At 32.2% G+C, this 144,179-nt stretch overlaps 16 protein-coding genes across 16 annotated transcripts; 6 read left to right on the top strand and 10 right to left on the bottom strand.

The window, feature by feature from the left end:
- Window positions 1-2,384: 2,384 nt before the first annotated feature.
- Window positions 2,385-5,651, top strand: LOC132926212 (zinc finger MYM-type protein 1-like). The gene is made up of 4 exons (XM_060990553.1): window positions 2,385-2,541; window positions 2,848-2,940; window positions 3,154-3,276; window positions 3,403-5,651. The coding sequence occupies exons 1-4, from the start codon at window positions 2,385-2,387 to the stop codon at window positions 5,649-5,651; spliced, it is 2,622 nt and encodes an 873-aa protein (XP_060846536.1).
- A 13,120-nt stretch (window positions 5,652-18,771) lies between these two features.
- Window positions 18,772-20,261, bottom strand: LOC132926211 (uncharacterized). Its single transcript, XM_060990552.1, is given in 5 exon segments — window positions 18,772-18,916; window positions 18,918-18,927; window positions 19,550-19,709; window positions 19,828-20,075; window positions 20,240-20,261. Coding segments are annotated over 5 exon segments (585 nt in total).
- Window positions 20,262-24,826: 4,565 nt separating this feature from the next.
- LOC132926210 (piggyBac transposable element-derived protein 4-like) lies at window positions 24,827-25,507 on the bottom strand. The gene has a single exon (XM_060990551.1). The coding sequence runs from the start codon at window positions 25,505-25,507 to the stop codon at window positions 24,827-24,829; it is 681 nt and encodes a 226-aa protein (XP_060846534.1).
- Window positions 25,508-38,368: 12,861 nt separating this feature from the next.
- Window positions 38,369-40,733, top strand: LOC132926209 (piggyBac transposable element-derived protein 2-like). The gene is made up of 3 exons (XM_060990550.1): window positions 38,369-38,708; window positions 38,781-39,059; window positions 40,699-40,733. Exons 1-3 carry the CDS (start codon window positions 38,369-38,371, stop codon window positions 40,731-40,733), a joined length of 654 nt encoding a protein of 217 aa, XP_060846533.1.
- Window positions 40,734-40,859: 126 nt separating this feature from the next.
- LOC132926208 (uncharacterized) lies at window positions 40,860-42,970 on the bottom strand. The gene is given in 3 exon segments (XM_060990549.1): window positions 40,860-40,965; window positions 41,634-42,709; window positions 42,887-42,970. Coding segments are annotated over 3 exon segments (1,266 nt in total).
- Window positions 42,971-51,339: 8,369 nt separating this feature from the next.
- LOC132926207 (uncharacterized) lies at window positions 51,340-53,170 on the bottom strand. The gene is made up of 4 exons (XM_060990548.1): window positions 52,975-53,170; window positions 52,369-52,522; window positions 51,790-51,861; window positions 51,340-51,730 (listed from the first exon to the last, which is right to left on the bottom strand). The coding sequence occupies exons 1-4, from the start codon at window positions 53,129-53,131 to the stop codon at window positions 51,340-51,342; spliced, it is 774 nt and encodes a 257-aa protein (XP_060846531.1). The 5' UTR covers window positions 53,132-53,170.
- Window positions 53,171-60,357: 7,187 nt separating this feature from the next.
- Window positions 60,358-61,403, top strand: LOC132926205 (proteoglycan 4-like). Its single transcript, XM_060990544.1, has 2 exons — window positions 60,358-60,511; window positions 60,562-61,403. Exons 1-2 carry the CDS (start codon window positions 60,358-60,360, stop codon window positions 61,401-61,403), a joined length of 996 nt encoding a protein of 331 aa, XP_060846527.1.
- Window positions 61,404-68,694: 7,291 nt separating this feature from the next.
- Window positions 68,695-69,587, bottom strand: LOC132926439 (uncharacterized). The gene has a single exon (XM_060990795.1). The coding sequence runs from the start codon at window positions 69,574-69,576 to the stop codon at window positions 68,782-68,784; it is 795 nt and encodes a 264-aa protein (XP_060846778.1). The 5' UTR covers window positions 69,577-69,587; the 3' UTR covers window positions 68,695-68,781.
- Window positions 69,588-69,601: 14 nt separating this feature from the next.
- On the bottom strand, window positions 69,602-72,045 carry LOC132926204 (uncharacterized). The gene is made up of 2 exons (XM_060990543.1): window positions 69,719-72,045; window positions 69,602-69,665 (listed from the first exon to the last, which is right to left on the bottom strand). The coding sequence occupies exons 1-2, from the start codon at window positions 72,043-72,045 to the stop codon at window positions 69,602-69,604; spliced, it is 2,391 nt and encodes a 796-aa protein (XP_060846526.1).
- A 26,407-nt stretch (window positions 72,046-98,452) lies between these two features.
- On the bottom strand, window positions 98,453-100,788 carry LOC132926203 (uncharacterized). Its single transcript, XM_060990542.1, is given in 4 exon segments — window positions 98,453-98,521; window positions 99,544-99,705; window positions 100,259-100,425; window positions 100,428-100,788. Coding segments are annotated over 4 exon segments (759 nt in total).
- A 1,124-nt stretch (window positions 100,789-101,912) lies between these two features.
- Window positions 101,913-102,482, top strand: LOC132926202 (uncharacterized). Its single transcript, XM_060990541.1, has one exon. It carries the CDS (start codon window positions 101,913-101,915, stop codon window positions 102,480-102,482), a length of 570 nt encoding a protein of 189 aa, XP_060846524.1.
- Window positions 102,483-102,936: 454 nt separating this feature from the next.
- On the bottom strand, window positions 102,937-104,391 carry LOC132926201 (craniofacial development protein 2-like). The gene is made up of 2 exons (XM_060990540.1): window positions 103,686-104,391; window positions 102,937-103,568 (listed from the first exon to the last, which is right to left on the bottom strand). Exons 1-2 carry the CDS (start codon window positions 104,389-104,391, stop codon window positions 102,937-102,939), a joined length of 1,338 nt encoding a protein of 445 aa, XP_060846523.1.
- Window positions 104,392-107,298: 2,907 nt separating this feature from the next.
- LOC132926200 (uncharacterized) lies at window positions 107,299-108,979 on the bottom strand. The gene is made up of 4 exons (XM_060990539.1): window positions 108,954-108,979; window positions 108,032-108,124; window positions 107,664-107,754; window positions 107,299-107,631 (listed from the first exon to the last, which is right to left on the bottom strand). Exons 1-4 carry the CDS (start codon window positions 108,977-108,979, stop codon window positions 107,314-107,316), a joined length of 528 nt encoding a protein of 175 aa, XP_060846522.1. The 3' UTR covers window positions 107,299-107,313.
- A 7,998-nt stretch (window positions 108,980-116,977) lies between these two features.
- LOC132926199 (uncharacterized) lies at window positions 116,978-117,673 on the bottom strand. Its single transcript, XM_060990538.1, has one exon. It carries the CDS (start codon window positions 117,548-117,550, stop codon window positions 116,978-116,980), a length of 573 nt encoding a protein of 190 aa, XP_060846521.1. The 5' UTR covers window positions 117,551-117,673.
- A 2,623-nt stretch (window positions 117,674-120,296) lies between these two features.
- LOC132926198 (uncharacterized) lies at window positions 120,297-120,956 on the top strand. The gene has a single exon (XM_060990537.1). The coding sequence runs from the start codon at window positions 120,297-120,299 to the stop codon at window positions 120,954-120,956; it is 660 nt and encodes a 219-aa protein (XP_060846520.1).
- A 6,073-nt stretch (window positions 120,957-127,029) lies between these two features.
- On the top strand, window positions 127,030-128,927 carry LOC132927041 (uncharacterized). Its single transcript, XM_060991496.1, has 4 exons — window positions 127,030-127,136; window positions 127,220-127,309; window positions 127,786-128,425; window positions 128,484-128,927. Exons 1-4 carry the CDS (start codon window positions 127,030-127,032, stop codon window positions 128,763-128,765), a joined length of 1,119 nt encoding a protein of 372 aa, XP_060847479.1. The 3' UTR covers window positions 128,766-128,927.
- The last annotated feature ends 15,252 nt before the right edge of the window (window positions 128,928-144,179 follow it).

Here is a 144,179-nt window from a genome sequence, read left to right as displayed (position 1 = left end):
ATATTAATAAATAACCTAATAAACTAACAATAATATATATTTAAGAATAAAAAAAGTGTTGTCTATCTTAAGTTCAAAGTTGACTAATTTTAATCTTAGTCCGTGTATATTATGAACGTAACTATAACGGTTTTGTGGTCATTATCTCGTACTGTGGTCGTGGTGGTAACAATATAAATTATACGCTGCATAGTGCATAAACATGCACTATAGAAGTAGGTATAGAGCTACATAATTCGTATATTTTTGATTTTTCGAAAAACTGTTACTAAGGATTTTTAAAAAATCGTACTTAGGTCAAATTATTTTTATAAACTAAAAAGTTTAAATAACAACTTTGGAAAAATAAAAAGCTGTATTCAGTGTAGAATTCCTCGTAGAGTATTTCAACAACAATAATAAATCTTCGTTAAACCACCAGGTTAGCGAGAAAACGCGAATGAAAATTGAAAATTTCGAAATATTGAAAAGCTTGTTTATAAGTTGTATTAGTATTTGTTAGTAGACATTTGATAGAAACTTAGGAATTTCAGCATGGACCTTTACAAAAATTATTGTGTAACAATGCAAAAAAAAAATATATATTTTACAATATTACTCAGTCAATGTTTTTAATCGTAAGAGAAACTATTAAAGTGACCCACACACTTAAAAACTAAAACCTAAATGCTCAAAAATAATATGTTGTGAATTGTGATCATATACTGGTGAATCTGTATAACACAAAACTCGTAATAATTTTGATTATCTAATATGACAAAAGATGTGTGTATTTGTACTCTTTTATAATAAATCAATGACATTACAACGCAGTTACCTATAGAAATATATGATCGAGTGATGCACATTTCCAATAACAATATGATACAACAAATGTTGAATATAGTTTAATGCTATTAGTTTAATGTTCATCAACAATTATTTGTAATATATTTTTTTTTAATTGCAGTTTCAAAAACATGCATACATATTAATATCAGTTGTAAATTCAACATAAATTATAAACCATAAATAAATCTTAAAAATTGCATTTACTTGATTAAAATCTATATATATTTTATATATAAGATACATAATTAGGTACATAAAATGCACACATAAGTTATGCATAAATTATAAAACTGTTATTTTATATAGCTATTAAATTTTATATTGCTGAAATATAAATATATATATTTTATATTTTGCTTTTGTTTGGCATTAAATACAAGTAAAAAAAGAAAGTAGGTATGGGACATGTTTACTTTAGTGAATTGATTCAAGAATGCAATTAAATGAACTGGTTCAGACTGTTTAGTGAATCATTTGAGCATAAGAATCATAATTTAACTTGTTCATTTGTTTGTGACCACCACTGACAAATTCATTTAATTGAATCATTAATTGATTCTACAGATAGTTGTTTCTTATTGTAATTATACAAAATTAAATTAAATTACTTAATTTTAATTTATATATGAAAAAATATAAGTTGTGAGTTTGTAAAGTTTGTAAGATTTGAATACAAAGCAGTTAATTAAAGGTATGTAAATATCTATAATACAAGAAGTCACTATTTCCATTTTTTTTATTTTTATAGATGAAATATGAATTTAAATAGTGTAAAAATAATAAAAATAAAAATAATTAGTATGATGACACATTATAAAAAGTGAATAAAAAAAAACCATTTACACCTTATAAGTTAAGTGAAGAGAAATAATTTTTAGTCACAATATTCTTCATATCAAGTTATTCTATATTTTATTTTCATTTATTTTAATCCGACAAACTAAGTTTAATAATCAAATATCAGATATTTATCAATAGAGTAATATGGACAACTGGTTGGATAGCGATTAGTTTGTATGCGAACAACACAATTTTTTTGAGTAGTCCACAGTGCCGTAAAAACCGGGTGTGTTGAGTGTGTGCACTTTAATGTAGTTAATGGTATATACCAATACTCGATTACGTCTACGTACCTACTACGTGTCTACATCGCGTTTCGGTCGGCGCGGCGTGACGAAACTAAAAATAGATGTATTGACAATTTCCCAATTGTACGATAACGAATTACATATTATTTTTATAGACACATACACAACACCATAGAGATAGACCATAGTATTATACCGTATAAGATCTATGCACAACAAAAATATCATTATCAAGTTAATCAATATTTAATATTTTACCGGCTTGTCAATAATGTCATGACCATTCTATATTTCTGTGAAACACATATTGACATTGTTTATTAGTTTATTACGAATATTACGTATCAGTACTATAGTACTATCGTCTATCTTAGTATCGTGTATTTCCTGATTAACATATTGATCTTTACTCATTTGTGTAAATATTTAAACTATTACCTTATTAAATATATATTATAAATAAATATGCCACGAAAAATTTTAAGTGGTGCGGCCAAAAGGAAAAGAAAGCAAGAACAGGAAAATAATATTTTAAATACGAATAAAAAAATCAACAGTTTCTTCGGATGTAGTCGGCTTAATAACGATAAGTATAAAATTGAACCTGTGGCATCTACTTCAAGTAAGAACCTTATTTATTAAGATTTTAATTTAATTAATTTCTAAGTTTTAATTGAATGTATCGATGACAACTTTTGTTTATTTACAAATAATTACCAAATAATTGTTTATGGCGTTTATGCATTTGTTTAAAACAAGTTATTAAGAAAATTAAGAAAAATATAAATAAGTACTTAAAAACAAATAGTATCACACCATTCAAACCTTAAGAATTACTTTATATAATAAAACAGTATTTTTAATAGATAATTCAAATAATTTATTAGTTAAAAATTAGTTATTTATTAAAAAGCATTACATTTTTTAGCTGAGATCATAAACAATGATAATTTTGATGGTAAAGATGAAGTTGAAGAAGTACAAATTTTGAACTGTATTGTAACTGTGGCATCTACTTCAAGTAAATACCTCATTTATTAAGTTTATCTTTAAATTTATTTTACAACAGTTTTAATTTCTTAATTATTTTAACTATTATTTGTTGAATTTGTTCAGCTAATTATTACTCTCTTTGAAATGCATACATTTTTAAGGAAATTACTTTGAAATAGCCAATTTTTGTTAACTATTTAGTTAACAATCTATATAAAAAATTTTTTTCTTCTAATTATAGATATTGAGAAAAATGTAAATCCACCTAAAATTATAACTGTGAAAGATAACCAAACTATTAGTGACTCTCATATTGTACTTGGTAAAGTTAATGATGACATTTTAATTGATCAATCTTCTGCAGGTAACTATTAAAAAAAAGACAAAATAATAAATAAAACTTAATTAATTTAATTTAATTTTAATTTAAAAAAAAATAAAACTTTTTTTATGTCTACTTGATCAATATTTTTTTGAAATTGTTACTTAGGTTTGTATGGTGATGTTACGGATTTGGTAAATCTTCAGGAAGATTTTCCAACTGACAAAGCATTATTTCCAGAACTAATTACAAATAAAAACCTTAAGCAAAGTATATTACTTTTTGGACCATGTAAGCCAGGTATAAATTTCCCAACTAACAGTGATGGAAAACGTTTTTCAACTAATTACTATTATTTGACGACCAAGTCTGGTACAATAATACCTCGATTATGGTTATGTTACTCTGTTCGTTTAGATAAATCATATTGTGAAACTTGTTGGCTATTTGCTGACGGAAGTTATAGTAAATTCAAGTCAGATTGGATTGACGGTATTAACGATTGGAACCATTTATCTCAATGTATACAAAGGCATGAATGTTCCATTCAACACTTAGATGCTACTAAACTTCGTTCGATATTTACCAAAACTCATACTATTGATGCTGAATTAGAAAAACAGTATTCTGATGAAGCGATGAAGTGGAGAAATTTATTAAAACGCTTAATTAAAACAATACTTTATTTAACTTCTGGTAATTTAGCTTTAAGAGGCAATGAAGGTAGTAAACAAATTAATAATCCTACTGAAGGCAATTTTTTAAGGACGGTTTATTTACTTGCTGAATTTGATCCCCTTTTAAAAAGTATATTAGAAGATAAAAACCAGAAAATCAAATACTTAAGTGCCTCGATTCAAAATGAACTAATAGACATTTTGTCAACTGATTTACGACGTACGATTTGCAATGAGATAAAGAATAGTATTTTTTTTTCAGTTATATTAGACTCCACCCAAGATATTACCAAAGAAGATCAAGTAAGTTTAGTTATCCGTTATACAAAAGTAAACCATGAACAAAAACAAATAGAAATAAAAGAATCGTTTCTTGGATTTTTTTTACTAAAACATCATAATTCTATTAGTTATGCTGATCAATTAAAAACTACTTTATTGAAGTTTGATTTAAACATTTTAAAATGCCGTGGTCAAGGTTACGACGGAGCAGCAGTTATGAGTGGCTCTCTAACTGGAGTTCAAAAAAGAATCCGTGATATTGTTCCAAATGCAACATTTGTTCACTGCTGCTCCCATAATATTAATTTGATTATATGTGATGCTGCAAAAAGTACAAGAAAAGTGCTTTCATTTTTTGAAACAGTTCAAGATATTTACAACTTTTTTAGTTCAAGTTCACTTAGATGGAAACAATTAGCTTTTGGAGAAGATAAAGGATTAAAGATTAAAAAATTAACTATAAAAAAATTATGTCCTACCCGTTGGGAGGCTCGTCATAATGCAATATTTTCTTTAAAACAGAGATATTCAGATATTTTAAGAGTACTTTCAAATATTCAACTAACAAGTAGTGACAAAAGTGATGAAATACATATGGCTAAAATATTACAAAACAAATTAGAGTCAGCAGAATTTATTCTTATTCTATGCATATGGGAACCAATTTTGGGATCACTTCAAATTGTATCTAAAACTTTACAGTCTGTTCATCTTAGCTTAAACAATGCTTCAATACAGTTGCAAAAGGCTACTGAAAGTATAGAAAAAATGAGACAAGAGTACGACAAAATAATTGACAACGCAAGAAAATTGTGTGAAACATGGAATATACCATTTAAATTTGATAAAAAGCGTCAAAGATTTGCTGTAAGACATTTTGACGAAGTAGATGGTGATTACCGACTTACAGTAATGGAAGATAATTTTAAGATAAATGTATTTTACCCAGTAATCGATACAACATTGATGCAACTTAGAGAAAGGTTTAAAGGAATGCAAATGGTTTGTGAAGATTTTAGTATACTTATGCCTCAAACATTAGTAGAAATGTCTGAAGAACATTTAATAAAATCAGCGTATGACTTTACCATTAAATACAAAGATGATATAAGTTCAGATTTTACAAGACAAATTATCTCTTTAAAAGCATATTTATTATCAACTTATCAAGAAAACTCACTTCAAAAAATAACTGTTCAAAATTTAGGAGAAATCATTATCAAAGATGACTTAACTTCCATATTTCCAGATGTTTTTACTGGTATTACCATTTTTATGACTATACCAGTAACATCTGCTTCAGCAGAAAGATCATTCTCGAAGTTAAAACTTATCAAAAACTATTTGCGCAACTCTATAAGTCAAGACCGGTTATCTAACATCGCTATTCTGAACATCGAAAGACTTCAAGTAGAAAATATTAATGTAGACAAAATCATTGAAGACTTGCAAATTTAAAAGCAAGAAAAAAAAATTTTCTTCGATAGCTTATAATTTAGTTTTGAAAATTATATACTTGTAACATTTTTAATTATTATTATTATTTTATTCAATTACCTACATTTATGATGTTCAAATTTCAAAATATTTTTTATGACTACCTACCTAAGAGTTGTAATTCTATTATTTATTTACCCACATTTATATTTAAAACTATTTAATTTTTATGTTGTTTCTAAACTACAAGTTATACTTATTGTTAAAAAAAATGTCTTATTAGGAAAATAAATATGGAGATTTTCAAATAAGTAAATTTTTTATGATCTAAAAACACAATGTTTTAGATTTACATAGTAGCTTGCAACCTAACCTTGTTAAAAAGGGGCCCAACAGAGTTTTCACACACGGGCCCAATCAAATCTAGTTACGGCACTGGTAGTCCATGTTAGTCACTATTATTCTAATTTATCTGGAATCTCTTCTTTGCCGACTATAACAAAAAGAAAATCATATAAATAAAAGCATAAGCATACATTTTTTGAATATAAATGTAAAATAACCATCACCAATGTAGTATTATTTATATATTAATTATAATAAAGATATTATAGAATAACTGGTTTTTTAAAATGGTTAAACTATTGTGATAATGCAATGTAAAATAGAAACCCATCAATATTATTATAGCAAACATCACTGTGTTATAGTTGTGTTTTGTATACCTATAGATATACTTATATTATTTATTATTATCTATGCCTAATATAGAAAAGTAAAATATAACAATATAAACATATAAGCTTTTTAATATTATAAAACAAAAATTCTATCACCATTTACTACTACTATAAAATTGAACAGCCAACAATTACAAAATCACAGATAAATCAACCAACACCTGACTACAACTTAATAAGATAAATTATTATCTTGTCAGTGTACCTATCTGTTAAGTTGTTTCAGATGTGCTAATAGGTAATAAATAGAGCTCGGATGTTTATGACTTGGCATATTTTTTTCGCGCAGCCAGAATTACACCGGAGTGGGATACAAATTTGATTCATGAAGTCTATATTACAAATATGCAACTTTTTTTTGCATATTTTTGCATACTTGACATTTTTGAGCATATAAATGCATATATTGATCATTTATAGATTTAATGGCATATTTATCTCATACTCACATATTTATTAATTATTTTATATCACTATGTATACACGAATCTCGTAATCGCCTGTCGACGACCATTATCTTATCGCATATCGTTAATAGATTAATATTATAGCCTAGGTATAGGTAAGTTAATTATATAACAGTATAGATTGACTGCTTGGGTGGGTTTTATCTACATTTTCGACAAGTTTATATTTTGTTGACATTAAATATTTTCAGTTTGCTGCAGTCCTCATATGTTGTGTTGTTGTGTTTATTCAACTATACAATTTTTCTGATACACGTTTTTTTTTTAAAATTATTATTTACAAAATGCCGAAATGTTCGTCAAGTTTAAGTAGTTTTGTGAAAGAATTTGGGGAATATGTATTTAGTTCCGATGGTAAAATATTATTTTGCAAATTGTGTGAAGTTAAAGTATCTGCAAGTAAACGATTTTTAGTAACACAACACTTGAAAACTGCAAAGCATGAACATGCAGTAAATCTCCGAAAAAGACGCGAACAAAGTACAGTTCAACCGTTATTTACACAAAATACAAACAAGAAAAGTGATTTTAATTCCGATCTTGCTGAAGCATTACTATCAGCTAATATTCCACTGTACAAGGTAAATAATTTTAAATTCAAAGAGTTTTTAGAGAATTATACTTCTAAAAATATCCCCGACGAATCGACCTTAAGGAAAAATTATGTAGATGATATTTATAAAAAAACTTTAACTAAAATACAGGCCGAGGTCTTTAATCGTAAAATTTGGGTATCAATCGATGAGACCACGGATGTAGATGGCCGCTATGTAGCCAATGTTATTGTGGGCGTACTTGATTCTGAAATGCCTGGTGAAGTCATGCTTGTTAATTGTGAACATTTAGAAAAAACAAATAGTACAACAATAGCTCAACTCTTTGATAGATCTATGAATTTAATTTGGCCTCAAGGAGTAGAACACAATAATGTTTTATTGTTAGTTAGTGACGCCGCACCATACATGGTAAAGGCCGGATCAGCGATTCAAACATTTTTCCCAAAAATGCTTCATGTATCTAGTCTCGCTCACGCTTTACATAGTGTAGCTGAGCAAATCCGCAGTGATTTTCCGTTGGTTGACAAACTTATTTCTTCTGTCAAAAAAGTCTTTCTTAAATGTCCAGCAAGAATAAACATATTTAAAGACGAAGCACCAGAACTAAGTTTGCCCCCAGAACCAGTGATTACACGTTGGGGGACGTGGTTGAATGCGGCTATTTATTACTGCGACTCATATAAAACAATTAAAAAAATTATAGAAAAATTTGATCCCGATGATGCTTTGTCTATAAAAACAGCTCAAGAAGTTATGGGTGAACGTAGAGTTGAAGCCAATTTAGCTTTTATTAAATCAAATTTTTCATTCTTATCTTCGGCTCTAATATCTCTCGAAGAAAAGGGGAAATCTCTATCAAGTTCAGTTGCCATTATAAACGTCGTTTCAGAAAAGTTATCAATTGCAGCTTCATCTCCTCAAGGTAAATTAATATACACAAAATTTCAAAAAGTTTTGGACAAAAATTCTGGGTATAAAGTATTATCCAAAATTTCTAAAATAATAGATGGCAAAACAGATTCGTTTGATGGACTTCCTGAAGGTATAGAAACTATCGACATTGTTAACTTTAAGTATGCACCGGTCAACTCTGTAGACGTGGAGAGGTCATTTTCAGCTTACAAAAACATACTGTCAGATCGTCGAAGATCTTTCAAATTTGAAAATATATCCAAAATCATTGTTATACAGTGTAATCTTAATATTTAAATTATTTAACCTACGTAACATGTATTTTAGTTTATATATTTATATTTATAGTAATTAATTTCTACCATGCATTTTTTTTTTATAATTTATTTTGAATTAATAATAACCTCTTTTTTGCGTATATTTTTTCGCAAATTTTTGTTGAAAAATAGGTATATTTGATATATTTTAAGGCATATATTTGCATATTTTTAAATTTTTAAATGCATATTTGAATGAAATTTTGGTCATTAACATCCGAGCTCTAGTAATAAACCTTAAATGAGCATACATTATACTCATTAAAGGAACACTATATACAGAACTTACATGATTTAAGTTATGAAGATTTAAACATGAATGTTGTAGAAATGTAGATAGCATGAATTTAACTTGTTTTTTGCAATGGTTTCAATTATTTGTCGATACATTGTACCTAGAAATAATAATACTGTTATATAAAATCAAATCTACATAATATGCAAACCGGTTGTATCCTTGTATCCAATAACTATGAACGACTGATGCAGACCACATTTAAGGAGAACTGTTTAGATCTGTAATTTGTATACTTTACAGGGTAAAGAACATATTATTTAATTATACTGAAACTAGGTAAGTATTTAGAAGGTGTGAAACTTTGAAAAGGTATATACTAAAAAGTAAAATTATTAAAAAATAAATACAAAATATCAAATTATTGATTAACGTATAAATTGAACATAACCGCAATTGTTTATCAGACATTCGAAGTGGTAACCTTTTAAAACTAAAACCATGGTTAAACTAATTAATAATTCATTATCTTAATTAATAATATATGATAATATTGATAAAGCGAATTTTGTATTGTTTTTTTGATTTTTATGCTTTTTGAAAGCTATATTATCTATTTAACTACTGGAAAATTCATTACACTGACCATTTAAATGGAATCTACATAAAATGCTATATCCATAAACTTTAGATTTCACCATTTCTCATTCAGCATTATTACATTTTGAGACTTGTCATATAAGTATTATACATTCACAACAAACAATATATATCTAATTATAAGCATTTTGGAGACGTACATATCGTTAATTTTGATGATTGAAATTCAAAGTTCATCAGTTATATGAACAATTGTTGATATTTAACACTGTTATATCCCGTTCCAGTAAGCTCTTGTTCGGTTGTTTAATTGTTTGGTAGTGGGTTCTTCTTGAGGAATAAAATTCAAATATCAACGCAGTTTTGGTTGATGAATTTAATTTATTGATTGAGTCGAATACTGAATAGTTAATAAAGCTTATTTAATGAAGTATCATAAAATATAGTGTTAAAGTAAAACGACTTATTTAAACTTGTATGGCTTACGAGTTAGGATCGAGTGATAAACTCTAAGTAATTGAAGGTACCTCAACTACGGGGGAATTTTTGGAGGGGCATAACCATTGTCTAGGGACGTAACTTTTATAGCTGTAGAGACATTGGCTTTTTTCGTACGCATTTTTCAAAATTATAATTTATCATACCTTTGCCGCATGGTGCCAGAATTTTAGACTTGACACGGTGTCATGGTAATCGTTTTCATATTGTAAACCACCTTCAAATTGGGTTTGAAAACGAAGTATTTAGGTTTTTTGGAAATAAAAATTTGGAATATACGTTTAATTTCGTTAATACCACGATGAAGTGAAGTTAAATTAAATATTTCAACTTCAAATTTTTCTAATTACACAATAAACACCACCAATCTTTATGCAGATTACAGTATTTGCAGTTAAACTTCCATTAGGTACATAATATAATAATACAAATTATAGGAAACTTAATTTACTTAATTATTAAATAAGGGACTTTGCCTTAGTTCTGTAAAAGTATGGGTTTTACTATGAAAGTATTTTGTAAGTCTATTTTATTGCGGATGAGATTAATCACACATAGGTGATACGTACATTTCACCAGCCCCCTCTCCCTCAAGTTTGAAAATCGTTGTTTATTATTCACCAATAATTAGTGTGGAATTTGTGTGAATTTGTGCGATAAAGGATTTTGGACAAGTTCAAAAAACCTTTGGGGGGGGGGGGGGGGGCTAAAGAACGTTCTCTGCCCCCCCCCCCCCCTAAGTGTAAAAAACCGACTTTTCGGGAATTTTTTTTTACCAAAAATTAGTGCGCGATTAGTGTGAATTTGTGTGACCTAAATGAAAAACTGTGCGCCACCCCTTGGCCCCCGAAATTGCGTTCAACCCTTTCAAACCAACCTATAATGCTAAAAAAAACCCAATCGATTGTTTGTGGTGGACTTGGGCTAAAAACCTAACAGCCGTGAATAGCAGCTCTAATCGAGGTAAGTTCTTAATTTTGAATATTTTTAACTCTAAGAAAAAGGATACGACTATTGGAGTAAATATATGGAGTGGGCTTATAAAAAACGAGATATTACACAGTTAAAACCAATTAAACCAAGTTAATACGCAAGTATGAGCAAAAAAATTATATTATGTTAAACATCCCAGATTATGTTTAATATTATAGTAATAGCGTGTGTAATAATCATAATTAGTAATTTATTGGTAACATCTTTTTAAGTTGTAAAAATAATAATTAACTATGATCAATATATTCAATATGTCCAACATATTCATTTTTATTTTTATAATAATATACAATATTATTAGTATAAGTGTGTTTGTATTGATAACCGTGTGGCATTAGAATAATAAATAGTTTATTTAGACAAAATATAATTGAATTAAAATGTATTTAGAGGTGATAAAATAAGTTATTAATATAAGGTATCTAGATAGTATTTATAATCGATTTCGTTTCACTATGTTACAATAATTAACTGGATATTAAATATGAAAATTGTTTTGATGTTTGCTAATATCGTTTATTCCCTACTTCATCGTCATACTTGATACTCCTAAAATGTATTTATTTACTTTAATGTATAAAAAAAGATTACCTTCCCAATGAAGAACATCTATAAACAAATGCATATCTGAGAATTCAGATATTATTTGTTTCACCCCATCACAATAGATTCCAGACACTTCTTGAGTACATTGTGATTGTTCAATGGGTTGGCGATTATCAATAAATCGCTGCAAATTGTTTATATGACCATCTTCCGTTTGATAAGTTAAATACACTAGAGTATTATATTTTGTTTGAAAATTCGATGTACACCGTATAGTTTCTTTTATAGTCGGAAATTCTGTTAACATTGAATGTATAACGTTACCCATAGTAGAATCACAAATAGCCAACGTAGTGTTATATTCCATCATTTTTAATTCCGGATTCAACTTGTTAATTATAATATCAGCTTGTTCTGTGTATGTTGAAGATGTAATACCATTCTTTAGGATTTTTGAAATAAAATTCAGAAATTGACTTTGAACAATAGAGTCAATTTTCTCGGCATATGGTTTGCTATCACAGTATGATACCTGAAAAATATATAATATACACTTTTACAACAATTCAAATATATAACCATAATATAGTGAAGTTTATATTATACCATAATTAATGAAGCCAATGAGTCAAATGCACATGTATTTGTTAGTATGATTTTTCCTTGTGTCACTTTAGATTTACAACTTTTAAGTTCTTCTGAACGGGAGCCGTTTTTTAGAATTGGTAGTGATTTCATTTGTCTAGAGTTATTTAAGTTCAAATGTCTTAAATGTGGATTAGGTTGTAGATACGAATTAGTTTTACGTTGTTTCTTATTTTTCCTACTCCAAGTTTCACGTGCGTTTTTCTCCTCATTAACATTAGTTTCTACAAATGAACATATGTGGCAAACTCGCATGTCATCATTACCAGGTACACAAGTTGAGAATGTGGAAATTGCATGAACGGGTATTCCACAGTAAAAACATTTATGTGCTCCTGTATCCATACCTTCAGAGCACAGTGGACTATTTGATTGTTCAGGAATTATCAAAAAATCATTTTCCTGTTCAGATAGAATGTTAGTGTTTTCAACTTCTTCCAAATTTTGATAAATTTCAGTATGTTCTTTATTGTCTGTTTGAGAATTTATATAAGATTGTCTATTGATATCGTCATTGCTGTTTGATGCTAGTGAATTTTTTGTTGAGTGGATTAGAGATACTCCTTTTAGTGAAGAAATATGACGCGGTAAAAAGTCTTCAATTGAAATTGGTAAATTGTCTTGTTTAAAGGTGACGAGTATGGATTCCTGTGCAATATTGAACATTATTTCTTCGTCTTCATTTATAGTACCTTAAAACATACCAATTCATAGAATTCAATATTTCATTTTTATTTTTTGTTAAATGTTTATTTAAACAACCTGTAAATGTAAAGTTTATCAATTCTTTTTTATTTGATTCACATGGAGTAGCTAACCCAGTGTTTATGTCAGATCCATCGGTTTCATTTGTAAATACAATAAAAAGAGAAATCAAAATTTTTCTTAAATCCAAAATATTTTGACATTTCACCATAAGTCCAATTACTCGAAGAATGACTTCCCTGACACGTTTGGATACTGATTTCAGTGGTTGCCATTTAGTTAATAACTTAATAAAATGTGCAACGTCTACTCTTATAAAACATCTTAAATAAAACAATAAATTACTAAATATATTAATAACAATAATTATAACCAGTGTTAAGCGGAAATAACTAAAAAGTTATGTAGATATTTATTTTGCAATACAATTTCAGGCAAACATTATCTAACTATAATCTTAAAAGATTTTTATTATCTAGATAAAATAATTGACGAGTCATTAAAAAAATATTTAGATGAGATTTAATAAACCTAATGCCATACACTGTTTATATCAAAGTTATAAGTACAACGAAATTAATTTATTGGACAAACTGTAAAAAACTATTAATATTATTAAACAAGTGTAAAGTAATATTTATAAAATTATTTAAAAATTATTAATAATCAAATAAAATAAAAGTTAAAAAGTGGTGTTTTTGGATAGTGTGTCTTTTTAAACTTTGTAAAAATTTTAAGTCATCATATTCCAAAAAAATTCTGAGAAAGAGTATATTATCGGTAAAAAATCAATTCGTTCTCAGGTTCAGTAAGTAAACGTAGTATGCTACTTTATATTTTTCATAATCGAGGAAAATGAATGAATCATAAATATGTTTTGTGGGGATTATTAAACGTCTAGTGAGTAAAGTTGTTATTATGTCGAATACCAATAATACATACATTTCAATTAAAAATATGTCAAGCTTAAAAGCGTTGCTTCACTTTTACTTTACAACAAAAGTCTTAATATTTATAAACAACACCCTCGAAGTAAAATCTGGGTCCAATTAGATCTCAGGAAAGGTATTGAGTTTATCTTTATGTATAGTATAAACATTTTTGGTCAGAAATCTGTACACAAAAAAAACCTAACCAGTCGGGGGATTGCCGGTAGAAGTGAAAACTTTTTTAGGCACGTTGGTCACCCCGTAAGAAAGCATTTCCGGGTGAGGAAAAAAGTATGAAATCGTGACACCACCACCGCCACCGAGAGTACATGTATATATATACTGTTATACTTAAGTGTGAGTGTGTATGAGTATACTAGAATAATTTCACTTCATTTTTAAAAATTTTGTAATGCTTAGGAAATAATGTACCACGAATTGTTTTATTTATCAATATAAAATATTATACATAATTATTTCAGTTATTTTACATAAAAGGAAAAAAAATTACATGTCAAAATTATTACAAATGCTCTACAAAAATGAGTTAAAGTACACTCAGAAAAATCAATTTCTATCCATCATTTCACCAACTCTTGCACCAAAAATTTGAACCAAAGTCTTGTTATTGTATCATTTTTATCAAACTCTATGAGAAGTAATTTTCCTACAGTGCCGTTAGATAAACCATCCGCGACATCTATGTTTAGAGTGATCATGTAAGGTAGGTTAGGAACTAGAACTAATTCATAAGGTAATCCACCAGTCTCGTCCGGTTTCATTTTATATAACTTCTGCCTAACAAAATTTTCTTGCTCGGCATTGTGACAGCCAACAAAAACATCCGATGCTAATGAAACAATTTTATTTTAGAAAGTGTTTAAAATTGCACTGTTGTATTCATTAACCGCATTATTCGTAAACATGAGTCTAGTACTCTAGTTCCTTCCGGACATACTGATTGTGCGTGTTCTTTAGTTACAAATCTAGATTCTATTATATTTAATTGTTCTTCTGTTAGAATAAATCCATCACCGATCTTTGTTAAAATTGAAGAAAAGAGTCTATTTTCTTGGCGCATTACCTTTTTTAGTTCAAATTGTTTAAATTTTCGCCAAGTCGATTTACCAGTAATTTTTTTTTTATCTGCTTAAAGATAGGCGTGGCTTTTACAGGTGGTAATTGGCGCAAATCTCCAATAAGAAAAACTTCCAATCCACCGAAAGCTTTTGTAAATAAACCAGTTATTTGCTTTAAACGAGCATCAAATTGATCCAATAACTCTGCTGAAACCATGCTTACTTCGTCGATAATAAGAACTTTAATGAACTGAAATAATGGTCTGTATTGTTGAGCTTTTTCAAAGTTTAGTGGTAATAGCCTTGATAGTGATATGCTTAAAGCATTATGCACCGTTGTTCCACCTATGGCTGAAGCAGCTTTTCCAGTCGAAGCACAGGCTATGTACGCGTTGAAAATTCCATCCGTGTCAGAAAATCTGTTATAAATCTCCATGAGTGCTTTTATAACAAACGTTTTACCACTCCCAGCTGGCCCAGTGAAATATATCAGCAATGGTTCTTTCATTGGCTCGTCTTTTGTTATTAAATGATGCATAGTGTGAAACAAAATTTCTCGCTGTTCCTCGTTTGCTCTGCGCACAAGCGCATAAAATTCCGGATAAGGTAAGATATTCTCTTTTTTTTTAGCAATTGCTCCGAGTCTGTCAAACAAAGCGAGTCGTAAATCATCATTTAAATCGGCGTTTGGATTGTCATATAATTCAGCAAATGGATTTTCAGCAGAAATTATACCAACAACGTCGTTGACCTCCTCTCCATCAAGGGGAACATTTTCACGGCATAACTCTCTGCAAATTTGTAAAGTTTTTTCGATGTCGATATCTGATTCGAACTCTTTTCTCCGCTCTAGAATAAGCGCGTCATTTTCTTCGTATAACTCAAGATATCTTGATTCCGCAATAATTTCGGATTCTTCATGACGGAAAGGAAGGTGTAATGTAACCATTTCTCTACGATACTCGTTATAATCTGAACCCATATCATAATTGCGGTATCTTATAACTTTAGGTTCTTCTCTAAGTACATAGTCACCATTGTTATTTTTGTAATATTTAGAAACAAACTGAGCAAGAGAAATATCCTCTAAATATTCAGGTCGTTTCTCATATTTATCGAACCAATTTTCCTTCCATATGTCGGTTAAGTCATCCTCTAATTCACTCAATTCTTTCATCGTTTTTTTATTCTTTGTCTTTCGACTTGCCATATGGTTGGTATATACACAACAATTGTTGAACTTTTTGAGATTGGCTCTCTCAGCAAATACCACGCAGCCTCTTGACTTGTCATTTGGTGTGGTTTAAAGGATTAATGCTGATATTTTTAGTAATGTCGAACAAATTAAACTCAGGATGTTCATCCATTACTTCAAGTATTGTTCTCTGTAAATTGCTAACACCTCTATTAGTTTTATTAACATATTCTACCACGTAGGCCGCACAAGAATATTCTTCAGTTATGAATTGGAAATCTGTGTTTGATTTGACTACGTTGAAAATGAATGGATTAAATGGATTATACCATTTTTCGCAAAGTTGACGTTTTGGAAAAACTCGAGGTCTATTAATTCCCGCTCTAATAATACTAATATATTCTTCATCCGAAGCAATATCATTTTCAGCGTAAAATGATTAAAAATCTTTATATTCGTAATTTTCCAAGTTTTTTCGTATTGCATTATATTTAGCCTTGTAATGTTGGAAACCATCTTCTGTATCGGGCATAGGAGTCAAAATCATGGTTGCTTTGGCTGGCATAAAAGTGGCGTCAAATCGACATTTTTGTTGTTGTCTTGATGCTATACCTTTATAACAAGTAAAAGTATGCTTATGAGTTTGTAATCGGATTTCACCAGAAGCATCCGCAGCACATACTGATATGAGAAAATCTATGAGAACCATAGCTTTATTATAATCTCTACCAAGAGTGTCTTCCGGAGCATTAGCTAACCAAGCTAAAATATGTGCGTGTGGACTACCTCTATGTTGGAATTCTATTCTTTTGAAATAATGCAAAATTCTATATTCTTTAAATGGACTGTGCCTTTTCGACTGCAATATTTTCAATAGAACATTGACTAACTTATCAAAGTATATAGCGCATGTCACGGCATCTTCATTAATAAGAGTGTTTTTTTCAATAAAATGCAAATCTGCAGCTTCTTCAGCCGACAGAGACCCTTTATTTTTCAAATTATGCAACAATTTTAATAATATAGGCCATCCAATTTCATTAGTACTTATGGTAAAGAAAACGGTTGGCTTACCATATTGTCGAATCATGGCAAAACGATCTCGTTTTCTTTCTGCCCAATAGTATGCTGAATTCGGGATTGAGCGAAGAAATGCCAAATTAGTTTCAATGCAGCCATGAATATAATCAGCAGATTGTATTTGCTCTTTAGTTATTGTAATCCCTTCACCTACATGCTTGAATGCGATACTAAGAGAATCCTTAATTCTAATTCTCATTATTTTCATAGCCATGTATAATAAGTGTTGAGGGGTTACTCCTCGTCTATCAGATCTCCTAAGTTCACTCGTTGCCATCATGAAGGGTGTGACTGACAAGCCACGGTTGAATTCTCTGAATTGACCCAAATAAATTTGCGGAAATGATAATTCTTCAGCGTACTCGTCAAATAGCAAACTCTTTGGAATCAAGCCTAGAAATAAAAGAAAATTTTTGTTTTGTATTTTCTTTATCAATCAATTTCAATAATGAAGCATGAAAATGAAAATAAAAAATTACCTTCTCCTGGAGCGATTCTTAAATACATATCGTCATTCAACATTAATGTTTGCTGTTGTGCCATTAAACTTTCATCAATAGGTATATGTTCTAAAATGTCATTGTCTCCATCTTTATCAAACATAATTTCAGCTTCAACGTCATAACTTCCATCGTTCAAAAAATTATCATCAACTAAAACGCCGTATGATTGGTAAAGAGGAGTATCTTTTAAATATCGTAACCAAACCTTTATATTTCTTTTCTTGACGATACCATATACGTAGCTGGATTTGTGAATTTTCTTTCTTTTAATATGAACTGTTATGGCATGATCATCATCCACATGTCTTGGTAACAAATTCACCATTGTATTTACTTCTATAGGAACATTTATCACCTGTCCGTAAATTCCATATTGGCCATGAACATGCCGAAGCCTACGAATTTGCATAAATGGAATCCTTGGATATATAAGCCTTTCAGTTACCAAGTCCAAAGGAAAGTCTTTAAGACAGTCTGAAACTGGTGGATACTTGAATCCATTGTAAACAGATAGTGGTGGGACACGTTGCTTATAAAATTTGGTGCGAAATATCTACTGGCGGTGGCGGTGGCGGTGTCGCGAGATCATAATTTTTTCCTCACTCGCAAATGCTTTCTTATACAGGTGCCCAACGTGCCTAAAGAAGTTTTCACTTCAAAAATAAATAATATGATACCTTTATCATACAATAAAAAATAAATATAAAATAAAATAATACTTAATTTTTGTATACCATATAAATATATAATAATATATCAAATTATATTACTTTTGATACTTATAATATATTTGCAACTTTTTAACAACAAATAATAATATTTATACATTAAGAGCTAGAACGCTATGCTTACATGCACTGTTTCACCTTAACATAATATAGCATAACATAGCAAATTGTACATTCTGAATAAGCCATATCAACCATATAAGTTATGCTTAATATTACAGTTATTAAAAAACTTATGAGGTTCATAAAAAATATTTTTACTTTTAAATTTAATATTAGGTATAAATTAGTGTAATATTAATCATAAGGGAGTTAAATATATTATTTAGAATGTACAATTTGCTATGTCATGTGTTTGTAAGACAGAGATAGTGCATGCTAGTATAGTGTCCTATTTATCAATATTTAAAAGTTATTGCTGTAATAATTGATCATCATCTGCAATGTTTGTTAGCATTGTAACTTTTTTTCTTTTCACCACAAATGGCCGTTGTGCCAAATATTTTTGTATGCAATCTTCTATTTCTTTATGTTGAACATTCTTAAATTTTATCTCTGCGGATTGCTTCTATAAAATTATAAAATGAGAAAAATAATCAGATTATTTATTATTTCACAAATGTACTCATCTCAGTCTAGCAGGAATGGTGAATCTATAACAGTTATGGCACACATGTCACTATTTTTGAAATCAGATAATTTGAATATAAATTATAACGCAACATTTTTACTTTACTCATATTATAATAATGAAATTATCTAATATTATATGGTCCACCATTCCATATGTAGCATAATAGTGACTCACAATATGTTGTATTTATATACAATTTCTAGCTTACTATGAAAACTACTTATTATAAGAAACATACCTATATATTTTTATAATGGAAAATAAGAACACTAATATTGGAGCACTATTACATTTCTGTTTCTTTGAAAGACAATGGTTTTATGATACATAACTATTACAGTCATCAAATCAAATTGTGGAAAAACAAAGTTAAACAGAATTAATAGGTATATCATCCATTATAATATTATAAATATGAGTACAATATAGGCATATATGCCTACAGTATAGGTACACCATTATAATATATCGGATTGTATAATTCAATATAATATATCTAAAAACATTAATACTATTCCCTATTATAATGGGTGTTATATTTTATATAATATCCTACCAAAAATAATGGAACAAATATTTAACGTGGAAAAAGATTTTTTGTTCCTTTTGTCATAAAATGAATATACACATAGAATTTCGTCGTTAAATAATTTTTCGAATATGCGTTTAACTGAATGTTTTACGTCTTTACCCATTGACCAAGTAATTTCAGTAATCTGAAAAATAGAATTATAAAATATACATTTTTGAACCACTACATATGAAATTATAATAAAAATGCTTTAGATTTTCAAGTTTTAACAATCACTATTCAAATAAAAATATATCACTTACTAATTGAGACCTAAACTCATTGTTTTGATCAGGGTTTATTAGTTTAGCTTCCAATGCTTGTAATTCATCCGCAGTATTGATAGTTTTAATAAATGGTTGGTCTATTAAAGATTGATTTGTATGATTGATTGAAGCCGTCATTGCAGGTTTATCAATTTTATGTTCGATTCTCTCAAGAATATCGAACAATAATCTGTTGTCATACCGTAACCCAGCAATTTGTTTTTCAACAAATTCTAATTTATGCTCTAAAAAAAAATATTTAAAATTAATTTTACTTAAAAAATTTATTGGTATGATTATACTTATAATTTTAAATAACTATTAAATTTGTTATAATGTATATTATTTGAATACACAGGTTATGAAAAAAAAATAGACACCAATACACCATGCATGATTATGTACTTACCCAATGTTTTTATTGTACCCATTAATCCATCATTATTAGTGTCATTACTATTATTATAATATTGTAGAACCTCTATTCCATCAATTGAAGAAACCATACAATAGTATTTAAAAATAATATATTATAAAAACAGTTATAAGTTTTTATTATTTTTTTTTAAATATTTATTTACTTGATGAATCTCTATGTAGTTTTTCAATATTATTAAACAATAATTTATTGTTTTTTGGAATGACTAATGATGATGCTAACTTTACTACAGGTGATGTATCTGAACCTGAAATACTTTTATCAGATGAAAGAGATTTTGTGAATGGTTCATATGAAACGTCTTTGTCTGAATCATCTAAAATTTCAACATATAAATTCTAATATTGCTTACATAAAAGTTAAATTTAATTTTGGTTAAATATTGTAGTTAACTTTAGTATAATATAGTATCAAGAATAAAAATAATATCATTAAGACACAAGATATTTATGATAAAGTTCAGAACACTGAAAACCATAATAAAAGTCCTTTGTATTATATCTAGGACAAACTTAAATAATTTAAAAAAGTAAAAGGTATAAGGATAATTTAAATAAGTACTAATACATAATAGGTATAAAAACTTACCAAATTCTGATGCACTTGATGATTTTGTAGGACTATTATATTGAGGAACTTCCATTTTAATTGGTTTTTCTTTTAATTTTTTAATACTGTTATTAAAAATAACAGTTTCATTTAAGCGTATCATTTTTTTTTTCTGTTGGTATTTTCATGTTCAGAAATATCTGAAGTAATCGTAGCAACTTTTACTTTAGATTGTGCTTCAGAGAGTGATGCTAGTAATAACAATATTGGTAATCAAAATAAATAGGCACTTCAAATGTATAATTACAAATTATATAATTGTATAGACGTTTAAGTTTAAATTAAAGCAGCTTACCAATATTTCTTTTAAGCTCTCTCGCTTCAAATAAATCAAATTCAACTGCATTGTAAGGAGATCGTTTACTTATTAATTTATTTATCATTGCCAAAGAATACATAGATGATTTGAGCCAAGCACATTTACCCAATAATGCATCATACCAACAAGATGGAACTGCAGATACAGAATTTTCTTTACTGAATATTACAATAGAATACACCATGTTACACCGTTAGGATACTACCTACACAAATCAATAAAACGTCACTTAAGAATATATTATTTATTTCTATGGTTTTTATTTATATGTATAATGTTATTTTTTATCTAAGGTGGTGGGTGTATAAATATAATAAAACTATTAATGTAATTCTAGCCATGACTCAGATCATGATGGCATTGTATCAAGTGGAGAATGTTTGAGCTCGGATGATGAATGTTTTACAGTAGATGACATTATGAATGCCGTAAAAAATAGTACTGGTCATACTACAAAAAACAATAATAATTATAAAATCTCAATAGATCGATGTAAACAGAAAAATAGTGCAATTATTAATATTGAGGATTTAGATTGCGTAGTGTATGATGAAGTTGGTGTTCTTAAGAATGTAAATGATCTGTGTAACTATGTTATTAATAATGAGGGCTACGTTGACAATCCAAATCATTTAGAAGACAATGACGTTAATATGTTAAACTTAACTAATATAATATCTAACAACGATACTTTGTCCCTCGAGAACTGTAATGTTATTAACTCTAGTAGTTTCGACGCCGATGATTCTGTAGTACACGACAAGATCAACTCAAACGACCTATCAATCAGTAATATTTGTACAGATCATACTCAAACACCAGAAGTGTTCAATAATTTAAGTGAAACAGATCCTAAACAACGAAAAAATATAGTCGAACCAAAGGGATGGGACAGGAATATTTCCAAAACTCTTCGTATGAAAGGGTGTGCATATTTGGGATATAGAAGAGAAAATCCAAAGAATACCAACAAAATACTGCATGGCGTTATGCGAGAGTCGAGAAAGATGGGAGCTACGTGTAATTCTCCAACCTGCAAACGTTGGAAAAATAGATGTTGCAATACGATTTCTGAAGATGAGAGGGGAAAAATATTCCATGAATTTTGGAACTCCAAAAAGTTGTTTGTTTGCTCAACTGTAGAAATTGTGGCAACCAAACAAAAAACAGTTGAGGGTGGTAACTCCAGAAGAGGCTCAAGTTTTTTTACTTTTTACGTATAAACGGGAAAAAAATACCAGTATGCCAATCAATGTACCTTAATACATTGGGGTTAAATAAATCTGAGGTCCGATATTGGATTCAAAATTTCAAAAGTACAAACCTCCCCACTATAAAAGGCAATGAATTTATTGAAGAGAATGAAAACGATAATGACAATTACGCCAGAGAAGAAGATAGATCACTAGTGAGAAAACCATTGTAGAAAATAGTTACATTGCAAAATTTCTTTGACTCATTGCCTACTCTTCCGTCGCATTATTGTAGGAAGACGTCCAAAAAGCTTTTTCTTCAAACAGATATTAAGTCTTGGACACAACTGTACAAGTTGTACACAGAAAATTGTAAAAAAAATTCTGAAGCACCTGTGTCCAGGCATACGTTTGATCGAGAAAAAAAGGGGCGTAATATCGACATTTATAATCCTAAAAAAGATCGCTGTGATACTTGTACAAGTTTTGAAAACCACCATATAACAAACGAGTCATATGAAAAACACCTTAAAAGGAAAGAATCAGCACGGAATGAAAAGCAAAAAGATAAATATGCAGCGAAACAAGAAATCTGTCATACTGTCTGTTGTGATCTGATGGCAGTACAATGTGTTCCAAAAATATTAGAGCCTCTTCTGCTTATTACAAATTAAAATTAACAGCTCACAATTTCACTGTTCACAACTTTGCTACACATGACGCCATGGCGTACTGGTTTGATGAATTTGAATGTTCAATGTTTGCTTCAATTTTTGCCTCTTGTCTTGTTGACTATCTAAGCAAATTGCTCTATCAGTCATTGAAAACTATAATTGTGTTCTCTGATGGCTGTGGCTACCAGAATTCGATACTTTCAAACGCATTGCTCCATCTGAGTGTGGTCAGAAAAGTAACTATAATCCAAAAGTATCTGGAAAAGGGGCACACTCAGATGGAATGAGATAGTGCTCATAGTACGATTGAACGCAATTATAAAAATATAGATGTTTATCTTCCAAGCCAGTATTCAATTCACACCATAGCTGCAAGAAAATTTCCGATGCCTTATCGTTCAAGACTCCTGGACCACACTTTTTTCAAAGATTTTTCTAATGAAAAAATGATGGTGTACAAGTCAATAAGACCGTCCATCGCCCAGGTGACCCCACAGTAAATGAACTTCGTTGGATTCAATATGAACCCATTGGTCTGATATACTATAAAATTAATTTTGAAGACGATCTCCAACTACTTCCCACAAGACCTAAAAATGTCACCCAATACAATTCCTTTCCAAATCTATACCAATCAAGACCTAAAATACCAAAAGACAAGTGGACTGATTTACAATCGTTAAAAGCGTTTATGCCTTCCGACACACATGCTTTTTACGACAGTTTGATTTGTGAAGATGAGAGCCAAAGAACATTAACACGTTAAACGCCAACGTCGATTCGGCATGCGCGCGCCCGTCGCTGCAGTCGATTGACGTGCGGGCGCCTGTCGCCACGCGTATAATTGGTATAATTAGCGAGTGTCTACCCATGGTTGACACCGGCCAATGGCGCCCGTTTTCAGTTATTTATAAAAATATAATTTCTATTTCGTTTTTTATTTTTTATTATTATTTAACTACTAATAAATAATAATACATAATATATATTATACAATTTTAATGAAAGGTACCTTTCAAAATATTTAAAAAAAAGAATAAAACATATCTTTTACTTCAAAATTATACCATTTGTATTATAATAACACTGTATAGTTATACATAAATATAAAATAAGAACAAAACTTTTAAAATAAAAAAAAAAAATCTTTTACTTTGTATAATAATAAAACTTAATGCGCAAAATAATAATTAAACTTAAAATGTTTTTAAAAATAAATCATAAAAAACTTGATTATGCATGATAAATTTCGAAACAGTTTTCAATGCATAGACCAGGTTGACCTTCACAACTGCTACAATAAAATATTGTTGTTTTCCGTGTGCCGTTTGAATGGCAAACCTTACATCTTTTTCTAATATATTTTTTTTTCGTTTTTTGGTACTTTTGTAGGATAGTGCGTGCTTTTTTTATTAGGAAGTATTGGAGGAACATTTATGCTGGTTTTATTTTTTACCAATGCTGTAATAACGGAAAGCCTAAAATCATACAGACTACATTTTTTTACGTTTTCTACGTATAAGTAATAGGCATTTAGCAAAAATAATTGAAAAAAATGAATCCCGATTTTTTTGTACCACCTTACAGTTTTTCTTTCGCATGGGTAGTATGATAGCATTTGGTCTTGTCTATCAATTCCCGACATATATTTGTTATACATATAAATTGCCTTAGGTTTCAATTTTTGATCTCCTCTTCTGTTAGTAACTTCAACTAAATCATTAGTGTGCTCAGAGCTTATAGCTAAAACTTCTCGTCTGCCTCACCATTTCATCACACATACGCCTTCCTTGGTATACTTTCCAACACTTTCTCCTACTTTTAATTTTTTCAAATTTCTTTCTTTAGGGTTTCCTTTTCTATTGGCTCGCAAAGTTCCTGTACAATATGTTCCTTTTGTTAGAAGTATGTGAGCTAGCTTTACACTATTGTAATAATTGTCCATATACAATGATCGACCACACCCAGTAAGTCCTTCCATTAATTTTACGACAACATATTCTGTATGAGTAAAATCGTCAGACGTATCATTTCCTTGTCCAGAGTATATCATAATTCTGTGGACTAACCCACCGGATTCTGTGAGCATGTACAGTTTGATACCATACTTATGGCGCTTATTTTTGATGTATTGCCGGAAAACTAATCTACCCCAATATAAAACCATTGACTCATCGAGTGCTAAATTTTCAGAAGGTTCATAAACATCTGTCATTTTATTATTAAAATATGTTACTATCGGTTCAATTTTATTCAGGCGATTGTTCACATCATATTCACTTTCAGTAAAATGCAAATTTCTCAAAAGTAACATAAAACGATTTCTACTCATATATTGCCGAAAAAAATTCAAGTTGAATAACTCGCTTGTCTTCCAATAATCTTCCAAACGATTGACTCTTATAGTTCCAGTGTGAAAAAGTAAACCAATAAAAAGTTTCATTTCGGGTATATTTCCCAGGTAGCAAAAATGTAATGATAATAATATTAAAATATTATTATTTCATTACATCTGAAATAATATAATTAAAATAATATACTATTGTTTTATTTACGATACAACTTTTATATTATTATAGTAGGGGAAAAAAAATATTATTATATTAATATTTCTTTATTATGAAATTAATATTATTAATAAAATAATATAGTATGGTTTTTTTTTCAATAAACATATAATATTATTTTTAAAGAAGCAACAAAATCATACTATATTATTATTACTTCATTATGAAATTAATATTATTAATAAGACAATATAGTATGGTTTTATTTTCAATAAACATATAATATTATTTTTAAAGAAACAACAAAATCATACTATATTATTATTAATTCAGTACTATAAAATATTATTATTTTCTAATTTTGAGGGAGGAGGGGTTTAACTGCACAGCTCCATCCCCGTAGATATGCCACGATTGATTGCATGTGACGCACATTAAGTATATTTTAGAACATATTTTTGTATTTTTAAAGCTGTAGTGGTGGTTTGTAATTACAAGTTTTCTGCCTACATTTTTAACCGGACAAATATTAGTTACCTACAATATTATGTTTTTGTATTTTATTTAATAAATGGATAAAAAATGTATATTTTTTATACAATATACGTATTTACACTATAGGATTAGAATTATTATACGACTACGTGTATAGTGTACTATCCATTTCACATTCACGTATACATCATGAAGATGCGTATTGTACAAAAAATATATTATTATTATGTATAATATTAATTACAATTTAAATATGTGCACTTGTATTATAAACATCGTATATAATATACATGTACGCGTACATTATAATATATTATATATAAATTGTATATACATTATATGGTATATCGTATATATAATATATAGAGATATACTGCAATTATTTTCAATATATATATTATTTAAATTATTATCAGCGCGTATAGTTAGTGAGATAAATATGTAATATTTTTTTACCGATTTGGTTAATGAATTGCCCTAATTTGATGGATTGCCTACTACTCCCCTGTCAACGGTTAGTCGTTGGCTGCCAGAGACATAATATACAAATACAAAACTACAAAGGTCAGTTCCGCACTTGTGCGTGCACTATTGCACTAACTGGTTTACCAATTATATAACATAAACATTCCGATAATCTGATATTCGTAGTCTGTACGTACAGTTCTATAAATAACTGGGTTTTATTGTTATTCGTTATCAGGATAATATTTACACCACCGCGACTGCCCGCTTGCTGTAACGCGTATATTCTAACCGCCGGCCCACGGAGCCATAGAGTATGAACTATGAATACACGAACACGTTTGTCACGATTCGCCATTAATTACATTTGTTTGGTTATTAATTTATTATTAGTTATTAGTTATTACTTTTAAACTCGTCACTCGTGTAGTCGTGTGTCAGTCAATTATTGTGAAATCGTCGTACGTCGCCATCAGTCTGAATTACACTATTTTCGTTTTTCAACAACAGCCGACAATAGGTAAGTAAATCACCATACTAATATAATAATATAATAATAATACTTAATATAATATTTTATAAAACTTCTACCCAAGTGATTTTTTTGGTCGATGTATGCCACCATGTTACAAGTAATTATAATAGTATATTATAATATTCTTAATTCTTAATAAATAAAGTATATGTTAAATTATATAGGTATTAAAATATCTTAAGTTAATTTGTATACCTATATATTATTATATACAAAATATACAAAATATAACTAAGAAGAGTATTGTAATTTTGAAAAAAGTTATAAAAAAAATATATTAAAATTATTCTATTTTTCAGTAGATTAAAATGTGGACTGTGGTGCATTTCACCAACGAAAATTCAGTTGAAGCTGTTCCTAGCCATTGGGTAAAAAAAGATGTTTGTGGTTGGCCCAAAAAAAATGTAAAAAAACATTTACATCATAGAACATTAGTAAATAAGTATGATTTTGATTATTTTCCTTCAAGAATATTAAAAAAAGGCATTGGTAATTATAAGTTACTCACCTATTTACTGGATAATTTATTTATTTTTTTTATGAGCGGTTATCAATTGGTTTTTCTATTTTACTGTAGCCAGTTATCTTGAAGCTAAATCAAAAATGAAAAAAACTGAGGAAACATCTGATCTTTCAACTTGTGATGAAATTCAAACAAAAATTAGAGGTAAAAAAGTAGTGATTCAAGATCCTCCTATTTTTAATGAATTGTTTAACAAAGGTAAATTTTAAAATCATAAAATAACTATATAATTTACTATTAATTATAAACTTTTATCTAGATGATTTATTAAAATCTGTTGATAATTACGAGGCATTAAACAATTGTCAAAGGAATTCACAAGTTCCGATTAAAAGAAGTTTATTTGATGTAACTCCTTCTAGATCTAGACAAGGTATTGTTTTAAAAAATGTATGACATATAATAACAACTTAATCATAATTATGCCAAAAGAATTAAGATAGTGTAAATACTGGTAAATACTAACCAAAATTAACTACTTATTAATTATAAACTTTAATCCAGATGATTTATCGAAATCTGCTGATGATTATGAGGCATTAAAAAATTGTCAAAGGAGTTCACAAATCCCAATTAAAAGAAGATTGTTTGATGCAACTACTTCTAGACAAGGTATTGTTCTAAAAAAAAATGATTATATTTTAATAAAAACTCAAGTATAATATTATGACATGATAATTAATAGCATGTTATATAATACTGTATATACATAATACATAATATACATAATATATATTATTATAGTATAAAATAATATGTTTTATACTTTTTTTTCAGATTTTTCAGATGATTTTTGTGATTTAAAAAATAGCCAGAATGATATTCCTAATTCACCAGATATTTTTAACTTTTCAACTAATCTGAATGATTCTTATAATACTTACGGTAAACAATACTAAATTATATACCATATATACTTTATACATATAAATATATTTATAAATAAATTATATTTTTAGGAACAATTATTGAAAAGTCAACTGTTGTACATACAACTGCATCACCATTTAAAGTTACACAGTTAGATTCTAATCAATATAAAATCATTGAAAACCAACCTAAAAATTCCAGGATGCTTGTTTCAGGTAAGAAAAAAAAATTAAATTTTAATTCGAAACAAAGTTTCAAAATGAATTAGTCTATAAAATGTTTTTAAAACTTATTCAAATTAGTCCATTTGATCATAAATTGATTTGTTATCATATTTAATTATTTGGAGTATTAATGTAAACTATAGGTACTAAAATACTAACAATAAGTTCAATCATTTTAGTATAGAATTATATTTTAATTATTTTATTATGAATATAATGTCATATTATGTATGAATATTATTTTACTTTTATGTAATCACTAATCACTGTTATTTCTACAGGAACATCTTCATTTCATGGTACTATAGCTGATAAAAGCAAACCAACTATTAAAGCTACTGAATCAAATTCTGATGGTAATTATTATATTGGTTTCTCTTATTCTTATAATTTTTGTGAAAAACTTATTCATTGTTTATTTTTTATGACATAGAAACATTGAAAAAAATCTTAAGTGTAGTTATGAAAATTAAGTATGATGTTGAAAACATTAGTCATAATCAAGCACGAATGGACAACATTTTAACAGAAACCATTATGAATATGGGTAGCATTTCTAGTAGTAGTCATGAAAATACAAAAAGTAATGACGATAATGATTGCTACTACCACTTCATAATGAGGACGAACTTAATAATTTTGAAGAAAAATTATTAAATAAGTCTTTCAGATTAAATGCTGTAAGTACTATTTAAAAAATAGATTTTAAAAAGATAAATTTGATCATTGACACTTAATATTCCTCGTATAAAATGTTTTATGATTTTCCTTTAATTTGTTTTAAAATAAATACATATTAATTATTATATTAAATAAAATTGATAATAAATCAGCTATAAATAAATATTTAAATATTAATTTTATTATTTCAGGTTAATGGTCTCAAAAGATTAGCAAAAAAATCTTTAACTTCTACAGTACGACAAATGATGAGAACTATTTTTGATGATGAATTTTTACAAATATTTAGTTATGTTGGTCAGAAGAAGAAAAAAATATTTTCTTCATTAGCTTCATGTGCTATTATATTTGGTAATAATATATATATATTAATTAGATCTTATTATCTGAAGTTATATAATATTTTTTCAAAAGTGGTCATATTAATGAAAATAATTAACTCAAGTTAAGATGTTAAAAATAATAGTAGTTAACAAATCTTAAATTTTTCTTGTAATCTACTTTTTTTTAAATTAGCATTCGGATTTTATAAAATGTGATTGCGTTCTTCTTAATTTCCTAAATTATAATAAACAATTTTATCATAATGTACAGTCTGTCAATCTGTGTACTAATTTAGCTAAACATGATTATTAAATATTTAAACCACACAACATCTCAATCAATAATTTGAGAAATATTAATTTATTTATATGTTTGTAACTTTCCTTTTAAAATAGACTACTGGTCCCAAATATACTTGATATGTATTTACCATATAGCATGTAGCTATAACTTAAAATAAAAATAAGTGAAAATTTAAAACAACTAAAACCTGAATGTAAATGATAAAGTTTTTTTTGTCAGTAATATGGGGAGTAAAATGTTATCAGCACTCCCACAAAATGAGACTGTTAATGTATGCATACTTTGAACAAGTGGTTTATGACGTTTATGTACACCTATATGGCTCTATATGATAATATATGATAAACAAGTTCATTTTGTGTTCACTATTTACTTTTAATACTTACGTGTACTTTTGGGTAACATATATAGTTCTAATAGTAGGTCCACAATATTTATACACCTATACTTCCGTTAGTGATTTATTCTTTATTAAATATCTTTTTCTCTGATAGCATTATTATATCATATATTGTAATAAGTCAGTTTATTAAAATAATAATCTTTATTGAATTTTTTTAGAAGCCATACGAAAAATAAGAAACTTTCAAGACGTAACAAATGCAGATATAGAAATGCCAATAAAAATATATTTAGCTGGGGCAGCATTTAGAAAAAAAAAAATAATATTATATTTGTTATTGTTTTATTTTTTTTATATAAATTTACTAAGGGCAGTAAAAAAATTATGTTATATTATATGTTTAAAAAATGTATTTGTAAAAAGATAATAATTAAAGAAATACCTAAAATTAAAAGAAATATAAGTTAACATATTTGAAATTTGGTTGAATTTATTTATTCTAAATTATTCAATAATTATAATACATATCAAAATACACAGGAAATTTATGTTTGCTTATTATATTTAAATATATCTGATATTATAATCAATACTATTAATATAAACGGTACTTCAAACAACAAACAAAATATTTCTATTAAAAATTTCATTGAAGGTATAATCATCTAGGTAATGTAAAATTAGTAATTATAAATTATCAACAAAATATATTGTACTAATTGCAAATATGAAGAAAATAATTATAAAATTATTAAGAAGAGTTTTTATTTTGGCATCTATTAAAATATTTGTCAGAAGAATAACAATATAATAATATTAAAAAAAATATAAAATATGTGTTTTTTTATATCATTATAAAAATATTATAATTGAAATTTAAAAATATGATTTTTTTCATATCATTATAAAAATGATATATTTCAAATGTTATTATAATATTTTCAAACCTACCAAATAATAATACTATAATAATACAATTATATTATTGTAATGTATTTATATTCAATTAATAGTTATTGAGTAATATTATTTATTACATTTGTAACTTTATTATAATGTTATAATACTATTATTTTGCTACCTGGGTTGTATCTTTCCACGTAGAAATTCGAGATGATGGACCCCCAGATCCAGATAAAAAAACTTCAACTGCATATTTATTGGTTTCGTTAACTATTAACTCGAAAAGTCTATCATCAAATAATAGATTAAAATAATCAATAGGGTCATTTCCTTGCGGAAAAACGTTCAATCCTTTGGATTTTGAAAACGGGATATGTGTCACTATAGGTGGTCTATTACTCCATGTATAACCCGATGAAGAAATAATAGGTACATCTGATATATTTTCCTCTTCTTGTTGTACTGTATTATTGGTTTGTGATATCGGAAGTGACCATTCTGGATCAAAATCATCATCACCAGAATCCCCTTCCCCCAAATCAGTACCAGAACTTGAGCCAAAATCATCATCTGAATTTTCTAACAAACGCAATAATTCTTCGTCAGTCATTGGGTTGCCCATTTTTCTTGAAAAAAAAAATAATTATGTTATATATTATAAACCATTAAAATTCAATTTTTCGTGCGATGGTAAAATGTTTTAAGTATTTATCAATTATTTATAATTGAAGACCACGGAGCAACAACAAGACATCTCCACTTATACAATTTTTTCAGGAGAAACAAAAAACTGTTTTAAAAATTTACAAAAAAATTATTTAAATACTTTGATAATAATTATAATTGATTTCATAAAAATAATTTCAAAATTTATTTTTAAATTTTCAAAAAAAATTTAATTAAGTCTTGGAGATGTCTTGTTGTTGCACCGTAAAAATATTTTTTTACTTTTAATGTATAAAATAATGTAATTAATATGAAAAATGTATTCTTTTCTATAATATTATATAAATTACCAGTATATTACATCATTCTATACTTACAGGGGCGTAGTAAGAAAAAATTTAAGGGGGAGGAGGAGTGTTCCATGTGAAAAAATAAGAATAAAGTAGTTCTTAAGGTTGTAAAATATCTAAACTACTTAGTACCAACACTACATATTTCAGGAAGATGTTCTCCAAGTCTCCCAAACAGCTGAGCAATAAAAAAAAATTTGGAGGGAGGGAGTTTATACATAAAAAATAAATTTATGAGATTAAGTTCATATTATAATATTATTCTTTATAAAACTTTTAAAGCATTAATTTATTAAATATTATTTTTGTAACTTTGTGAGAAAAAAATGATGCCATTATATTCTTTGAATATTTAATATTGAAATCCAATGTGATAAACAATAAAATTTAAACAAAAACATAGTCTTAATCACAAGTTATAAAATAATATCATTACATACTTAGTACAAAATAATAAAAACAATGTGTTAAAAAACAAAACTTAAAAAAAAAACATAATCTCAGTCACACATTTTATAGGTATAATATAATATATAAAATAATACTTTCTTAGTATAAAATTTTAAAAACAATGTGTTAAAAAACAAAACTTAAACAAAAACATAATCTTAGTCACATGTTTTATATAATAGGTTTAAAATACTTTCTTGGTATAAAATTTTAAAAACAATGTGTTGAAAAATAAAAATAAATACTACTTTTAGAATAGTGTAGGTAAATATTGAAAAATAACATTCTACTAATCTTCATTAGTATCTGAACAGGAATTTTCAATAGTATCGTTAGATTGTAGTGCTATGTAATACCACAAACATTCACTAGGTACATATTTTGAACTAAGATCTTTGATATCTTTGAACTTGGCAGGTTTTATAGCTAATGGTCCATTATAAAGTTTTTGTGATGGTAGTGGAAGACTTAATTGAGTATTTATTTTTTGAAGAATAAAATTTTCTTTAGCTGTTGAGTTTACTGAGATACTAGCATACAGTCCTTCATCTGTATATTCCATGTAACGATAACTTAAAATAGAAAATTTAACTTTGTTTCTATTAGTTACATTTTTTTTTAAAAAGTTTTTAGTGTGATCTGCATAATTTAATATCATATCTTGATGTACTGGTACAACAGAAAATTTTTTACAAGTGGTTGTTATAAGGTTTTTATATTCTTCTGGTAAAAACACACATTCTAGCTTTCTTCTTTTTTTTTCTATTAACCCAAATGCCCGGTCACAGGGAATGAAACTGTGACCAGGTTCAGGATAACGGTGAACAATTTTTTTTAACCAAATATGTTTCCCATTGCTAATGTGAAGAAAACTTATGACTTCATTTTGGCCTTTTCGTCCAGTTGCTTCATCATACAGAAAAAAATATGATTTTCCTGATCTCCCTGAAGTTATGCATAAATTATAAACCCACAGCTGCCGTATGTAGAACACATCTCCACATGGGATATGTGGTAGAGGAAGATTTTGCTGATAGTCAAATGCTAATACCTCCAATTTATTAGTATCAATTTTTGCTTCCAATGTTTTTTGATCATTACATTTTCATAATCTGAATAATCTGATATATTTTCAAATTCGGAGACTTCAATCGGCGAATTAGGATTATAATCAGAATCGTTAAACCAATCATCAATGCTCGAACCATTTAAACTTATATCACTCATGACTAAACTAATATGTATTTTATAACAAATAAAATAAAACTAAAAGTCAACAATCAAATAAAATATATATTATAAATTATAAATAACTAATAAAATAATAAAACTTAAAAGTACAAAATCTAAATATTTATTATTTATTATTTTGTGATAATATTCCTATATCATATAAGACAAGTGTGGTATGGAAAAAATTGATAAACACGTTTTTATACAGTGGTACCATTGCACGGTGTAACAACAAGATATCTCCGGATATGTCTGGTTGTTGCACCGTAATAAAAACCAGACATCTCCATAAGTATTATAACTCTGTATTTAATGATCGGATTTGTCTGATTGTTGCACCAAACGACGTAAAAATTTTTTGTGATAATAAAAGCTGAAAAAAAAATTTTGCCAAAAAATGGAGATTTCTTGTTGTTGCTCCGTGGTCTTCAATTATAATTTATTTTAAAAATGTTATACTTAAATAAACTTCAAAATTCGCGGAAAATCAATTTTTTACAAACAATAATATAATTTTATTTTATATTTTATTATTATTATATAACATATATATCTACTGTATGAGGAATATTATTTTATTAGAATATTTTAATATAGCTTTCCAAATGTGAAAAAAAAATGTATGGATTTATGTAAAATAAAAGTATAACTTACCTTTTATTTTCTTCTACTTCATATAACAATGAAAATTGCAAAAAAAATGTAAAAATCAGGAAAAACTTGAACCAACTACACTAGGTAATAAACTAATAAATAATACATTACTGAATAGCCGACAGAAATTTCAAATATGTACAGCTATAGCCGCCTTCAAAATATCGCAATAAGCGACAGGCAGCGGCATGTCAACCACAGGTTGACACCGGCCATGGGCGAGCGCTTATTCGTGTCAACCACGGGTTGACATCGGCTATGCGCGCCTGTTTAGTCATGTCAACCACGGGTTGACATCGGCGTTTAACGTGTTAAAACGGCAACAGGCAGATGAGAAGAAAAACGAAACCCAAAAAAAGACAAATGAAGTTACCAAAAAAAGAAAAACTCAATGAAACATATTTATAGACTGACTAAATAATTCAAAGACTGTATTAAGTTTTTTTATATTAATTTTAATATGTTTATTAGTTTATATTATAATATTAAGAGAAGTGCAAGAAGTCAAACTATTATGTTTTAACTTTTTTTATTTTACTGTTAATTGTTTTATACTATTTCTATATTTTATTATGAGAACTTTTAATTCATCATTTTCCACATGAAGAGTGTATTAATGTTATGTTTTATTTTATTTCATTTTGTTCACTATTAATTAAAAATTTATAATAAAACAGCTATTAACTATTAACTATTAACTACTATGTTTTAATTTGATTAGTTTTTTTTTTTTTTTTTTTAAGACTAAGTAGTAATAATTATGAGATAAGTAGAGAGATTAGTATTATTTTAAATTTACAGTTTGTTTATGAGATTCGTTTGTTTGAGGAATTGTATGATCTTGTGTATATTTAATTAGTTTGTTTTCTGTAACACCACCTATCTACACTAAATTGACACGACAACACCACCTATCTCAAATATTTTGGCTAATTTATTGTTTTATTGTCATTTTGCAGTTAAAATCACAATAAAACTACTTAATTTAGGTAAAAATGTTAAAATAATTATAAAATGTATCATCAATTACACAGAAATTGATATTTTTGCTCTCCTGAAAAATTAGCAAAACTGAGATAGGTGGTGTTGCTTCATAAGCGACAAAAAGATAGTTGATATATTGAAATAAAAAGGTTTTATTAAGTTTATACAACAGTTAAACAGACAATATCAAAATAATATACATAATTTATAATTAATATTCATTAAGTTCTTATGAACTAAACCTATTATAACAAATTAAAAAGTTTATATGATATATAATATTTAAAATCTTTTAGGCTATTTAATAAAATAATAATGTTTGTTGGCCAAATATAATAATAATTACAGAACTAAGTTCTTATTCGTTATCATTAGTATGTAATATAGGCATAGCAATATTATTATTACAGTCATTACTCATTACCATAAGATTTAAAAACTAAATATTTTTTAATAATATCATTTATACAATATAACTTAAAATCGTCAGATAATTTATTTACAATAAAAACATTCAATTTTTTTGGATTTAATTGGATTTTGATAAAATAAAGTTTTTTTAGTAAATATTTTTCCTACAATTAAAATCTGTCCAGTATTTAAATCTTTTATAATATTGAAAACTTTAACTACATCATTATTCAATGTACCAAAATAGGAATCAGAGTCTTTATCAATTTTTATAGTTATTAATTTGTTAGTTAAAATCAAGGTTTTATACTGATTTCCTTGAAGTACAGTATTTGGTAGAGGACCATTATTATGTTGACTTTTTAAAATGGGGTTTTCATCTTGATATGTATCAGGATTATTACTGGTGTTAATGTCAATTTCTTTGAAGCGTTTCACAATTTGTTCTAAGGGTTTTTCATGTTTTCTTAACACGGCCTTGTGACGTCTCGCACAATCGTACCCAGGTTCGGCTTGTGGAGCGTCCATTGACGTGGTAAGGTCGCCAACCCACAGCCAAGATTTTTAACCCTTCAGTGCCCATTGTAGCATATCTGCAACATGTTTATTTTATTCTTATTTTTCGTTATAAGCTAGGTTATTAACATAGGTGATGCTCTCTATGAACAAAATAAACAACTATTTACCCATTTATTAAACGTATGATTGTAAATAATTCGATAAAGTGATAAAATTTGGCGGTAAAAATTATGTTATCATCATTCCTCTCTATCACCAAATGTTCTGTGTTTTTTTGTACTCGTAGTTACTTAAAATTGATTTTTTCGTGTAAAAAAAAATATTTGCAGTTAAGGTAAGTCTTAAGGATACTTTTAATTATATAGTTGATAGTTTTTATGAATTATTTAAACAGTTATTCCGTAATTTAATCATGTTGCAAATATGATACAGTGGGCTTGAACGTAAAAAAAATGGCTAGAAAAATCATGAATGATGAACAACTCCTAGAAATTTTATGAACCAATTGGTCAGATAGCGAAGATGATTTTGAAAATTCTGACAATGAAAATGAAGAAGCTAGTATTCATGTACCAGAAAACATTGCAATACCTAGCAATAATGTTGAAGGTAATAATATAACAGTTTATTATCAATTGTTTTTTTATATTTTAAATTCTGTACAATATTTTTGTTATTGATAATTTAGATTTATATGATATGCCTGTTGAATTTCAATTCAACAATGGTGATTTCATTGTTCTTTCTCAAGATCCTGTCGATTTGTCTATTCAAGAAAACAATGGAATACCAAGAAATAATGTTATTGAAGGTAACATAGTTACCTATAGTTATACTATAGTATGTGGTTTTATAGTCAGAACAATATTTTTTGTTATAGATAATTTAGATATAACACCAGTTGGAGAAGGCCTAGTTCAAGAAAATAATAAAAATAGCAGGCAAAGCAGATGCATGTCTAGAAAACAAATTACACCTCAGAATGATTCAATTGCAACTACACCAACTACTTCGGATCAGTCACAGACTTCAAATAATATGACAAATGCTAATATCCATCAAAAAAGTAAAATTTTTAAAAGACCTCATAGCTTGACAAATTTAGCATGGAAAAAAGGAAGCTTTGTAACTGATAATGCATGTATAACACATACTGAATCATTACTTTCTGCTGATATGCTTTTATTAGATACACCATTAGATTATTTTGGTTTTTTCTTTTCTAATGACCTTTTGCAAAAAATAAAATATCAATCAGAATTATATTCTGTTCAAAAAAATGTTAATAAACCTGTAACAGTTAGTGTTGATGAATTAAAAAAATATATAGGGATTTGTGTATATGCTTCAATAATGCATGTTCCAAAAGTACGTGACTATTGGTCAGCTGATTTAGGTGTACCAATTATTTTTAATGCTATGAGTAGAAACCGATTTGAGCTCATTAGAAGTATCTTACATTTTAATGATAATTCATCTATGCTTTCATCCTAACCGTGATAGACTTCACAAGTTGCGGCCTCTTATTGATCATTTAAATAGCTGCTTCTCATATGTTCCTTGCAATCAAAATTTGGCGCTTGACGAACAACTCTGTGCTACCAAAGCCCATAGTTATATGAAACAATACCTACCTGACAAACCACATAAATGGGGATTCAAACTTTTTGTTTTGACAGACGTTCAAGGTTATGCATACAGTTTCGAAATATATTCAGGACAAGAGAATGATTCAAGGTTTCGAAAATTAAATGAACCAGATTTTGGGGCTTCGTCCAATATTGTAGTAAGATTAACAAGGAATATTCCAGTCAACAAAAATCATAAAATTTTCTTTGATAATTATTATACTGCCATTCCTATTATGGAATATTTATTTAGTAGAGGAATTCTTAGTTTAGGAACAGTCAGACTTCCTCGTCTCCCAAATTGCCCCTTACCTGATAAAAAAAATGAAAAAAAAATGAAGAGAGGAGAATCTATGGAATATGTAACATCATATGAAAAAGCACCGATTTCAACTGTAATTTGGAAGGATAATAAGGCTGTTAAATTAGTTTCAACTTACTGTGGGGAAACGCCGAAAACAAAAGTGACCAGATTTGATCGTTCAAAGAAGAAAGAAATTGAAATTGACTGTCCAAAATTGGTGACTGAATACAACCATAACATGGGAGGGGTAGACTTGTTAGACAGCCACATTGGTAGGTATAAAATAAAATTTCGGTCACGTAAATGGTATATACGTTTGTTTTACCATTTAATTGATATGACAGTGGTAAACTCATGGTGTTTATATAAAAGATCTAAGAAACAGAAAAATGAAGAAAATGAAATAATGGAGTTGGCAGAATGGAGGAAAATACTAGCGCATTCGTTGATAAAATCTGGAGAAGTAAGACATAGTGGAAGAGGAAGGCCTTCAATATCAATTGAAAAAAAAAATACAAGTACTCGACCACAATCTGTCCGTCCACCAAAATCAGTCAGAACAGACAAAACTGACCATTGGCCTACATTTACAGAGAAAAGGGAAAGATGTAAAATGCCCCAATGTAAAGGTTTTACTTTTGTAAAGTGCACTAAGTGCAGTATACATTTGTGTTTTAACAAAAACCATAATTGTTTTATGAATTACCATGTACAATAAAATTTGAAAATAAATATCTGTAAACTGTTATATATATGAAATAGTTATTCTTATTATGAATAGAACTAAATAATATTGTATTGATATGTATGAATTTCTTATAAGAAACCGTAAACAAAACGAGTCGTTAATGCCCACTGTTGCATATATGCAACATGATTTAAAGTTGAAAGTTTTAAATGATGTATTAAGTCCATATTTTTTTCCTTATTTTTACCAAATTCTAGACATTGTAAACAACAGAATCAAAAAAAATTAGAAAAAAATAAAAATTTGGGCATTGAAGGGTTAAACCGGAGCGTGTGGGATTTTATAATATTATATGGATGAAGAAAATAAAACAAATAGGGAAGAATAAATAATCATGAACGCATTGTTTTTGGGTATAGTTATTTTTGCGGAATTTATTAGTAATTAAAAAGAATAAGATGTAAGTTGTGGCCAAGAAAAGCCATACGGCATAAAAACTTCGCCCCAAATAAAGGTCACACCAAAATAATAATAATAATAATAATAATAAAAAGGTACTACGGCATAATAATAATTAAATAAGGCACGGCTTCGATCATCGGTTACTGGCACGTATACCAATAATAATAAATAATAAATATATATATATATATCACAATATCTAATGCCTGTTGGGCAACAACAATATGATTACATTGTGCATAAATGTAGTGCCATTAGGCACCAGCATCATAGAATAATATAATATATAATAAATACAACCGTTGGGCACACCAATAAATAATAATTATCAATATAAAAATATAACTTAACAATTTATATCGGCCAAGGCATTTGTTGGTAACATACGTACGCTCTAATATAAAACATATTACCAAATTTGCTGTCGCGTTATGGTCCGGAGCGCCGTCTCCGAGACGCCCTCGGCGATCGGTTTTTCTCTCTACTCTGACATGTTGTCCGGTGAAGTGGAAAAACAAAAGAGAAAAAGTATAAGGCCGTTGGACATACCATATCGGACAAAGTACGTCGACGATGTTACCTAATGGTTATATTATAATAATATTGTTGGCCGGTATAATATGTTACATTTATATTTTATAATTGGTGGCATCTAATTAATTATTTTAACGGCCGATCACTCCGGACCACAGGTACTAGGAAATAGATGGTGTGTGTGTGTGTGTGCACGTCCTTGAAGATTGGTGTCGTCTTCAGGCATCGGCAGAGGGGCCCGCGGGACGGAGAGCGCTGCTGCATCATAGTTAATAATAATTATAATAAAATATATGACATTCGTATTTCGACCATTACAGCCTTAAATGTTTTCATGAAATTCTCAAACGGAAAACAACTTACATTATCCAATGGACCAAATAATTTATAATCCTGACATAAGTGTAATAATCCGTGTATATTATGGGAAATCAAATGTTTACCATAAATTACTTGAAAAGATTTAACAAAATAATTTAAAAGACCTTGTGCGAATTCTAAATATTTGCCTAAATTAGGACTTATTAATATTACCATAGAAATATGAAAAACCATAAAATTCATATAACATTTTTCAGATAAACAATCTTTTAGTACCAAAGGTCCAGAATAAATTAAAAATTGCCGAAGCGCAGTGGCTTTCCATCGACAAATTTCTTCCAAGTCCCTGGGTTTTCTACAGAATTCAACTGGAATATTATTTTTAATGGAACGTAAATTGGATGAAATTAATTTAATCTTAGAGCTTGGAAGGCGGACTGATAATGGTCCTTTCATCCATAACAAGATAAGTTTGCGCATTACTCCTAAGCATGTTAGATGCATGTAATCTAACGAAAATTTTTCTACAATATTAAAATTAGGCAAGTCTAAAAGTATGGTATTTATATTTGTAATATGATAATCTTCGTGGGTTCTTAAAACAAAACTATCATGAGTTCTCAAAGTTGACATATTTTCTTTGTATGGGAAACAAGTACGATTACATAAAAATACACCTTCTTGTGTACATTTTGAACAAGAAGCAAGTCCTGTATGACCTTTTGTTTTTGTCATGAATGACTTGGCAGTTGCATCACAGGGAATGGGACTTTTCGGCGCTGCCGTTTCGACGCTGCCGTATCGGCGATAGATATTTTCGGCGCTGCCGTTTCGGCGACGCCGATTCGGCGATAATGACAAAATACATGTTATAGTGAAAATTTCTTTTAGTACAATATTATGTGTAATAAAAAAAAATATTAAGTTATTTTAATAAGTACTAAATTTATAAAATTCAAATTCAACGACATTCATGGCTATAAAAATAGTATAATAATAGTATATAGTAATAATTCGAATTGGGATTTTAGTACAAAATAATACACATATAAATTATAGTCAGTTATTTAGATATAAAAGAGATTAAAAAACTATATACATTTGTAAAAAAAAAATATAATATAATAATAATAATAATATAGTCAATTAATATTAATTAATTATACAATTATAGTCAAAATTTTATTTCAACGCTATATTATTTGATATTCCCCTGATAAATGTTGGAATGTCATTTTTATCGTATCTGTCAATTAGTTTATAAATACGATTGTCTATGTCTCTAAATTTTTGTAACTTTTTCCGTGGACTATTACCTGTTACCAAATGTTCATACTGTGTATCCGTTCCTGCCTGTATTTTACGTAATGTATTTATGAAAGCCCAAATTGTAGGTTTGTTTGTCATTAACTGATTTAATCTTCTATTCGCCGCTTCCGCATGGTTATTTGTACGGTCTTTATTTGTCAATACACGTTCGTATAAATTCCACATTGTCGGAGAAAATCGCGCAGGCCGTCGACCTACACGACTACGATTTTTCCGGCCAATATAAAAGTCTTCGAACCAATTTAATAAATCTATAAGTTCCTCGGGTAAACTTTCTGATAAAATATCTAGCGCATCATCAAGATCTGATATAGGAACGAAAGCTAATGCGATAATACTTTTTACGTGTATGCAAAATTCTGGTTCATTTTTATAACGAGATATTAAATGTAGCTCACCTAATTTGGATCGAAAGTTTTGACATAAGTGAAAATAACATCCAAATATTTGTACATTTGGGAATGCATCTTTTATAGCTGTAAAAGCAGCAAGTTCGAAATCACAAGAAATTGAGTCTGGATTTAAATCTGGTTCAAGCGTTTTTAACATATTTAATAATTTTTCATAAACACTAGCCTTTTTGCTTGGAAGTAGTGCATAAATTATCGGGTGTACACCTCCTAATGCTTCGGCCAAAATAACATAAACCTGGGAAAATAATAATGGAGCAATTCTAAAAGTGCCGTCACAGTACCAGGTTCGGGAATTTTTTAATATTTTTAGCCCACTAAGTCGGCCAAATATTAAAACTCTATCTGATTCCTGCCCACTATCTGCTAATAAGAACTGTTCGCTTAGTCCATTATTTGGCGAGTAAGTTTTGTATATTTCGGGTAAATGTAGAGTTTTTAAATCTATTGGTGCCGCTGGAGCTAAATTTTCTTTATTCCGTTTTCTTCTAATCATTTTTCATAACGCTTCATTATTTTGAAGGATTCCCTAAAAAGATACAACTCTTAGTACGAAGCTAAAATTGTACGTGATGTGCATTCAACGCGAACATAGACTAAACTACGTATAGAATGGGCCTATATTTATTTATGTTGAATATGTATATACATTGTATTTTATACAATATATTGTTACGTTTATATAAATATATTTTTAGATACTTACTTTTGCTGACTGTGTTAATCCGTTAACACATTCATTTATTATAGTAGAAGTTGTCTCCATTGTTTCAATTGCTCGCCTTTTCATTTTTGTGACTACAATATTAGCTTCAATTTCTACGGATTCAGAATCGTGGGTGTGCTCTTTTGTAGGAAGTTTGATTATCTCTAAATTATTTAAAGAAGTATGCACCCTTGCTGGACAAATATCTTTTCTTCGACATCTCCAAAATTTCACTTGATTATTCGCACTAAATTTGTCGAAAATGTACATATAACCATCGTGTCTTAAAATTTCAAGATTACGTTTCGATTCAATCAATGCCATTTTTACTGCACGTCGCACGACACAACACTACACACTGTTATACACTTCACACATCAGTGTTAAAACTTATAGTTTAGAATGAGACGTAGACGGTATGAACGCTGTTATCGTCAATAACAATTTTATCATAGCTAGGCCTTTCCGTTCAAATTATTGCCGTTATTTACCTTTTTACTATCCTTTATTATTATTTATATTATTATTACACCATACATACATACATAGGTACAAGTTATCTTCGATAACAATTTTATCATAGCTAGTAGTAATAGTGGCCCATTAGTACGTCCAGAACTAAACAACTAATAAATACAAAAGTAACAATACTATAAAAATAAAATATAAAATTTTTTTTCCAATTTTTTAGTTATTATAATAAATATAATTTAAATGCAATTTTATAGTAAATTTTTTTATTTTTTTATTCTTATACTTTATTTTCATTATAACATGTATTTTGTCATTATCGCCGAATCGGCGTCGCCGAAACGGCAGCGCCGAAAATATCTATCGCCGATACGGCAGCGTCGAAACGGCAGCGCCGAAATGGCAGCGCCGAAAAGTCCTAGACCCTGCATCACAACATATTGCAAAAATGCTTACTGGAACTGATGTTTGATTAATTTTAAGGCTATCAGTTAATAATAGTTTAGTTTCAACTATGAAATCATAAAGAAATTCATTAACATCTGTTGGTTTGCTTTTCCCCCAAAATAGACCAATAGGAAATACCTTTTTTGTTTTTATGTAACTATCGGGTTTAACATATGCTAAAATTGGCCAAAGTTGACTGTTACTGCTATGAGATATTGGAAGTCCATCAACACCAATAACTAATTGTATTTCATTTGGAATATAATTTAAATTTGAAAAAAAAGTAAGTAAATAGTTAGTTAAGCCTAAATGAAAATATTTTCCATTTGGATTGACAAGACGGATTTGGTTAGTGTTAATTTTAGGAGTTTGAAGAAGAGTTCTTGAGTCTTTGGGAAGCTCTTCAAAACCTTTATGCTTTCTTAGAATAACTAATAATTCATTCAAATGACACTGTGGTATTTTACATTTAACTGCCCATTCTTTCAATTCAGATTGAATAGATACATTATTAACATTTGTAAGTATTTCAACATTCGATGAAAAAAGTTGAGATGTAAAAGACACATTATTGACGTTATTATCAGAAAGTAATAAGGTACTGTCAAAAAATTGTGTTTCAATAGTATTATCAGTATTAAATAAATTATTGTCAGAAAATTGTGTTTCATTATTATCTGAAAGTATAGAAGAGTTTGCAGATATATGTGCTGCATGAAGTGGTGATTTGAATGAGTTTTCTGCAGAGGATTGGACTAAATTATTTGCCATTTTTGCATCTTGATTTTGCATTTGAATAATTCTCCTACGAGTACGCAATGAAACATTTGATGGATTTCTCCTTGAAATTTTACTAATTTTAGGTATCTCTATACAAGAAAAACAAAAATAAATGTCTATCAATGTTCTTATTGATGCTAGTATAATTTATCAACTATTTCATTATTAAAGAAATGAGTAGAAATATATTTTATACTTTTTATGTATCTTTATTTGATTTGTAGATAAAATAATAAGATACCTATTGTGGTATATTGTGTAATATAATATATTTACAAACATTATAACATTATACTCATATTAAATCACTCATCTAAATAACTCAAGTAGAACTTTGGTTCCTTAATAATAATATACTATTTAGCCCTAAGCCCTAAATTATTTCATCCTATGGAAATCAGCAAAATATGTATACATAGTCCCATATAAAAATACAACACACTATAATATTCCAATATCTACAGTTGTATCAATAGAGTAGTATAGATAGTATGAATTAGTAAACTAAACTAAAATAAAATAAATCTCATTCTAGTACCTATTATTTAGTACTTATTATTTATTATACTAAAAAAAAATGCTAATTTCAATAATAATTCATCCAATACACACCTAATAGTATTATTCAATTACAATAATTATATATAATGTTAGGTAAAGCATAAAATTAATAGTAAAATAGAATAAAATTAACTACCCATATTAAAAGTAATTGAAATAAAATTTAAAAATACTTTGTGATACCCATAAAGTACTTAAAAAAATAAAATAGGTACCTACTATTTAGATTTTTCTTGATTTATTTTATCATCAAATAAAATTTCTAATAGGTACTGTTTAATTAAAATAGGTATTATGGATAATTTTTAAATTATTTAAATATTTTACTTTTAAAGTATTATATTTACTAGTATAATATTAACTATAATCAAAATCTCTTAGAATATATGGGTTTACAATATACATATAAAATTATATAATTTTAATGTTAAAAAAAATATATAAAATAATAAATTATATAATTTATTATTTAAAATAATAAATAATATAAATATTTATATTGATTTTGGTTGAAACGTCTTTGGACGTTCTTTGGAAAGCTTACCACCTTTACACTCTTCATTTTTCACTGATAGTGTTTTGCTTGGTAATGCGCGAAAGAATAAACCCGTCTCATCACCATTATAAATATTTTTAGGTTCATATCCCTCAATAATTAGTTTTAATTTCACCTACCATTCATCAACACTTTTAACATCGATACTATTTGACTCACCGCAAATTTGATGCCAAACAATATTATGTCGATTTTTAAAACTTTCTAACCAGCCATTTGATGCTTTAAATTCGGTGATTGACATTTGTTCAGCAATTTGGCGTGCTTTAAGGTACGGTTTCCTAGCTGCGGCCAGCCGCAACGACCAGCCGCTGCGTACCAACTGGTTTCCAATAATAAAGTTGACTGCCGCAAAACGTTGCGACCGGAATGCATTTTATCCTAATATTCTGCAGAGTACTGACGTATGTTTTGGTAAATGGTATTTTGTTAATAATTATTGTTAAAAAAGTAGCAATGGAAGAAATAATTGCTAACAACAATAAAATAATTTTATTATTATTAGAGGAGGAGGAAGAAGAAGATAATAGGTATAATCCGTTGTTAACTAGTAAAAAAAGAAGTTCAATTAACAAATTGTTTAAAACCAGAGAAGATGAAGGTTTTTTTGAAGTGCTCATAAAAGGACATTTAAAGATAATAAAAAAAAATTTCGTGATTTTTTTCGCTTAAATTATGATCAATTTATTTATATACTATCATTAATTAAGGACGACATATCATTACCTCCATCCAATCGTGTGAAAAAACCAATTACGCCTGATGAAAAACTAGCCGTTACTTTAAGGTAAATACTTTCCTATTAATTATTATATTTACACTATAAGTCGTTCTTATTGTAGTTAAAATGTTTGAATTTAAGTCTAAGGTTAAATTTTTAGTGCGTTTGATTTTTAAATTTTTTCGAAATTGTATAACGATTTTTAATATAAGTTGTAGATACTTGATAATATTATTTTCTATTGAGGTTATAATAGATATTAATGTGGAGTATTAATTTTTAATCTTTATCACACATAATCTAAAATGATAAGATAACTACAAAAATATGGTTTTGTTCAAAGTCGCCCCATTTTACGATAATTGTTAACTTTACCTATATAATACTTTTATTATGATTTGAATATTAAAATTCAAGGAATACATTTTATAATTCATTATTTTCTAAATATCAAGTTTAAATCTCATATTATATAAATTAATATATTTTTTTATTATATGATTCGTAGGTATCTTGCAACAGGAGAATCGTTCAGATCACTGTCATTTATATTTAGAATTTCGCACAGTTATATCAGTTTAATAATAAAAATCACTCTGTCAGCTTTAAAGAAGCATTTAACGCCTATATTTCTTCCTGATATAACAACAGTAAATTTCAATGTTAAAGCTTCTGAATTTTGGACCAAATGGAACTTTCCAAATTGTATTTTAGCTATTGATGGGAAACATGTTCGAGTAAGAAGTCCCAACAACTCTAGATCCCTTTTCTTTAATTACAAAGACTACTTTTCAATTGTTCTACTGGCTATGGATGACGCTAATTACAAATTTATTGCCATTGATGTTGGTTCATTTGGCAAGGAAGGTGACAGCGGAATATTTTTAAAGTCAACAATGTGTAAAAAGATATTAGATGGGTCTTTTGGTTTCCCAGAAGCAAAACAATTACCTGGCTCCACTAAAGGTCTACCGCACGTTATAGTAGGACACGGAGCATTTAGGCTCCATACTAATATAATGAAGCCATACACTAAAAAAGCTTCAAGAGACGATAAATCAAAGTGCATATTTAATTATCGATTGAGTCGGGCCCGGCGAGTGACAGAAAACGCATTCGGTTTATTAACACGTTCAATGCCATTGTCGACGGGTAGTCGACATCGGCAACATTGCCCGGGTCGCCTTTGTCGACTACCCGTCGACAAATATAGTGTTCACTTTGATGGTTTATAATTTTTACTGGCTACGGGATAACGGTCTGAAATTTATTGTAGGCGATCAGGTTCCTTGTTATGAATCAAACGATACCATTGGTTTTTAATTTTGTTTATTTTTAGTTTGGATATTTATTTTTCCCCGAAATCACGACGTCGTTTATCGCCGATAATAATTATACACCGTATTATTATAATTCTATCGCAATTTGACATAATAAATGGTATAAATAACATTCCCAACACTAACATATTCATACAAATTATTTTACGCTGTATACACCGTGTTCCTCAGAATACAGGGTGATTCGAAAAATATAAAACTATTTTTATTACGCAATGAAAATTATTTTTAATTATGAAATATTTATAAATAAAATAAGATTATTATTTGTTTATTTTTTCTGTGGCTATTCTAGTCGTAAACGAACCATTCGTGCATACACGTCACGTAAAATATTTTATTCTTATTTTATACACGAATGTTAAGTAAACGAAATGTAAAATAATATTATACCTGTCCGTCCTGTCCGACATTTTTATATTTACGTAAAATACTAAATTTATTTTGTTTTTTCAACTGTTCGAATATTTTGTCGTTTGATCTTACTAATTGGTAATTATATTGTTGTAAGTATCTTTTTTCATTATATTTAAATTATTTTTATTTTATAAACTTACAAATGTATATCTATTAGAACAGTTTTGCAATCAATACAATTATAATATGAATTCGTGTCTTGGACCTTCGCGATTACGTAAAAAAACTTCAAAAAATTCACCACCATCTTAAAAAAAATGTCTAACCGATGAACAAGTGTCTGATTTATTTGATGTGCCACTATCGTCCGATGAAGATTTTGATTTGAGTTCTGAAACAGACTTGGGTGAAGGAGATTCTGGTGACGATGATGGTGTAAATGACGTTGTTATAGAACAAGTAAGTCCACTCTTATCAGACGAGGAAAATGAAAATGTAGTTATAAGTCCGACACCTCGCAATAATATACCTTCTACCAGTAGAGCCAGGGCAACTAGCCAGGCACGTAGTAATAGTGAAAATAATTTTATTTGGTTAGATGAGTCTCCAAGTTTAGAACACATTGATTTCAATGAAATTCCTGGACTAAAAATACGACCCGACGGCGATCAACCAATAGATTTTTTAAATTTATTATTGAATGATGATTTTTATGATTTAGTTGTAAAAGAAACCAATAACTATGCAGCGGATTTATTTTTGAGTAGATCGAGTGATAAATCTCGAATAAACGCTTGGGTAGACGTGAATAAAAATGAATTAAAAGTATTTTTTGGATTACTCTTTCACACAGGAACTATTAAAATGTCAAGAGTCGATGATTATTGGAAAACCAGTAGTTTATTTAATTTAAGTTGTTTTAGAAATAATATGAGTAGAAATAGATATATGTTAATTATGAGAGCACTGCACTTTTGTAATAATTCGGAAAATAATTCTAAAAATCGTAGTCGTATATATAAAGTTGAAGAAATTCTAAATTATTTCAACAATAGAATGAATGAAATATATGAACCATCAAAAAACTTATCTCTTGATGAATCAATGGTTCTTTGGCGCGGTCGCTTGGTGTTTCGACAGTACATAAAAAACAAACTATACATGCTAACTGAACCGACAGGACTTGTTCAAAAAGTTTTAATTTATTCAGGGCAAGGTACTGATGTATCATTGTCTCAATCACACACAGAATATGTAGTAAATAAACTAATGGAAAACCATCTTTACAAAGGCCATTCATTATACATGGATAATTACTATAATAGTGTCGATTTAGCGCATAAACTATTGGAAAAAAAAACATATTGCACAGGAACACTTCGAAGCAATCGAATAAAAATCCTACTGACGTAATAAAAAAAAAGCTTAATACTGGAGAATCTATTAGTAAGTACACAAAAGATGGCGTGTGTGTAACAAAGTGGAAAGATCGACGTGAAGTTTTGACTATAAGTTCTGAATACAATGGCGAATTGATCGAAGCAACTAATAGACGTGGTAATGTAAAACTTAAACCTAATCAAATTGTCCAATATAATAAATTTATGTCCGGTGTTGATCGACAAGATCAGATGATGGCATATTATCCGTGTGAACGTAAGACATTACGTTGGTACAAAAAAATTGGTATCCATTTTATACAAATATGTATGCTGAATTCATACTTGATTTATATACAAAATATAAAAAAAATAAGTTATTATGATTATCGTTTATCTGTTATAAACAGTTTACTTTCATTTAAATCAAATACTCCATCACCACAAGTTCCAATATTAATCAGACCCGAACATTTACCTACAAAAGTGGAGAAAAATAAAAAAAACAGACCTATTCGAAAAAGATGTCGAGAGTGCGCTAAAGAAGGAACTAGAACAGAAACAACTTATTTTTGTTCACAATGTGACGGACAACCAGGACTATGTTTGGAACCGTGCTTTTTGAACTATCATAAACAACAGTGAAAAATTGTTTATAATTATTTTGATTTCAGTACAGTATAGGTAATACTGTATTATATTTGTTTGTTATTTACTTTTATCATATTATAAGATTTAAATATACATTGTTATTTTAAATTTTAATATTATATATAATATATTTCCCTCAAGCCATAAGTACTACTGTTGGGTAGTTCCTTAGAATCATGTCAACTCACGTTAAAATTATAAATACCGCATATATGCCTATTGTAAATAACCTTACAGATTGTATATTTTCAAATAATTGTTAAAAAAAAAAAAAAATATTTCATTCAAGACGAATGTTAAAAAAATAAAAAATTATTACCAACTGTATTATTTGTATTTTATGAATAACATTATTTTAACCGTTACTCTATAATTATTTATTTAATAATATATGAAATAAATTATTATTTTCAATTAGTTACATACTAGGATAAGTACGTATTACAGCGTCGCGCCGTCGCGTATCGCCCTTGTCTACGACGCATAGTCGACCGTACGTAGTTTCGGCGCGGCGACAAGGGCACTGCGCCGTAAACACTAGCGGAGCTCAACGTGTTAAGCCAGGTTTTCAGAGTATTTTACCAACCAATAAACATCGAACCATCAACATGTGACGACTTAATTATTGTAGCTTGCTGCCTACATAATCTGTTACGAAATACATACTTGGAAGAAAACGGAAGAGCATTTCAAGAATATGATTCAAATGAACCAATACCGACAAACAATATGATACAAATTGCAAGAGGAGGTGGATTTACAAACGCGGAAGAGTTTGCGGTCAGAGATTCATATAAAGACTTTTTCAATCACGAAGGAGCTGTTTCATGGCAGGAAAATAAATTGGACATTTAATTAAGTTGATTTTGTTTTAAATTACAAAATATATTACATATTTTTAATAACAATTTATAAGCATAAAATTAAAAAAAAAACATATTATGTGTAATAAACCTTTTTTTATAAAATAAAACATAATAATATATCAGTCCTTGTATAGTTATTAAAATATTAAAAATAACTTAATGATAATGATAAATACCAGTCCTTGTAATTTTTTTAAACAATAAAATAAACAACATAATTTGTTACTCACTTATATATACTACTATTATTACGTATTAATTATGATTATAATTATAATTATTAACATACGCTGCTGACATGTCATTTGGTTCAAATCCTTGTGATTACGAAGTGCCCGATGAAGAACTAAAACATGGTGATGACGAACTCGAAAGTGACATAAGATTATGACTTTTCTGAGAGGGCATTTGAAACAAAACTTGAGCGGGTTGCGCAAGCGTTTCTGTATATTTACGTTCCAGTTCTGATATCAATGTTAGAATTTGTAACTTCGCTTCTTGTTTTCCTCTAGATGGTAGTTTCTTTACTGATATTGCCATACTTTTAAAAAATAAATCAATTTCGTCATCAACTTCTTTATTTAAAATGGCTTGATTTTGAGCTTGTATGGTGTTTATTATAGCTGTTCGTTCCTTAACTCTTTTTACATAGTCCAGCTTCTCAGTTTTGCTTCTTGAACGTTTTCTGTGTGTGTGGCCTCTTTGCCTATGATATCTGCAGGTTTATCGATTGGCTCTTCAATATAATTGCCTTCGTTATCTTCCAATAACCACGAGTAAAGATCATTCAATACATTTGTTGTCGTGCATGTCGACTCAAGATCATTCAATACATTTGTTGTGGTGCTGAAATATTAAATTTGATATAAAAAGTTTTTATTACTTATTAATAGGGCTGGGATTTGTATGTAAATACATATTTTTATTAAAACATGATAAATTAATTATTGTAAATGATAAATTCGTTTCACGTGATTTGCAATGAAATAAGACATATTTTATTTTACATATTTTTATATATTTCGACATTTCAATATTTTATATTTTTTAAATTAAATTGATTAGAAATTAAAAACAATTAATTGTACCTATATTATTCAAAAATTATTTAGAATTTTATTTTAATTTTACACGTTGACATAATTATACATTTTTCTTATTACATATTTTTTATTTTATATTACATATTTTGGCCATTTTAACTACATATATAGGTATGTACATATTTTTGGTTTTTTATTACATATTAATCCCAGCCCTACTTATTAAGTACATATACGTAATTATAAGCACTTGGTATAACATCGACATTTTACATTCCAAGTACCTATTAATTTTTATTTTTATTGATACTTCCGTTCGTACTCTACATGATCCAAAAATGTTACATGTCCAGCTAAAGGCCATTTCTTTTTAGCTAAAGCAGCGGCTGATCCAGTTCCTAGCTTCTTCTTATTTCGCATGTATGTATTGCGAATATTACGCCATCTTTTTTTGCAATCTACTGCTGTAATATATAACATAATGTTTATGTATTGAAACATAAAATCAAAATATCGCCTTTTTTATAATTCATTATAGGTATTAGATTCTGACAGGAGCGGTGAATGTATTGATTTTACAATATATAGGTACCCGATAAGTAGTCGAAATAATGATTCGAATTTCAACTTCAGTATCTTTTACCATGGACAGTGGCGTATTTTGTATGTTTTTTTGAGGGGTGTCCAGATAATATATAGGTAGGTATATACTTATTTGTTAATTGGTTGCAATATTTCTGTTTTACATCTACTACCTCAAAGGTCTTAATTAATGTAATCATCAAATATTGTAATGAAAAATACGCCACTGACCATGGAAAAGTGAATCTAGTTGTTCCATTCGGGAAGTCATTTTTCAAAGTTCCAGTAGTTTCCAAAAGCACAGGTTAAAATTAATCTAATTTGTGAAACTTACTTGATTTTCCAACTATCGATGAAATATTGTTCCAAATCACATCTTTATATATTATGTCTTTATATTTATCGTGGGAGCTGTCATACAACACAGGTTGCTTCCCAATTTCTTCGACCAAAACTTCATCATCGTTCGATAAAAATGTAGATTTTGACATAATTATTATGAACAAAAATTAAAAATTAAAAATAATATCACCGCACGCAACACGACTCACGCAATATACTGCTTTCTGATCACTATAAGTCGCAAGCCGCAACGACTATTTATGAAACGCAAACGTCGATGGCGTGTTGGAAACCACGCTCGCAATTATAAATAGCACCAGTCGGACTGCGTGAGTCGTTGCGGCTGGCCGCAGCTAGGAAACCGTACCTTTAGACTGTATAATTGGTCCAGAAATTGGTATATTTTTTGCTCTAGCACTTACAAACCACTCCCAAGTCAAATTATTAACTTCTTCATTAGCGTTGGATTTTGGTTTTCTTTTCATTCGCCCATTTCCTAAAATGAAAATTATACGTACATATATAGAATTTTGAATTTTATATTTTTATAGTTAAGCTTATTACATACCATTCATCCATTGTTCTTTTATTTCATTTTTTTGCTTTAATATATTATACATTTGACTTTTTCCACACTTGAAAAATTCACAAATTTGTTTAACTGTTAATTTATCTTTTTCACTTGACTCAATTAGTTTAATTTTTTCATTTAGTGTTAAACATTTATTTTTGGACGTCATATTGAATATACGTCTATACTCAGTCTGCGACATAACACTACTACGACACTTATCGATAAAATAAACTTATTGCAACGAAATAATCTATATTACTGATATAGATTATATTCATTGACTAATAATTTTAAAATACATGACATATTATTTCCATGATATACAGGTGCATAACAAAAAAATCGTTTCCATTTCCACGTTAAACAAGTTCCATCTTATTCAGGGAACGATATATTTAAAAATACATTAGGTTCGCCGGGACCGTAGCATTTTTCCATAAAAGTCAGGTTTCCACGTTATTCAGGTTCCATTTCTACACAGGTTTTACTGTATTAATGCCTATTAAAAATCAATAAATACTTACTGTTAGATAAATGTAATTGTAGACAATTGAAAAATACAGCTGTATTAATTGTATTACCACAAAATGTACTAAAGTAGTAAAGCTATAAGTATTGGCAATAGTACCTATAAGAAGATATTATACTGTATTAAATTGTATTATAATATCGTCGGCTTCGTGGCAAAACCTCCTAAGTCGAAAAAATTTATTTTTTTTTTTTTCGTTGGATGCACTGTATTTTTGTGCTCATTTTGATACCGCGAAAACTAATTTATGATAAATATTTCATATGATAACATACAAAATTGACGCGGCCCCGCGCAAACACCGTTTGAATTCGAACGGCATTTGCGCGGATAGTCTCGCCGTAAGCTCTCTCTCAACCACAAGTTGACGACGGACGACGCCGACGCGCGACGATCCGCGTCGGAGCGTCGGACCCGCCGCGACCGTGAACCGGCCCTAGACAAAACCAGTATTTTCCACCGCACCGTACGCGACAGACCTTTTTGCGCCGTACCGTGCCCACCTGCATTACATACCCTCATATCTCCCTATTTTGTTTTTTTTTTTCACGTTGGTGTTTTTTTTTTTGTTTTCTGCCACAATAATAAAAACCACCTTTTTTTTCAACTCCAACCTGACTTGTGTTATTTATTCATCTTTCCCCCGTGCTCCTCCCGTGTGCCGTTCAACCACCATCCGACGCTACCTCACCATCACACAGTGACAACCGTAGGTACGCGTCAAATTGGCTCCCCGAACTGGAATCACCGGTAAGTAAAATATATTATTCTTACCACTAACTACCACCACCAACACCCCATTTTGCGACTCGCAAAACGTATCCCGACACCACACGACAAAAACGTGGTTTGCGAGCTATAACGGAAAAACCGGCGTTACGTAACATAACCATAAAGAACGTAACGATAGCCGCGCCGCCTGATTTACGGACGCACCGACTTCACCGCGTGCGACACCGCAAACACACGGGGAATAGGATTGGTAGGACCGCTAGAGCGCGATAAGGTATACACACCCCGCCAGCACCACCACCCGCCCAGCGTCACCACAAAACCGGACCGCCGCCGCCGCCGAGACCAGCGCCGCCGCCGCTGTCCCGAACCAAAATAGTCGACAGGAATACGCACACACGCGCAGCCGCGACACCACAATCCGGAAACCGGTTATTGTGATCACCCCGCACACACAACACCAACGGTCAACGACCCACTGACCTACATACGTACGCAAATAGATTTGCCGATACGCGGTCAACACGGATCGGAAGAACGCGATACCCGCTTCCAACGATATCACCGACACTTGTATATTTTCCTTGAACATAACACCGGACAAACTACCGGACGTCATGGCAGGAAAATATATGAATGAGTTGACCGCTGCGGAGCTACGGTACGAATGTGGCCAACGCGGGCTAACGGAAGGAGGCGCGAAAGACGCACTCGAAATCCGTTTAGCTCAATACTTTGCGGATATGGGTATACAGGCAAATTCCGTCCGGTTCCAGCCTACGAATACCACTGGGCCAACCGGACTCGACTCGGACGTAAGCCAGGCATACGACGCCGGGCAACCCGAGCCGAGCACGGGCGGCCGTATACCCACCCAAGAGCCGTTGGATACGTCACGCCCCACACACGCACTACCCCCATCCCCATATACCACACAAAATGCCACGGACCTCGTACAGGCAGTCCAGGGTATAACACAAGAGGTGCGGCAGTCGGCGGAAAGCGCGCCGCACAGGCACAGCTTGGAAGCCCGACTAGCCATGCTCGTAGACTGCATGGCCCGCTTCAGCGAAGACCAACGCCGGATAGCGGAGACAATGCGTCGCCTAGAGATGGGTATGTCGCGCCCGACACCGGATCCACAACCGGAGGTCTCCGCACCGACCCGCCCTCAACGCGCAATGTCATCGGGACAACACCGGAACATACCGGAGTCGCCGCCGACCGATAACGCGCACCACCACACACACATACACGCAGCGAACAGCACGGAATACAGAGCGAGGGGTCCCGCGGCACGCGATTCACCGGCCGTGGGCGACCACCGCGCAGACCGCTCCGTGCACTTCGATAACGCGTCGTATACACCCCACACCACCGCCCACCCGCATACCTATATGACACAATCATCACTGATACCGTATGACGATGTACGCACAGTGAGATACTCACTGCCGGAGTTCCACGGAACGACACCCGAGGACCCGGTACGGTTTATACATAAGGTCGAAGCGACCTTATATAGAACGCATATAGATAGGACGGGCTGGACAAACATTATCGAACCTCAGCTAAAAGGTGCAGCCAGTACCTGGTGGAACACCGTCAGGATACTGGACTACACCTGGGACGAATTCCGTGCGGACTTTTTACAAAAGTTCAACAACATGGACATTCAGTCCCGGCTGCAGACGGAGATAGTGTCCGTCCGGCAATCACCAACATAGTCGCTTACGGAGTTTTTCACAACAAAAAACCAACTCGCGCGCCGCATCAACAACGGGCAAGTCCCGGTGCTAGCTGAACCACAGCTAGTACATACGATAGTCGGATTAACGCACAGTGAGTACCGTACGCATATACGACTGCAACGCCCCAACACATTTGCGGACCTCCGACAAATCGCGGCGATTATGGACACACCAGATCACCCGCCCACACAAGCGTTAACGAAACCGGTACGCGACAGAGGCGGACAGTCACGCGCTCCGCGACCACCACACACACCGCGAACACGGGACGGTACGGCCGGAAGGCCGCTACCGCGCGACCCGTGCCGGTACTGTGGAGGGCCGCACTGGAACAGTGACTGCCCCGCGAACGCGCCGGCTTCGGGAAACGCCAGGTGAGTCGGCGGACAGTTGTCCGCACCGCCGCCTCTCCCACACACACACACTCACACACGCCATCAACACCAGCCTTCGGCATTATCGACGGGGATATAACCATCGAACGCGCATCGACACGCTCGGCGTTTTCACATATATCACCCGTCCACACACCTGAAATTTCTCCAAGTAGTAGGTCATCATCACCACTCACCACGACCCCCACTACGAAATTTACACGTGCACCATCGGAATGTATACGTAGCACAGAGGTAACCGAAACGGATGCCATGGTAATGGCGGTGCAAACCGCCACCATGGACTCCGAAATCGCGGTTAAGAACCAGTTATCCCGCTACTACACACACCCGATGTCGAATAGTGTTAAACGAACATGCCCCGACAAAATTCCGACCCCAGCGGTCGAGCTCGAATTTAGGTCAGGCTTCGTAACAGCACTACTCGATTCACAAGCACAAAAATCATATGTAAGCCCGAACATTGCACACACACATGGCACACCACAACACGGACAACCCACCCACGTACGAATGGCGGACGGACACACCACAGTAACAAGTGGTACCGCCACATTCGAAGCCAGAATAGGAGACCTTACGGTCACTTTCACCGCAGCCACTCTGGAAAATTTATACTGCGACATGCTCCTAGGACACGACTTCCTGGTAACCAACGAAGTCACCTGGGACTACACCACGAGCACTATACACTTAGGTTCACATAGGAGAACAACGGCGTGCTGGAAGGGCCGGACCACCACACACCGCCTTACACCAGACACCGATAATCTGTTAATACACGGTGACCCACACACACGCGCGAAAATCACCGACGTAATTCGCAACTACCCGGACGTTTTCAGCGGTAGAGTAGGTCGCACCAGATTAATCGAACACGACATTCTCCTTAAAAACCAAACACCAATAGCGCTCAAACCATACCCCTATCCACACACAAAACAGGCCACAATAGACAACATGATACGGGATATGGAACAACAGGGACTCGTAGAACAAAGCACCTCCCCGTGGGCCGCATCCGTCGTCTTAGCTAAAAAGAAAGACGGCTCGCCCCGACTGTGCATAGACTATAGACGGCTCAATGATGTCACTGAGTCCGACGCTTACCCGATGCCGGACCTCAATACTTTGATTCGTCAAATGCGAGGTGCCAAAATTTTCAGCATTTTGGACCTTAAGTCTGGATACTGGCAAGTACCACTTAACCAGAATGCTCGAAAATACACGGCATTCCGGACGAGTCGGGGTCTATATCAGTTTCGAGTACTTCCCTTCGGCCTCAAAAACAGCCCCATGACCTTTGTACGACTAATGAACGAAGTTTTGAGGGGGTATCTGGACGACTTCGTACGTGTCTACCTTGACGACATAGTGGTGTTTTCGAACACCACAGACGAACACCAGTGCCACCTAGACAAAGTTTTGGAACGTCTACAGAGACACGGGCTGACATGCAACACCGAGAAATGCAGTTTCGGAGCAACCGAAATCTCATTTCTCGGACACCTAGTCACCTCCGACGGCATAGACAAACAACCGGAGAAACTAGATTGCATTATGAACTTCCCCACACCCACCAAAATAAGGGACCTACGGAAATTCCTGGGCGTCTGCAACTGGTACAGCCAGTTTGTTGACAACTACGCGGACACCATAGCACCCCTAACGGATAGGCTCAAACAAGGGACTAAGTGGTCGTGGACCGAAACGGAACAGGCGGCATTTATGAAAATAAAACACGCACTGTACGATTCGCCAAAACTGTCGACACCAGATTACGGAAAACCGTTCTGCCTACAAACCGATGCTAGCGAAATAGGAGCAGGTGCCGTTCTTTTCCAACGGGGTGACAGACCTGAGGAAAGACGGATAATCGCCTACGCGAGCAAAAAGTTTAGTGACACGCAGACTAGGTACGCCGCGGTCGAACGCGAGTGCCTCGCGATAATCTGGGCGACCGACAAGTTTAGACCTTACTTAGAAGCCCGTCACTTTGACCTATTCACAGACAACTCCGCCCTCACTTGGCTCCACCGAGCCAAAAACACCAACTCCAAGTTGACCAGGTGGGCACTACAGCTGGCCAACCTGGATTTCAAAACCACACACGTGCCCGGCGTACAAAACGAAGCGCCGGACATGCTGTCACGCAACCCAGCCCCAGGACCCCCCGTAGACGAGGATCACCTCGAGGAACGGCTAGTAGGAGTACCCATCACCCAAATCACCACCACTACTAGCACGCCGGCCGACAACCTGTTTGCCACTACGGACCCGGGCAACACCACCAGCGAGCCCACCATAACACACGCTACGCTCGTGACGTGGCAGTCCAATGACCCCGACACACGTGACATAATTGACAACGGTACACCGGACACGCCGGCGCGCAATACCAGGCAAGCCACGGAAAAAAAGAACAAATACGTTCTTACCGACGGCCTCCTGCGAATAAATTTGCGCGACCACACACCCGTCATTATACCACGACAAAAAATACAGAACGTGATTTGGACATACCACGATCACGTCCTAGCAAACCACCCAGGCTGGAAAGAAACATACAGGGCGATAAAACAGCGCTTTTACTGGAAAGGTCAAAAGAACGACATCCGACTGTATGTCAAGTCTTGTCACATATGCGCGTGCACCAAACCCCTAAACGCGCGCGCAGATGACCCAATGACCGCCAGAACACCCCGCCACCCCTGGGAGGTAATCAGCATAGACCTCATGGGCCCCTACCCGCGCACGAGTAGGGGAAAACAATATTTACTGGTTGCCACGGATATGTTTAGTAGGTGGACCGAGGCATACCCCCTAGGTACAGCCACTACAAAAACAATAACCGAAACGCTCGAAAGAGAATTTTTTTCACGTTACGGTTACCCCCGTGTGTGCCTAAGCGACAACGGCCCCCAGTTCGTAGCAAACGATATGCGCAACGCGATCGAACGGTGGGGAGCCGAGGGCTGGACAACTCCGGTATATCACCCGAGGGCCAACCCCGTCGAACGGCGCAACCAGGACATAAAAAAAGGTCTACGCGCTTTACTCACCAACGGTAACCATAACACATGGGACACCAAAATTCCCCCTATACTATTTTCGATCAGGAATAGACGCAACGTCCAAACAGGATACCCCTTTCGGTACTCGTCCTCGGCAGAGAGGGCAAACGACCGGGTGATTGGGCACTGAGTAGGACAACTGCCGACCCGATCGAACACATAAATAGGGAGAGGGTAAAGCGTGAGAAAGACGTACTGGACATACCACCGGTAACAGGTGGCCAGACGCAACCCACATATAAAACAGGTGACGTCGTTTACTACAAAGCGCATCACCTGTCAAAAGCGCACGACAAATTTCACGCCGGTTTCGCACCAAAATGGTGGGGACCGGTAAGACTACACAAACGCGTAGGAAAAGGTGTATTCCTCACGGACCAACAACCACCGCGCAAAATTCACGTGTCATGTCTGAAACGCGCGCCAACCACAACACACCCACACCCCAACACCACCACAAAACAATAACGGCAGGTAACGCTAATTATTGGTTATTTTATTTTGTTTTCATCACCCACAAACAGTCGACAACAGCACAAGGATGAATACAAAGCCACAATCAACAGCAACCACCCCCCTACAGCAAGCCGCAGAACTGCTGGAACGCACCCAGCAGTTACTGAAGGTAGCTACCGCGGAGGCAGCCGCCCATGCGACTACGGCAGCACGGGTGCGCCGGATGTCCACGGCAGAGCTACGCCGGGACCCGGTACTGTGGGCAGCCTACACCCGCGGGTGGGACGACCGCACGTCGGTCTTCCGCAAGGCGACCGACGTGGGTCCGACACCCGCGGTGACCGACAGGTCCCGGAGCCCTAGACGGCACGTACAGCCGGCTGGCACACCGCGACCGCCCCCGATGCCGCAGTCCGCACGGCTGATCCGCCCACCCCCGCAACCGCTCATGGCAGCACCGGTCCCACGACCGAGGACGTCGACAAAACCGCCCGCGCCGACCACAGAGGAGGCTAAAACGACGCCGAAAACGGCAAAGCCGAAAACGGCAACGCCGATGTTGTCGCGGCAGCGCCGGAGCATCGCAAGGAAGCGGAAATTTGTGGACAAGAAGAAGCCTACCGACCCCACCTCCTCTCAGCAATTCCGCCTGGAGAAACCGGCGTCCACAACCCCCGAACCGGCAACATGTTCAAAGTCACTGGAGGCGACCGACAAACCTGTCCCCGAGACCAAGGCACCGGAGGTAGCAATACCTACCGGACAAGCCGAGGCCACGGAGCAGCCAGCCACCGACTCCCCAAAACCGGCCGATATGGAAATATCGCCGGATGAGGAGGCGGAGCTGCTGTGCGACATGGATGTCGGTCCACCAGATGACGTGGACATGGAAACCGTGTTCCAGAACTAACCCCGCTCCCACGACACCACCACAACAGGACTAGACAGGCCGGAGTGAGACCGCTGCACCCAGCCGGAATACTCCTCCTCCGGAACCTATCTACCCCAACCACCCAACCACCCACACAACCACCCACACAGCCACCGGATGCGGCCGGACAACCGCCGTCACTTGTGGTTTGGGGGGGGGGGGAGTATGACGCGGCCCCGCGCAAACACCGTTTGAATTTGAACGGCATTTGCGCGGATAGTCTCGCCGTAAGCTCTCTCTCAACCACAAGTTGACGACGGACGACGCCGACGCGCGACGATCCGCGTCGGAGCGTCGGACCCGCCGCGACCGTGAACCGGCCCTAGACAAAACCAGAATTTTCCACCGCACCGTACGCGACAGACCTTTTTGCGCCGTACCGTGCCCACCTGCATTACATACCCTCATATCTCCCTATTTTGTTTTTTTTTCACGTTGGTGTTTTTTTTTTGTTTTCTGCCACAATAATAAAAACCACCTTTTTTTTCAACTCCAACCTGACTTGTGTTATTTATTCATCTTTCCCCCGTGCTCCTCCCGTGTGCCGTTCAACCACCATCCGACGCTACCTCACCATCACACAGTGACAACCGTAGGTACGCGTCAAAATATAAAACTCGTATCTCAATAGACAAAAGTAAAACCACGTAGTCGACTTACGAGGTTTTGCTTTTGCCAGCTTTATCAAAATACAGAATAATAAAATATTCTGAATTTTTAATTCTCCCTAACCTAACCAGAGTCCAGAATATTGTTTTAATAACGTAACTTATTAAATGTGAAGTTTTTATTTAAAATATTCATGTACTTAGCATATTAATTATATTTAATAATACATTAGTATTCAGTCATGTCTTTACTGGGAGATGATGATATTTTAGATTTCTTAAATGAATTTGATGATACTATTAATGACTTAAGTGTTGAAGAAACAGGTGATCTGAATAACTGTGATTTGTTAAGTGTTTCTGATGTTCCTATTACTGAAGGTAATAATTGACAAGATCAATATAATATTAATATATTTTATAAACTAAAATATTCAGTGTTCTAATATTAATTGTATTATACTTAATTAAATAATATAGGATTAGAAACTAACCGCATGTTTTGGTTGATAATAGTGATGAAATAGGTACTCTGAATAACTGTGGTTTGTTAAATTTATCTGATGGTCCTATTGCTGAAGGTAATTTACTAGATCAATAATATTAATATATTTTATAAGCTAAAATATTCATTGTTTTAATATTAGTTATAAAATTATAAATTAAATAATAATACTCTATGATTAGAAACTGACTGTAGTGAAAATGTTTCGGATGGTAAAAATACTGATGAAATAAGTACTCTGAATAACTTGTTAAGTTTATCTGATGTTCCCATTATTGAAGGTAATATATTTTTGTAAATTAAAATATTTAGTTTTCTAATTAGGTATTTATAATGTTATAAATTAAATACATAGGGTTAGAAACTGAAATTAGTGACAATAACCCTCACCCTGTCAAGGCAAAAAGAAAATTACATTTTCAAACTGGTGATGAATTAGACTGGATGAAAAACAAGAACAAACTTTTAAGAATGAAAGGAAAAGATTATAAGGGATTGAAGAAAAATAAAGACAATAAATTTGTATTATCTGAAAATAAATCTGCCAGAAAAATGGGGCCAAGGTGTGATTCCACATTCTGTAAAAAAAATGTAGTTAAGAGAAAATGTTTTACTATCAAAGACGATGATAGGGAACAATTATTTAAATCATTTTGGTATAATATGACATGGTGTGAACGTAAAACTTATGTGTCAGCTCTATGTCAGATACACCCTACTAAAGTTAATAAAACAGGAACTAATATTTCTAGACGGGCAGATACAATTTCATATTTTTTAAACTTTAATAATGAAAAATTACAAGTCTGTAAAAAAATGTTCCTACAAACACTTTGTTTGAATGAGTGGTCAGTCAGGAATTGGATTACTAAATCTTCATCTGGTACAGGAATACATATAAGTCCTGAAATTATAAAAAAGAAAAAGGAAGTTGGAAGATTATCTGGTGGAAAAGAGGAATTGATGAATTTTTTCAATAAATTGCCAATATTACCATCTCACTATTGTAGATCCAGTTCTAATAAAGTTTATCTAGAATCATTGTTTGAATCAAAGACTGCCTTGTATAATGCCTATAAATCTGAATTAGCCCAAACCAGAAAGAAGGTAATTTGTAAAATTGACTTTTTTCAAGAATTTGATAAAAGGAATCTTGCTTTATATTCACCCAAGAAAGATTGTTGTGATCTTTGTGAGGGGTTTAAATATGGTCACATCTCTCAAGCTGATTATGATATTCACCAAAATCGAAAAACCGAAGCAAGAGATGCTAAAAATTTAAGTAAAGAGTTTGCCATAAATAACCCTAATAAATATGCTTCATTAACTATGGATGTCCAAGCTGTCAAATTAGCACCCTTTATTAGAGCCTCATCTATGTACTATAAGACAAAACTTTGTGTGCATAATTTTACTGTTTTTAATCAGGCTACTGCAGACGTTTGTTGTTATTTGTGGGATGAAACAAATGGTGGTCTAGAGGCATCTGTTTTTGCTACTATGGTTTTAGATTATCTAAGCAATATGATTGAGAATACTCCCACTTTATGTAATATCTCACTATTTAGCGATGGTTGTGGATATCAAAATAGAAATACTATACTTTCAAATGCCTTGTTAAAGTTTGCAATTGACCAAAATGTTACAGTTACACAAAACTTTCTTGAAAAAGGACACACACAGATGGAAGTTGATAGTGTTCATCATACCATAGAAATGAAATTAAAAAAAAGAGAAATTCATTTACCGACTTATTATATCAATGTTTGTAAGGATGCCCGTATTAAGATTCCTTATAGGGTTAAATATTTAGAATTTTCATGTTTTAATGATTATTCACCAGTTAAATACTATAGCTCAATTAGACCAGGTTCATCTAAAGGTGATCCTACAGTTACAGATATCAGATGTCTTAAATATAAACCTGACTCATTTATACAGTACAAATTAATGTATGATGATGAATGGAAGGATTTACCCCACAGAAACAAAAAAATTGGCACATTCCAAGTAAAAAGGTTGTATAAGGATAGGATAAAAATTAAAAATGAGAAATTTGAACACCTACAACAGCTCAAGAGTGTCCTACCGAAACATACCTGGCAATATTATGATAATGTACCTCATAATATTACAAGCAATAAAACTAAAAAATTCTGAAGTTGTAATTTGATCTAGTTTTTAAGTAATTAAAGATTTTTAAATTGTATTATTAATAACATACTAAAGGGTTAAAAATTATTTTATTTGTTGAGTTTGCTAAGATTAGTTGAATATTTTATTTTATTTAAATGTGATAATTATTATAATCAAGTCTGACACTAAAATGACATTAAAAGTTGCTTTTTTTAATATAATTTGTTTGAGATTTTAAAATAGTGATATTACAATAGTCTGAAATTAGGCATGTTATGTTCTTGAATAAGTTTACAGTTGTGATTTATTTTTTAATAAAGTGATATTATGATAAAATATGAATTATTTGTGTGAATTATAAAAATGTTTTCCTTAAAAAAGTTACAGTAAAACCTCGTATCTCAAAATTTCGTAAAATCAAAAACTCGTAAGTCAAATTTCTATTACACAAAATAAAAAAATAATCTTTTTCTTCATTGAATTAAATCGACAATATAATTAATTAACATAATATAAAAAAAAAATATGCAATTGTGAAATATATAACCCTACCACAGTTTTTTGCTCCTCCTGAAAAGTTTGATAAAAGTGACTTAGGAGGTTTTGCCACGAAGCCGACGATATTATATTGTAGCGGACTGGCCCGGACCACTGATCAGCGATTGCTGACGGGGCCCTAAACTAGTAGGGGGTTCGGGGCCCTTGGCTTGTCGATTTATTATTTTATTACATTTTTGTTTTAGATTTCATAATAATTTAGGAAATACAAATGCAAAAGGGATCAAAAAATATTTTTACTATTTTTAAATTATTTTAAATAATATTACTAATATAGCTGGTAACATATTACTATGTTGGTATAATAGTAAATAGTAGATAAAACCAGTACAATTTCGACTTCCCAATAGTACCTATTATTATTTAGTTATTTACTATTTAAGTACTATTAATAAATTTGTTATTGGTTGGCCGCCTGCAAGTGGCGTACGGTCAGAATTGAATTAGTATTAGTAGAATCCATGGTTCTATTTTTGAAAATTCTGAACACTTATTACAGATAACAAAATATACGTATTGCTTGTCTACGGTATATTTGGGTGATTAACACTAAAATTAGCAAAATCGTTGCGTCAAAATATTATTTTGTCAGTTTAACACGATTAGTTATTAGATGCGCATCATCATAATTTATAATAATTGAAGCCAGTGTCTACATTTTATTTAAATAAATTGTGATTTATTTTAATGTTAATTGTTTATTTATTATTTATTAATTTGATATATTGTAATGCATAAAAGAAAATATCAGTGTGGTGCTGATAAAAGGAAAAGAAAACAAAAAGAATAATTAAAAAAATGTGCGAATGACCAACGGCAAAAAAAACTTTGTTTCATTCCACAAACGGAAGGTAAGACCACTTTATTTTCTCTTTTTCCTTAACTTAACTAGGGAGTGCAATAATCCTGTCCAAGCCTACTGAGTGTATAAATGATAGTCCTTTAACAAAACCAATATTTCTGTAATTAATTTGAATGAATTCAATGACAACAATATATTGGACAAAGATAAAAGTGTTCAATATTCAAAAGAAAATTGTGCAGACAACAATATTCAACAATCAGCTTCTTTTAATCTAAGTAGTTTAGCATTTTTTATTAGACCTCCTTGCAATGAAACAGTAGAAGTCAAATTAGCCTTTTTAAAAAATCATCCTATTCAACCTTCTGTATTAATTAATGATAAACTTTCATTTGACCCCAATAAGGTATATTATCAAAATATTGAAACTACAGATGACCAAAATCAAGATAAAATTCCACGTAAATGGTTGTCTTATTGTTCTTACACTAAAAAAATATATTGCACTACTTGTATGGCATTCAGCCCAATAAGAGAAAAAATTAGCAATTTAATATCTGGACTAAATGTTACTAATTCTAAAAATACCTATAATACATTAAAAATACATGAATTATCACAAAAACATCGTGAAGCAGTTTCTGCATTGCTTAGAGCAAATTTAAAAAAAAAGCATTGATAATTGTATTGATTTTAATTTAAAAGAAATACATTCTAAAGAAGTAGAACATTCTCGTTTAGTTATTAAAAGGCTAATCGATATAGTTTGGTTTATTGGTAGACAAGGAATATCTTTTAGAGGTAAAAACGAAGCGGCTTATAGTCTAGAAGATAAGTCTGTTAACCATGGTAATTTTTTAGAACTTGTGATGTTACTTAAAGATTATGATGCTGTGTTAAATGAACATGTTAAAAAATGTATAGAGTTAAGCAAAAAGCGTAAAGAAAAAGCAATGAAAGAAATAAACTCATATTAGCAATTGGTCAAATAATGCAAGAAAGCATAGTCAATGAAATTAAACAAGCCCAAATTTTTAGTATCCTTGTTGATTCAACTCAAGATGTCGCAGTCTTAGATCAACTAGCTATATGTGTAAGATATACTTTAAAAAATAATATTTATGAAAAACTTTTACAACTCACTATTGCTCATGATTCTACTGGTATTGGCTTATTAAATTTAATTGCAAGTGAATTTTCTAAACTAAATATTGATATGTCAAAAATTGTTGGTTGCTCTTTTAATGGTGCTGCTAACATGAAAAGTGCCTATAACGGTTTACAGTATCATTTAAAGAGCACCAATCCATTATGTGTATATACACACTGTTATGGACATGCTTTAAATTTGGTTATGGTAGATTCAACTGAGTGTTGTCAAAATGCTGAAATGCTTTTTAGTTTAGTTCAACAATCTGCCACATTTTTGTCTGATTCACATAAAAGATGACATAATATACTAGCTGAGATGATCAGTCTCAGACTAATAAACATATAAAATAACAAATGATAATTAAATAAAACAAATAATAATGTCAATAGAATACACTTCGTCCCATACCGGAGTATATAACAAATAACAATATATCAATAAAATAATAAAGGGGGAAACGAGACGGCTGCTCAATACATAAAATAATAATACGAGAGGAATGCTGAACTGCGTTTTGAGCTGACTGGTGAGAGATGAACTTGAGATGAAACCACGAGGTTTTGGACCCGAGCTGGACCATGTGAATAATATATTAAATTAGTTCACACTAACACTACTGCGAACTGCTAGCTTGGAATCAATCGCCCACGAGACTGATGACCACAATGGATGAGCTTCCAATCAAAACAATATTTCTGCACGGAACGGTGCGTTATACATATAAAGACCAAGATGGCGTATATAAGGTGTTGTTGCGAACGGCAACCAGTAAAAACAGAACTGTCCGATAGAACGGCAACGGAAAAACAGAACGAGCGATAGCCGCCCAACCAACGCGACGTCAAAAACATCGCGACCGTTGCGAGCTGCAAGTAGGCGACCGGGGTGAAGAGGAGCGTCTCTTCAGTAGTGTTACCAACCTGGGGCAGTGGGACTGGGCAACACGAACTCAGGTTGACGAAGTCCGAACATACTCCCACTTGGGATACGCAGCGCGTATCACAACATGATCTTCGGACTGATGGTCATGAGGTTGGAACTTGCGAGCTGCCGGAACTGGAGCTTTAATCGAACTGATTGATGGTGAGAGCTGACACCGGAACTTCGACTGAACTGGAACTGTTCAAATGGTGATAGAACTTATCTGGAGCAGTAGGGGAAAATACATTTTTTTTTTTTAAGACAATTGGACAGCTGTCCGAAATTATACATAAAAAAATGACATATTATATAAATAAAAAATAGCAACAAATATAAGACATATTATTTTAGAACATAACAAATAATATAATAACAAGTAATAAAATAATAATAATTAATAAATAGCAAACCATTGTCCTGACCCATGGGCGACGAGCTAAGAGCCAACCAGAGCCCAAGGAGTCCTAGCACGACATTATAATATAAGCATCATACAAGATAGAAATAAATGTTAAAAATACTGAACAGTATAAATAAAATCGAATGTGTTATTAATGAGCAATTATAACATTATAAAAAAAAAAAAAAAAAAATTTAATTAATTACTATCGGAGCACTAAAATATAAATATTAAACAGTATATTAAAAAATACCAAAAATTTAATAAAATAAAATTACTGATTAGGGAGCGGAACTAATTTCACTACAGGTCTTGTAGTGATACCTTGCTTGGTAAGCAGTTTAACTACCCTCACGATCCCATCTGGACCGGGCAAAAGTTCATGGACTCGACCTAGTCTCCATACCAACGGAGAGGAACAATTATCCTTTATTATGACTAGCTCGCCAAGTTTAATATTTTCTTCACCGATTAACCACCGCCCTTTGGTCTGTAAAGTATGTAGATACTCGTTAGACCAACGGCGCCAGAAGGCTTGGAAAACCTGATGAAGGAGCTTCCAACGGTTTTTCAGATTTACCGAACCGGTAGAGATCTCTGGTTCTGGAACTGCACACAAAGGTCGGCCGATAATGAAATGACCGGGAGAAAGACAATCTAGATCATTCGGATCATTAGATGACGGTGTGAGCGGCCTGGAATTTAGAACTGATTCTATCCTGCACAACACTGTCGTGAACTCTTCATATGACAGCACCTGGTTGCCGACCACTCGCATCAACAAGAGCTTTGTGGAGCGAACGGCGGCTTCCCAGAGTCCGCCAAAATGGGGCGCACTAGGGGGGTTAAAATGCCACGAACATGCAGCCGCAGAACTGAACTGCTCGCGATTTTTTGGATCATTAACTAGCTCAAATAATTTTTTCGACGCACCCACAAAATTAGTGCGGCAGTCAGAATACACAGCAGCTGGCATTCCTCGCCGAGCTACGAAGCGGTCGAACGCTGCTAAAAATGCATCTGTAGTCAGATCTGTGACAAGCCCAAGGTGAACTGCCTTAACGCTCATGCAGACGAACACAGCAATGTAGACCTTACATTGTCGTGCCTTTCTCAAGCTCGTCTCCTTTACTAGAAGAGGACCAGCATAATCGATACCTACACAAGAAAAGGTATGGCATGGCTGAACTCTGACATCAGGCAGATCAGACATGATTGGTTGATTATTTCGAGCAGATAACCTAACGCAAATAGTGCATTCACTGATCGCACGACGAATAACATATCGATCACCAACGATCCAAAATTGTCTGCATATCAGAGCTGACATGAGACGAGGACCCGCATGACAAGCAAACTTATGCCAATGCCGAGCAACGAGTAACGACAAATGCGAGGACTTGGACAACAAAACGGGATACTTGCGCCGATCTGACAACAAGGAATGCCGAAGCCGACCTCCTACTCGAATGACGCCATGACTGTCAATAAACGGAGATAGTCGCGCTAGTGGGCGAGAAGAAACAGTTTTGCCAGAAGAGAGCTCTTGGAGCAAAGGTTTCAAGAATTTAGCTTGAGAGCATTTAACAACTGCCAATAGCGCGTCGCTATAATCTTGATACGAAAAAAAACTTGTATCTACTGGGACCTTGCGACACAATTTTACAAGACGCTGTAAACGAATAACAATTCTCAGCATGCGATTCAACGAGGAAAAACGCGAGAACCACTCAACAGCCTCCCCCGTTGTATCGACAACATAGGACGCATGTCCTGAGACCTCAGGTAACTGATCTAACGGAATCAGATTAACCTCTGGCGACCAACTTTCACCGAACTGGCGAAGAAAGGCAGGCCCCGACCAATAAAGATCATGCTGAGCCAATTCCCCAGGGCGTAATCCTCTGGAGGCACAATCGGCTGGATTCATATTCGTACTGACATGAAACCAACGACAAGACGGTAATAAATCCAAAATTTTGCTAACACGATTCGATACAAAAATCTTATAAGACTGATGGGGTGTGTTTAACCATGACAACACCACTGACGAGTCTGACCAAGCGAAAACATTGTCAATAACGAGCTGAGATGACAAGGTGTTCTGAATACGACTTAACCATCGAGCAAGTAATCCAGCAGCACATAACTCAAGACGGGGTATGGACATATGTTTGGTAGGGGCTAATTTGGTCTTACTACCTAGCAAAAACACTGAAACTTGGTGGTGACGATCTGACACACGCAAATAAACAACAGCCGCATAACCTTTGGTTGACGCATCTGCAAAACCACACAACTCGTATTGGGAACCTTCAGTAGTACCAACGAACCTCGGTACTCGAATCGCAGATAAAGAATGTAGTTCCTTAACAAACGACATCCAAGAATTTTCTAATGCTGATGGGAGCCGTTCATCCCACGAAACGCCGGCCTGCCACACGCACTGCAGTTGATGTTTAGCATAAAAAATTACTGGAGACAAAAGTCCAAGTGGATCAAAGATCCGAGCGATAATTGATAACATACTGCGTTTAGATGACACAAACTTAGTCGAACTGACGTTATAGTTGAAGGTGTCATCATCGGGATTCCACTTCATGCCTAGAACTTGCACTTGTGGTGAACCGTCGTCGTTGAACGGAAGAGAGCCGACTGCCCTGTCTTCTGACGGTATATTATTCAGTAATTGAGATGAATTGCTCGCCCACTTCTTTAATTCCAGGCCGAACTGACCAAGGACTGTAATTAACTCACTTTGAAGAGCCTGGGCATCACTAATGCAGTCTGCACCAGTACATATGTCATCCATATAGGTTTGGTACAGTAGAGCTGACTGGACCAAAGGATACTGATGACCATCGACACTTGCTATTTCCTTCAACACCCTTAGAGCTAGATAGGGAGCTGACGAAACGCCGTACGTGAATTCTTGAACCTGATCATGTGGAGAAGCTCGCCAAAAAATGTGTTGGTACTGACGATACCTGGGAGCTAACAAAATCTGCCTGTACATCTTACAGATGTCAGCAGTGAAGACAACTGAATGAAGACGGAACCGAAGCAGAATATTCACTATATCTTGTTGAAGCTTGGGGCCCACAACCAGAGTGTCATTGAGAGAGGGGTTTGATGGTGGTCGAGCTGACGCATCAAACACAACTCTGAGCTTAACGTTGTCACCTTCCATTTTGTGAACTGCATGATGAGGTAAGAAATACGTACCAGGAAACTTAGCAATCGACATGTGGCCAAGTGATTCATAATCTGCCATAAACTGCTTATACACTGAATACAAGGCGTCATCCCGCACCAGTTTGCGTTCTAGATGCTCAAACCGAGTAAGAGCCAATTTACGAGAGCCGTTGAAGGTATAAGGAGTCGGTGGGGTACGAAATGGAAGTGGAACCACAAATCGACCAGAACAATCACGATAGGTTAGGTCCATTTCAATGGCCCCCCCACTTTCGAAATTTGAATTTCTGATGAAACCAAACGTTTGTGCATCGTTTGTGCAGAAATGTGCACCAAGTCCCATCGTTTGTGCACAAAAACTTAAAGCGCTAGCTCAAAAACAAATTGGGGGGGCCATTGAAACGGTAGCCCCCCCACATTGAATATTTTTATTTTTTAGTCTGCCAAATGTTTGTGCAGAAATGTGCACCAAGTCCCATCGTTTGTGCACAAAAACTCAAAGCGCTAGCTCAAAAACAAATTGGGGGGGCCATTGAAACGGAACACCCCCTTTTTTTAAATTTTAAATTTTAAAAGTGCCAAACGTTTGTGCATCGTTTGTGCAGAATTGTGCACCAAGTCCCATCGTTTGTGCACAAAAACTCAAAGCGCTAGCCCAATAACAAATTGGGGGGGCATTGAAACGGAACACCCCCTTTTTGAATTTTAAAATACTTTCCTTATTAAACAAAATATCGTTTAAGTAATAAGTTTAATATGATTTTACTATTGCCATGTAAATGCCTATAAGGAATGAAAGGAACATAATATATATTTAAAGGCTGTATTAAATGAATAATATAATATGTTTTGAATATTACTTTCTATGTTAAGTAATATTAGTAAGACATATTCTTTAAAAAGATAATAGGACTTGATGTTTCTTTTATTAATAAAATTCCGAAAAAATTACAGTGTTCGGATAACAAATACATAATGATGAACATATTACAATATAATAAATTAAAATACAAATATAATACTAAAAAATTAAAATTATAATACAAATTAGACAACAAATAAATTCGAAAAATAAAATAAACTTTAAAAAACTCTTACTTGTTAACATTATATATATATATATATATTAAATATATAGTAGTTTTATCAAATAATATGTTTTAATTGCTCTTACTATAGACACAGGTTTATACACAATATCTTAATTAAGGTTATAGGTACGGAAAAGGAGTAGAGAGTAGTATAATAACTTGTGTTTTAATGTAATGTAATAATTTAATACACAAGTAATTAATAGTAATTGATTGACTACTTTGATTTATGCATCATTAATATATTAATGTATATACTATATAGTATATACCAAATAAATAATATTTTTATTCGGACTTTTTTTTTATTGTATTTTGGTAAATATTTTATAATATAGATAATATAATATTTTCTCATAAGTCATAAAATTACGTTTAGTTACATTTTAACCCATATTAACTGTACTAGTTACATACTAGTTCATAGCTAATAATAATTTATTGGTAAAAAAAAAAAATGCATGGTTTATATCTTAGAGATGAGGATAGCACAAAATAAATAATATGTACCTTTGTACCTATTAATGATATTTTATACTAATTTCAGATACTTATTTCATTCCCGTATTCACCTTGGTTCGGAACAGTTCGATACGGTATTAAGAAATTTTAATTTGGATGTTCTAATTTAAACATTTTAAACGTGTTGTGTACTTGTGTATGGCATTTAAATTATTGGGTAATTTTTAATCACGATCGTCGTTCATATTGTTTATCTACGACTTAGTAAAGTGTAAGTACCTAAATTAAAATATTTTAATTATAATATAATAAATTATAAAAGTACATTAGAAATATGTAAAATAATAAATATTAAGTGAAATTGTTGAATACAATGAATAATAATAATATAATATACAGGGCCGGCTCAAGTGGGGAGGGCGAGGTGTGCCCAGGCACCAGGCCCCGCGCTTTACCTTACCATAATTACACAACCAAAAACAAAAAATAATTTTACTTTTGAACAATAATATTTTTAAAGTTTTTAAATGTATTAATAATCTGTGGGTGTATAACTTATAGTTTAACGAATATTATTTTTATTATTTATTATTACTTTCTTCGACAAATCGAATATTATTAGTATATAATTTATAATTATTTCTATTTTTAATTGTCATCGTCTTCGGCTCGCGAACGGCGAAGATAACGATTATTATTACTGCAGTCGTGTTGTTATTTGTTTTTTTTTTGATTTTCTTCTTACTTTTTATACATCGTATTTTATATAGCATACGGATGATACTAATTTAGTCATTTGATACTATTATTGTTATTTTATTTTAACACGAGCACCCGCGACAATAAGACGTATTATTGGATTATTACGTAGGTAAGTACCTATTTTGTATTAATAGACTTTTAATTTAATAATTTACATTATATTATTATGTAAATTATTAATTATTTTTATAAATGTATTATATTAGATAATTTGACATACGCATTTGTGTGTATTATTATTCTGAATTAATATTCATATTTATTATTATTGCTATGACGAAATGGTTTTGTCAAGTTTAGTAAACTTGGTGTAAATCATTTGTAATAAATAATAATTATTTGATGGAAATGTGTACAATTACGTTACTTACATAGACTCTCATTTTATTTATTACATTCAGTCTTCTTAGTGCAGTTTTTATTTAAATTCTACAAAAACATACCTACTTATTATACCTAATATACCTACATGTAGTAGTCCAGTCATTTAAGCTTCAAAATTGATGTTTTGAGGAATTAAATCGGATAGTTTTGAAACTTTGCAAAAAGTTTCATTATGGGCTCCTGATTAACCAAAAAAAAGTCGCCATCACTCCGAGGTCCGGAAGTGTCCGCCATCTTGGATTTTATGTGCGATTTTTTGGTTTTTTTTAAATTATCTTTGAAAATACTAATTTTATCTCAAAAATGTAGCTGACAAAATTTTGAACAAATATGGTTCTATTATTTTTTTTTGTAGCTTCAATGGGTTAAGAGCAAAATTTATCCATGTATTATTATATTAGACGCGGCGAGCTATAATATTATGTATAGTATTATAGTATAGTGCGCCGCGCCGCACTCGTGTCCACTAGAAAACGCAATATGTAAGCTCCATTTCAACAGCATGTACATTTGCGATTTTTTGAATTTTTATATATACATTATTTTGCAGATAATTTGCGTGATTTTGCGGACTAGTTTTCAATTTTTGCGGACAAGTGGTTTTTTAGCAAATCAAAAAAAACGGTTGACATGCTGGTGAAATGTTGCAAAAATTAAAAAAAACCACTTACTTTATTTTTTAGTATATCATCATTTTGCGGATAATTTGCGTGATTTTGCGGACTAGTTTTCAAATTTTGCGGACAAATAGTTTTTTAGCAAATTAAAAAAAACTTTGCAAAAATTTAAAATACCACTTACTGTATTTTTTAATATACCATAATTTTGCGGATATTTTGCGTGATTTTGCGGACAAGTTTTCAAATTTTGCGGACAAATAGTTTTTTAGCAAATCAAAAAAAACCTTGCAAAAATTTAAAAAATCACTTACTTTATTTTTTAGTATACCATCATTTTGCGGATAATTTGCGTAAACATTTGTACTTGTTTTCAAATTTTGCGGACAAGTAGTTTTTTAGCAAATAATACTATTTTACGATTTTGCTGACTTTTCAAATTCACTTGACAAACATTTATCATATTATAATTACCATATAAAAATTATAATTTTTACAAATCAAGCAATATTTTCCCAAAATTTAAAAAAACTGATTAGGTACTGTATTTTTTAATACTTTTTATAGACTTGTTATTAACTATAACATAATATTATTATGTTAATATTATTTTGACTACCAAAACCTGCATACTAATTTTCTTAGTTTGTATTAATTTTTACCTCTATTTTCATCATACTTGTTAACCGTGAAATTAATAAATCTTCAATCTTTTGACTTAAATATTTGTATAATACCATTAGTGTGTACTATACGCACCGGTATAATATAATATGTATTACATACTACCGCTGATTTAACAAGTAAAACCGTTTTAGATAGTTTTTAGCTAGTAGCCAAATGTCCAAGACACTTCAGAGAATCGCAACAAAGATATTATAAAGTCTTGTTTGTGAAAGAATGTAATCATTGAAAGCCAAGTTAAAAGTGATAAACATAACGTATTGCTGTTGCTACATTATAATAATAAGATAGTTTACAAAGACTGCCGCAATAAAATAAATTATAAAAAAGAATTTAAAGAATAATATAAGGTAAACATTGGGTTATAATATAGGTACAAGTGGTACGACAGCTACAGTGTCCCGTCTGTCAAATGTAACCGATAAGGCGATAATCAATACTTAATTATTATCGGCATACACTATTTCATATGTGGCTTACATTTCAAATGTGCGTTATAGTGTTATAGAATAAACTAATCAACGGTTCGTAATAGTTGGTCAGGTAGCTAGACTATTGTTATGCGTTGCTACTTGTGACAATACAGTAAGTCATACGGGTTGGTATGTATAAAGAACATAGTAACATACCAAACAATGTTGATAAACATTAAACCTATATTAACTATAGCTAATAACTTCTTGGTAAAAAAAAAAAGTAATGCAATGTTGATATCTTTGATATCTTAGGGATGAGGGAAAGGGCAAAATAAATAATATAGGTATCTATCAAGAAAATTGTAGATAAATTTCAGATTAGTATTTTCATTCCCGTGTTCACCTTCGTTCCGAATAGTTCAATACAATATTATGATTTTTTAATTTGGTTGTTCTAATTTGAACGTATGTGTTGTGTACGGCATTTAAATTATTGAATATTGTTAATCGCGATCATCGATCATCCTCATTATTCTACGATTTAGTAAAGGGTAAGTATACCTAAATTAAATATTTTAATTTATTATAATATAATATAAGTATATAACTATGTAAAATAATTAATGAATATTAAATAAGTGAACATTTTTTTTTAATCATTGAACCTAACGCGCGGTTAATAATAATATAATATGTTATTACATACTTCTTAATTAATGAGAATAAATTATTATCCAAAGAAAAATATGTAATGTTCAATAATAAATTATATAAAACAAAATGCATACTATACGGTAAAAATTAATACAAACTAAGAAAATTAGTATGCAGGTTTTGGTAGTCAAAATAATAACATGTCTATAAAAAGTATTAAAAAATACAGTACCTAATCAGTTTTTTTAAATTTTGGGAAAATATTGCTTGATTTGTAAAAATTATAATTTTTATATGGTAATTATAATATGATAAATGTTTGTCAAGTGAATTTGAAAAGTCAGCAAAATCGTAAAATAGTATTATTTGCTAAAAAACTACTTGTCCGCAAAATTTGAAAACTTGTCCGCAAAATCACGCAAATTATCCGCAAAATCATGGTATATTAAAAAATACAGTAAGTGGTATTTTAAATTTTTGCAAAGTTTTTTTTAATTTGCTAAAAAACTATTTGTCCGCAAAATTTGAAAACTAGTCCGCAAAATCACGCAAATTATCTGCAAAATAATGTATATATAAAAATTCAAAAAATCGCAAATGTACATGCTGTTGAAATGGAGCTTAAATTGCGGTTTTTTTTTATATATATATTAACATATTAAAAACAAAAAATATTATTGATAATATGTATATGTATATTATACACTATATAATAAATAATTTAAATATTATAATCATATTATATGTGCACCGCATATTATTTAGTAAAATATAAATACTATTACGAAAGTAAAATTAAAACCACGATAACGATAGGTACTGTCTGGGCATCGACATTCCCTTGTATTATTGATTTATTTATAGTTTGGATAATAATTATTATAGTTTTTACTATAATAAGGTTAATTAATTAGAATAATAAAATTAATTTAAAAAAAAAATGTAAATAAAGCAATTTATCAATTGCGTTTTCTAGTGGACACGAGTATCTACGGCGCGGCGCGTCGACAACTTATATTTAAAAAAAACTACAGTTCTATATTTCCATATACAATTTGGCACTAGTTATAAATAAATATAGTCTTATTTAATTTCTATCTTATAAAATTTTAGGGCTGTGTAACGTGTAGGATAAAAAGTCTTTTAAACATCATAAATCATAAAAATACAAATCATGACACCCGTTATCACACCCATAACTCTGATAAAAATTATTATTTATAAATACATTTTTTCACTTATTTTGATTTTTAAGTTCAGATTTTGAAGTTTTTATGGCATTTTTTATGTTTTTTTAGGTCATCAACGTCCTAACTCTAGTTATTATTAAGTAAAATGAATAATATATATTATATTATACAAGATAATTTTTTAGGTTAAACCATTTTTACAGTTATTTAATTGTTTCAACTGTGTAGTATTCAAAAAACAATTTGAAAATGTTGCATTTATTCATTTATTTATAACAACGTAAATTATTTTGGCCCCATATTTATAATTTTTTTAATAGAAGATTTCTTAAAAGTTGTTCTTATAATATTGTAGTTAAAAAAAAAATTAAAAATCGTACTTGGTACTTCAAATAACCTAATCATAACATTCATAATATTATTATTTATTACAATTTTATGGTGTATTGAAAATGTTCATATAAATGTCAATATTCAGTGTTAAAATTTCATATATTTATGAAAAAAAATTTTTTTAAGTTCCACCAAAAACCAAAATCGATTTTGCGAAAAAATTATCTTAATGACACCAAATAAGTTTGTAAAACGTAATTTAATCATTTTAGGTATTACACATATTAAGTATCTACATTTAACTAAACGATGCCAAGAAAAAGGAAAATTCCTATTAACACGATAGCTGATATTGTCAAAAAGTATTTAGGGACTATATTCAAGGACAACTGCGTTATTGTCGGACCAAGTCATTTCATTTGGACAACTATAAAAAATGATTTAAATAACGAAATCTCAGAAAAATCTTTATACACATTAGTCAAATGCAACAGGAATAACTTTTTATGTTTATTGGGTATAGAAGCCAGCCCAGAAGCTGAAGATGTTTGTAAAGATATTGAATCTGATTTCCATGAAAACTCTGATAGTGATGACTTTCTGAATAAAATTGATGAAGAAATAAAATTTAATATGACACTTAGTGTCGAAGAATGGAATAGTTTGCAAACCAGTGATGTAATGTATAAACGTAAACATTTTTTATCGAGGACCTATAGTGTATTGAAACCAGGTGTTTGGGCAGATATAATGCATAGTCATTTTTGGGAACAAACCAAATTTCCTTGTTCTATATCTTATAAACGAGCTAAAATTTATGAAAATGGAACTAATTACTGCGAGTTCTATGGAATGTGTACAACATGTGAGAGTAAGTTGTATGGAGTGTTAGAAAATAAACCATCTATCAATTGTCAAGCTGTATTTCACTGTACTTATCGCGGGCGTTTTAATGAATGTGTCATTGAAAAAAAAAAAATATATGTCATCACAGCAAAAAAAATATTTTCTTGATAAAATTGTTAACGGTAAAATGTCTGCTTCAGCAGCTAGAAGACTTGAAGCTAATAAAATAATGAATTTTGGCGATAAGGAACCAAGTCATCTACCAACTAGTAATGCATTACGTATTGCTAAATGTAGGGAGCTGAAACAAGGCAGAGAAGATAATGATCCTGTATTAGCAATCTGTAGAATGAAAAATATTAACCCTTATATAAATAGAATTAAAGATATCGGATATGACAGGTTTTTTGTACATTACTGGAGTGCAACTGAATTAAACGTTTATAGAAAATATGTAAAATACAATAAATGTCCTACTATTTGTATCGACGCTACTGGTAGTTTAGTAAAAAAACCTTTATTACTCACTAATCGAAATACAAAACACATACTGCTTTATGAAATTGCTATTCATGATAAGCTGCTGGCTTCACAATATTCAATTTCTCATATGCTGTCTGAAAAGCACGACAATAATTCGATTCACCATTGGTTAGAAGAATGGATTCGGGATGGAGCCCCAAAGCCGAAACAAGTAGTAACAGATATGTCATTAGCTTTGATGGTAGCAGTTGTTAATGCTTTCACTCAGTTTAACACGTTGTTGTCTTACATTGAAAGATGTTTCAATTGTCTACGTCAAGATGAATCAGATTTACCTCAATGTTTTGTTCGCAATGATGTTGCTCATGTAATTAAGCTTGTTACAAATTGGTCACCACTTCGTTCAGTAGATATACGTATAAAAGATTTTATTGTACGAGCTATTGGTCAAATTATAATAAGTGAAGAATGGTATGATGTTCAAAACATACTTAAGCATTTATTTTGGCTAATTTATAGCAAAACAGATGGTACTTTAAGCAATGGCCAATATACTTATGCTACACAAGGTATAGAATTTTTACGTAAAAGGATTGCAACTGGTGTTGTAGATCAATATTTGACGGTCAGCTCTTCGCAAATTGAATCAACAGATGACACCGAGTCAGAAGATGAATTAACTTTAGAACAAAATACAAATTATAATGAAAATTATACACACAAAAAAGGTCCATTTTATGAAGCTGTAAAAGAGATTGCATTGAAGTGTGAAGAACAAGTTGAATTTCAAATGGGAAATCACGACAACCTCTACTACTTACCAAATATTACACCAGAGATACTTAACTTGTGTGCCTATTTACCATTTTGGTCTGGAATAATGTGTAAGTCATTTAAATACGGAGACAACCCTCCATCAAGTGCAGCAATTGAAAGCCAATTTAATGACTTAAAAATAGAGTGTTAAAGCATGTTAATTCTATGCCAATGAGAGTGGACGATTTTTTAAAAACGCATATTGAATCAATTAATGGTACTATGAAGTTGGTGAATGCAAAAATGATCTCAAAGAAATTGAAAAACGACCAAACATATTATACTAACGAAAAATCACAAATTACTAATGAAAAATCGCCTATTAATAACACATCATTAAATAATGATTTATCTCCAACGACAGAAAAACATTTTGAATTTCAAAAAATTACGGAAGATATGTTATGTGTAATAAAAAACTCAAATGAGCTTACTGAGGAAGATATACAAAATGGAATGAACAATGTAAAAAAACAAATTGAGTGTGATAGGTCAACAATAAGTGTGGCATCACTTTTTGATCATGCAGAAGATGATATCATTAACCAATCTAAAAGACAATAGACAAAAGGGGTAACACAAAAAATATATTCAGTTCCAAATTTAGAAGATGAAAAAATCACTGAAGAAAATTGGAGAAACGTCCAAAAAAGTTCAAGAAAAAGAAAATCCATCTATTTGACACCTAACCGTGAAATCTTACTGAGAAATATCGATTCTCGTGCAAAAACCAAAGTTATAGGTTTGATTCAAAATGGCAGTAAATCAAAATTTATGTCTGTAAAATGTAATAATAGCAATTATGTTTTATCAAACACATGCTCTTTTGATACTATAGTACAAATGTTAGCAGTAGCCTATTGCGATAGCATTGCATACACAAAATATGTAACAGAAAAAAAAGAGGAAAGTACATTGTGGCAATTAATAATTTGTTCGCTTCGTGATGGCGTAACAGTTCAAACATACAAAAAACGGGCTGAAATTCTAAGTAATTTGTATCCGGGAGAGCCAATCTTGAATGGTATTACATATTTGTCTGTTGAACAATCAATTGATAGCATGTTAAATATGTTATTAAAAAATTATGAAAGTGTACAAATAGAGGAAAAGTGCAGTTCATGCAAATTCGAACGGTCAGAGAAGAAACCTTTATTAACCCTTTGAGGAGCAGCCTTGGTATACGTAAATGCAATCCAGGGAGCAGCTTAGGAATGAGAAATTAGGAAAAAAAATTATGAGCAAAGACATATATGTACGTCCTATTTTTCACTCGCGAGTTTTAGCAAAGACGTATAAATACGTCTTTTTTAATTTCAATCCTTTATAGTTTTTAATTGTTTTTACAAAATATAGCTCAAATTAAAATAAATGATGATCTTTAATAATAAATATGTTAATTTTATTTAAATAAAACTAACAAAATTTAAATATATATATATATAATATATAGCTTCAAATCATAACAATATTAGATTATAAAATATTTTTATTAGTGTAATATCACAACAAAATTTCTTTAAAATAAAATAAAACAAAATATTGTAAAAAGAGGTACCTTACCTTGTTAATTTTAAAAATATATTAAATATACTTTAAATTAAAATAAATAACGATTTTGACATAATATAATTATGACATTATAATAAAAACGTAATAAAAAAAAAAAATAATATAAACATTAATACTTTTTTTTACAGTGGTAGTCTTTGAAACATGGATCGAGACACAGAGCTTTACCACAATCCTTACACTCATATCTGGTATCTTTCCGACTTCTTGTGCCTAACATGGTATTACTATGAACATGACATTTTTTCTGACTTGGTTTTTTATTACCTGCTGATTCAATAAGTGTGGGGAAATGGCGAGCAGATAATCTTAGTGGATTATTTAACGATACATTTTGTGCTCTAGCTGTTTTCGGTGTACCATGATTTTCGAGGATTTGTTGAATTAGTTTCATTCGAAAATCTGGCAATTTTAATTTTACTTCTTTTAAACCGCTAAATATTATTCCGGAGTTTAAAACAGTCATATCTAATAAATGGAAAAAAAACTTTTTATACCATTTAACCGATTTCCTTACAGTTCCATTAAAGCTCATCATCATATCACTCTTATCTACCAAACCCATATTATTATTATAATCTAGTATGCTGTTAGGTTTTGATGTAGTTTTTCGTGGAGTGTTTATTATTTTCATTTTGTGCTTGTGTATGCTTGACAACATAAACACGTCCCTCTTGTCTTTCCATTTTAGAGCTAAAAGCTTTGACTTTTTTGAAATGCCATATACACATTCTCCCGGCTTTAATTTCTGATACAGCTTGGGCATTCCCTTCCTATTTATTTTCACTGTTCCGCAGCCTCCTGTTTTTTTTCGTGATAAATATTTAAAAAGAGTAGGTGACGTGTACCAATTATCCAAGTATATAATATGGCCTTTATGAAAATATGGCTTCATTAGAGTAGATACTACAGAACCTGACATTCCCAAAGATTCAATTAAGTCTATTTGAGATTGAGCTCCAGTATACACCAAAAAATCTAAAATGTATCCAGATTCGCAGTCACATAAAACAAACAATTTAATACCAAATCTATGGCGTTTCGAAGGAATAAATTGTTTAAAACATAAACGACCTTTCCATTCCACAATGCTTTCGTCTATACACATTTTCTGGCCCGGAGAAAATGAGTTTTTAAATTTTTTTCTCAGTGTCTCGATAACTGGTTTAATTTTATAAATTCTATCACCCGGGATTTGATTGAAATTATCATTGAAATGCAGTAATCTCAGAATTAACAAAAATCGATTTTGGGACATTAATTGTCCAAAAGCGGGTGTTGACAGCAAAAATGATGTTGACCAATAATCTTTAATTTTATTTTTTTTCACGTGTGCCATAAGGAGGCAAACCGCTAAAAATGTATACATTTCATTGCAATTTGTGTCTTTCCAATACTGTAGCTTAGATTTTTTTTTTAATGTAAAATTAATTATTATAAACTTAAAATACTTGTTGGTTTGTTCAACAATATGATCGACAAAATGTTCATCAAAAAAGGCTTTAAAAATATCAATTTCTTTGAAGTTTTCGGGTATATCTTCTAACATGGATCCGGAATTCAATGAATCAAATAAAAAATGCTTCGGTTGAAAATTTGATAATGACGTTTTGTCAAATATCCATTTGTCAGAAAAAACTTCTACAGTACATTTTTTGGGGGGAATTATAGGCAATTGTCGATCAGAAGTAGTGCGAGGTAAAATTTCAGGAGGAATAACTACATTGTCTTCACAGACTATTGGCATATCATCAATATTTACAGTACTGCTAGCAGTAGAATGTTTTTCATTCAAAATATTAAAAATATTTTTTCTTAGACTATCAGACAAATTACCTTCAACTTCTGAATCAGAAGAACTATCATCAACATTATCGTACCAATCGCTTTCATCGCCAGATTCAATATTGGTAACTAACTCTGAAATTTGTTGTTCAGTAAGACTCATTGTAAGAGTTAACAATACACGTATCTACAGACTACAATATTATAATATTAAATATATAAATTAAAATCATGCGACAATTGTAAAATTGTTTTTGTTTGTCTAAAATATGATAACGAGCTTTGATAAAATCGATCGTTGTAATCAAAGCAGCTGTCGCCCCTTAGAATATCGATTAGGTAGGCAATATAAACTATTTAAAAATCTAGATGTCTTGATAAAAATGATAATAACTATTCCGTATTGATAAATGAAAATAAAATGATTAGTTGAAATTAAACTTCACAGATGGCAGCACATATTTCATATAAGGTATTTTATCGTAAGGAAACATAAACAATGAAACTAAAAGGAATTCGCGGGAAAAACGTATATATACGTCAATGCTCTTTTTGACAGTGTATTTTAAAAACGTACATATACGTCCATGCTCCTCAAAGGGTTAACTATTTGTGTTACAGAAAAGATACCAACTAAAAGACAACTGAATCTTTTAATTAATGAAGAAATAAAATTACTATACAACTCTACATTTTGCAAAAAGTGTACTGGTTTAACTGAAGTAACTGTAGTACTCGGAGAACATATATTTTTCAATTTGATTAATTTAAATAATACAACAGATGCCCAATTTACTGACACACGTATCCTTCTCAATCATATTCCGAAATACATTTCCACACTGCAATCTCAATATTATTTGAGAGGATTGGGAACAACGCCAGACAGCCAACAATTGATCACATCCTATACAGCCATTGGTCATTATCATGCTCACGCATTTAGAAATCCTATTGATTCGTGGCAAATATATGACGGTATTAAAGAAAAAGTGTTGACAGTCAGTGAAAATACCAAAGTCAATTTGCAAATTATATTGTACTCTAAGTAATTTTCGAGGTAATTTTGTATATGGTATTCCTTGAGGCATAAGCATATATTTTTATTATATAATTAATAATTATTTTTATTAGTAATATTTAAACAGTAGGTATTAAAGTTTTTATGATTTATTATATATATTATATTTGTTTTATATTAATTATAATGATAATAATATACTATTTAAGGATATTGCGTGTGTGTGTATATATATATATGTAATATTTACAAGTCGGAGTTTTTTTTTTAGTTAATTTTATTTTTTGAATTAATTTGTTATCTAATTTGTATTATCATTTGTATATTTTATTATGTTTATATTATAATGTATTATATTGTAACAGATATACATATAATTAAAAGATTATAAAGATTATAAAAGAAACATTAAGTTTTATTATCTTTTTAAAGAATATGTCTTACTAATATTACTTAACAAACAAAGTAATATTCAAAACATATTATATTATTCATTTAATACAGCCTTTAAATATATATTATGTTCCTTTCATTCCTTATAGGCATTTACATGGCAATAGTAAAATCATATTAAACTTATTACTTAAACGATATTTTGTTTAATAAGGAAAGTATTTTAAAATTCAAAAAGGGGGTGTTCCGTTTCAATGCCCCCCCCCAATTTGTTATTGGGCTAGCGCTTTAAGTTTTTGTGCACAATCGATGGGACTTGGTGTACAATTCTGCACAAACGATGCACAAACGTTTGGCACTTTTAAAATTTAAAATTTAAAAAAAGGGGGTGTTCCGTTTTAATGGCCCCCCCAATTTGTTTTTGAGCTAGCGCTTTGAGTTTTTGTGCACAAACGATGGGACTTGGTGCACATTTCTGCACAAACGATGCACAAACGTTTGGTTTCATCAGAAATTCAAATTTCGAAAGTGGGGGGGGCCATTGAAATGGACCTCGATAGGTTTCCTGAGAGAAAATCTCTTCACACTTCCCTTCTTCTGTGAACGACGATGGTATTTCTTCGGGTTCTTCAACTACCCAAAATCTTTCAACTAAAGACTCAATAGAAGTGACCAATAAAGAAGTCATCACTGCCTGAGGTGGAGCTGTCGGTGGATGATGACTAATTGGACCAAGGAGAATCCAACCAAAAATAGTCTCGAAAGCTGTAGGTAAACCGATACCTAAATCATCTCTTCCACTACGGAGCACTTGGGCGAACATGTCCGCACCAGCAGCATGTCAGCAGTAATTCGACCGGAGCTGGTGAATCGAACTTAGGGTCAGCTAAGACTAGATGGGAGCTCTTGTCCCGAACAAAGGCAGGTAATTGAGCTGACGGCATCGAACCGGTGATTTTAGGCATAGACCACGTATCCAAATCCATCATACTACCATCTGTAGTCGACTGGATGCTGATCCGCACCTTACCATTGATAGACTGTACTAATTGCCCTGCTAGACCCTCTACTGGTATGGTCCATTGTTCACGACGTAGACCCAGGCGTTTAATACACGCAAATGTGATGATGCTTACTTGCGAGGCTGGATCAATTAAAGCCCGAACTGGTTGTAGACATCCGGCTATATCACGAACCTTGACCGAAGCGGTGCCCAACAAGACCGAGCGAGAACGTTGAGTATCGACCACTAAAGCAACAGGACCCTTAGACGACAAGGGTCTTGCATGGGAGTTGTCACGATGTAACAATTGATGATGACGACCACGACAAATGGAACACGACGACTTACACTTATTCGCCCAATGACTATCATCAAAACAAATCATACACAATCGATGTTTACTCACTAGAACGTAGCGATCATCGATAGACAAACTCTTAAAACCGGAACAGGACGCTAACGAATGAGGACTGTTACATTGCCAACAACGGCGTGGATTATCACCTTGCTTGTTGGTGACTAACGCCACAGGAGAACTCTGATGCCCTCGGAAAGCCTTTGCAATTTGCGATTTAGGATTTGTTGACTTGGGTAGACTTATGATCGATTTGGTCGGAGGTTTAGCTGAAAAATGGGTCTGAGCTGATCCAGAGTTTTCCAGTACTTCCACCCGATCTTTGACAAAACATAGCAGACTATCGACCGTGGGAAAATCAACGGAATTACCCTGTTCAAATAAGCGTTGCGTGGTCGTCGGCAGACAACGGACTGAGATTGCAAATAATAAAAAGGACCCTATATCGGCAATGTTCAACGATCTAAGAAGAGCTATGTTTTCACAAAATATATTTAAAAAATTTATTATAACCGCTGGAGACTCTTGATGACTGCTCGAAGCGTTTAACATTTCGTTAACCAAGTTAGTAGCCAACTGACGAGGTTTGTCGTACCTTTGAACTAAGGCAGACCAAGCAAGATCTTAGGTGGTCTCCGAAACAGTAATACCCTTCACTACATCCGTTGGACCAGCCTGCAAACATCCTAATAAATAGTAGAACTTCTCTATATTACTTAGATGGGATCGTTGACCTACCAAAATGGAAAACCGATCCCTAAAATCAGGCCAAGATTGAAGACGACCATCAAAAGTAGGCAGTGGAATCTTTGGTAACTGAACATTAGAACCAGAAGACTCTGTACTGGCAATAACAGGACCCACCTGAGCTGTTGGGTTCACTATTACTCCAGCATTATCATCCATAACTGCCATATCAAACCTATCACTGTTGCTAGGCTCACTGACCGAAATATGACTGTCCGAACTGGACCTGAGCTTGTTTGCTAAAGCCTTAGCATTAAGGAAAGTACTATGAACCTCCAACTCAACATTATTAGAAAATTCACTCTCAGTACCGTAAAATGGGGTGAATAGGAACGGTTTTAACGATTTTTTTAAGATTGTGCACACAATTTTTATAGTTTTCGTATTCTGAAAACGGTTTTAGAAAACCCACACACACATGAATATATTTAGAACTATTTATAAAATTTAAGTTCAATATTTATTTTTATATATTTTTCCAAAAACGTGTTCCTATTGACCCAGCAATGGGGTGAATAGGAACATACGTTAAAAATGATTAATATTCCTTTTATAAATTACGAATGGTGAATAGGAACTTAATTTATATTTTTAAAAAAAACTTATGAACATAATACAATATAATAGGTGTTATAATAAAATAAAAACAAAATATGAAATGGTCATTCCTTTGACAAATCAGTCTTGATTTTAATTCGAGATTCAAAAGTTATTCTATTAACAGTATATTAAATAACAAAATATAAAACTATTAATTATAGTATAAAATAAAAACAAAATATAATAGTCATACCTTTGACAAATCAGTCTTGATTTTAATTCGAGATTCAAAAGTTATTCTATTAACAGTATATTAAATAACAAAATATAAAACTATTAATTATAGTATAAAATAAAAACAAAATATAATAGTCATACCTTTGACAAATCAGTCTTGATTTTAATTCGAGTTTTAAAACTTATTTTAATAAGAACATATTAATTTTTAGGGTAGGTAACAAATTATAAAACATTAAATAAAACTAATTTAAACCTTAATACTTTTACCATTCGTTATAATCAACCATAAACTTCATGTCACCCCTTCTTTGAAGTTGCGGATGCTTTACAGTGCCTATAATATGTTCAAATTCTAGCCAACACAGGTCTTCTTTTTCAGGAAATACAAAAATCTTTCCAGAATCTATTTTTGTAGGACGATATTTTAAAAATGATCCGTATACTTTTTTTCCTTTTACCTTTAAAACATTTCCAATAAATTTTGTATTTTTTGATGAACATTGTTTTGCTTCTGAACAATTTTTAAAGTCACCAACAATCCAATCGTTAACTTTAAGATTACTAAATGAATAAACACCTATTAGGTTTGTAATATTGCTTAATAACTCGGTCGTTGGTGATTCATCGTCTTCATCCGATCCATTCCAATCTGATTCTATACGTATAACATCGTCTTCATCTTTTGAATAATTATTTTCGTCATTACTTAAAACAACTTCGTCTTCGTCCATTTCACTTTCATCACTGCTCTCTTTTAATTTGACACTCTTACCAGGTTCAACATCAAGTCGCTTACGTTTTTTTCTTGTTGTTTGTTGTTGAGTGGATGGGTATCGCATTTCTTTAAGAATTGATACCAACGAATCATTAATTATTTCACTATCAGAATTACTACAGTCAGGTCCATCTTCAGGTAACATATTTAAAACAGAATCCCTATTCATGGGTATAATTCCGCACTTTTTAAATCCAGATTGTATATTTACAATTTGTTTTTCTTTAATTGCATCCATTAAATTGTTCAATAGTTTCGGAAATTGTTCTTTAGGGACCCTTGACTCCTTACTACCAGCTCCATACTTCCATATTGTTAAAATTTTACGCCAAGCTATTTTTAACGGACGGAAAAAAGCGACATCCAGTGGTTGTGTTAGATGGGTTGAATTAGGTGGTAAAAATACAAACTCTACATTATATTTAGAACACATTCTTATTCCTTCTATTGTCAAGTGAGTCGAAAGGTTGTCACCTATTAAGATTTTTTTCCCTGGTTTATTTTTTACAAACGGTATTACCACTTTTATGAGCCAATCTTCGAAACATTGTGAATCAAACCACCCCGATTTACTACGGTTATATCTCGATTTCGGGGGACCACCGACAATCCACGAGTCATACAAATACAATGCTTTGTACACAGTGTATGGTGGGAGGAGTTCCCCGTAACCAGTGCAAGCAAACATTATGGAAGTTGATGCTTTGCTCGAGTTCATAACTCTTTCCGGATACTTACAGCCTCTTTTAGTAATGACTTTTGCTCTACCAGGATCATCTGTAAGATTTGTTTCATCATAGTTTATGATGTTTTCTGGCGGCACATTATTTAACGATTTTTCTAAATTATCGAAATACGAATTTATACATTGTTTTGAAACTTGAGTTCGGGCCCGTTTAATATTCTGACATAATCTTTGACTTAACATTTGTCTGTGACGCTTGATAAAAGAAAGAGCAAAATCGGGTCCAGGCATATTATTTTTAAATTTTTTGACAGTCTTACCTTTCCTATCTAAATACGATTTTACAATAAATCTTAAGTCTATAACGCTTAGAGGATATCCCCACGAAGAACAAGTTATTAGTTGTTCGACTATTAATGTTTCTACCGACTCAGACAAAGCACATTGACCACCTTGTTTCTTTAAATGTTTACCTATATTAGCTTTTCTAAATGTATTGTGTCTATGTAACACAGTAACGGGAATATTATGTTTATCAGAACACTTACGATACGTCAGTCCGGCATCGATATCACCTAATGCAGCATCAATTTGTTCTGGTGTATACTTGGCTAATGGCTTTTGACGTACAGTTCTAATATATTTTCGAGGCATGTTGATAAATTATAAAATCAAAACATAAAATAATGTGTGTTCCTATTCACCCCAATTCATACTAAAAACGTAGTCAACATGTTTTAGATAACAATAAGTACCAAAAAAAACGTTTTTATTCGTTTTGAATGTTGCAGATCTATATTAATATATCATAACTATACAAATAATGTGTTTTCAAGTACTTACATTGAGTGTGTAAATGAAAATCTGATAATGTTTTTCATAAAAACAAAAATGATAACATTTGTCACATGTATGATAATGCGTAATTGTTGGAGGTAAAATAAATCTTATCAATAACGAGTACGATCAAAGTGATCCAAACGACATTTGTAACAAACTAAAATTGTTACAATCACAAAAAGTTGAAAATTCAAGTTATTATCATGGATAACAACATTTTTTTCTAAATTTGTTCCTATTCGCCTCTATGTTCCTATTCACCCCATTTTACGGTACCCAACTCAATCATAGCCTCTAACAAAGAATCATTTTCAAGAGTGAATTTTGACCAATAGCTCTGAAGATCTTCAACAGCTAACAGAAACTTTGGGACACTCGTGTTGTCTGTTGAAGCAGTGACACCCAATGAGTAAATCGCCTCGATATGGCTAGCAGCCGCGTCACGCCTCCTAGACGCACGTTGCTTGTCACGATTTAAACGGTCAACGTCAGCCATAATATTTAAAGGCAAAATAATAATAAAATACAACTAAGACAATAGTATACAACAACTATCACCCCACAATAACAAAATAAAGGCTAATAAAATAATAAATAAGTGAAACAAATTAACCAAATAATTAAATTTGAATAGTAAATACTAAACAGTAATAAACAAACAACTAACGATCAGCAACAACCTTAAGAAAATAAAATAAACAAAATAATAACAAGTCTATCAGTCACCAGAACTATGACTCGACCAAAATATAAACAAAGGAATCAACAAAGAATCAAATATAAAAATTATTAAAGAAACTATCAATAAAATAAATATTATAACAACAACACTATTGTAAACACAATATGAAATATTAATAACTAAAGAACAATATAATAATAATATAATACCTAAAGAACACAATATAACAACCAAGTTATAACACTTAAGATATACTCAAATATTTATAATTTATAAAATAAAACACTCCACTCAATAACTTTAAATAATAACCGAACAGTATTAATTAAGAGAAGGTGTCTAATGAACTATTTAATATTTAGTAAGACACGAGCTGTGCTTACAATTGATTATATATTAAAGTAAATGTTAAATATTATAAATGAATATTAAATATTAAAGCCTAAACAATAATACAACTGATTATTAAATATTAGAACAGAATATTTGGTATTAGAGCTGAATATTAAAATTGAATATTTGATATCAGAATCAAAATATTGTAACTAACTATAAAATATCACAATCAAATATCAAATATTATAAACATACCAAATATTTCAATTAACTAACAAATATATTAAAACTGAGCGACAAATATCATAATTAAATATTAGATATCTAATTAAAAACAAGGCATATGAATATTAGCATTGAATAAAATATTATACTATAGTCAACCACTAAATATTATAGTTGAGTACTAAATATTATAATTAACTATTAAATATTATGAACTTTAAATATTATAATAAACTATTAAATATTATATAATGAACTATTGAATATTATACTGAGCTGTTGAATATTATAATGAACTATTAAATATTATATAATGAACTATTGAATATTATATGTAAAGATACCAAGATAACGTTATAATTGCTTATTAAACTAATAACACCTAACTGATGATATTAAATTGGTAAATAAAAAGAATTTAATACTTGTATGATATTTATAAAATAAAGTACCTTAAATCTGAGGAAGTGCTTCACCATAAACTTCAAACCACGCTCTGCTACCAAAATGTTCGCACTAGGGGCTCCTCACGCTGCGGTTGGCACCTAGAACTCGCACACCCTGGACCAGGTACAATAGAGCTAATATAAATATTATACAAGTGAATTATAATAGGTGAATATAATAGATCTTTATTATAATTAATACCAATAAAATAATATACTAGCTGAGATGATCAGTCTCAGACTAATAAACATATAAAATAACAAATGATAATTAAATAAAACAAATAATAATGTCAATAGAATACACTTCGTCCCATACCGGAGTATATAACAAATAACAATATATCAATAAAATAATAAAGGGGGAAACGAGACGGCTGCTCAATACATAAAATAATAATACGAGAGGAATGCTGAACTGCGTTTTGAGCTGACTGGTGAGAGATGAACTTGAGATGAAACCACGAGGTTTTGGACCCGAGCTGGACCATGTGAATAATATATTAAATTAGTTCACACTAACACTACTGCGAACTGCTAGCTTGGAATCAATCGCCCACGAGACTGATGACCACAATGGATGAGCTTCCAATCAAAACAATATTTCTGCACGGAACGGTGCGTTATACATATAAAGACCAAGATGGCGTATATAAGGTGTTGTTGCGAACGGCAACCAGTAAAAACAGAACTGTCCGATAGAACGGCAACGGAAAAACAGAACGAGCGATAGCCGCCCAACCAACGCGACGTCAAAAACATCGCGACCGTTGCGAGCTGCAAGTAGGCGACCGGGGTGAAGAGGAGCGTCTCTTCAGTAGTGTTACCAACCTGGGGCAGTGGGACTGGGCAACACGAACTCAGGTTGACGAAGTCCGAACAAGTCACTTACCTCATATCTCTTCGAACGTTGCAATATTATTCCGCTCTCTCGGCGCACTCAGTATAGCTTTATACGCGTCAAGATAGTCGTCACACGGTTGTTTCGGTACCTATTATATTTGACAGTCGACATTGTTTCGGATTTTTCTTTTTCGTTACGTACTTTCCACACGCGTCACAGGTGCATTATTCAAAAGGTATAATATTTTATATTAGTTGATGTTTATGTTGATTATATTATATTTATTATATATTATAATTTGTAAGTATTATATTATTAGTATTTATATTATAAGTATTATATTATATTGATTATATCAGGTAATATAATACTATATTTGTTATAACATAGGACATAATGAATACAGAAAAAATTACTGGATGGTTAGAAGATAATATAAGTGAGGATGTAGATTTGTTAGAGTTTGATGACGGGAATGAATCAGATAAAAGTAACAATGAATTCGTTGAGAACACTAATCATAACTCAAGTTCTGAGGAATCTGATGAGGAATGTGTAGAAAATTTAAATTTATGGTTATCAGGTCCACAATACGTGAGCAAAGATAAAAATTCTTATTGGAATATGCATCAATCCCTAAAAATACCCGCACAAGGTCACATAATATAATTAGACAGCTGCCGGGTGTAAAAAAAAATGCTCAAAATGCTAAAACTATAGAAGATGCGTGGACATTATTTTTTCCTGATAATATGCTAGAACAAATTGTCAAATACACTAATAAACGATTAGATAAGTTTAGATATAGCTACTCAAGAGAAAGAGATGTTCTTCCAACTAATTTGATTGAAATAAAGTCAGTTATTGGCCTTTTATATCTTGCTGGAGTGAAGAAATCTGCGTACATAAATTTAGATGAATTTTGGCACACTGATGGCACGGGCATAGAACTTTTTTGATTAGTTATGTCTTTACGTAGATTTCGTCTTCTTTTGCGCGCATTACGTTTTGATGACTCTGATACACGTGAAGATCGAAAAAAACTTGATAAATTGGCACCAATCAGGGAAATGTTTGATGGATTTATTGATAGGTCTAAAAATTACTACAATCTTAGTTCAAATGTAACTATAGATGAAATGTTAGAAAGTTTTCCTGGGCGTTGTTCTTTTCGTCAATATATGCCGAACAAGCCTGCGAAATATGGTATAAAAGTGCACGCGTTAGTCGATTCTAAAACATACTATGTATACAATATGGAAATTTACGCAGGTCAACAACCAGAAGGTCCGTATAAAGTAGATAATAGTGCAAGCGCGGTAATCAAAAGATTGATAGCTCCCATATCTAAGTCTGGAAGGAATATTACATGCGATAATTGGTACACTTCATTTCCTCTGGCAAATGACCTACTAAAAATTCATAATTTGACAATGGTCGGGACTGTGAGAAAAAATAAAAGGAAATACCTCTATTATTTACTCAAAAACTAAAAGAAAGACCCATCAACTCAAGTATTTTTGGGTTTCAAAAAAATATAACTTTATTGTCTTATAAACCGAAACAAAATAAGATAGTGTTGTTATTATCAACCATGCATCATAGTGATGAAATTGACCAAGATTCTGGGGAAAATTGTAAACCTGAAATCATAAATTATTATAATTCTACAAAGGGCGGAGTTGATACTGTGGATTTTATGAAAGGAAATTATTCCACAGCCAGAAATAGTCATCTATGGCCAATGACAATTTTTTTTTCGTTGTTGAACATTGGTGGCATAAATAGCCAAATAATACATACAAATAATACACGACATATTTTACCAAGAAAAAAATACCTCGCTGATTTAGCAAAAGTATTAGTTCTGCAAGAAATGAAAAAAAGAGTACAAACTCAAAGTATTCCGATTTCAATAAAAAATAGAATACATGAGATTACTGGCACAAAACAAGAAAAATTTGAAAAACAAGGTGTACCAGGAAGATGTGGTTATTGTGATTGGCGAAAAAATAGAAAAACTAAAACTGTATGTGGAATATGTGAAACATATATTTGCAAAGAGCATAGTGGACAAACAGTATGTGTTAACTGTCAAAATTCAAATGAGGAACATTCAGAATAATATCAAAACCGTATCGTATTCAAACATATTCATTCAATAAAATTATTTTTCATTTATTTTCATTTTAATCTTAAGTATAATAGTTCATTAATACCAATTTATATTGTAAAATATAATAAATAAATAAAATATAATTTTTGTAAATTATTAATAAATGCATTTGTATGTAAAATGTTAAAAAAATATATGATATAAGTGAACGGTCAAAAAGAGCTTGTGCGACCACATGTGTTACATACAATGGTGCGACTCATTGCGGGCTAATAATGTTGATTGAAATGTTTAGTGAAAAAAATCGCACATTATTTGTAATTGAAGGTTATAAATTTCGTTTCCACAAACATTTAAAAAATAACATTGATCGATATTGCTGTACAAAAAAAATTTGTACAGCATATATTCATTTAAATAATAACGTAATTATTAAAAAAGTTTTAAATCATGAAAACCACGAAAAAGATAGTGATGAAACATTAAACAGACAGACTGTAAGTAATCAAGTGAAACGTAAAACTATTTTTAGTATTAATGAGAAGCCGAGTAAAATTATTCATAGCCTTATTACACAAGACGTAGACACTTTAACAACATATGATTTAACATTAATAAGAAAAAATATTCACCATGCTCGATCATCTATTATGCCAAAGTTACCCGTGGACTTGAATTAATTACATACCTCTCTAGATAATATGAGTCATTTATATTTGTATTTATTTAATTACAAATCGTAACGAAAAGTTTTTACTTGTAAATGACAATAGACCAAACATTTTATTATTTTCTACTGAAACTAACTTAAAATTTTTGAGTAAAGTTGATACAATTTTTGTAGATGGGACCTTTAAATGTTGTCCGAAATTATTTACCCAAATGTTTAAAGTTCATGGTTTACAAAATGGTAATTATTTACCACTCTTATTTTTTATACTTCCCAATAAAGAAATTAAAACATATGAAAAAGCGTTTATGCACATTATATCTGAATGTAGCAAACTCAATATAATATTTTCACCAAAAACAGTTTTTGCTGATTTTGCAAAGGCGATTCATATAGCCCTGTGAGAAAATGCAGGATTTTAACTACTATGTCATTATAATTTTATGGTCTCAAGTGTAACCTCAAATCTACTTCCTTGATACATCTCATAGACTATATACAATTAATTAGTTTCAAAATTATGCTTATGCGATATAACAATGTAGAAGTGTATACGAGATATGTTTGTGATGTAGTATAGGCATTCGTATTGTGATAATCACATTTAAGTACTCGCATAGATGCACAATTGATGTTTTACTTTAATACCCGTTTTACATTGGCGCATGGTGATCGCATATAGTGATCGCAATATTCATTTTTAAAAGTTATTATATTATTACTATTTTTAGACGTTATCGGTGTAAAATCCCACAATATACAGTATCATGCCCGAGAATCTAATTAAAAATAAACCACCCAAAACCGTACCGTCAATTAAGATAGTAAAGCAATCAAATACCCATACAATTAATAATGATTCTACATTATCAAACTCTGAATGGCAACTGTTGGATACAAGTTATTTTAAGTTTCGCGTGGTCGTGCCGCGGTTGGTAACATGCCGTCATGTTGTGACGCCGGAGCGTGTGACGCGCCGTCCAACCTTTGGACCCCGATATCGCCGCGACCAAGCTGCCCGTTACCGGTGCCCCGCCGCCGGTCTTTTTGTCGTCTTTCCACCGTCTACGGAACAGGTTCACGATCCGGTGCCCTGTCGCCGTCATTCCGCCATATTTTGCGTTTTGGCTTTGTTGCTCATCCGAGCTAATCTCCGTTCCGCGCCGTGCCGCGTTCGCGAACGTTTTGTTTTTGGCTCGCTAGCCACCCGACGTACTGTTTTTTTCGTCGGTAACCAGCCGTCTAGGCTAATCACCCGAGCCCCCTGTGCTCACCGACTCATCGCGCACGTGCTTGTGCCCGCGATAGTCACGGCCGCCTGTGCCAAAAACCACGAGCTGTATTTCGTGTTTTCCGTCGCCCGTCCTATTTTCGCTGCGCGACCTCCGACCCGTGGTTATTTACGCCGTCCACGTGTCTTAGTACGACTGTCTGGTGTCTGACGCGTCGTTACTAATTTTGTTATACTTTGTATCGCCCTGCCGATCTTTTGCCGTGCGATTTTGAGCCTCGCTCGCTCACGTGCCCACGTGTTCCACCCGCCCGTTTTTACGCAGTGCGAACCGTCGCGTATATATATATATTTAGTTGTCGTTTGAGCCGCGTTCAACGCCGTGACAACGGACGTCCTCGCGTGCCGTTTTAGTTTAGTGTATAAATCTTGCACCAGTAAGTGTCACGTTCCGATCACCTGGATCAACGCCCGCGTCGTCCAATTTGGATCACCTCCATACCATCGTCGACCACCGCACGTACGTACGCGGTGTCGTCGACATTTTCGTCATATTCGACGATAGTGCGAGTGTCGCAATCACGCCTGCCGTTTCATCGCCGTTCCAGACCAATTACATCACCACCATCGTGTTATCATCAGACAACCCGGTTATCAGGTCGTACACACGATATCATTTGTATTATTATTATTATTTTTATTCGTCACATATTCGACGTACTTTGTATTATTTTGTCGTCTCCGACGCGCCTTTATATATATATATTATTCGATTTTATAGCGCCGATCGTATGTGATCGCGCTTACATACTAACCCTAGTAAATAAGTGTTTTTTTTTCTTTTATTGCAGAATCACGTAAAATAAATTGTTCTGCACATTGTCATATATATATATTTAAATATTGTGTTGTTTTTTGGTCACCTAATACTCATCAATGAATTTAGTTTAATTAGTCAGAGATGAACCGCCCCTAAATTATACAGTCCACTTTCTCCCTCCTTACAGCGCTATCTATTTGTCGCAGTAACAAAAGAAATAATCGCACACAACGGGTTACGTGTAGACTGCCGTCCGTGCGCACACGCACACATACGCGTAGACTCGTCCGCCGGCTTCTTGTGCAGCCCTATCGCACAGCAACAACAAAAGTCTTCGAAACGTACTCTTCCTAATTCACCTGTTACTCCATGCAACAACCAGGGGAAAAAAACAAAATTATTTTTCTCACCAAACCGATTCTCCGCATTATCTGCAGATGAACCTTCCAACGATCCAGATATTGCCGATAATAACGATGTTTATAATCAAAATGAATCTGAACATGTAACATGTTCAGCTGGAACGTGTGGCGTCCGGCAATACTGCGCGACGTTAGAAAAACAACAATATGGCCGCCGTTCGTTGTCATGATATAAGTTTTTTTTTGTTATTATTAAAAAATTTACGTGATGTTGTCAAGCTGAGGAAAAGCACGTTTTTCCTTCTTATTGCTTCGCTCTTTCTTTTATCTTCCGTGGCCAGTTTCGGCATGGACATTGATCCCGTGACCAGTTCTGGCTCCGGTCACTCGCAGCTGCAATTTTCAATATTCACCATTTCCGGCACATTTTGATATTTTGTTCTCAGTTCCAGCTCAACTCAAGAAGTGGTCCAGATTCCCATCGTTCCCTTTACGGTACCGTTTCTCTTATTATTATATTATTATTATTTGTTCATATAATCAAGATGGATTGTCTTTGCCCTTTGGTAATGCCAGCTGGTGTATTATTTTATTATTTATATATATGTATAACATAATTTAACGTGTGATATTATATTATATTTTGTTTTGAAATATTATTCGTAAGATTTATATATATCGTGGCTTTATTTTATTTATTAACCCTACCCTCTTCTCGTCATAGTCAGAACCCTAGTCATCGCCGTCCACAAGCCAAAACAAAGGTAAGTCCGGCGTTGGCGAAACAAATATTATACCTAGCCTCATCACACATTACACTAAAATATCCACAGTCTTTGATTTCGTTAAATATTATATTTTGTACTTTTTTTGCACATAGCTCAATCAGTTGATTTTGGATAGACCAACTAGTGTAATTTGTTTTATTTTGGAACATGATAACAAAATGTTCATTCAATTTTGATGCAAAGGTACACATTTCTTTAAAGTTACCTTTAAAAATTATAAAAGTATTAAAATATAATAAATTATTATTATTAATAATAATAATAATCAATGTAGCTATTCAAATTCTAAATGATCCCATAAATGATATACTTTTATTTAATGCTTCTTTATCTTCTTTATGAACTCGAAACTAAATGCCTTGACGTCCCAAGTAAAGAGTCACTTCAATAAGATTTTTGATGTAATCTATATTGCATAATGCTATATTGTATAATGCTATACTCCAACCATTCAAAATAATTAAAAAATGATGCATTAAAACTTAAAAAATCTTTTTTGAGTACCAAAAGTTGTTTTTGGATAATCATATGGAAAAAATTAGGTTATAAAAGTTATGCTAATAAAATTAAAAGCAATTATGGTATCCCATATTTCTGTGACTTTAAATAGTATATGTATAACCTTACCTTTAATATTGGACGTACAGGTCCAGAATCCCAATTACCAAGGTCTAAAACCCATTCTAAAGTAGCTGAGGTTGCCTTAGAATCAGTAGTATTAATTGAAATGTCTTGTTCGATTTGATCGTTTATATTATCGACAGGCGTGTTCTTAGAATATGTAGATTTCTTATAATAAAAAATGTCAAAAACCTTTTGTTTATCCATTTATCTAGTCGCAAGTTTATGACGGAAAAACTTGAAAATCCGGAAAAAAAATTCACACATACACACACGTGTTTACACAAAATGGCGATGAAACAACGAAAAAATTAACAATGTAATAAATAACGTAATACCAAACAACAAATAACGATGTACAATAGTGCAATATTGCAGTTGCGCGTACACACACGTCATCACAAACACAACGCACGCACCTACGACAGGCGGCGGTTTATCGGCTTAGGCGACGTGCACAGCCGAGTAAAAAAATAGAACACGTATCGGGACATTCGGACCGCTGTCTTATCGTTACAGTGTTACATATTAATAAACAATTTCAAATAACCTTAATGACGCAAAAATACATCAAAAATACCAGTTTTCCAAATTAAATTTTGTCGGTTTGAAAATTTTTTTCAATGACAAATTATTTTATAGGTATACAAACTATTTTTGGGGGGCTTAGCCCCCCATGCCCCCCCCCCAATTTGCGCTTATGCACCGAAGACGTAAGTACATGATTTTTTTTTTTTTTTAATAGCTTCAACAGGCCATTAAGGCCCTTCGCTGCTTCTACTATGCCTCTCCATCGATCTCTGTTGTCTGCATCCTCAATTATTGCAGTTTCATCTACTTGCATTAAGTCTTTCTTTACCCGGTCCATCCAACGCTGACGTGGTCTTCTCTGGGGCGTGTTTTATTTGGTTTAGATATCACAACTTGTCTCATTTGGCTGTCCTTATCTCGCCATATGTGACCAGCCCATTCCAGTCTCTTTGAGACAAGATATTTTTGGATATTTGGTCCATTAAAGATTCTTTCAATATTTGCATTTGTTCTCCTTTCTAACTCCCCTGTTTCCGTATTATACATGGGACCATATATTCTTCTGAGGATCTTTCTTTCAAATATTAAAAGCTTTGTCTCGTCCCCTTTAGTGGTGGACCGCGTTTCGCACCCATACATTACTATGGGCCGTAAGTAGGAAATACAAAGCTTTTTTTTAGTTTCTCTGGAATGAAGCTTAGATCTGAATAATTTACTCATTGCATAATAGCCACGATTTGCCGTATTTAGTCTCAATCTAATTTCGTTATGCATATCATTCCTATTATTCAAATTGACTCCCAAATATTTAAAATCTTCTACTAGTTCGAATGTATATCCATCTACGATGAGATTCTGTAATATTCTTGGTCGCCTACTCATGATCATATACTTTGTCTTATTCTCGTTTATATTGAGGCCCATTCTTTTACTAGAATTAATTAATTTATTTGTACTTTCTTCTACTTCTGTTTGAGAGTCTCCAAGAATGACAATGTCGTCAGCATATGCAAACAATGTGCCGCTACCAGTTAGATCCATTACTCGCGTTTCATGCATATCTCTGACCACTTTTTCCAAAGCGATATTAAAAAGAATGAGGGATAGCGCATCTCCTTGTCTCAGGCCTGACTTGACTTCAAAATTCCCTGACTCCATTCCCATGAAACGCACTTTGCATGTAGTATTGGAATTGCAACCTTTAACCAAGTTTACCAGTTTCCTGGGCAATTCAAAATTTTGAAGTACTGTCCATAGCTGTTCTCTGTCTATGCTATCGTACGCTTGTCTAAAATCTATAAATATCATGTGTAGGTCTTTGTCATACTCATAATTCTTTTCCATTGTTTGTCTTAGCGTGAAGATGTGGTCACTGGTAGATCTTCTTTTTGAGAAACCACACTGATATTTTCCTACAATGTCTATTGCTATTGCTTCTATTCTTCGTAAGATAGCTATTGAGAGCACCTTGTACGCTGTGTCTAAAACCGATATACCTCGATAATTACTAACTTTAGTTGGATCCCCTTTCTTGAAAATAGGGCAGATAACTGATAACGACCATTCCTGTTCAACTTGTTCGCTGTTCCATATATTTGCTATAATGTGGTGAATGTTAATTAAAATTTCCTTCCCTGCAATTTTTAGTAGTTCAGGATTTATATTATCTTCCCCTGGAGATTTATTATTCTTTAGTGATTTAATAATAATTTCTACTCCAAAAAGCTAGAAGAGCACAAAACAACAACACCCCAAACTCGGAAAACATAATAAAACTTAACAATTTCGAGTTCAACTGCTCAGAAATACTTAAACACGAGCATCCTATCTATCCTCCATGGGCAATGAAACTACACGCCAACATCGATCTCTCACAACATATCAAACGTGAAACCATGGACAATAGATTTAGAAATCTGGTACATTCCATATTGGAAGACTACCAGGATCACACAAAATTTTATACCGATGGTTCTAAAACTAAAGCAGGAGTAGGGGCATCGGTATACTACAACAATGAAATAAAAATGATCAAATTCCCTGACTTCTGCTCTATCTACACAGCTGAAGCTCTTGCGATTTCACATGCACTTGAGATAGTTAAACAACAAAAGACAGACCATGCACTAATACTAAGTGACTCTCTTAGTGCTCTAAACAGCATCCTAAATATTAAACCCAACACTATATCCAGAATAATCCAAAATCAGTTTTTTCTACTAAATAGTAATAACCAATTCGCCACACTGCTTTGGATCCCCAGCCACGTTGGAATACCTGGCAACGAGACACCAGACGTCTACGCCAAACGAGCAATAACTTCTTCTGATGCCATTTCTGTCCAAACATGCTCTCTGAGTGACATCAAGGGTGTCATACAGTCCCTGACACTGCAAAAGTGGCAACACCGCTGAACTTCATCACAAACAAAACTCAATGAAATTAAACTATCCATCAACCCCTGGCCAACTTACCTTACCAAAAGACGTCACGAAGTCGTAATTAATAGACTAAGAATTGGACACACTAGGCTTACACATCTCCACCTCATGAAACGAGAAGATCCAGACCCATGTACAACCTGTGGGGAAGCCCTCACTGTTAAACATATCCTCCTATACTGTCGAAACTACGTAGACACCAGAACAGCCTTAAGTATACCTGAGCATCTTTACGAAGCACTCGGACCCGATCACGAAAACGCTATCAAAATCATAAAGTTTCTCAAAATAACTAAATTGTATAACCTTATCTAACATTTTTATTTTATTATTTTTCTCACTACCTATGTTGTACTCATATTTTTTAACGTTATACCTACATAAATTATCTACATTGTATTTAATATTCATAATGCTAGTCAGCATCTCACTTAATGTTCACATTGTATATTATGCCAATAACCTTAGTTGTTGCGGCTTTAATAAAATAAAAAAAAATAAAAATAATAATTTCAATTTCCTCGATATTTGGTGCTGGCAGTTCAGGTTCTGCTGTGTGATGTAGTATTTCTTCATACTTTCCATTGTTGTCCATTCCAGTGCGGGAATTATTGCTGTTTAATAATTCTTCAAAATATTCTTGAAATTTTCTTACGATCTCGCTAGGTTCCGATATTATATGACCATTCATGTCTGTGATGAAATTAGTACGTGCCTTAAATCCTTCTTTAATCGATCTGCACTTCTTAAAAAACAATCTAGGTTCTTTCTTATAATATTCGATATCTTCTATAGCTCTTTTTTCCATTGCGCGTTTCTGTTGCCTAATCACCTTGTTTGCTAGGGTTCTGAGTTGAGAGTATTCACTCATGTTCTCTTCTGTTGGATTCAGCATCATATTTTGTCTAGCTAAACTTCGCTTGTTAATAGCAGCTTGGCATTCCAGATTAAACCAATGATTTTCGTTTTGTTTAGTGCGCTTACCTCGTAGTCTTTCAGTGGCTTTTGTTAGAGATTTTTTTGTCTTTGACCACAGTGTAACTTTATCCGGATCATGTTCTGTAAGATTATATTTCCTGAGACTTTCCGAAATTTCTCTTTGGTATGTGTCTATCTCCTTCGGGTTCCTTACTTATTCTATATCCAGTTTATTATTCTTTCCTGTTTGTTTCTTACTCCTCCATTTTACTGACAGCTTTAATACAAACGTTGCAACAACTAAATAATGGTCAGTATCTCCATCAGCTCCTCTGTAACTTTTAATATTACGAATTGATGTTTTGTGCCTCTTGTCTATTATGATATGGTCAATTTGACTTTTCGTTTTCCCATCTGGGGCAGACCATGTATGTTTATAGATGTTTTTCCTTGGGAAATAGGTGCTGCTAATTATGAGGTCTTTTGAACAGTAAAAGTCAATTATTTTTTGACCATTGTTATTTGTCGTAAGATGCCAGCTTTCTTTTCTAATCGTTTGTCCAAAGGACGTTTCTCTACCAACTTGAGCGTTTAAATCTCCGACAATTAGCCTTATACAGTTTTTAGGCAAAACGTCAAAAGTTGCTTCTAACGTATCATAGAAACTATTTTTTTCCTCGTCGTCTGCATTTTCAGTCGGTGCATAGCAGTTCAATATTATTAGATCTAGTTTCTGTTGCGCGATTCGAATGTAGCAAATACGTTCATTCACTGGCACAAATTTTTTAACTTGATTCATCATGGCTTTGTCAATCATAAAACCGACTCCCTTCTCATGTCTACCTGTTTGTAGACCGCTGTAGAAAATTATTGAGTTGCCACTTTGTATACTACCACTATTGAGCCATCGAACCTCCTGTATGGCTACTATGGGGATTTTATATCTTGTAATTTCATCAATCATACATTTCAGTGCGCCTGGTTTAAAAAGCGTTCTTATATTCCATGTTCCAATCAGTAACTCCAAATCTTTCCGGGTCCTATTTCCATTTCGTGATCCATTTTTTTCCACATTCCGAGGCTTTAGTTGAAGTTTCTTAACAAAAGTATGTTTTTAAAGAGGACGGGTTGTTAGCCCGCCGCTCAAACCCCCAACCTGGAGGACCAGTTTGGGCCAACTAATTAAAGTCAGCCCGTAGCTCGGGGCCCGGGGCCGCTAAGCCCGTAGCACTAATAAAATAGTGCCCCCCTGAGGGTGAAAGTACATGATATTTAATTATATTTGCTAATTGTTGAGTTAGAGTATATTATGGTGACCACATGTACTGCAGTTTTTCATAAGAAAGTATTTTTTTTTTTCATTTATATTTTATGGTTCGAGCTAATGCATAACTATAATTATAATTATAATTATATACTATAAGATCGGAGTTGGGCTAAATATTATCTAAATAATTAAAATACTTATATTCGAATAAAAAATTATTTAAATAATCAATTCTAATAGGTATGTAGGAAAATTATTAAAATATGTTTGTACATCTGGTCACCGCGTTACGTTATATATATAAGAAAAAAAGAACGATGCGTGTGTCTTAATTAATTATAATTTATTTCAGCATGGACAACTTGAACATCGGTTCCATAAACAATTGCCCGGGTTTGCGGGTGAATTACTACGGTAATTCAAACCCGTCGGTAATCCCCGCAAACCCGCGGCCAAAACAGGCCGTACGCCGTAAGTTTATCGAAATTATTTTCACTTGCCCCGTGTGCTTTTCGTGAGTAGTATATTCCATTGTATATTCTTGTTAAAGTCAAAAAATCGAAAAAAAAAGCTAAGCCGGCCGCGGCGGTAGGCTCATTCAGGAAACCGGAGCGAGTGGTCCCGGGTGTGGCGGAGAACCCGGGTAGTACAGCGATGACCCCGTGAACGTCAGATGAGGCGCCGGGTGCGGCGGCGGAGGCGGCCGAAAAAAAAAATGTAAGTTATATCATTTATGTTTAAAATTAATTTACTATATTATTGTAATTAATGTATTTAATTCTTTTTTTACAGCAAAAACAATAAACTTAAATTTTTTTTTTTTTAAATTATTTTAAATTATTTTTTTTTATATTGTATTATATACTGACACACACACACACACACGCACAAATATATTTATACGATTTCCCACTTATATATTGTGGACGTATATTAAATTATATGTATATTATTAAACCTATTAATATTGTTAAACGTAACGTGTTTTTAAATATTTTATTATTATGTATATATTGTACATTTATGTTTATTACGAATGTTTGTTATTGCATATATATTAACATATATTATTACAATACATTAGTTTTGTTATTATACTACCTATATATATTTGTCCTCAATATTTTCAATATATTATAAGGTGTTTGCTATAGTGCAGGTATTGGTTTTATCTGCAACAGACTTAACTATAACGTACAAAAAAACGAAATATGTGTAATATATAATATAGCCATGTAGGGTTTTGAAGCCCATCATGCAGTACTTGTCTTTGTCGCCGCGTAGGGTCTCCAAAACCTTCATTTTACACGTTTTCTTATGGAATTCAAACAGAGCGTGGCCTGTAGGGTAAGTTTGTAAAATGGTTCATTGAAATACTCAGGCGTTAAATTATATGGGCAAATGTATAAATAGAATATGTTTGGAAAATTTCTATCGTTTTCGATTTGTAATCGCACTATTAATTCGTCAGTTTTAATAATAATAATCATTAATCATAATATTTATTACTGTGATAAATATGTGGTAAAAAAATTGTAATATTACGATACAACACAGTCGGTTGATGAACGTGCTGCGTGATCGACATTTAAAATGGACGAACGTATAGTTAATTGGCTGAATAACAGTGACTTTGAGTTTGATTCAGATGATAGTGAGGATGAGGTAAGAAATAATATAATCATTGTACTGTTTAAAAATATAATAAAATAAAATAAAATATATGATTATATATGATTCCGATATTGATCCGGATTATTTCCCAAACCAACTGCACAACGAAGAACAAAATATAGGAAATTGTGACAATGATGATATTGAAAATGATAACGACGAAAATGCTCAACTCACAGCCGATGAGTTTGAACTACAGTTAGAGTTACTATAATATAATTAGTAATTACTATAGTTAGGTATTTGAGTTTAATATAAAAACAGAAATTTATAGTTTTGTTCTTAAAAAAACATCACAAAATATGGATTATGATCATTATATGCAAGTTATGAAAGTCGTACAAATTGCCAACTATTTTAGCTACTTAACGCTCCAAAAAGGGATAGAAGATACTGGATCTATCCATTTAATAAAACACGGGAAGAAACAGGAAGGTTTTTGAACTTTTATGAAAAAATTAGATCGAATCATGATAAATTTTTTTACATATTACCGTATGTCGGTTGCTTCATTTGATGAGCTTATGATAAAAATTCGGCCTTACATCACCAAACAAGAAACAACATTTCGAAGTCCAATATGTGCTGAAGAATGACTTACTCTAACAATCAGGTAAAATTGAAATATAAAATTAACAATAAATAACAAAACATACATTTTTTTTTCAAACCATGATACATTTTTAATTTAAACCTTTAATACATATTCTTAGGATTGTAATTAAATTCAATATGTATAAATTAGTATAATAATAACAGCAAATTAACAAACACTTTAAAAATATTAGTGAAAAAAAATATGAAAGTACTTATTTCAAAAATAAAATAAAAAATAATTATAACACTCATAACTTCAAATTAAATACGATCCTCAGTATTTGAAGTTACATTATTATTGAGAGAAGCTGAAAAAGTAGATGGGTACGGATAAGGTGTAAAGCTTGTTTAGAAGTGTGGAAGAAATGCATTTGAGGGTTGATGAATTTGATGATTTGTCAAATTCTGTTGGTTAGAATAGTCAGTATAACGTTGATAGATATCATTATTGGATTGAGGTGGTGTAATTATACGTTTTACTGCGTTCATAAATTCAATTTTCAAATCCAATTTTTGAGTATCGTTCATTTTTTTAAGGTCGGGTAAAAAAGATAATAAAAAAGCTTTATCGGCATCGAATTCTTCAGGGGGTTTTAGGGGGGGATTTTTTATAAACTCAACCAGAGTATTTTGAAAGTCTAAATTATTTTGATCCTTTTTTTTTTTCTAGTAGACAAATCAGACGCTGGAGTAGTCGCTTGTGAAATAGAATTTTCTCCATCACAACTGTCGTTATTTGATTCGTCAAAGATGTTAATATTTTCTAGACTATCCATATTTCCGGTTGTCCTGAATGATAAAAAAAAATACTTAAAAATACATAGTAAAATTCTTAGCCGAGCGATACATCATGCATGTATTTATTTTAATATGATATGTTATTTTTTCTATAAATGTCAATAAAATTTTATTCGCTTAGTCAAAATTAAAATTGTAATATGTATATAAGGCTCCTGATATATTGTTACAATAGCAGTTTAAAATATGTTCAACCATGCATATGAATAATAGACAATATCCCGACCATGTCCCTTTATTAATTGTGTACCATTGAATGTTTACTCACTTTCTTTTTTTCATTACTGGTATAAGGAAAGATAGTACATCTCCGTACGCATATGACTGTTTTGATTTTGCTTCAGATCCACTCTTTACTTTCCTTGTCTCATTTATAGATCTTGTATAATTATCCCTTATATTTTTCCATTTAGATTTTTAAATCTTCAACTGTAGTAAACAACAATAAAAAATTAATTTAACGAGCAGGGATGAACTCGGAAAAAAATCGTGGGGGTATAGTCTTCAAAATTATCGACTAGAATTTAAAGTTCCAAATTGTTGATAACTATTAAATTACTGTTAGTTATATGTTAGTTAGATGTACTATCAATTTTAGATTTTTAACGGAGTGATGAATATATTGATTTTACAATGAAATGTATGATTTTTTTGTGTTGTGTCTGTCATCAGGTTTTGGATTAGTATAATAGTGCTTTGATTTTTGACTTTAGCCCCTCATTGAAAAGGAAAATTTATTTAGTTGGTACTCTGGGGGGTAAAAAATGTCCAGAAGTTTTCAAAAACGTCAGGAAAAATCCTAAAAAAGTAATGGAAAAACGGGAATTTTTACGCATTAACAGTTTTCGATAAAATCGATTTTTTTATTTTGCTATAACTCAAAACCGAATCATTGTAAATACTTGAAATTTTTACCAAATTTTTACTTTAGCGTTATCTACTTACCATTAAATTTTCAAAATATTTTGACTTTTTTAAGCTATTTATAGACACTTTAAATTTTCGATTTTTCTAATTTTTTTTTTTGAAATGCCGATAAAAGTTACTTTTGTAGTAAAAAAAAATCAAAAATCGTTTGTCACAATTTTTTTACAAACATTTAAAGTTCAAATGTTTACAAAATAATATGTCAAATTTGCAAATAATTTTGAATTTGAAAATTCATAAATTTTTTGTGATTTATACCTAACGTTAAAAAACTCAATACAAGGTTCATCATAACTTTTTTTCAAAGAACTGTAAAAATCTCCAGTGTCAATATAAAAAAAAATTATGAGCATATATGAAATTTAATATTTTACGAAATCGCGTAAAATATTTAAGATAATCAATGATATATCCTAAAACGATTTAAAATATTTGTTGTTATTTAAAAAGTATAAGTCATAGAAACATGAAACTTTCATCAATAGTTGAGAAAAATAAATTACAATTTAATTATAGATAATAATATAATATTATAATATATCCTAGACTGACAAATCATCTCCGTTCAAAACTGTTTTTTGTTTACAATAATACCTCTCATTGCATTAAATTTAACATATTCATTATAGTGGCCTAATCTTCACCTCTACAATACAGCAGAGTAATATCCACTTGCCCACACTTTTTAATTTCTTTATTATATCTTATGTTTCAATTTTTATAGTTTCAGTTAAATTTGAAGTAAAAAAACTAAAAATATCTAATTTATTATTTTTAATTCATATTAGAATATTGAGTTTAAATAATATTAAGATTTTAACAGTTTATTTAATTTTCCTCTCCTTGTTTTAAAACAATTTAGTTTAATTCAGACGAAAATAATTTTCATTCTGCCGACTGAAAATCAAATATTGCTGAGTGGGAGTGGGGTGACCCCCTATCGGTTCACCACTGTTAGTAAGTAATAAAATTATGAAAAAAAAATATAAAATGCTTTTTTGTTTATCAAATATACGGGAAATTTGGACCTCAAATATTATTAAATTAAAATATGTAATTTATAAATTTCTATAAAAAAAGTTATACAACAACGGCTTGATCACTTAAAATTTTGTTATAGATATTTATCAATCGGTACAAATTTCGTTTCACTACAGTATAAATTTCTGTTGGGTAAAAGTACTATTAACACAATTATACGAGAGACTTTTCAAGCTTTATGGACCATTTTGCAACCAGAAGAAATGCCTGAACCTAATAATAATAAATGGTTAGATATAGCAAATAACTTTTATATGAAAACTAATTTTCCAAATTTCAGAGCTGTAGATGGAAAGCACATTCGATGTATTAATCCAAAAAATAGTGGTACTATGTTTTTTAACTACAAAAAATATTTTCTATTCTGCTAATGGCTGTTGTCGATTCAGAATATTGTTTTGTATCAATTGATGTTGGGGCGTATGGTCGAGAAAATGATTCTACAGTATTCAAAGATTGTCCGTTCGGAAAAAAACTTTATTCTAATCAATTAAATCTTCCAGCCCCCGCTTGTTTACCCAATACAACCGATTCTCCGCAACCTTTTGTTTTCGTAGGATACGAAGCTTTTGGGTTGCATAAAAATTTATTAAGGCCATATCCAGGACGTGGCCTTAACCCAACAAGAAGAGTTTTTAATTATAGACTGTCTCGCGCTCGAAGATTGGTAGAATGCGCCTTTGGTATTCTTGCTAATAAATGGAGAGTTCTACACAGTCCACTTTTAGTGGAACCAGACTACGCAGACGACATAATAAAAGCTTGTTGCATTCTTCATAATTATGTACGAAGAAGAGATGGTTACAAATTTGAAGATACTCTTTCTAATGTTATGAAGGACTTTGGAAATGTCAGTGTTGCAGGAGTTCGTCTGGAAGGTACACAAGTACGCGACTATTTTGCTGACTATTTTATGGGCGCTGGGTCGGTACCCTTTCAATCAAGATTTTCTTACTGAACTATTGAAACCATTACAATATCACTATAATTATGATACTTAAAATTAAAATTTTACATATATTGTTTACATTATATTATTTATCCGTCATATAGACATAAAATATTTTGATATTAACTATACTGTTTAAATTTAATATTTTATAAATTATAATATACGTTTTATTACCTAGTAATTAATACTTTATTGTTTAATAATAAAAGTCATAATTCGTGTCTTTAATATTACAAATTAATTTAAAAAATGTACTTACTTTTTATTTTTTTTTCATTCTCGTCATAGTTTTCCCATTCATCAAATAAATCATTCCCAATATCATTCCATGCTCTCAATTTTACATGTTTGTCTGAATAATATTTGGAACTTATTTTCCATAAACACTCATGTTTCTCCACACTCACAATAAACATTTCTGTATCGAATACACTCATTTTTATGAATTAAAAAAAAATGTAAAAAATTCAAAAGTTCTTCTACCGCGCGTCTTTACCGCTCAAGTGTGGTAGATACTAATGAAAATAATACGTTATAATTACAAGCGGTTAAAAATATTGGACGCGGCGAAACAGACAAACCGTGACATGTCGCGGTTTGGAGCGGCGACCAGCGTCGCAACGCGGCGAAAACGGGGTAGTGTGACTCGTTCCGTAAATAAATATGGGCTTTTAATCAGCGGCGAAACCGTGCGGCGGAACCGCCGTAGTGTGACCAGGCCCTTATACTTTTACATGTATTCGACCATTGTGAATTTTATATATGTTTTTATCTACGCGACGCAGCGATCGCGCCCCTACTCCGCGCAGTACGCGCCAAACCGCCCCGCGAAGGCTACGACGCCAATCGCGACGTAAAGCTCGATCTCTTTGCTCACGACGTTCGACCGAGCCACATCCGCGACAGTCCGACCGAACTTTTAACCGCCGACCCGAACCCGACGTTCCGCGCCATTTTACACGTGGGTATGGACCACGACCTCGCGCTACGACGCGCACGGTCCCGTTACATCTCGCGATTCCACGACGAACGAGCACTCTCAAGCCGAATCTGGTTTCGACCAACACGTCCCCGACGTTCCCCGTCTCGCGACTCGAACACGACGGCTTTCACGCCCACGCGCAACCGCTCACGATTCCTCTTACGAACTCGCGTGCGCCCCGACGCTATTACCGCACGCCCGAGCATCGAGCACCCGACGAAACGGCAAATATTGTAAGCCTAGTCACTCACACGTGTACTTCTGTCAACGACATTATTTCGTCAATAATAAACGACTTTCGACGCATACGCGTCCGACTATAATTACGTGTTTATTTATTTACCTCCATGCCTGCTAGCCTCCATAACCTTCTACTCACGAAGTCAAATCGACAACGGATATTAGGCTCGTTTCACACTACACGGTTTTGACCGTACGGCAAAAAACCGGACGGCGACATTTTGTTAGAGGCGCGAAGAAGAGCATATACGCTTTCATATTATACGGTCACGGCAAAATGCCGGCGCCGCGCCGTGCAGCAACCGTCTACTGCCACTACAGTATACGGCAGCCGGACGGCGCGATAAGCTTAGTGGCGTACGTGACCAAATGCACGTTTTCATATTATACGATTTTATTCGTGCGGCAGAGTTCGATCAGCCACTTCGAGACACGATTACTTGTGATTAACTAATTACTTAATTACTTGTGATTAAACTTAGAATATATTGACTAAATAATGGCGGAATTCGATGTAGAATTTTTAATTACTCTCGTGCAAGAGAGACCCGTGTTGAGGGATAAAGGCTTAGAATTATACAAAGATAGGAATGCTACAAAAAATGCCTGGCGAGAAGTTTTAATAGAACTTAACCCGGAATTTGATGTTCTTGATGACAAGGAAAAAAATTTGTTTGGTAAGTATCTTTTTAGTAATATTACAATAATAAAATATTATTTAAAATATAAATTCTTAGTTTATTAAAAAATTGAAATACCAATATAAATTAGTTCATTTTTTGTTCATATTCACTGGCATTTCAAGTTTATATTTTCGACATTTGCCATGGTAAACTTCCGACGTCAGAAACAAAATATATACACAATGTATTTCTTATATTATTTGGCGTAAGGCCTCCTCTTACGTTACTTTCATCAGGTATATCTGACAAACCTGTGATTGACATTGTATCCAAATCGTTATATCCATCCCTCTCAAGTACAAAATTATGTAAAACAATGCAAGCATTTACAATTTTGACAGCAAATTCTGGTTGTACATTAATTGGTCGATGAAATATCCGCCACTTATTTGTGAGGATCCCAAAAGAGCATTCAACAAATCTTCTTGCTCTAGATAGTCGATAATTAAAAATTCTTTTATCGACTGTCAGACGTGTTCCACCAAAAGGTCTCAGTAAATGTTTATGTAAACCAAATGCTTCGTCTCCAATGAAGAAGTAAGGTAGTTTTGGACTGTCTATTCCGGGCAAAGATTTTGCTTCTGGCAATTGTTGTTCATTATTTTCTATTGACTTCCACAAACTAGACCTCTTAAACACTGCCGAATCGCAGTCTTTACCGTAACTTCCAACGTCAATGTACACAAATCGATATTTGGAATCTGCAACTGCCATGAGAACTATAGAATTATATCCTTTATAATTAAAATACATTGACCCACCGTTAATTGGGCAAGTTAAACGGATATGTTTGCCATCGACGGCTCCTAGGCAGTTCGGGAAATTAGCTCTATTCTCAAACCCAGAAGCAATTAATTCCCATATTTCTTTCGTTGGTGTTGGAATACAATCCTCTCTCATTAGGCACCAAATTGCTGTACATACTTCTTCTACTATTTTACTTGCCGTTGAAATTCCAATTCTATAACTGAAATGTAAATCGGTGAATGTACAACCACTTGCAAGATACCTAGAAAAAATTTAAATTATGAATAGCATATACAATTATTTTTAGATTCTGAATAGAGTGATGGATGTATTAATTTTACAATGTGGTGGGTGCTTTATTTGTTTATTTTTGTGTCTGTTATCACATTTTGAAGCAGTACATTTTTTTTAGACTTACCAATATTCTTTATTTGAATATTTGATTAATATTTTTTCTTTCAGGTCAAGGAGTTCTTAAAAAATGGACTAATCTTCGCGATTCATTTTCAAAATATTTCAAAAAAGACAAAGAGTGCAAGAGAAGTGGTTCAGGAGCAAAAAAAATTAAGAAATATGTATATTTTGATCAATTGCAGTTTTTTAAAAAAAATTTATGTTGAGCGACCGACTTCGAATAGCCTGAAATCGGAACCGAGAAACGATCCACAGAATGAAGAAGATGACATAGAGCCTCAACTGCAAGCTTCAGATAATGTTTTAGATATTTCTAGGGAAAAAACAAGTAATCCACAAAAAAGAAAGAAAAATAAAAGTCAGAACGACATTGATTTGAGAATTATAAAATTACTTGAAGAAAAGGATCAACCTTGTAATAAAATGGCTTTTTTACAAAGTCTCTTGCCTCACCTGCAACAGTTTGATAATCAGGACTATTTACGATTTCAAATGGGTGTTTTGAAAGTTATTGAAAATATCAATGAAAGTAAGAAAGAAAAACATCTTGCTACATCTTCTTATATCCCACCTTATCAGCAACTTTATGTAAATACATCAAATCCTACTCAATATCATCCTCGACAATTGTTCAACACTCCCAACCACTCCAATGTTTTCTTATCTCAGCCATATTCAACTGGAAATCAGCAAATTCCATCATGCAGTAAACAACTGACTCCAGTTACTACCAACCACGAAGTCTCTTACACAGAACTTGAACAGATTAGCCCTTCTGTAAATTCAGTAGCATCCTCATTATCAGAAAGCATCGATTTTAGTACATTTTAGTAGATTAATTTTTTTTTTTTAATTGACATGTAAAAAAAACATTGTAACAGTCAAACATTTTTCTTTTATTTTCTATTGTTATTATTTTATAAAGTATTATCAGTTATAATAATAAAGGTGCGATTTTTTTTTCTTTTATTTTCTAGCGTAATCTATATAAGTATTATCAGTTAGTAAAGGTATAGTAATATTAAGTTAATTAATTACTAACCTCAATGTAATCGATAACATCTCAACTGGTTGTATACAATTTCTAAATTGCGTGTTTTCACGTTGAAGCTTACGCTTGAGTTTTTCATGTAGTACTTCAAAAGAAGCACATGACATACGAAAATAATTAAAAAAACTTATTTTCATCATTTCGTAAGTCATTAAATAATGTATAAAATAATCCAACTTCCTCTCTTCTAGCATTAATAGGATGTACCCAAAAAACACGATTTTTTCTGTTGTCTTTTGCGGCGACTATTGTATAACCATAGTGCAATAATTTGTTTGTCGTTCATTATAACAACGCGCGACATGTTCTTATAAAACTAAACCTGTGAAAAAGTATACTACCCTGCATATATCGTGTTTTACCGTACGGTTAAAACCGTGTAATGCGTAATGTAGCCATTGATCCGGTTTATGCCGTCCGGTTTTTTGCCGTACGGTCAAAACCGTGTAGTGTGAAACGACCCTTGGGCGGCAAGTGTATCGGTCCGGTGGTAAAACTTACACCGCGACCACGGTAACCCATACACTTGTGCACCAAAAAAATAATGATTGTTATCAGCGGAGATGATACTATAACAGTTATTGCGCGTTATTATCGGAAATACGTTAATATTATTATTCGAATAATAATTTACAAAATGCATTTAAGTTAAGTTCATACGAAATAATAGTATGGAAAATGTGCTCATCACAACGGAACTGCGTATAATGCTAATACCTACCGTTAACGGAATGCAATGTTTTCGTTAACCGTAACATTGAAATACTTTATAACTGCGCGCCGATAATCTCGCGTTATTAATGTACGCAAACGGGTGCAAAGGTGTGTCACCGGAGCCGTGTATGCGTTCATTTGCTTACAAAATGACATAACCTATGAGAGTTGATCGATTCGTTATTATTATGTTTTCATACATTGTGTATGAAGAAGACGCGACCAACGAAAATGTTAATAATAATAATAATAATAGTAGAAAGTAATTTATATCGCACTCGTTAAAAAACCAAAAACCTAAACAAACGGTTTGTTTACACACATGGGTGCGGCCTACGCCCAGTTATGGAAGGAAAATAAAATGTTGTACTCACCGGTCTCCTGCAAAGTCCCAGTTATATGAAAAAAAAGTGAACGAATAGGTAATAAGAACTGGAGAAATTATAATTATAATTATAAGAAATAATAAATATGTAAGTGTAATAATAATGAGTATAAATGTGCAAACGAACAAAAACAAAAAAAAAAAATGCTACGACAACTGTATTGCACGGATGTTAAACGTAGCCTGCAGAATTCGGTAAACGGCTCGACCGTTGACGCTTCCTTCCACCCCACCACTACCGCGTTGTACGTCACGCCGTCCAAAGACCTGCAATAATACAGTAAACACGTTAACCGACGTTCAAACACGGTATCGCTCATAAAGTCATAACCAACATTTTATATATACATCTAAGGCCGCGTGCACATTGTAAAGCGTTGCGCGGTGAGCGATGGGAGATGAACGACGAGCGTTGATCGGTAAGCGATGAAGTGTGTACACTAAACAGCACACGATCAGCGTTGTCTATGATATTTTAGTCGCCTGTAGTCATCACCATGGTACTGTGCTCAAAAGTTAGACGTATTTTACTTACCGATAATACATTTTTACGAAATCGCTTTCGAAGTAAAAAACATAGAAGGATTGGAGTTCATGAAATGAACAAAAAACGTAATGAATTTGGCGAGTTTCATCATATTTATAATGAATTAAAAAGAGATAGTGAAAGGTTTTTTAATTTTTTACGTATGTCAAGAGAGACTTTTGACTTTATTTTGTCTAAAGTAAAATTTAAATTAACCAAAAAAACGACAAATTTTAAAAAACCAATTTCTGCAACCGAAAGACTTTATGTGACACTTAGGTAAGTCATAACTCATAATTTATTATAAATGAATGTTTTATTAGTTATTACATTGATAACAACATAGTTTTACAATAGCTTTTTCTCAAACATGGAAATAGAAATTAAAACAATGGAAATTAAAATAACTGAGGTAAAAAATTAAATAAAAATAAATTCCATAATTCCTTTGGTACCTATACCTTACTAGGTAGTGAAAAAAATGTACTATTATAACTTAAGCATACGCCTTAAAAATAAATAATACAACTTGATTATTTTAAATTTATTAAATTAATTGTAAATATTTTGAGTATACATATTTGGAGTACTTAAATTTTGCCCTGTGTTTTGTGGAAACTGGTGGTAAGTTTCTTTCTGAGACGAAATCGTTTGTGGTGGAATGTACATCATTGCCCTTTCTTTTTCGATTTCTTTATGTTGTAATGTTTGGAAAACTACATTTTGAATATTTGCTCTTAGTTGTAACTTTTCCAAAGCATCTAATTTTTCAAAATAAGGCAACAGACTCATTAAAAAGTGGTACTCAGGATTATTCGTCATAGTTGAGTCCCTATTTTGCTCTTCTCTAATAAGAACTAGTTTTTGTTGCTCTATTTTCAAAAAAGGATCATAGTCCATGTCTTCAACACGTCGTTTCTCACACTTTTTTTTCAAAGAGGGTGTTGAAAATTCATTTGAAGAAAAAGAGGCAGGTGTTTCTGAAAGAAGCCCGTCAGTACTATTTTCTTCGTAATTTCCAATTTCGATAGAGTCATCTATTTCGGAACGAGTCTCAGAAGTCATATGAGTAGGAAGATTTCCACTTGTTACACTTGGAATAAGTGAGTCTTTTACAAATAACATTAATTCAAAATATGGCCATTTTGGCTTGTAACTTCTGCCTTCTGCTCCAGACCTTACAACAGGAATTTTTTGAAGTTCTACTCTAAATTTGTCTTTAAGATTCTTCCACTTTGCTTTTACAATTGCACCTTAAATTAAAATAACTATTTATATTAATTGTATATTATTTAATTCAATGACGCATAACTTTAAGTACTATGTACTCAGTTCATCAATTTTTCAATAAACTTTCACGTTGAATACATTTAAGAAGAACAAAATTAAATCTATATTAATATAATAAATATAGGGTGAAAAGACAGTGATTGAAAAGTTTAAAATTTGTTTGCAATTAAAATTTATTATTAATGATAATTAATTTTCTATTATAAATACTAATATTTTGACTAGTTTTGTACAAATGTTTTTACTTCAAATGCTCATTTTTTTCAAATTGTGAAATTAATAAATATATAGAATATTTTATTTATTTTTAAACAACTGGAAATAATATATTTTTCATGTAATTTAATTTAATGCAATTACCTATTTGTTCATTAGATATTTATCTACTGGCCTTTCTTTTCGAAATTTGGCAGTTACACTAAGAATGGGAGCTTCGACAGTAGGTAAAATTGTACACGAGACTTGTAAAATAATCTGGGAAGAATTAGTTGAAGGCTTCATGCCTGTTCCAAATCAAGACCAGTTACTAAAAATTTCAGATGATTTCTACAGACGATGGAAATTTCCTAACTGTATAGGATGTATAGATGGCAAGCATTGTCAAATTAAATGTCCCATAAATAGTGGTTCAAGCTATTTCAATTATTTAAAGTATTTTTCATTAGTTCTTCAAGGTGTAGCAGATGCAGATAAAAAATTTATATTTATCGAAGTTGGTTCTAGAGGTAAGAAGGGATAACATTGAATTGAGTCCCGCAAATACTTTTGATTATCGGAGTTGAGTCCGACCAATATTTTTAGGTTGTTCGAGTTGAGTCCCTTCAGCCTATTAGCGTTACCCAGAAGACACCACGTGGAGGTTGGCTGAGTAGTCTCCCAAAAATGTGTGTGATTGTATTTTTAATCATAATAATAATAAGTATAGAGTTAATTAATTAAAAAATATTAAAAATAATAATTATTATGTATGATTGCATAGGTACACTGTTTTTTTTAATCATATAATAAATAATAATATTTATGTGTAATGTAATAATGTTTATAATTAAATAGTTGCTGGTAAAAATTTAAATGATACAGATTTTAAAAAGTCAAATCTGCCAATTTGCATATTTATGTATTTGTTTGTCTGCTCTCGTAAAAAATTTTCTTTTTCTAATGTTTTTTTACATGGTCTTTTTGCTCTGCTTCTTAGTTTTATATATATATCGGACTGTATTCCCAGAAGAGTGTCCACAAGAATAACAATATTTGGATGTCCCGAATGAAAAAAGGCATTTAATTTTGCATGAAAACTTTCACAACTGTTATTGGTCCGATTAGTGGTTGCTGAAAAATCACTCCAAACTTTGGGGGGAAACTGTGCAACATCATTGTCAACGTAGTTATTTAAAATGTAATCTGTAAAACTATCAATTTTTTCGTCATCAGATGGTTTTATTGCCATCAAATCTTCTGTGAAACATTGGACTACGTCATTTTCATTTAAAAATGGCAATCCAAAAAAATACTTGAGATATCTACTTTTCTCAGAATCAGACTTGTATTCTTTAGATAGACCTAACTTCTGAATTGTACGCCACCAACTTTGACCCAAATGGAATCGACACCCTTTAATTCTAACATCGGTCCAGACTTCTTTAATTGCATTATGGATTCCAATTTCGAAACCTACATAAATTTCTGAAGGGCTAAATGTTAAACTTAGCGATGTACAATAATTAATAATATGTTGAAATGCTTTTACATAAATATTCGACTCTTTCGTGGACAACAACAAAAACACTAGAGGAACATATGAATCTTTATAGTAACCATGAATCGTAAAAATTTGGGTAAAGTATTTAGGACAGCTCTTAAACGTCCCGTCAATATATATATTTTTTACATCACACAAAACATCTAAATTAATTTTTGTTGAAAATCCTACTATCGAATTTTCGAAATCATTCAAAAACATAAAGTTCTCGTCATTATTTGTTATAATATTCATTGATTTTAATGCATTTTGAGTCTCATGGGTACTTTTAGGTAATTTTGGATGAAGCAGCGAACGAGCATGGTGAATGTATTGTTTGATTAAAATAACGTCGTTTGTCGTGAGAGTTGAAATGTCACCATTTTTAAACTCATTATCTAAAATCTTCGATGGCCGGACAGAAATATCATCCACAGCTTTCCTTTTAACAGCGTTGCTGATTTTCTGTCTAGTAAGTACATTTTCGTCACACTTATCATGTCTGTGTTCATTGAAGATTTCTGACATAACATTATCAGAGGTTAATTTAAAAAAACACTTACACGAGTTTTTACAACATGTCCACCGTTGAACCTCGCCTTGCAACATTTTATGGAATGAAACTTAAAACCTTTAATAATTTTTAATGTTTTTTGTTTTTCACTTAACATACACTCCATTTTTCACTCGTTATAATTTGATAATTATTGTGTAAGTATTAACTAATTGTGTGTTCACGAAGTATTCGGCACGACTGATTGATTTTGAACGAGTAACTTTATACCACCGTAGATGAATATCCGTTATCGTTACGTATCCGGTATAATATGATGTGCAAGGTTCATGGTCACCGGCTTAACAAGTAGCTATGACATTTTATCTATACGGACTCAATTCAAAGATATTAAGATAATACCCTGGACTCAATTCAAACACATAAAAGTAGCATGGACTCAATTCAATATCATCGGTAAGAAGAGTGATGGAGGGACGTTCGCAGCATCGACACTTTTTCAACATATACAATCAAATACGTTTTTACCACCCGATAAGGAATTACCTGGAACTACGATTAAATTATCTCACGTGCTCATTGGCGATGAAGCATATCCTTTAAAAACGTTTCTCATGAGACCATTTCCAAGTCGCAATTTGAATGCCTTTAGAGAAAATTATAATAAACGTTTGTCTGCTGTTAGAAAATGCATTGAATGTGCATTTGGTATACTGCGTGCCAAATGGCGAATACTAGGAAAAGATATTGAAGTTACTTCTGACAAAGCTGTACACATTATTAAGTGTGCTTGTATTTTACATAATGTGGTGCGCGAAAAAGATGGAGATAGTGATCTCGATTATTGTAAAGAAATGTTATACAGTAAAGCTCAGGAAAACCAAATTAATAATGTACATGAAACAGGAAATCACGGTGGTGCACGCAGAGGGTCAACAAGAGCACAAGAAATTCGAAATGAATTTGCAAATTTTTTTTTGGATCATTAAACTTAGAAAGCTGGTCACTACATAATAATTTTTACTTTAATTAATTAGTTTATCAGTAAGTAAACTGTAAGTAATTCTGTATGAAAATAATGATATGTATACAAATGTTATCATGATATATAATGTACACATTTTTTAAGAAAACTTGTTTAGAAAATAAATAAAAAAAAAACAGATTATTAACCTAACCAAAATTAATTTCCGAAGTTAGTTACACTACAAATAGTTAATTTTTCAAAAATATTAAATTACAATGATAAATTGACAATTGGTTATTAATAATCAGGGCTCGGGACTTAATGTACTTAAAAACTTGAAAATATGCATATTTACATATGCACGTAAAAATGTCGAAATACCTAGTATGTATTATCGATAAAATGTGCAGTATAAACCTATATACATATTAATAATATGCGTTTACAGAAAAAAATAAAAAAATATCCAAGTACATATTATAATATGTGTATTTTCCGAACAAATATGCAAAATGCATCAAGTCCCGAGCCCTGTTACTAATTGATAGTTGGCATATATTATTTTATATATATATATTAACGCAATATGAGCACGTGCATGATAGTTGGTGTTTGTGTGTTATTGTGTGTAGCATAAAAACATATAATTATTGAATTTACAACAAAAACAAATAACAATAGTATCAGTATACCATATTCCCAAATATTCAAACATTTAAGTAAAAGTTTCAAGATCTTACGTTTAGTATTTTTTTTAATATAACAATATTTAATAACAATAAATAATAGGTAACAATATTAAAAATAACAATAATAATATTTGAATATTTGATGAGTATATTATGAGCTTTATGGTAGTAGATGTAAAACAAAAATATTGCAACTAATTAACAAATAAGTATATAGGTACCTCTATCATTTGGACACCCCCCAAAAAAACATACAAAATACGCTACTGTCTATTTGGATGGTAAAAATGCAAACTCCTCTATTAAAAACTGAATTACGTAACTGTAGTAATATTAATGTCTAGCGAAACAACAGCCATCCGGGCGGTATCGGTTAAATCCGAACGTTTTGGTGCTGGGGTTTTCGCCAGGTACGCAAGGGGGCTTGCGTATTCGCCCTGACAGCGACCTTCTCGCGGTGGTAGATGTACACACCCCCGATACAGGGGGTGGCTAACGGCTGTCATTTCCCGAAAACGGCCACGGCCGAGCGACGAACTTGAGGTGCGACTCGTGTCGTCCCGGTAGGCCCTCCAAATGTAACCGTTAGTGAGGAGCGCAGGATGGCAAAGTGTTCCCAGCGCTTAGCTGCTGCGCCTGCCCTGCGCATAAGCTAACAGGCTGCTGTGACGGTGACCTATGGCCGTGTCGATGCGACGCACTGTCGAACCGCTACTAAGACCACAGACGTGAGGTCGAAATGAAACCATAGCCAAGGGAACAAACGATAAATCGGTTTCGTGACATGATGGTTTTGTGACATTGCTAGCAGGAAAGTAGTTGACGGACTAGAATCCGCTAGCCCTACGGCTAACCGTATAAGCCAAGGGTTGCCGGTCCCTTTAAATTAAAATAACCCGAGCGTCAGGGAACTTCGGAGACCATGGTCCGGGCGTTGGACTCACCTTCTCCGCTGGGTGGGTTGCTCCCCGTCCCATCGTGTCTTAGTAGGAGTCGGCGGTGGAACTCCACTGAGTGCCCGCATATCAGCCGTCCTGGAATGGCTGGAGTAAGATGCGCTTGTGAGCTGCCTTCGATTCCTTGACGGACGGCGTGCGCCGGTGGCAGATCTCCCCGCAGGCACACCGCCCAAAGGACCTGTCGCCTCGGGGGTTGATTAAGAAAGAGAGGATGGGACTCTAATAGTAATTTGATCACACATGGGGGCGAAAGGCCGAGCGTTGTTGGACGGGGACCCGCCCACGGGCGGGTGACCACCCTCACCGCTGCGGGACCAATCCTCGCCCCAAAAACCAACAGTCCTGCTGACAGCTAGCCGGAGCTGGAATTTGTGAAGCCAGCGAAGACTAGCTGAAGGGGGAGAGAAAGCCTGCGGCGAGGCCGACTCCATCCGATGGAGAAGACCAGACCGGGCCGTGACTCGTCTCAAGGGAGACACCGGTAGCATATATTCTTGATGGGTACGACCGGAGCTCCACGTGGGAGGCCTCCGGTCGGACACACTAAGAAATCCTAAGGCGTGAACAACTGGCTCATCCGCAATGAATCCACGGACAACTGAACGGCTATAGGTTGCCCAGGTGCTAGCCACCAGGAGAAAAGTTGCGGATGCAGCCGGTGGGAAACAACTTAGCTTGAACGCACTGACCTAAGGGTCCGCTATCGGGCCGATGGCGTCACAACTCACAATTCGAAGCCGATAAGCCTTAGAACCGATTGGTGACCGGAGGGCACCTTGAACATCCCCGGGAGCACGGTGTCGTCTTAGCCTAGGTCCGTAATCCCGACGGGAGCCTCCAACCGCGGGCGGGGCAAAATGTCAACCTCCACGGAAGAACTCGCTGGAATGACATGGAGCGCACGTCCCCGGGCGGGGTGAAGGCCGCGATGCCGGACCGAAGCACACACGGCAGGCGGCCTGCCTAACGGACCAGGGGTCCCTCGGGACCCAGGGGCCGGTATGACAGCAAACCTACCGGAGAAAAACTTGTGAAAACGATGTCGCGGCGCTCGGGTGGCTCACGCTGAGTAATCGGCTGGCTGATCTCCCCGACCGCGGCGGCCCGGAGAAACGAGGGCTTCTGACGGAGTTGGTTCTTAAACTCTGGGTACTAGGTACCATAAAAAGGGGAAACCAACCCATACGGCCAGGATGGGCTCCCTGAATCGACGGTTATGCGGGCGGTCATGGTCCCTAGGATCGTCGGCACCCGTTGATTGACCGCCGAATGAACGGGCTGGATTTCTCCTTCCGGACAAAGCCGGGGGAGCGGACTTCGACTGATCGACGATCGGCAACGAAATCGCTCTCTTAAGAACTATTGAAATAACAAGGCATTTGTGCGGGTGTCCGCAAGGGTCCGTACGCCCGGACACCCGTTTGCCTGCCCTTCTTCGGTCGTACTGGGACTGATGAGGGGCAATTAGCCGGTGCTCTGGACACCGGCAGGCGGGCTTCCGGTGGAAGGAAGCTACGGTCGGGCGCGCGGCTCCGGCCCGCGCCCGATTAGAGTTGGCACTCCGCTCCAAGACTCTGGCGTCTTTCGAGGTGGCGACAGACCTCGGACCGCTACCCGGGTTTATGGGGAGTTCGGTGACTTGGTCGACACCGTCCTATACAGACCACCTATGATAGATGCAAGAAATAACAGAGACACCCATGGGGAGAATCTCGGATTTTGGGTCTCCCCTTTTTGCGTCGTTCCTAGGAACAGAATCGGTGCTGAGCGGCCCGATGGACACCTGCTGCTCTAACGGTGGCGTTATCGCTACCCCGGTCAGCGATACCGCGACTGGGAAAACCTCGGCCTCAAAGGCCAGGCGAAAGAAAAAGCGGAGTCTTAAAAGACGAAAACTCGCCCGTATTCGAAAGGTCAAAGCCGGAGCGAATGTTCCGCGCGATATAAACTCTAAACCGACCATTCTCGGTGACCTGGTTACGGACATTGTGATTAACAGCTCTGATGGCGCCTTCGTACACACGCCAGCTTGCAACGAGCCTGATATTATGCAAGGAACGGCAGGACCGTCTAGGTGCACCACCAGACATGGAACTAGCAGTCTTGCCCGGGTGATTGGTCCTCAACCACCTGACACGCCAATTAAAATCCTTCAAATTAATGCTGCGAGGTCGCAGACCGTAATGCATGAAATAGACGAATTATTGGTAACGTTAAAAACGGACATTGTTCTCATACAAGAACCAGCGACCGATGGAAATGGGGTCTATCTGCTGGACAGATTTCCCCTGAGGGTGATAGCGACAACTGAGCGCCCCAGTGCCGCCATAGTGGTCGTGAACCCTAACATCGGAGTCCTGGCCCTTCGTCAGCTCTGTACTAAACATATAGCCGTGGCCACGCTTACCATAGAGCATTTTAGCGTTACGCTAATATCGACGTACTTCCAGTTCGCCGATCCCACCCAGATACACGTCGACGCACTGGATTCCGTCCTAGACGAAATCAGCGGCGCCGTGCTTATCTGCGCGGATGCGAACGCTCGGTCGACGGCTTGGCACGACACGGTCTCGGATGACCGCGGAGACATTGTGTTGGACCTGATAAGCCGTAGAGGCCTTAAAGTTATGAATGAGCCGGGCATGCCTATGACGTTTAGGAACAGGGGTGCGGCCAACCTGGACATCACACTCGCATCGTTATGGGCGGCGCGTAGGGTGGTGGACTGGACGGTATCACCGGACCTTACGTCAAGCGATCACGCGGTGATCGGCTTCAGCCTTTTAAGGCGACCGAGAGCCCTTCCGCCCACGGGTAATGTCGTGCGGAAACGTTATGTACTAAGGAACACCAACTGGATTGAATTCAGAAAGACATTGAGACGCCTTAGAGATGCGCGGGCGATTGAACTCACATCCCCGAACGTAGACACCTGTGCGAATGCACTTATGTCAATACTCGAAACGGCATGCGACTCCCACATGAATCAAGCCAAGGTCGGCAGGCTTAGACCGCCTCTCTGGTGGTCCCACGACTTAGATCGGGGACTTGCAAACTTAAGACGCTGGAAAGTGAGAGCAAGAACGGAACGAAATCCGTTCAAAAAGAGAGCCATTAGAAGGAGATATCAAATCCTTAAAAGAAAGCACAATAGAAATTGCTTTAAAGCAAGACGGAAATTCTGGAGGGACTTCGTGACAGATTCAGGAAATAACGAACCCTGGGGACCCGTCTTTAAATGGCTAAAAGCAGGTGGGAAGCGCCCATCTGAAACGATTCCAGCGTCCATACGAAAAATAGATTGATCGTATACTAGTACGCTTAGGGATACCGGTGAAAGACTACTTGAACAGCTGGTCCCTGCGGATAGCGATACGAACGAGTCGGCCGAACAGATGGCCACTCGAAGAGAGTCCGGGGTTCTCGTGGGCAGATTCGCATTGCCGGATCCCGGGATAAATGTGAGAGCCGACCCAATCGTACGATGCGACGCCGCTGAGGTACGTGCGGCCATATGGCGCATGAAAACTAGCAAGGCCGCAGGACTGGACGGAATAAAAGCTGGGATACTAAGACATGCCTGGCCAGTCCTGAACGAACAAATCGTTCACGTGTTTAATACCTCGCTTTCAACGAGAGTATTTCCAGGCATTTGGAAAAACGCGGCCTTGGTCGTGATAAAGAAGGCGCCCGAGAAAGATCCGTCCGAAGCGAAGTCTTACAGACCGATAAGCCTTCTCTCGGTGATAGCTAAGGCGTTGGAACATATCATTGTGGCGAGGATCCGTAAAGATACGGATCCTCACATGTCGACCAGGCAATACGGCTTTACTAGGAACCTCTCGACGGTCGACGCGATCAGCCGCGCTCTTGAGTGGTCGAATCAGAGACAGGAAAAGTATGTCTTGGGTGTATTCCTTGACATAACGGGGGCTTTCGACCGCCTCTGGTGGGCACAGCTCATTCAGGACTTAAAATCCGCTAAGTGCGGTGACGGACTAATAGAACTCACCAAGAGCTACCTCTCTGATCGACGTGCACACATGAACTTGGGCGATCAGAACCTGACAAAGACCTTGACCATGGGAGTACCCCAGGGATCAGAATTTGGTCCGGACCTTTGGAAGTATGCAGTCAACCCGCTCTTGGTCGAGGAACTACCCGTCGGTACAGAGCTGATTGCGTATGCAGACGATCTGGCATTACTAGTGTCAGGTAAACATCGCCCGGAATTAACGGCAAGAGCGAAAGCTCTCCTCGATAGAGCATCGAACTGGGCGGATAAGAGAAAACTCACCTTCTCGGCGGCCAAGTCGCAGGCTATCTGGCTGAAGGGTACGCTTAGTAAACCGATAGACCTGAGGCTTGGTGGAGCTAAAATCAAGATGACCCCGGATTCTCACTTAACTTTTATTTTATTACGTACTCATCGTATTTTTAATATAAAATGGATCCATCAAAAAATAAAAAACGATATCAATCAAAGAAGTTATCGTTAAAAAAAAACCTGAGTTCTCGAATGAGGGACCTTTTTGGAATTCGCAACCAAAACAAGTATTTAAATTAAACATAAATAATTTTTTTAATAATTAAATAAGTATATAATTTTATATAATTCATTTTTATTTTAATTCAAGGAACGATTCTGAGGTAATAGAACCTGTTGTGGAACCCTTTTTCTTAGGTGCTGATAATCAACCACCATGTTCATCAAGGGAAACAAACAGGTAAGCTTTAAATCTATAATTATATATTATGTATTATTTAAATAGATTATATGCATAGGCGCAGTTTAGGGGACTAGGGTGGACCTTAAGTTTAAATGCTTATAAAATTGTGCCTACCTAAGTATTTTTTTATAATTTTATAATTATTATTATTTTGTAAAAAGCAATTCAATTTCAATTTATATTGATAAATATTGAGTTTATAGTGTTTAAGTATATTGACTGCACAATAACATGCCAAATATTTATTTGTTTATTTTTTCAATGAAGTTTAATTTGTATATTGTATTTGATTTTTGATAAATTTATAGTTAATACCTAACTATTATTTTCATATGTCACACTATTATCCTAAAATTAATCAAAAGCTGCTGCACCCCCTCCCAAAATAATAATAATACAAATTGAAATTGAGCCTGTGATTTTTATGAAACACAATCTATTAGTTTTATATAGCTTTTTCAAATTTTTTCTAGTGAAATAACTAAACCGGAAGACATTGAAATTAATGATTTGGTTACTGAAGAAACCTTTCACAAACATGATTTGGTGTGTGAACAATCTATATCTAGTAATCAATATGTTGGATATGAAAACTCCGGTAGACGAATAGTAGATATGAATTACGTTTTTTATCAAATTAAAAATAGTGATCACAAAGGACCATTTGGTTGTTCATTTTTAAACATGACGTTTATTTCCGAAAAAAAACATGTATTAAGATCAACTTTTAAACTTAAATGTGATATTTGTCATATTATTATGTTTATTGACTCGGAAAAATCGAAACCGGAAAGTTATTTACCAATTAACGAAGCCGCCGTTGCTGGGTCGATATCAGCTGGAATTGGATATACGCAATTATCAGAATTGTGCGCGACAATGGATATTCCATGTATGGCGTCATGTACTTTTGTATTAGTTCAAAGATTTATCAACAAAAGAATTCATGATGTCGCAGAAGCACAAATGAAAATCGCTGGTGATGAAGAACGTCGTTTAGCAATAGAAGCGGGATCAGTAGATACTGATGGAATTCCTATGTGTACGGTTGTCGCAGATGGACAATGGTCTAAACGCAGTTATAAGATTAAATATGATGCATTATCTGGAGTGGTAAAAAATGTACATATACCAATTTTATAAATTTTAATATTACATTGCATAATTTCAGGCAACAATAATTGGTTATAGATCGAAAAAAGTTTTATTTGTGGGCATTAGAAATCGGTTTTGTGTGATTTGCCAGAGGGCGAAAAATAAAAAATTAAATCCACCTGAACATACATGTTTTTTAAATTGGAAAAAGGGTGCTACAAGTATGGAAGCTGATGGTGTTGCTGATGGGTTTAAACAGAGTTTAGAAATGCATGGTCTAAAATACAATAAACTAATAGGTAAGCTACTCCACGTTTTACAATCGTGCATATTTTTTCAACTATATAATTTTAGTTAATTCCTTATAAATATAATGAAAAAATGCATAGGAGACGGAGACTCAAGCGTTACAAAAAGATTAGCTGAAATAATGCCTTATGGACCTAGACTACCCGTCATAAAAATAGAATGTCGCAACCATTTATTGCGAAATTATGGGACAAAATTAGTAGCTATGACATTAAATACCAAGTATCCGATTTCGTTAAGAAAACATTTAAAATCAAATATATTACGCTTTAGATTTTCAATAACTAAGGCAATTGAGTATCGTAATAGTTTACAAGGCCAAACAGATTACTAAAAATCAGTAGGCAAGTTAATTATTATAATTATTTTTTTTTGATAACATTATAAATTAACACAATTATAGTATTATAATATTATTATATTATTTAAGGATTACGACAAGATATAAATAACAGTTTTCGACACATTTTGGGAGCCCATGATCGATGTGAATCATACTTTTGTAAGGGTTCGCAAGGAAATGAAAAAAATATGATCGAAGATGCCGAAAGATCAGGGCTTGTGAGCGATATATCCCAATTAATATCTCGTTTAGTAGTAAATGTTGATAGTTTACTGATGAATGTTGACAATAACGTATGTGAACAATTCAATAGTGAAATTAATAAATATTTAGCGGGTAAACGAATAAATTATTCCCAAAGAAATTCATATAATGCTCGAGTTGAAGCTGCGGTTATATCATGCAACTCAGGTGGAAAGTTTCTCCGGTTAATGCATAAAAATATGGTCGATGAAATAAGTCCAGGTAAATAATAATATGACATATATTAATATTTAAAGAAAAATGATATAGGCACCTATAAAACGTACATTTTTTAAAACGTAAATATGTATTTAAAAATGTCAAGTCATTATTTTTAAATCATTTTAATATTTTTAAATCATTTACACATTTATGTTTTTTTTTAGGGGAAATAGGGAAAAAATTTCTTGCATCGAGTGAAAAGAAAAGATGTCAGCCAAAATCTAAAAAACTTCTTTTTCCTGGAAATTCGGAAAAAAGGTATAATAATGGCCCGGATCAACATTATGGTTTTTTAGCTGTACCATTACCGGAAGATAATATTTCAAAAGAAGAACTAGAAAAAACGAAAGAAAATTTCATTAATGCCTTACGGTTGGACAAACATGAACGGTTAGCCATTGAAGAAAAAACAAGAGATCAGGCCAATTCACAAATTTGGCATGTTGAACGTCGAAGTCGACTCACGGCGTCAAATTTTGGTCGCGTTTGTAAACTTCGACCAACTACGTCGTGCAAGAATACAGTCTATGATATAATTTATAGGAAGTTTTCTTCGAAAGCTACAGATTATGTTAAAGCCACTGAAAGCTGAGGAAAATGGGAAGTACGAAAGCATGTTTTTACGGTCGATTTTTCGCTACCAGAACGGCCTCTTAACTTTAAAAAAATTCATGGACCATAAGAATGTATATTTTTATGTCATAACAATTAAAAATAGAATTAAAATTGCAGGGCTCTACACAGAGATATTGAGTGTTCTCAATTAGCTTTAGTACACTAGCTGTATTATAATACTTTTAAAAATCTCTAATAGGACATTTTTAAATAATTGTTTATTTGTTTGCTAAAAGATTGTTAGCATTTAAAGAATTAACCAACCTGTTTAATATATTATGCACAGTCTTTATAGCAAGTAAATACAAACAGCTTGTTATCTTAATAATTTGTTCCAAAAATTAAAACTAAGTATTTGAAGTAATATACAATTTCAAGTTGAACACTTACTTAAAATTATAGGAAGAATAAATAAATCACAAAATTTCTTTTTCCCCTTCTTCCCGGAAAATGAATATTGTGAGAGAAAACTATTAGTAAATAGTTTAGACATAATTCTTTTAACAGCTGATTTCAAATTTTTCCCACCTACGCAGGATAACTCGTGTATCTGAAATTTCATTGACAATTAATAATTATAATATAAAAAATACAACATTTTAGTAATAATAATAATAGTTGAGTGTTTGTATTTACCAAATTATTTTTAAACTCCAAATCTCCTAAAACTTTGTCTTCTAATGTGTTTAAGTCTATTTCACTGTCTATTGGCAAAGGACAATCTGACATGCAAATAGTCTCTAAGTTAGTCATATAATTTTTAGATTTTCCTTCCAATAGATTTTCAATTGACAGCAATCTTTCAGAATTTTCATTTTGATTGGATAGTATATGTTGTAGCTCAACTTTAAAATACATTATATGACGTAATATCTGTTTTTTGAATTCACTATCTAAAAATTTAGAAAAATTGTAGGTAATAAAATTATCAACATCATCAAACAGATTATTTTAGTTATTCTTACCAGTATATTCAGCACTAACTGAAGGAGATTTTGGTTTTTTACTCTCAGAATTATCAGAAATATTGCCCAGAAACAATAAGCTATTTGACTTTGAACTACTTTCGTAAGAAAGCTTTCTTTTAAAAGTTAAATTCTCAGTAGCTGTAAATATTTAAATATATTTTTAAATTATCCACAGCATAGATATTTAAAAAATTATTATTATATATTTTACCATCATTGTAGTCAGGATTAATTTTTTTAAAACTGCTTTGAGTATTTGTATTCTTCAGTACAAGTTTGACGCGTACCTACGATTGTCACGGTAGCGTAGGATGGTTGTTGAACGGCACACGGGGAGCACGGGAGAGAAATAAAAAAAAACACAAGTCTGTTGGAAGTGAACGGGTGGTTTTATTCACGTAAGGGGTATCAGAAAAGTATCACAAAAAAAAAACACCAAAGTGAATAAAAAAAATACTGTTGTATGTGATGCAGGTGGGCACAGTACGGCGAGGGGTGATGTGTCGCGTACGGTGCGGTGGAAAAGTGACTGATTAGTCTAGGGCCGGTTCGCGGTCGCGTCGTGTCCGACGTTCCAACGCGGATCGTCGCGCGTCGGCGTCGTCCGTCGTCAACTTGTGGTTGAGAGAGGGTCCACGGCGAGGCTATCCGCGCAAATGCCGTTTGAATTCAAACGGTCTTTGCGCGGGGCCGCGTCAAGTTGATCTAAAAATTATTAATTATTCATCACAAAATCGCAAAACAATTTATACAACAAATTAACTATATATTAAAATATATAATAACTATATAAATTGTACCTGAATTATTTTTAAAAGGTGACCATTGTTCACTATCTTTTGGAGAAAGTATACATTGTATTTTATTTGGCGAAGGTGACCATCCAGGCTTTTTAAACTTATCTACCTTGAAACCCTGAAATACCTCTTGATTATATTTCAGATTTTTCAATTTATGTTCAGATGCCATATTACTGCTTGACTTAAAATCTGGAATTTAAAAAGTTGATTATTTGAATTAAATAAATTTGTTGAATAATAATAAATTGTATCTAAAAATATTTGATATTATATACATAAGATTTTTTTGGCTAAAAAAAAAATACTCACCATCATTAATGGGTTTTTCAAATTCTTCTAAATGATGTTTGACAATTTTTGTCATCTTTGTTTCTATTAAGGATAAATATACTTTATTAAAATAATTCACTATAATACATTATTTTTAGGCAAAAATTATTATATAAGTAATTATTTTAAGTTATGGCTTAAATAAATTATAGTTTTTTTTTATATTACTATGATGATATTAACCGAGAATATTTTTGTTTTTTCTTTTATGTACTGATATAGCCATGATTTCATTGTCATCAAAATCTAGAATAAAAAGAAACATTGGTTATAGGCATTTGAATAATTTTTTTCATTATTATTATTATTATGATACTAACCTTGTTTTTTTCCGTTTTTACTTTCATGTACTAGTGGTATAGCCATAATTTCTTGTTCATCAGAATCTAGAAAAAAAAGAAACATTAGATCCTATTTTTAATACCTACCATTAAAATAATTTTAAAACATTATTTGTTTTAAATAATTGTAGTAATATTAAACAAAATAAAAATAATTAAATAAACTATATAATTTGTTACAAATACCTGAAAATACAGGACATTTTGCAGATACAGGCTGTTTTTTAATCTTAATATCGTCATCAGACAGGTCAGAAGTTAGCTCAGCACGTTTAGCTTTGAACCGAGCTTCTGCTAAAGTTTCTATTAATATATTGAATATTTTAAAATTAATATGTAATTCTTATAAGGTTATTGTTTAAAATCCAAAATACAAATAAATGTTTAATGTAGTATATTAATTCATGCATTTTAAATTTCATAATTTTTCAAAATTAAAACTTACTTATGTTTGAACATAATTCTCTTATTTTATAAAATTTAAATTCTTGTTTATTCGGTTTATATTTATGCTCGATCATTTTACGGGCATCGTTTTGATTACATGGCCAAGCACATGTCCCATTTTCCGTAACCCAGCTCTTAGGAACACCTTCTACAGTATTCTCATCAATAAAATGAACAACAGAATATTCCATTATATACAGCAACTGTTCAATTTAATTATACAATATAATAATAACAATAAACAAATATTACAATAAAAATTTTTTTACATACATAAAATAATTAAAATTATTTGTATTAAAAATGTAATATAGGAAAAGCAATTGTATTATTATTAGTTTTACTATCATTGGTATTAAGTAACATGTATATTTTTTAAACCAAACTTATTTACATCGCATATTAAAAAGTTATTTGACAAATTTGAAACAGAAGCAATACCTAACTTTAAGCTATTAATTGGTGTAACATAAAAGGGTTTTACAGTATTGAATATTTGTACCACAAACACATTATTATTACTCTCAGGATGGTAAGAAATATTTACAACTTTCATAATGTGAACTTTTGAAGCATCATAATAACCCACATAACAATCAGATAATGACTTTATTTTAATAGTAAAATTGTTTTTAGTAAAAATTCTATACTGTGGGGATGAACAGCCTTCACCTAGAGGGCCAACAGAATGAATATTTTTAAAAAAATCTGAATTTTTACTCTTATCAATTGTAAGTCTACCAAACATACTCAGTTCTTCATACCGTTTAATAACTTGCTGCAAAGGTTTTGCATTGCTCCTAACCATTTTTTTTAATAATTGCATAATATTTTCATATGGAAAACAAGAACAGTTGTCTAATGGGCCAAATTGTTTGTAATCATCAATAAGATGGAGAAGAGCATGAATGTTGTGTGACATAAATTCTTTTCCATACATTTCACCAAATTTTATAAAATAATAATTTAGAAGTTTTTCAATAAAATTTAATAAACGTTCATGTGTACGACTTAAAAGAACAGTCATAGAAACATGTAAGGAAATAAAATGTTCATAACACTGTTCACCTATTATAGATTGAAGCACAACAGGCCCAGTATATAAAATAAATGTCCTGAACTCTGTGGCCTTCCACCTCAAAACCTCATTAAGACCGCTTGGTATTCTAGCAAAATCACACGTGACACATATTTTGAGATGCAATAGTCTGGTTGAAATTAGCTTAGCACTTTTACTGGGTAAACGAATTGATAATGGTGAGTTTTTTATACAACCTAACCATAACAAAATACTTTTTTTGACAACCCCCAAACAAACCAAATGCATGTAATCGAGTGGAAAACTATGCACGATGTTTATACCAGGAACTTTAGATAGAATAGAAATAGAATCAGATGTTTGATAATCTTCATCATATCTATCAAGAAATTCATTGTGAGTGCGTTTAACATTTAATACATCTGGGAAACAAACCCTTCTCTCTAAAAACACTCCGACAATTTTACATCTAGTGCACGAAGAAAAACCTGTGTGCCCTTTAATCTTTAAAATGTAACTTTTTCCTGGAGCATCACAGCAAATGGCTTCAACAACAACTTTTTTTACCTAATGAAAGATCAATACCATGAGTACATAAATTAATTAATTCTGTAACCAATTCTGATAAATAAATATTGCTTTCTAGAGGCTTTTTGTGGCCCCAATAAAGACCTACCAAAAGACACAGGGTTGAGTAGAATTAAAATTTCTTATACAACAAAGTATAGGCCAAAATTGACTATTAGTAGACTTTGTCAAAGGCAAGCCATCAATTTCTAAGTGTAACTTAATAGTATCATCAGGAAAATTATTTTTACCAATACAAGATTTAATACCATTGACTACTCCAAAATAATAAAAAGTACCAGGGTTTATGGCTTGAATTTGTAAGGGTTGTTTACTTACATTTGTTTTTAATAATGTTCTAGAATCGTTTGGAAAATAGTGAAAACAGTTATGGTTTGTTTTTAATACTTTTAACAAATTAGATAATGCTAAATGTGAAATGTTGTGTTGAACAGCCCAATTTTTAATATTAGTTAAAATACTTTCACTATTATCATGATCACTAGAGTAATTATCTGAGTCTGATGAAAAATTTGGAATCAGAATATTATTATCAACCATTAAATAAGAATCGTAATCATTGCTATGCTTACTTTCAGTTATAGCATTACTTAAATTCCCAACATCATGAATTAATTCATGTTCTAAAGATGTACTAGCTGACTGACAAACCACAGAATGATAGTTAGTATTAAAATCATTACTTTCTATTGCCAAATTTAGCTCTTCAGATCTTTTTAAACATTTTCTACGTTTGGTAGATTTACTTAGGGACATTTTATTTACAGACACATGACAAAAACTAAGCCAAAGTATAAGTTAACAAATTTAAAATACTAATAAAAACAATTATTTGTAAAATATTCTAGGTATATACAATCAATACTTGGGTACTTAAGTAAATCATTAAGAGTAAACTAACAATTTCCCAATACTTAGTTGTTCAGGTAAAAAAAATGCACCTACAAATTATTTCAATTTTTTTTGTGTTAACCTAACCAAACTGACTTTAAAACTTCAAAATACATAAATAAAGATTGTAGTGATTATTTATTGCAACACTAAAATATTAGGCATTTAAATTTGTAAAAGTTTACGCGACGTAGGTAAAATGTGAATTTTATAAATTGTACAAATAAAATATCCAGTGGAAAGTATGGAACACTTAATTAATACTGCCTATTATTAAAGAATATAGTACTTACCTTAACAGCTATAGTGGCTTATACTAGACCGTAGACGTCGGACTATCAGACATCAGTGTGACAGTGTCAAACCCGTGTTGCGAGAATATCTGGCTCTTTCTTGTAATATTATGCTATTAATAATAAATATGATATCGATGGTGTCGGGATTTCACATTAGTTTTAACATGTACACAATTTATTTATAGCGAGCGAAATGATTTTGATGATTATCAGAATCAGAATGCCTCGTAATTCGTAAATAATAATAATAATAATAATATTATCGTCGGCTTCGTGGCAAAACCTCCTAAGTCGAAAAAATTGATTTTTTTTTTTCGTTGGATGCACTGTATTTTTGTGCTCATTTTGATACCGCGAAAACTAATTTATGATAAATATTTCATATGATAACATACAAAATATAAAACTCGTATCTCAATAGACAAAAGTAAAACCACGTAAGTCGACTTACGAGGTTTTGCTTTTGCCAGCTTTATCAAAATACAGAATAATAAAATATTCTGAATTTTTAATTCTCCCTAACCTAACCAGAGTCCAGAATATTGTTTTAATAACGTAACTTATTAAATGTGAAGTTTTTATTTAAAATATTCATGTACTTAGCATATTAATTATATTTAATAATACATTAGTATTCAGTCATGTCTTTACTGGGAGATGATGATATTTTAGATTTCTTAAATGAATTTGATGATACTATTAATGACTTAAGTGTTGAAGAAACAGGTGATCTGAATAACTGTGATTTGTTAAGTGTTTCTGATGTTCCTATTACTGAAGGTAATAATTGACAAGATCAATATAATATTAATATATTTTATAAACTAAAATATTCAGTGTTCTAATATTAATTGTATTATACTTAATTAAATAATATAGGATTAGAAACTAACCGCATGTTTTGGTTGATAATAGTGATGAAATAGGTACTCTGAATAACTGTGGTTTGTTAAATTTATCTGATGGTCCTATTGCTGAAGGTAATTTACTAGATCAATAATATATTAATATATTTTATAAGCTAAAATATTCATTGTTTTAATATTAGTTATAAAATTATAAATTAAATAATAATACTCTATGATTAGAAACTGATTGTAGTGAAAATGTTTCGGATGGTAAAAATGCTGATGAAATAAGTACTCTGAATAACTTGTTAAGTTTATCTGATGTTCCCATTATTGAAGGTAATATATTTTTGTAAATTAAAATATTTAGTTTTCTAATTAGGTATTTATAATGTTATAAATTAAATACATAGGGTTAGAAACTGAAATTAGTGACAATAACCCTCACCCTGTCAAGGCAAAAAGAAAATTACATTTTCAAACTGGTGATGAATTAGACTGGATGAAAAACAAGAACAAACTTTTAAGAATGAAAGGAAAAGATTATAAGGGATTGAAGAAAAATAAAGACAATAAATTTGTATTATCTGAAAATAAATCTGCCAGAAAAATGGGGCCAAGGTGTGATTCCACATTCTGTAAAAAAAATGTAGTTAAGAGAAAATGTTTTACTATCAAAGACGATGATAGGGAACAATTATTTAAATCATTTTGGGATAATATGACATGGTGTGAACGTAAAACTTATGTGTCAGCTCTATGTCAGATACACCCTACTAAAGTTAATAAAACAGGAACTAATATTTCTAGACGGGCAGATACAATTTCATATTTTTTAAACATTAATAATGAAAAATTACAAGTCTGTAAAAAAATGTTCCTACAAACACTTTGTTTGAATGAGTGGTCAGTCAGGAATTGGATTACTAAATCTTCATCTGGTACAGGAATACATATAAGTCCTGAAATTATAAAAAAGAAAAAGGAAGTTGGAAGATTATCTGGTGGAAAAGGGGAATTGATGAATTTTTTCAATAAATTGCCAATATTACCATCTCACTATTGTAGATCCAGTTCTAATAAAGTTTATCTAGAATCATTGTTTGAATCAAAGACTGCCTTGTATAATGCCTATAAATCTGAATTAGCCCAAACCAGAAAGAAGGTAATTTGTAAAATTGACTTTTTTCAAGAATTTGATAAAAGGAATCTTGCTTTATATTCACCCAAGAAAGATTGTTGTGATCTTTGTGAGGGGTTTAAATATGGTCACATCTCTCAAGCTGATTATGATATTCACCAAAATCGAAAAACCGAAGCAAGAGATGCTAAAAATTTAAGTAAAGAGTTTGCCATAAATAACCCTAATAAATATGCTTCATTAACTATGGATGTCCAAGCTGTCAAATTAGCACCCTTTATTAGAGCCTCATCTATGTACTATAAGACAAAACTTTGTGTGCATAATTTTACTGTTTTTAATCAGGCTACTGCAGACGTTTGTTGTTATTTGTGGGATGAAACAAATGGTGGTCTAGAGGCATCTGTTTTTGCTACTATGGTTTTAGATTATCTAAGCAATATGATTGAAAATACTCCCACTTTAAGTAATATCTCACTATTTAGCGATGGTTGTGGATATCAAAATAGAAATACTATACTTTCAAATGCCTTGTTAAAGTTTGCAATTGACCAAAATGTTACAGTTACACAAAACTTTCTTGAAAAAGGACACACACAGATGGAAGTTGATAGTGTTCATCATACCATAGAAATGAAATTAAAAAAAAGAGAAATTAATTTACCGACTGATTATATCAATGTTTGTAAGGATGCCCGTATTAAGATTCCTTATAGGGTTAAATATTTAGAATTTTCATGTTTTAATGATTATTCACCAGTTAAATACTATACCTCAATTAGACCAGGTTCATCTAAAGGTGATCCTACAGTTACAGATATCAGATGTCTTAAATATAAACCTGACTCATTTATACAGTACAAATTAATGTATGATGATGAATGGAAGGATTTACCCCACAGAAACAAAAAAATTGGCACATTCCAAGTAAAAAGGTTGTATAAGGATAGGATAAAAATTAAAAATGAGAAATTTGAACACCTACAACAGCTCAAGAGTGTCCTACCGAAACATACCTGGCAATATTATGATAATGTACCTCATAATATTACAAGCAATAAAACTAAAAAATTCTGAAGTTGTGATTTGATCTAGTTTTTAAGTAATTAAAGATTTTTAAATTGTATTATTAATAACATACTAAAGGGTTAAAAATTATTTTATTTGTTGAGTTTGCTAAGATTTGTTGAATATTTTATTTTATTTAAATGTGATAATTATTATAATCAAGTCTGACACTAAAATGACATTAAAAGTTGCTTTTTTTAATATAATTTGTTTGAGATTTTAAAATAGTGATATTACAATAGTCTGAAATTAGGCATGTTATGTTCTTGAATAAGCTTACAGTTGTGATTTATTTTTTAATAAAGTGATATTATGATAAAATATGAATTATTTGTGTGAATTATAAAAATGTTTTCCTTAAAAAAGTTACAGTAAAACCTCGTATCTCAAAATTTCGTAAAATCAAAAACTCGTAAGTCAAATTTCTATTACACAAAATAAAAAAATAATCTTTTTCTTCATTGAATTAAATCGACAATATAATTAATTAACATAATATAAAAAAAAAATATGCAATTGTGAAATATATAACCCTACCACAGTTTTTTGCTCCTCCTGAAAAGTTTGATAAAAGTGACTTAGGAGGTTTTGCCACGAAGCCGACGTTATATTATATTATCCGTCAGGCGTCTGCACTCCGTATTGACGCATTGTACTTAGTCGTATACTTTTGCGATTGCAGTTGTGGACATTGTGGTATTTTTAAATTAAAATTAATATACGTAAAACAATATATTATTATGAATAATACTATAATGTCTGTAATATTTCATACGTACGACGTATACAGTATATACCACGTACGTCGCAAAACATAACTTATTATTAGCTAATCATGCAAATCACTTTTTTTACAGAGAGCAAACCTAGAAAATTCATATTAATTCATGGCTATTAATAGCTATAATAGCTAAAACTATTTGTTATTTATAAGCTATTATCATTGAGTATATATATGTATAGTAGCAGCCAGCTACTATACAGCTAGTAGGAATTATAAATTAGAGTCCATAGGTATATCATCGTATATAATATGTGCATTTATAATAACTACTACCAAATAAGTATTTTTAAGGTACTCGAATACTTGTACAGTGAAAACTGTCTAATTATGCGGAATAACATGGGACTAACCAAAAATTCCACTTTAAGCAGTTTTCCGTAGTATTATTAAATAAAACGGAAAAATTCCTGATTATAAATTAGTATCAATTTTTTATATCGATAAATTCAGTCCGCTGCAGTACCAATAATATGTTTGTCACATACTCACATTATTAATTTATAATAACTAATAATACTACTACTCAGTATAGTCAGTTAGTACACATCAATAATTCCATATTATATAACTATTGCACCCATTATATTAGTATTTTTACACCAACATATTAATAATGAAGTGTGCGAGCCACTGCAAGCACTTATTTTAATATTCGATCATTTGACCATACCCCTTATATTTATAAATATATTATTAGATAATTATATTAAATTATTAATATAACAATAAACATTAATTATTTATTAAAGATTTATTTTAAATATATATTAAACGAATAATTAATATTATTTATAAATACTTTATATTAAATATTGATTTAATATATTGTTATATACTCTTTCGGTTAAGGCCAAAAGGTATATATATATGTTGTAAAAGAGTTCGTTCACTTACGGGTTGTATTCAAAACACTACACAAAATCTGTTTAACTTTAAGAAAATATTTTGTTAATTATTTTATTATAAGAATATTTTAACAACACAGTATTATACGAATCGGCTACTTATTCACGACTAACTCTTGCTTATTCTACGTTCTTGTCTTGGCGACGCAGTCGCTTACAAAAAAAAATACACATATTGCTTACACTACTATATTATTGTATAATATGCTTACTAATCTAAAGTGTGTGTGCAAGGGTTCCTAACACCCCCGGGGTTAAATGAAAGTTCATTGCCTATTGCAAACTATATTATTCTAGGCAATGGATTTTCATGATTTTTATTGTCTACGGTTTCATATATTATCTTACCTTCTATTGGGTTTTTTACAGAATTAGATGTTTTACAATGTTTGTTTTTGATTATTAAATATAAAATTATTATTATTACTAAACCTATACTGATGATACTTATTGTTATAATTATGTATAATTCATTACCTATTGTGCCCATAACATTACTACTTGTTTTTGTGTATTTTAATTCTTCTAGTGATTTGGAGTATTCTATTAGTTTGAATAAATTTTTTTTTACTATAGAATTACCTCTATCTGGAATATTTGAATTTTTTTAAATTGTATTTGTAATGTTTAATTTAGTTTTCCAGTTAATTGAAACGTCTAGTTGTGGAATAAAGTCTTTATACATTTTTGTAGTTATTTTTCTTTTTGCTATTAATAATGTTCCGTCATCAGTATTGGCTTCACATTGATTGTCTAAATCTAAAATGCCTGTGCCGTTTATACTTACTACAATTGTTTCTGAATTATTTTTACATTTAATTATAATATTATCCCTAATCGTAACATATATCCAAGAATTTGTATTGTCTAACCTATGCCATATACTAAAATTAAAATTAAAATTTTTTAAGTTACACAAATTAGGTAATATACCTGGCTTTCTAAATATTGTTAGCTCACAGGATTCATCCAAATGATGTAACTGTTGATCATAAGTACATAATAACGTATTCATCATTTGTTTACATTTTGATATTTGTATTTCGCTTAATTCTAAGTAATATAATCTAGATTTATCTATAGCTATATAATCAGATTTTGGAGCTATCATTACATAGTCGTTATCGTATATGTTAACAGGTAAAGGTATGTTTTTATATAATATAAATTCATAATTGTTAACTAAAGGTATTTCTATGACGAAAATTAATACATTTTCTATATATACTATGTTAGTTGTAATTAGTCGTAACAATTCTGATATTCCTAAATTATCTAAATCTATTGGTATGCCTTCTCCTATGGGTAATTGTATTTTAATATCTTTTAATTGGTTTTTAAGGGTATTTATATCTAATATACTGGAGTGAACGAAACCTTGTAGGGCCATATTTATTATATTTAGTAAATTTTCTGTTTCAAATGCGTATTGTGTTAAAATTATATTTAATAATGATTCTTCTAGTGCTGTTTTAAAATTTAAGATACCTATTGCAGCTTTCTCTGCTTACATTTCATGAAGTAGATAACTGTATTTGTCGGCTAAATTAATTTCATTTTTATTTATTTCTAATAGCGATGAGTTTACGTTTGATATAATTGATTGCATAATTTGTATTTGTGCATCAGATAATTTAGAAACGCGCGAATTTGAAATTTCAAGATCTCTTATTTTACTGTAAAAATATTCTGCGTCGGTGTCGTCACATACACCGAATAGGACGTTAGATACTCTCCCAACTAAATTGATTAGACCTCTCTTGGTACGGTAATTGTTTTTTGGTTGATCTATAATTTTCATTACATGTTCTTTATTACTACTAATTTCTGATAAAAAGTTATAAGCTTGATAATTATATTGGGAACAAAGTTGTTGTAAAGAATCTATCTCAAGGGATTTACTCATTTCACAAGACTCTTAAAAATCTTTTATCATGTTACCGATTTTATTGTATTTTTCATCATAGTTTGTAATATTAATATAGGTTAAGAAGCGCCAATGAGAGTTGTATATGCGTAAATTGTTTATTGTGTGAAAATAGATTCCTGATGGGTTGTATATTGGAGTTAGATTGAATGAATTTGCCATCGTTTTTCCAAAAACAATTCTGAAAATGAGAAGAAAGAAAAATGTAAGAAGATTGGAAAAACAAAATGATATAATACGGCTTTGAATATTTTAATAAACAAATTTATGAGTAATTATTATATTTGCAATGTGTGTTATGAATTATTGAATTTTAATTTGCAAGTTTTATTTCATTTTTGTGTAATTTTATTTCCTTTCTGCCTCGTTGAATTGTTATATTTTCGTTGTTATTTAATTGTATTACATTGTATAAGGGCCCACCCATTTTTGGTCCTAACTTTCCCTTCTGTTGGTGGTTTTTTACCCATACTTGGTCTCCGACTTTTACATTTACTTGTAGTTCTTTTTGATCGTACTTTTTCTTTGTTTTTTAGTATATTATTTCTGGCTGATTTACATGTTTCCTGAAGTTTTTGTTTTAATTAATATGTATAATCATCGTAGTTATATCTTGCTTGCGGTGTTCGACTTAATGTGTGAGGGACTGTAGCAGGAAAACCGTAAACAAGTTCATACGGTTGATGGTTAGTTGTTGTGTGAACTGTTGTATTGTATACAAATATAGCAAAAGCTACATAATCATACCAATCTGTTTGGTTTTTATTGACATAGTGTCTAAGATTTTCTGCCAAAGTTCGGTGAGATCTTTCTAAACCGCCATTGGATTGTGGGTGGTATGGTGTAGTATTCATTTTTTCTATTTTAAGTAGCTTGCAGCATTCTTTGAATATTTTACTCATAAATTCAGTGCCGCAATCAGTTACAATCGATTCATGTATGCCATGTTGACATATAAATTTTTCAACAAATGTTTTTGCTACCGAGTTAGCATCATGAGTTACTAATGGAAACGCCGCTGAAAATTTGGTTAGATCATCTTGAATGGTAAGTATATATGAATGACCTTCATTTGTTGTTGTTAACGGTCCCACAATGTCAAGAAATATTTTTTCGAACGGTTTTTTGGCTGTTGTTGTAATTACCATGGGTTGTTTGATAGTCATGTTCATGCTTTTGTTTTGCTGACATGATTGACAAGAAGCTATGAATTTTTTAACATCACTTTTAAGTCCTTTCCATTGGTGATGTAATTTGATTCGCTTGATTGTCCTTGACACGCCTTGATGACCGCCAAGTGGAGCATTATGAAATTCTTCGATTATCTTGAGCTTTTCTTCTTCAGAATATTCGATGTCGACATAAATAATGATTTTTATTTTTGAATTTTTGAAAATGTACCTAATAATGGCTCGAACTTTTTCCCAGTTTAGTTTATCAAGTTCATTGTCGACTCTAGATAATCCGATTTTTGTAATATTGTTTTCTTCGCAAAAAGTTCGTAGATTAATGATGCATTTATAAAATGTTTCAAAAGTAGTTGTTTGTTGGCATAATTCTTTGGTGATTATAAATGCTAGAGATTTCTCATTATGTTGAATATGTGCGACTTCTGTGATTTCTTTGTTTTGTTCTTTTAATGTTTCAATTTGACCGAGTCTTCTTCT

Source organism: Rhopalosiphum padi, chromosome 3 (assembly GCF_020882245.1).
Source record: "Rhopalosiphum padi isolate XX-2018 chromosome 3, ASM2088224v1, whole genome shotgun sequence".
NCBI lineage: Eukaryota > Metazoa > Arthropoda > Insecta > Hemiptera > Aphididae > Rhopalosiphum > Rhopalosiphum padi.
This window is presented reverse-complemented; position numbering and strand designations above follow the sequence as displayed.

Excerpts from the sequence above, each read along its gene's own strand:
- LOC132926212 (XM_060990553.1), top strand. The coding sequence starts at position 2,385 with ATGCCACGAAAAATTTTAAGTGGTGCGGCCAAAAGGAAAAGAAAGCAA. Across the intron at positions 2,542-2,847 it reads ACCTGTGGCATCTACTTCAA|CTGAGATCATAAACAATGAT; the intron begins GTAAGAACCTTA and ends TACATTTTTTAG. Across the intron at positions 3,277-3,402 it reads AATTGATCAATCTTCTGCAG|GTTTGTATGGTGATGTTACG; the intron begins GTAACTATTAAA and ends ATTGTTACTTAG.
- LOC132926210 (XM_060990551.1), bottom strand. The coding sequence starts at position 25,507 with ATGAAACTTTTTATTGGTTTACTTTTTCACACTGGAACTATAAGAGTC.
- LOC132926209 (XM_060990550.1), top strand. The coding sequence starts at position 38,369 with ATGGAATATTTATTTAGTAGAGGAATTCTTAGTTTAGGAACAGTCAGA. Across the intron at positions 38,709-38,780 it reads CTTGTTAGACAGCCACATTG|TGGTAAACTCATGGTGTTTA; the intron begins GTAGGTATAAAA and ends TTGATATGACAG. Across the intron at positions 39,060-40,698 it reads AAGATGTAAAATGCCCCAAT|ATAAACAATCTTTTAGTACC; the intron begins GTAAAGGTTTTA and ends AACATTTTTCAG.
- LOC132926207 (XM_060990548.1), bottom strand. The coding sequence starts at position 53,131 with ATGTCAAAATCTACATTTTTATCGAACGATGATGAAGTTTTGGTCGAA. Across the intron at positions 52,523-52,974 it reads ATCGATAGTTGGAAAATCAA|CAGTAGATTGCAAAAAAAGA; the intron begins GTAAGTTTCACA and ends TATATATTACAG. Across the intron at positions 51,862-52,368 it reads CATGTAGAGTACGAACGGAA|CACCACAACAAATGTATTGA; the intron begins GTATCAATAAAA and ends TTAATATTTCAG.
- LOC132926205 (XM_060990544.1), top strand. The coding sequence starts at position 60,358 with ATGGTGGGGACCGGTAAGACTACACAAACGCGTAGGAAAAGGTGTATT. Across the intron at positions 60,512-60,561 it reads CCACAAAACAATAACGGCAG|TCGACAACAGCACAAGGATG; the intron begins GTAACGCTAATT and ends ACCCACAAACAG.
- LOC132926439 (XM_060990795.1), bottom strand. The coding sequence starts at position 69,576 with ATGAGCGTTAAGGCAGTTCACCTTGGGCTTGTCACAGATCTGACTACA.
- LOC132926204 (XM_060990543.1), bottom strand. The coding sequence starts at position 72,045 with ATGGGACTTGGTGCACATTTCTGCACAAACGATGCACAAACGTTTGGT. Across the intron at positions 69,666-69,718 it reads CGAAATAATCAACCAATCAT|GTATCGATTATGCTGGTCCT; the intron begins GTCTGATCTGCC and ends TTTCTTGTGTAG.
- LOC132926202 (XM_060990541.1), top strand. The coding sequence starts at position 101,913 with ATGAAACTACACGCCAACATCGATCTCTCACAACATATCAAACGTGAA.
- LOC132926201 (XM_060990540.1), bottom strand. The coding sequence starts at position 104,391 with ATGATTGATGAAATTACAAGATATAAAATCCCCATAGTAGCCATACAG. Across the intron at positions 103,569-103,685 it reads GCTGTCAGTAAAATGGAGGA|AACATGATCCGGATAAAGTT; the intron begins GTAAGAAACAAA and ends ATAATCTTACAG.
- LOC132926200 (XM_060990539.1), bottom strand. The coding sequence starts at position 108,979 with ATGAACCTTGTATTGAGTTTTTTAAC. Across the intron at positions 108,125-108,953 it reads CTTGTATTGAGTTTTTTAAC|GAAAGTAAAGAGTGGATCTG; the intron begins GTTAGGTATAAA and ends AAATGAGACAAG. Across the intron at positions 107,632-107,663 it reads GAGAAAATTCTATTTCACAA|AAAAAAAAAAAGGATCAAAA; the intron begins GCGACTACTCCA and ends TTTGTCTACTAG.
- LOC132926199 (XM_060990538.1), bottom strand. The coding sequence starts at position 117,550 with ATGTTATTTGTAAAAGACTCACTTATTCCAAGTGTAACAAGTGGAAAT.
- LOC132926198 (XM_060990537.1), top strand. The coding sequence starts at position 120,297 with ATGGTCACCGGCTTAACAAGTAGCTATGACATTTTATCTATACGGACT.
- LOC132927041 (XM_060991496.1), top strand. The coding sequence starts at position 127,030 with ATGGATCCATCAAAAAATAAAAAACGATATCAATCAAAGAAGTTATCG. Across the intron at positions 127,137-127,219 it reads GGAATTCGCAACCAAAACAA|GAACGATTCTGAGGTAATAG; the intron begins GTATTTAAATTA and ends TTTTAATTCAAG. Across the intron at positions 127,310-127,785 it reads TCATCAAGGGAAACAAACAG|TGAAATAACTAAACCGGAAG; the intron begins GTAAGCTTTAAA and ends AATTTTTTCTAG.